Genomic DNA, 144,179 nt, shown 5'->3' with positions numbered 1-144,179 from the left:
TTATTTTATTTATTTTGAGGTTAGTGTGAATGGAGTAGTTTTTTAAATTTCTTTTTCAGTAGATTCATCACTGAGGTATAAGAATGCATTTGGTAGACGTGTGCTAATTTTATATCCTGCTACTTTGCTGTATTTATTTATTAGTTCTAGAAGTTTTCTGGTGGAATTTTTGGTTCTTCTAAATATAAAATCATGTTATCAGCTAATACTGATAGTTGAGTTCTTCTTTTCCTAAATGTTCCACATCTCTAGAAATTAGAGAAATGTGAATCAAAACTACTTTAATATTGCATCTCAGTCCAGTCAGGATGGCAATTATCAAGAATACAAACAACAATAAGTCTTGGCGAGGATATGGGGAAAAAGGTACACTCATACATTGCTGGTAGGATTGAAAATTGGTACAACCATTATGGAAAACAGTGTGGAGATTCCTCAGACAACTTGGAATAGAACCATTCTTTGACCCAGCTATTCTATTCACAAGTACAAAACATTATTACAAAACATTATTTCAATAAAGCAGAAATTTTAGGTAAGAAAATTTAACACATTTTCATAGTAAAACTCAATAAATTAAGCATAAAAGGAACTAAACTTGGTTCAATAAAGACCATATATAAGATGTCTATATCTTAACACTTTTTACTGTACTTAATAGTAAAAAACTGAAAAAAAAATATTTCCTCGGAGATGAGGAATTAGGGAAGGATGTCCACTGTTGCTACTTCTATTTAACAAATTACTGGAAATTTTGGTCAGAGTAATTAGGCAAGAAAAAGATATAAAAGTATTCCAAATTTGAAAGGAAAAAATAAAATTATCAATGAATTCAAAGTATAGGATTTCTATATATGAAACCCTGAAGACTCTACTAAAAATACTTTTGAAGTAATAAATTCAGTAAATTTTCAGGAAAAAAATAATGTATATAAACCAGTTATATTTCTATATGCTAACAACAGACACACCATGAAGGAAATTAAGGAAAAAAACCCACTACATTAAAAAATGTAAAATACTTAGGAATAATCTTTAAGGAGGTAAAAGACTTGTGTACTGAAAACTCTGAAATTGGGTGAAAGAAATTTTAAAACATCAAATTAATTTAAAGATATTCTATATTCATGGATTATAAGAATTAATATAGTTGAAATATCCTTACTATCTAAAGCAGTCTACAATTGCAATGTGATACTTATTAACATCCCAGTGGAAATTTTTACACAACTAAGATAAAATTCTGTAATGTTCATGGAACCACAGTAGATCACAAATAGAGAAATTCTGAGCAAGAACAAAGCTGAAGTCATCACATACCTTTATTTAAATCATTACATAGCAATAGTAATCAAAACACTATGTTACTATCATAAACATAAACATATACACCAATAGAATGCAATACAGGGCCACAAAATAAACCAACACATACAGGATTAACTGATCTGTGACAAGGATGCCAAGAATACACATAGGTGGTACTCTCTTCAATAAATGATCTTGGGAAAGTGGAAACCAACATACAATAGAAAGAAGTGGAGTCTTATCTTTCGTCATACACAAAGACAACTTAAAATGGATTAATATTTAAATGTAAGGCTTGAAACCATATAAACTTGTGTTAGTCAGTCTTTTGTTGCTGTGGCCAAAATACCTGACAGCAACAACTTAGAGGAGCAATAGTTTATTTTGGCTCATGATTTCAGGGGTCTCAGTCCATGCTCAGCTGATTTGATTGCTCTGGGTGGGATGAGGCAGAACATTATGGTGAAAGGGCACAATGGAGAAAAACTGCTCTCCTCAAGGCAGTGTGCAAGCAGAGAGAGGGAGACAGACAGAAGAGGCAGCCAGGAAGAAGATAAACGCTTCCAGAATATGCCCTCAGTGACATATTTTCTCCAACTAGGTCCCACCTTCTGGTAATCTATTAATTTAATTAATGCACCAATTATGTCAGGGTCATCATTATCCAATCATTGCCTTAAATCCCCACCCCCAAACTTTTATCTATTGCCTGACACATGAATTTGGTGGGCACATTCCAAGTCTAAACCATTACAAAAACTGAGAAGCAAACATAGAAAATGTTTCCAGACATTGGCCTTTGCAATTATTTATTGAATATGACACCAAAAGTATAAGCAAAAACAGACAACAAACAAGATTCCATTTGTTTGTGGGATGATGCAAAATAAGAAATCTTCTGAACAGCAAAGGAATCAACAAACGAAAAGGTAAACCTACCGAATGAAACAAAATATTTACAAACTATGTATTGATAAAGGGCTGATATCCAAAATACATAAGGGTCTCCTAAAAACTCAATAGCAGAGAAAAGCAAATAATCCAGTTTTTAAGTGGGCAAAGGAAATAAGTGCACACTTCTCAAAAAAAAAACCATGTATGAATTGCCAACAAGTGTATGAAAAGACGTTCAATATTACTAATGAGAAAAATACAAAATATAGCCACAAGGATCTACCAGCTAATACTTGTAAGGATGGTGTTATGGTTTTAATATGAATTATCTCCTAAAACCTCCTGTTTAAATGAAGAAATGTTTATAAGTGAAATGATTGGATTGTCAGAACTATAACTTAATAGTTCACCTAGCTTGAATGGGCTAAAAGGGTGGTAACTATAGGCAGATGAGTCATGACTTGAGAAGGTGAGTCCTAGGGAGCATGCCCTGGAAGGTTGCATCTTTCCTGTGGCTCCTTCCCTTTTCTCTAAACCCTTCCCAGCTGCCATGAGGTGAGCAGTTTCCCCCTTTCCTGTCCTTTGGCCATGATGTGCCATCTCACTTCTGACTCATAGCAATGAATTTGGCCAACCATGGACTAAACCTGTGAAAATGAGTCAAAATAAACTATTCTCTAAGTGGTTCTTATCAGGAAGAACAATCCAAAGAAAAATGACTGAAACAAATGGCTCTTTTCTAAAAAGATAAGATATAGTGATGTTGGAAAGGATGTTGAGGGAAAAAAAAAAAAAGCACTTTTACTCTTTTGGTAGGAACCTAAACTGATATAGCCATTATAGGAAGAAACATAGAGGTTATTAAAAAAATTAAGAGTCATATTACCCAATTACTAGCATTCCCACTACTGGGTAGACCCAAAAGACTTTAAATTAGGGTCTTGTATAAGTATATGGACACCCATGTTTATTTTGGAATTATTAGCAATAGCCAGTACATTGAAGCAACCTAAATATCTATTGACTGATGAGTAGATTAAAAATATAGTATGTATATACAATGAAATATAAATACTTCTAGACTTTTGATGGGATTACATACTAATAAACTCTTCAAAAATTAAAAATATTCTAAGTTTAGAGTGCATTTAACACACCTAATCTATCCAACATCAGAGCTTATCCTATCTCAATTATGCTCAGAACACTTGTTAGGCTGAAGTTGTGCAAAATCATTAAACACAAAGCCTATTTTATAAGAAAGTGGTGATTAGCTCATTTAATTTCATTTAATTAGTTTAAAACGGTACTGACAGTGAAAATCATATAGTTGTTCTGTTATCACTAGCCCAGGAAAAGATAAAAATTCAAAATTCATAGTTTGATTTTTATTGAATATGCATAGCTTTTGCATCATTGTACAGTTTGAATATCATAAGTAAAACCATCTTAAGTCAGGGACCATTCATACTTTTCAGCCTTACAAACAAGAAAATTTTACACTTTATGCCAATAGGAAGGAACCTGAAAGACATTATACTAAATGTAATAAGATAGACCACAAAGACAGATAGTACATGATTCCACTTGTATTAATAAGAGTTCTTTTGAGGAGCAGAATCAAGAGGATATATATTTATATTGTGATTACAAAAAGTGGATTTATTAGATTGTGTTTCATGATGAGAAGTTGAGTAGTTGTATAATGGCTGTCTGCAGGCTGGAGAATCAGAGGAACCAGTAGCTTCTAAGTCTTAGAATATGGAGTCACAGAACAAGAGACCAGTGATGTACCCCTGATCTAAGCCCTGAAGTCCTCCCTAGAGAATTACTGGTCAGTCTGCTTTGGAAGAGTGAAGGAGCTGGCATTTCCAATGACAATTCCAATAGCAACAAAAGCAACCATTCAAGAAGAATTCAGCTTGCTTTTTCTCTGCTTCCTCCTTCCATCTTTTGGTTCCATCCAGGCCCCAGGCCTAGTGAAATGTGCTGCCCATACTCAGAGTGGGTCTCCACCCTTAGTTTACTGTTCCGTATGCCAATCACTTCTGGAAACACTCTCATAGACACATTCAAAAGTCCCTGAATCCCAGATATCAAGCCAATCAAGTTGACAATAGAGATCAACTATCATACCACTTGTAGGAACAATCTAAAGTACTAAATCTCATAGAAGTAACACAATGGTGTTATTTTCAGGGACTGAATAAAAGAGAAAATGGAGAGTTATAATTCAAAGGGTACAAAGTTTCAATTATATAGGTGAATAATTCCTACTGATTTACTGTACATCATAGTGCCTCTCATTAACAATTAACCTAAGATCCAGTATTGTATAGTTAAAATTTTACTAAGAGGATAGATTATACATTAATTATACTTTACTTTGATTTGTTCATACATAAAATAATCATAAATAAAGAGGTAACTTTTAAAGGTGTTAGGTATATTGATGGCATTGATTGTGGTGATACTGTCATGGGCATATACTTATAGATCTCTATACTCACCAAGTTGCTTACATTAAATATTGACACTTTTTGTATGTTGATTATACCTGAATAATGTAGCTTTAAGAAGAACTAAAGCTGGGCATGGTGGCACATGCCTGTAATCCCATTGGCTTGGGAGGCCAAGACAGGAGTATCATGAGTTCAAAGCTGGCCTCATCAATGGTGAGGCACTAACCAACTCAGTGAGACCCTATCTCTAATTAAAATACAGAATGGTGAGTGGGGATGTGGCTCAGTGGTGGACTGCCCCTGAGTTCAATCCCCAGTACCAAAAAAAAAGAGAAAGTGGAGGTAGATAAATTTCATGCCTGTACGGATATTTATATTTTATCCTCCTGGATTCTGAAATGAATGTACATTTCTTCTTTATGATGATTCATCTTCACAGGAATATGAGATAAGATCACTCCCTTTTATAATAAAAGGTCCTGTTGTTAATATAGAAAATTCTCAGTATCTATTCAATATTGATTAAAATTCAAGTTTAGCATTTACACTCTGTATTGATCTGTTGCATCTATTATTATTTTTGTGCTTTTATTTTTTATTGCATAAATACATAGAGATTATGAATAGGTGTCATCTGATGCTGTGCTTTTCAAACATTTTGTGCAAAGTATCACCTGGTAGTACTCTAAAATGTAGATAGATTCAGTAGATCTGGGGTTGGCTCAAAAATCTACATTTTTAACAAGGAAATGCCAGTCTTGCTGGCCCTGATAGATATTATGAGTAGCGAGATCACATACACACTCAACACTGCTGTTACTGTTGTCAGAGAATAACTTTCGGATCCAACATGGCGGCCGGCAAGGAAGCAGCACTTTCAGTATCTCCACATTAACCGGATCAGAAACACCCATTAAAACAGCTACATTCTACCTACTGAGGAACTTCTAGCAAAATTCTGCTGAAAGGAGACCTGCCAGGAAGTAGTAAGTTATATTAGAGGTGACAGTTGGCCCCAGACAAGTGAATCTTGGCCGGCCGTGGGTGCAGAGGTCCAATCCTGCAGCCACCGCCCAACCGGCTCTGCAAGCGGCCACCGGCGGCCCGGGGCAGTGAGAAGGGTCCACGCCTGGCCCAGGAGACGGCTCCCGCCATCCTGGCTCTCCTGGCGGCCCCACTCGCTCGGTGATCGGCCACCCCGCCCGCCCGGCTCTTAGCCACGAGGCCACTGCCTACCGGGTTCTACAAGCGGCCCCCGGCGGCCGGCGCACCGAGAAGGGTCCCTGCCTGGCCGGGCAAACGGCCTCCGCCCTCCTGGCTCTGCTAACGGCCCCGCCCACCCGGCAAACGCCCTCCCCCACCCGCCCTCCCGGCTCTGTTGGCGGCCCCGCCCCCGGCCAGCGCAGGCTCGGCTCTGCAGGCGGCCCCGGCGGCCCGCGCAGCGAGAAGGATCCCCGCCTGGCCTGGCAAACGGCCTGTGCCCTCCCAGCACTGCTAACGCCCCGCCCACACGGCTAACGGGTCCCCCTGCCCGCCTGGCTCTGCAAATGGCCCCGCCCACCCAGCAAACGGGGCCCCCGCCCTCCGGGCTCTGCTGGCACCCCGCCCGCGGCCACCACCCCAGGCTCTGCAGTCGGCCCCCAGCGGCCCTGCGCTTCGAGAAGGGTCCCTGCCCGGCAGACGGCCTGTGCCCTCCCAGCTCTGCTAACGGCCCCGCCCCCACTGCGAACGGCCCCGCCCACCCGGCAAACGGCTCCCCCCCTGAGACAGCGTGAAGGAAATCTAACCAAGCCTTTATGAAATAGCGAACTGGGAACTAAAACCAGAGATTGGGTCAGACCAGAGACAAGCCAGTTCCACCCCTCCCTTCGGACACTCCAGCAAGGAGGCAGGGGCCCGCCATTGTAGAGAGGGGAAGTCACCAAAGTTCGGCCAAAGAGATTCCTTCCCAGTGGAATCTACTTTGGCAGGTGTGTGACTCCCACCCGCATCAGATACAAACAACCGGGAAACTTCAAAATCTCTCCGTGGGCGTGACTGTAAGGGCCAAAGGACTCTCGACCCCCAACTCCCAATACTGCCAGTGACGTGGGCGTGACTGTAGGGGCGGAGGGAAGCAGAGAAGACTCCCCACCCCCAACTCCCCCAACCGCCAACTGAGAGGGCGTGACAGTAGGGGCGGAGGGAAACAGAGGACACTCCAGACCCCCAACTCCTCCTACTGCTAGCGGAGTGGTCGTGATTGTAGGGGCTGAGGGAAGCAGATGGGATCCTCGACCCCCAACTCCCATTACCACCAGTGGCGACACCAATGGTCTTAGCCGCCAGACTCCAAAGGTGTGCCCACCAAAGGGGTCAGGAAAAATTAAACTATTGACTCCCAGAACACAGCTCCACAGCACTGGGGCTTAGATGAATGACAGAGAGAGTGCTCAGTCATTAGGGAAATAGAGCACCCAGAGGTGCTGAAAGTGTAACCAAATCCTTGGAGAACCTCCTCCGGTGCACAGGACCTGGCTGGCTGGCAAGAGGAAGGGGAGGAGGGGCCGTAGAAGTGAAACGGCTCTGGACCAACAGGATTGAGAGACTCCCAGGAGCCGCCTTACAGGGATTGCTGTTGACACATTGAGGGCAAATCTCAGCCTGGAGGGCACAGCTTTGCCTACGGGAAGAGAAGAAAATGGATCTCTAAGACCTAATTTTATTTTTTATTTTATTTTATCTTTTTTCTCCCTTTTTCCCTCTTTCTCTCCCCTTCCAAGTTTTATTGTTCTTTCCATTCTCCTCTATGCTATCTAACTCCCCCTCCTTCTTACTTTTCAAGAGCACCTTCCTTTCCCTTCCCCCCAACTTTCATCCCAAGCATTACGTCCTCCATTTCGTGTAACTGTCTAAATGCAAACAGGTGAATGTTTCGAGGCCGTCTATAGTGCTCCTAAATACCTAGCTACTACCAACACCCTGATCCAATTGACGGTTAGCATCCCCCTTCAGTAGAGCAATCTTCTAAAGTAGCCAAGACATACTAACCCGTATACCTTCATAGCACCCAACATAAAGTCCTAAGAACAAAAAACAAATCACCATATGCATACAAAATCCGGAAGCCCTTTATAAATTGAATGAATCAGCTCTAAAGTACAATAAAGCCCAACATCTATAGGCATAATCTCCCACCACAAAGGAGAAACAACAGATATAAACAAAGCCAAAACAAATGTATAGGAGAAAGCAGTTACAAAGCAGTCAAATAGAGCTGGAAAGTAACGTGAACAACATGAAAAAACCAGGGAAAAAAGGAGTACAGATAATGCAGGACAACTTAAATCTACAGGAGGACCTAGAAGCATCAGAAACATGGACAGGGAAAGAAATCAAGGCATACCTAACTCAGATGGAACGGAATTTTAGAGAAGACATGAGACAGCAAATCCAAGAATTGAAAGTATATTTTGAAAACCAACTAAACAAACAAATACAAACTGCAAAGAACGAGCTTTACCAGGAGATAGAGATCTTTAAAAAAAACCAAACAGTGATTTTATAAATGCAAGAAACCATAAACCAGATTAAAAATGCTAACGAGAATATTACAAATAGACTAGATCAAGTAGAAGTCAGAACATCAGATAATGAAGACAAAGTTTATCAACTTGAAAAGAATATAGTCAATACTGAAAAGATGCTTAAATCTCACGAGCAATCTATCCAAGAGATATGGGATTTCATCAAAAAACCAAATTTGAGAGTCATTGGGATAGAAGAAGGCACAGAGATTCAAGCCAAAGGAATGGACAACCTATTGAATGAAATAATCCTAGAAAACTTCCCAGAGATGAAAGATGGAATGGATTGCCAAATCCTGGAAGCCTACAGGACCCCAAACATCCAAAACTGTAATAGGCCAACTCCAAGACATATAATTATGAAGATAGCCAACATACAGAACAAGGAGAGAATATTAAAAGCTACGAGGGAAAGGAGGCAGATTACATTCAGGGGTAAACCAATTAGGTTAACGGCTGATTTTTCATCACAGACTTTGAAAGCGAGAAGATCCTGGAACAATGTATTTCAAACGCTGAAAAATAATGGATTCCAACCAAGAATACTGTATCCAGCAAAATTAAGCTTCAGATTTGACAATGAAATTAAAATCTTTCACGATAAACAAAAGCTAAAAGATTTCGCAGCCAGAAAACCAGCACTGCAAAGCATTTTGGGCAAAATTCTACAAGAAGAGGAATGGAAAAACAGTGCCCAAAACCAACAGCGGGAGGTATCTCAGTAAAGGCGGAGGAAAACAACCAAAAAGTAAAAACTAGCCAAACTAAAATAAATAAATAAATAAACATGACTGGAAGTACAAATCATATTTCAATTGTAACCTTAAATGTTAATGGACTAAACTCACCAATCAAGAGACACAGGCTGGTAACCTGGATCAAAAAAACAAATCCAACAATATGCTGCCTTCAGGAGACTCATATGATAGGAAAAGACATACACAGGCTGAAGGTGAAAGGTTGGGAAAAATCATACCACTCACATGGCCCTCGGAAGCAAGCAGGAGTGGCCATACTCATATCGAATAAACTCAACTTCAAACCTAAGTTAATCAAAAGGGATAAAGAAGGACACTATATCCTGTTAAAAGGAACTATTCACCAACAAGACATAACAATTATCAATTTATATGCACCAAATAATGGTGCAGCAACATTCATAAAACAAACTCTCCTCAAGTTCAAAAGTCAAATTGACCACAACACAATAATTATGGGTGACTTCAACACACCGCTCTCGCCATTAGACAGATCCTCCAGACAAAAGCTGAATAAAGAAACTATAGAACTCAATGACACAATCAATAACCTAGACTTAACCGACATATATAGAATATATCAACCATCATCAAGTGGATACACGTTCTTCTCAGCAGCACATGGATCGTACTCAAAGATAGATCATATATTATGCCATAGGGCAACTCTTAGTAAATATAAAAGAGTGGAGATAATACCATGCACCATATCTGATCATAATGGAATGAAACAGGAAATCAATGAAAAAAGAAGGAAGGAAAAATCCTGCATCACATGGAAAATAAACAATATGTTACTGAATGATCAATGGGTTACAGAAGACTTAAAGAGGAAATCAAAAAATTCTTAGAGATAAATGACAATTCAGACACAACATACCGGAATCTATGGGACACAATGAAAGCAGTTTTAAGAGGGAAATTCATTTCCTGGAGTTCATTCCTCAAAAAAAGAAAAAACCAACAAATAAACGAACTCACACTACATCTCAAAACCCTAGAAAAGGAAGAGCAAAACAACAGCAAATATAGCAGAAGACAAGAAATAATTAAAATCAGAGCGGAAATCAACGAAATTGAAACAAAAAAAAACATTGAAAAAATTGATAAAACTAAAAGTTGGTTCTTTTAAAAAATAAATAAGATCGACAGACCCTTAGCCATGCTAACGAAGAGAAGAAGAGAGAAAACTCAAATCACTAACATACGGGATGAAAAAGGCAATATCACAACAGACACTACAGAAATACAGAAGATAATTAGAAAGTATTTTGAAACCCTATATTCTAATAAAATAGAAGACAGTGAAGACATCGATAAATTTCTTAAGTCATATGAGCTGCCCAGATTGAGTCAGGAAGACACACACAATTTAAACAGACCAATAACAAAGGAAGAAATAGAAGAAGCCATCAAAAGACTACCAACCAAAAAAAGCCCTGGACCAGATGGGTATACAGCGGAGTTTTACAAAACCTTCAAAGAAGAATTAATACCAATACTTTTCAAGCTATTTCAAGAAATAGAAAAAGAAGGAGCTCTTCCAAATTCATTCTATGAGGCCAACATCACCCTGATCCCGAAACCAGACAAAGACACTTCAAAGAAAGAAAACTACAGACCAATATCTCTAATGAACATAGATGCAAAAATTCTCAATAAAATCCTGGCGAATCGAATACAAAAGCATATCAAAAAAATTGTGCACCATGATCAAGTAAGATTCATCCCTGGGATGCAAGGTTGGTTCAATATACGGAAATCAATAAATATTATTCACCACATCAATAGACTTAAAGATAAGAACCATATGATCGTCTCAATAGATGCAGAAAAAGCATTTGACAAAGTACAGCATCCTTTTATGTTCAAAACACTAGAAAAACTGGGGATAACAGGAACTTACCTCAACATTGTAAAAGCTATATATGCTAAGCCTCAGGCTAGCATCATTCTAAATGGAGAAAAACTGAAGGCATTCCCGCTAAAATCTGGAACAAGACAGGGATGCCCTCTCTCCCCACTTCTATTTAATTTAGTCCTTGAAATACTAGCCAGAGCAATTAGACAGACAAGAGAAATTAAAGGCATAAAAATAGGAAAAGAAGAACTTAAAATATCACTATTTGCGGACGATATGATCCTATACTTAGAAGACCCAAAAGGGTCTACAAAGAAACTACTAGAACTGATAAATGAATTCAGCAAAGTGGCAGGATATAAAATCAACACGCATAAATCAAAGGCATTCCTGTATATCAGTAACAAAACTTCTGAAATGGAAATGAGGAAAACCACTCCATTCACAATATCCTCAAAAAAAATAAAATACTTGGGAATCAACCTAACAAAAGAGGTGAAAGATTTATACAATGAAAACTACAGAACCCTAAAGAGAGAGATAGAAGAAGATCTTAGAAGATGGAAAAATGTACCCTGCTCATGGATAGGCAGAACCAACATCATCAAAATGGCGATATTACCCAAAGTTCTCTACAGGTTCAATGCAATGCCAATCAAAATCCCTACGGCATTTTTGGTAGAAATAGATAAAGCTATCATGAAATTCATATGGAAAAACAAAAGACCCAGAATAGCAAAAGCAATTCTAAGCAGGAAGTGTGAATCGGGAGGTATAGCGATACCAGATTTCAAACTGTACTACAGAGCAATAGTAACAAAAACAGCATGGTACTGGTACCAAAACAGGCAGGTGGATCAATGGTACAGAATAGAGGACACAGAGACCAATCCACAAAATTACAACTTTCTTATATTTGATAAAGGCGCTAAAAGCATGCAATGGAGAAAGGATAGCATCTTCAACAAATGGTGCTGGGAAAACTGGAAATCCATATGCAACAAAATGGAGCTGAACCCCTTTCTCTCGCCATGCACAAAAGTAAATTCAAAATGGATCAAGGACCTAAATATCAAATCAGAGACTCTGCACCTGATAGAAGAAAAAGTTGGCTTCGATCTACACATTGTGGGGTCGGGCTCCAAATTCCTTAATAGGACGCCCATAGCACAAAAGTTAATAACTAGAATCAACAAATGGGACTTACTCAAACTAAAAAGTTTTTTCTCAGCAAGAGAAACAATAAGAGAGGTAAATAGGGAACCTACATCCTGGGAACAAATCTTTACTCCTCACACTTCAGATAGAGCCCTAATATCCAGAATATACAAAGAACTCAAAAAATTAAACAACAAGATAACAAACAACCCTATCAACAAATGGTGCGAAGGACCTGAACAGACACTTCTCAGAGGAGGACATACAATCTATCAATAAGTACATGAAAAAATGCTCACCATCTCTAGCAGTCAGAGAAATGCAAATCAAAACCACCCTAAGATACCATCTCACTCCAGTAAGATTGGCAGCCATTATGAAGTCAAGCAACAATAAGTGTTGGCGAGGATGTGGGGAAAAGGGTACACTTGTACATTGCTGGTGGAACTGCAAACTGGTGCGGCCAATATGGAAAGCAGTATGGAGATTCCTAGGAAAGCTGGGAATGGAACCACCATTTGACCCAGCTATCGCCCTTCTCGGTCTATTCCCTGAGGACCTTAAAAGAGCATACTATAGGGATACTGCCACATCAATGATCATGGCAGCACAATTCACAATAGCTAGACTTTGGAATCAACCCAGATGCCCTTCAATAGATGAATAGATTAAAAAACTGTGGCATTTATACACAATGGAGTATTACGCAGCACTAAAAAATGACAAAATCATGGATTTTGCAGGGAAATGGATGGCATTAGAGCAGATTATGCTAAGTGAAGCTAGCCAATCCTTAAAAAACAAATGCCAAATGTCTTCTTTGATATAAAGAGAACAACTAAGATCAGAACAGGGAAGAAGAGCATGAGGAAAAGATTAACATTAAACAGAGACGAGTGGGGGGAGAGAAAGGGAGAGAGAAGGGAAACTATGGAAATGGAAGGAGACCCTCATTGTTACACAAAATTACATATAAGAGTTTGTGAGGGGAAAGGGGAAAAAAAAAACAAGGGAGAGAATTAAACAATAGCAGATGGGGTAGAGAGGGAAGATGAGAGGGAAGGGGAGGGGGGATAGTAGGGGATAGGAAAGGTAGCAGAATACAACAGTCACTAATATGGTATTATGTAAAAATGTGGATGTGTAACCGATGTGATTCTGCAACTTGTATTTGGGGTAAAAAATGGGAGTTCATAACCCACTTGAATCAAATGTATGGAAGATGATATGTCATGAGCGGTGTAATGTTTTGAACAACCAATAAAAAAAAAAAGAAATGAATACACAAACAAATTGTGGCATATATGTGTAATGGAATACTACTCTGTGATAAAAAGGGATTAAATGTTGATAAATGCAACAACATGATTGAATCTCAAAATAACTATTCTGAATGAAAGAAGTCAGACAAAAAGAGTATGTACTGTATAATTTCATTTATATAAAATTATGGAAATATTTATTTTTCTAGAGAAGAAAGAAGACAAACAGGGCCAATGTATCTTTTGGGGTGACTGATATGTTCACTACCTTGATTATCATGGTAATTCCACTGATATATGTGTCAATTATATCATAATAAATTTGTTTTAAAACCTTGGGACAATGAAATAACCCTACTCGTACTAATAGGGTCCTTACAAAGATTAAATAATGTGCATTGGATGCTAAAAAAAAAAAAAAAAAAAAAAAAAGAGAATAACTTTCTTTGTGCTACCTGTGGTGAATGAGCAAATGTGCACATGTACACTAGCACACACACACACACATTTGTGTGCTTGTATCTATCAAGGATGCAAGTAAGAGAAAATTATACTTTGATTTGTTCTTAAAAGATCAGTGATGACACAAAATAATTTACCTTTATTAATCAATAAATCATTTATTCATTAATCAATATCTCTCCTACCTGGAGCAATTGGGGATGGTACTACCTATCCATGTCATGATCCACATATTCTTTCATTCATTCACTCAATCATTTGTTATGTACTGTATTCCAGAAAATGTGTTGGGCAGAAGCTTTGGAGTAGTGTGAGAGACATGATCCCTGCATTCAAGGATCTCATATTTAAATGGAAAAATTGGATATGGTAAGAAAAATAATAATATTAAGTCAAATACGAAACACTATCACAGCAGAAAATGTGAAAACGTCATATGGGATTGGAGATGATTCCATATAGGATGTGACATTTTCATGATAATTGATAACTGAGGAAAACTATTCAGGCAGCAGAACATTAGGGAAAGTCATTCCTTGCAGTGGAAGTAGTACTTGAAAAAGCAAAGAGACATTAAACTTTATAATGTTTTCAGGGAATCACAGGTAATTCAGGATTATTGTCAGGGAGTGGCAAAAGATAAATCTAGAACACTAAATGAATCATCAAATCCGTAATGGTCTTTATTCCACAAAAGAAAAAAAAATAATCATCTTATACACAAAGTGAAATATTCAGTGGTACAATTTTAGAAAATAATTTACATAGCTGAAAATATGTTGGAAGGTTATCAAATTTACAAGTGGGAAACAAGGAATTCTGAACTGAGTATCAGTGATTGTAGGAAAAAATTTTCTAGAGATAGATATGATAGGACTTTGTGGTAAACTGGACATTGAAGTTAAGACATTGGAGGATAAAAATAAAAATAAAAAATGTCAAGCCTGGATAATAGGCAAGTATAATGGCATGTGCTGAAGCTCTGTATATATCACATAAATGTGGGTATTATCTTCAAAGTACTAACAATGAGTTCAATTTTTGTCTTGTTGAGCTTGAGATAATTGTGCATCAGTTGGTTGAGTATATGCAAAAAATACATACATAAGGAATACAGAATTTGATCCACCTCATATTTTCTCTTTGTAATCTAGAAGTACCACTTTGGTGAATGATGCAACTGGAATATACACAATGCCAAATTTCATAATTGTTTTTCTGGATTTTGGGAGATTTGAAGACCCTCTAATACCATAAGAAGATAATAGTTCTCTTCATGATGTTGGATGACAGCAAGATTAATTCGCTATTTTTGAGCAGTATTTTAAATGATTAAAACTATAAACATTTTCAGATGTCTTTGATGTATGTACATGTTGAGAATGCTACTTAAGAATTAACTACTTCTTGTGATAAGACAACAGAATTAGGTTTGACATGTTTGTTCATATTTCAGAAGCTTGCATCAGCTCATAGGATCAGGAAGTTTGGGCAATATTAAAATAGGACATTGCTTGATCATATATGAATACATGAGAACAAACAGAATTTGATCCAAATTGATAAAAGAACAGGTAGAAAGAAAGCACTTATCAATTCTCCTCTTCAATTTACTTCTGGTATTCAAGGAGGAAGTTGGTTCTTTAGATAGTAAATAATTAATTTATATCAATATATCATATAGAGTACTTATATGAGGGCTACTGTTAACGTGTGACTGTTAACATGATTACATTTAAAATTGAAAGGGAACTAGAAATGAGAACAGCTGCAGGTAAGATTGGATATTTTGGAACAAAAGCAAGAATTTATGCTTTTAGATAGCTGGTTGCTTATGTGCAGTCATAATGGAATGCAAAGAATTATTATAGCTGGTGATTATTTTTATTTACATACACATCAAACTGATGAGATGGGGCTTACATTTGCTCTACTTCTTTGTTTCCATTTGAGTATCATTAACTTTGCAGATTAAATAAAGAACTTATTGAACTGTAACATCAAATACTTATTAGTAAATTGCTGGGTAATTATTTATATATTTAATGTATTTATACATAGGCTACCTAAATCTGCAACCAAAGCCACTGGTAACTTTGTATAACTCTGCACCATTAATTTCTTCAGAGTGACATTATGATGTGAGCTGAACAGATGGAATTGCAGGATTGTTCTAGCAAATTTATCATAAAAAATGCATCCGACACCTGTGTAATTTGCCTAATCATTTTCCTAATAAGCTCCCACCATTAATTATGCACGATTTCCACAATGCAATCAAGATAAAAGTAAATCTGATGACTTAATACCCTTCAAAATAATTGGTTCACCCAACACAAGGCCTCCTTTGCTTTCCGTAGCCATTTTAGTTAATTAGAAAAAGGGTGCACCCTGTTGGAGTCAGCAGAAAGGAGGCTGATCGCTTGGTGGGAGGTAGACCTGCTGGGTTTTTGGGCAGGAGTCAAGGATATTAACTCATGGAAGAATAGAAGAGAATGTTGCCCCTTTCTCTTCTTTTCTTCCCCCTACAACCCCCCTTCCAACTTCCCTGCCTCCCCCTACCCCACCCCAGTAGCAAACAGATGCGATTAGTGTTCTTCAGCCATCAGAAAACTGACTGCAGGACTCTGTGGGTCTAATGAGAATCAACTTTTCTGAGGCTGCTGTCTTGCAGTGCAGTCCACCTGTCACATCATTAGGTGCAGCATGTGCCTTGAATTCACTTTGCTAAATGAGATTTACAGGCCCCACTGAAACCCATCCTGCAGCATCCCTGCTTCAATTAGCTAAAGATTAATTGTCTGAGAAAGGGAATGAAAGTTTTACTTCAACTGACCTGAAAAAAAAAAAGTAAGGAAAAAAAAAGAAAAAAAAAAAGTATGGTTCAGGTATTCCACATAGGCCTGAGGCACTGTGGAAAAACGTGATAATTTAAAGGTGCTGCAAATTTCCTACACCTCGCCTGGATGAATGAAATTAACTAGCACTAAAAGCTGTCAAATTAAAGGTTGACTTCCAGATATTAGCACCTTAAATGTCACCGAATATTCTTTCTCTTTTTTTTTCTTTCTTCTTCTTCTTTCCTTTTTTTCTTTTTGGCAAACATTCACAGCAGCACACCTGCACATGCACACAAACATTTTCTTACCGCTGTTCCTGCTAACTGCTTGTTCGTGCCCAGCCGGGAGTTTCTTGCTATAAATCTTTGATGTAACCATGGCTACAAAACAACTGGCAATTACAAAATTTCCACCATGTTAATGTTACACTAATTATGTTTGAATATGCTTTAATAGAGAAGAAGAGTTGGAGGTGAGGATCGAGTCTAGAAGAAGGGCAGAATGTGGGATCTCTGCTCCCATCTGCCTGCCATACATTCCCTACACTAGTCAGATGCAGAGAGTCCTAAAGTGGAGGTTTATCATCAGTAGCTAGAATTTCTTAATTTGTAAATTTTAATGTGAGTTATGAAGAATGAAAGCTTTTGCTTCATGGGGAATGGTCTTACATACATAAACAATTGCCAATGTTTAGCATTGTTGCATATACAATGATTTATTAAGATTTGGATGGAAGATAAGAAAACGTTAACTAAAATTATTTTCAACTAATTAAATAAGAAAAGCCTTTAGCATTGCTAATGTTTAGCATATATGCCAGTGGAGATCTCATTTGCTTAGCATGTCAAACACAGTATACAGCACCTGAAAGATTAGTAGGCATGCCTTGCATTGGGGTAGCAATGGTTATCAGGGCACCTCTACTCTATTAACTTTTAGGTTTTTGCAACTGACCACCATTTAAATTTCTGGGTTACAGTGTCTAATTTAAAAATAACAATTTTATAACATGCCTGCTGAAAAGTCTTAAGGAGAGAGCACAGAAATTAGATAATACCACATATGTAAACACAAGACAATGGTAACACAATAGCAGAACTGACATGCTTCTAATTTGAATGTTAGTCTCTGTCACCAATATTAAAAAATTAAAAACAAAATCAAGAAGAAAAAAAAACTTAACCTAAAAAAGAAAACCTTAAGTAATTTATTTTATAAATTTGAGGGAGCATATTTGAAATATGCATTTAGATCTACTATATTTAATGATGTGAACCTCACTCTAAATTTTTGACCATTTTTAGTTATTAACTAACAATTCCATGAAGCATAACAATTTGAAAGGCATCTAAATAAAAAGTTTTAACTGTATTTATGTTGATGTCCTATATGTGTATGTTGTACTGTTATGGCTATGTGTATAAATAAATTGCATATAATAAGTAGATTTATGTCAGATATATGTTCAATTTTTAAAACTAATTTTAGTTTATTATCTCAATAGAGTATATATCTAGAAGGTCAAATAACCCTATTCCAAGACTTCACTCCTCATCTATAAAATTGGACAAAGCCTGGGAAAATTGGCTACATTGAATTATGATCTTCAAGTGGCCACAAATATTTCCATATGTATGGAGCTTTGATAGTTTAAGGTTCTTCCTGACTTAAATTGACTAGTTGAAGACCTAACTAAGCAGGAAAAGATAGATAGGAAACACTCTTCAGTACAGAAACCTTTCCCATGTTCTTTTCATGTTGGTAGAAATATATGTTGTGTTTTAAAAAGAACTCTTTCCACATTTATTTACTTAGCTTAGTGATTCAAATTCTGATTTAAAAGAAAGGTATCATTCTGAGTCTTTTGCTTTTCTTTTAAATACTCAATTTTATGTAATAACATCCAAACTGCTTCAAACATTATTTATACTCCATACTTTTTTACTAGTATTTTTCATTTATTCCTTACCACAATTCTATGAATAAGTTTTATTAGTTTGCCACTTTTATTGGTGAGCAAAATTGAATTACAAATAGTAAATAACTTGCTCAAGGGCATCCTAATAAATACAGGTGTTATGGTTTAGACCTTTAATGACCCCCTAAAAGCTCATGATTTGAAAACATAGTCCCTAATACAGGGAGGTTCAGAGGTGGGGGTTTTAGCCAATGATTAGATCATGAGGCTGTAACCTCATCTATGGATTAATTCATTTGATGGATTAATAATTTGAATGGACTACTGGGTGAAAACAGTGGATAAGTGGGGCATGGTTACAGGAAGTAGTCACTGAGGTGTTCCCTTGGTTCTGTCTTACTCTCTCTGCTTCCTGGCTCTTATGAGCTGAGTGAGCAGCTTTCTTCTGTTACAGTCTTCCACCATGGTGTTTCCAAGCTTCACCTTAGCTCAGAGGGGTGGAATCATTCGACCAAGTACTAAGACCTCTGAAATAAAGAGCTCCAAATAAAGTTTACCCACTCTAAGTTGCTTGTCAAGTACTTTGGTCATAGCGCTAAAAATCTTACAGACAAAGATAGAATTAAAACCCATCCCCACTGAGCCCACTGAACAACCTACTGACCCATTATTCTCTTATGTGCCTGTGATCAGCAGAAAATCCAGCAAGGCAGTGTTCCTAAACTTCTAGAGGGCCTAACACAAAGATGGCTAGCCCATAGAACCTACACCTAAACACACAGCCCAACAGTCATCCAGAGAGTTGGTTCCATTCGTTAGGTAAATTCATTGCACAGCCAGCTAGTCTGCAACCCCTATGCACACATGAGTGCAAACCAATAGCCAGCCAGACCATAGCTCCACTCACTGGACAGCCCATTATACAGCCACTGGTACATAGCCCCTGCAGGTGCTTGTGCCTGGCCTAACAACTAGCCAAGCAGTACCTTGCCCCCAAGAAAAACTATTTTATATTACTTTAGTCAGAAGTACTTGCAGCCTAGATGAATAAGTAAATGTTCAGTAACAGATACCAAAGGAAAAAAAAAGTTTTAAAATGCCTGAAAATGAATTAGAATTCAAATAATGATCTTGAAGAAGCTGAATGTGATGCAAAAGAATATAAACCATTGAAAGAAATCAGGGAAAAACAGACTTCAGGATCTAAATTCAAAATTCAACAAAGAAATAGATAACATTAAAAAAGTCAAACAAAATTTCTTCAACTTAAGACTTCAGCAAATGGAATGCAAAATGAAATCACATAATCTAGAAAGACAGCAACAAACTGCATAAAACAGGAGAAAAACTTTTTGACCTAAAAACACACCTTTTGAATTAATCCAGTCATAGGGAGGAAAAGGATTAAAATGTGAAGATAACCTGTAAGATCTATGGTATACCATTCAGTCATTCAGTGAATAAATGTTCATATTATATGAGTTCCAGGGAGAAAAGCAATGCAGAAGAAATAGAATTCTTATTTAGCAAAATGATCAGTAAAATTTTTTCTAAGCCTCAGGAGACATATGGACATCCAGACTCATAAAGCTTAAAAAAAAAAAAAAAAGAAAAGAAACCTAATTAGACTCTTTTTGAAAAGACCCTCTCCATATTGCATTATATGCAATTTATCAAAGACAATGATGAGAAATTCTAAAAACAGAGAGAAAATGTCAAGTCATATATAAGGAAAGCCTCATGGGATGGTGAGAACATTTATTAACTTTCATACCAGGGTAGAATTTAAAAAAAAAGGAAATGCAGACAAGAAAACCATATCCAGCAAAGCTATCCTTGAGAAACAAAGCTGAAATAAAATATTTCTCAGGCAAGCAAAAACTGAGGGAATGTACCATCAACTAAACCAGACCTACAAGAAATGTTTAAGGGAGCCCTACATCTAGAAGTAAGATAATGATAATAAATAGTATGAAAGTATTCAAAAATATAAAACACACTAGTAAAATAGATACACAAATGAGAAAGTGGAAACAATCCAACCTAATTATTAAAGAAAACCACTAAATCATGATAATAAACAAGAGAGCAAGAGAAAAGAAATGCAGGCTGTACAAAACAAACAGGAAAAATAAGCAAGTATCAGGAGTAAATTGTTTTCTATCAGTAATCACCTTGAATGTAAGTAGATTAAATTCACCAATTTAAAGGTATAGACTGGCCAAATTAAAAAGTAAAAATGAGACCCAGTATTTGCTGCCCATAAGAAACACACTACATGGTAAAGAGACATATAAACTGAAAGTTAAGAGATAAAAAAGGACATTCAATGCAAATGGAAATCATATGAAGTAGAACTAGCTACATTCATATCAGATAACACAGATTTTAGGCTGAAACTGGTAAGAAGAAACAAGAAAGTCATGATGTAATGTTAAGTGTATTAAGTCACTGTGAAGTGGGCACCCACTTTCTCCACAGAAAAGCCCTCTTCACCATGGCTGATTTGGGGACTTTCAGCAAAAGAGTCTCTGCAAAAGAGTCCAATGTAGATAAATTCCTATTTTCGTGTCACCCTGTTTACTTGGCCACTGGCCTAGAAGATACCAGCACTCCAGGTGCTGGACACCCCTTTACTAGTTTTCACAAACACATCCAGTATAGTACTTTGAAGAAATGTGCAAACAAGGCCTCTGGCCTTGAGCTAGGCTTCACAGAGATGTCTACATTTTTAAGATAAGTTACAATTGGGCTCCATGGTAACTGCTGGCAGGGGGAGGAAAGAAAGGAGAGAAGAAGCTCTCCCCTTCTCAGGTGTTGTCCTTAAAGAGCTAACTTGCCCAGAACAGTGAAAGAAAAAGCTGCTTTTATGTGAACTTCTGCAGACTGTGAACTTCTGAGCCCCTCCCCTTACACGCTGGGTATAAAACTCTGAAACTCCCTGAACTCGGGGTTCAGGGGATTAATTTATTACAGCAAATGCTGTGCCCTCTGAACCTGGCTGCATCCAAATAAAACTGTTTCCTGCTATCTTTGGTGCCTTGCCTCATTTGTCCCTACAACAACTGTAATCCCAGTGACTCAGGAGGCTAAGACAGGAGGATCGCAAGTTCAAAGCCAGCCTCAGCAAAAGTGAGGCACTAAGCAACTCAGGGAGACCTTGTCTCTAAATAAAACACAAAATAGAGCTGGGGAATGTGGCTCAGTGGTTGAGTGACTGAACCCCTGAGTTCAATCCCCGGTACCACCCCCATCCCCCAAGCCACAAAATTATTAGGTCAGCAAGAAGATAAAACATTTTTAAATACATATGTCAGACTAGAACATACAAATATATAAAGTGATTATTATTAGGTATAAAAGAAGGAAGGAACTCTATACAATTAGCTGGGGACTATAACATACCACTTTTGTCAATAGATAGGTCATTTAGACAGAAAACCAACAAAGAAATACTTGAGTTAAACTACATTATAGATTCTTCTCAGCAGGGCATTGAGCATTTTCCGAGATAGATGATATATTAAGCCACAAGCAAGTCTCAATATATTGTAAAAATGTGAAGTCATTTCATGTACCTTCTCTGACCACATTGGAAGAAAATTAGAAGTCATTGACAACAGGGAATGTTGCATAAATACAAGAAAATTAAACATGTTCCTGATCAGGTCAAAGAAGATATTATAGTATAAACCAAAAAAAAAGAGTTTAAATAAATAAATGATTTACAAAACGAAATATATGATTTACAACCACAAAAGACAATGCTAAAAGAGAAGTTTGTAGCAATAAATAACTACATCAAAAAAGCAGAAATTTCAAATAGGCAACCTAAGAATCTTGCTCATGGGACTAGAGAAGCAAAGCAAACCCCAAATTGGTAGAACAAAAGAAATAATAAAGATCAGAGAAGAAATAAACAAAATTGAAACAAAAATAGAAAGACAATTAAAATGGTAGCTTTAAAAAACATAAAATTGATAAAACTTTAGCTAGACTAAGAAAAAAAGAGAGAAGATTCAAAGAATGTCAGAGATAGAAAGCAACACATTACTACTGAATACACAGCAATCAATAAGGACTATTGTGAATAACTACATGCCAACATATTGGAAAATCAAAAATAAATGGATAAGATTCTGGTCACACATAACCATGAGCAATAGAAAACCTGAAGAGATCAATAATGAGCTATTAAATTGAATCACAAATAAAGTCTTCCAACAAAGAAAAGCCAATGACTGGATTGTCTAGGACAAGAACTGGGAATTCTAGCACACTTTTAAAGTAAAATTGACACTACTTCTTTTCAAAGTGTTCCAAAAAAATTCAAAGGGAGGATTATACTTCTAAGCTCATTCTGTGAGACCACCATTACCTTGATACCAAACCAGACAAAGACACAAAACACAAAACAAAAACACAAAGTAAAAAAAAGAAAAGTATAGGCTGATATCCCTTATCAGCATAGATGCAAAAATTCTCAACAAAATACTATAAAGCAAATCCAAATCACTTCAGAAAGCTCATACACTATGATTCAGTGTGATGTTTTCCAAAGATACAAGAATGGCTTAACCAGTATAAATAAATAAATATGAGATATCACAAAATAGAACTTAGCACAAAAACTACATGATGATTTTACTACACACATGAAAAACATTTGATAAAAATACAATAACCCCTCATACTAAAAAGTCTCAAAAATTATTTACCAAAGAAACAAAACACAATTAATGTTAAATATGACATTCCCACAGCTCACTTCATATTGAATGTAGAAAGATGAAAGCATTTCCACTAAGATATAGAACAAAACAAGGATGCCCACTTGCACCACACTTTGTCAAAATAGTACCATGAATCCAAGGGGATAAATTAGGCCAGAGAAAGGAACGAAGAGAATCTAAAGCAGAAAGGAGGAAGTCAAACTTCACATACTTGCCAATGACATGATCTTATTTACATAAAAACCTAGACTTGGGCTGTGGTTGTGACTCAGTAGAAAGCACTTGCCTAGAATGTGTGAGGCACTGGGCTCAATCCTCAGAACAACATAAAAAATAAACAATTAAAATAAAGGTTTTGTGTCCATCTATATCTAAAAATATATCCAGTTGAAATATATCCAGTAGTAAGATTACTGTATCATATGGTAGTTCTATTTTAAACATTTTTAGCCACCTCCATACTGTTTTCCATAATGTCTGTACTAATTCATATGAGAGTTTCCTTTTGTCAGTTCTCTGACCAGCATAACTCTTAAAACTGTTAAAACTCATTTAGTAAAATTTCAGTATACAAGATAAATACAAAAACCAGTAGCATGTCCAGCATGTCTATATGCAAGTAGGTAGTGTCAAAAAGAAATTGAAAAAACAATATCATTTATATTAGCTAAAAATAAAATGTCTAGAAATAAATTTAGTATAAATCAATAAACCAAGGAAATGAAAGAACTATACAATAAAATTTAGAAAACACAGAAATAGAAGATTCCTACAATTCATATAGAACTTTAAAAAGACCCCAAAATCACCAAAGAAAACCTGAGCAAAAAGAACAAAGCCAAAAGTATGAGAGTAATTGACTTCAAAATATATTCTAAAACCATAGTAACCCAACAGCATGGTCCTGGTATAAAAACAGACACATAAGCCAGTGGAACAAAACAGAGAATTTGGAAATAAAGCCACAAGTTTACAGCCAACAATTTTTTTTTAAGTCATCAAAAACATATTAAAGGACTGGGGTTATGGCTCAGTGATAGAGTGCTTGCCTAGCATGTGTGAGGCCCGGGGTTCGATCCTCAGCACCACATATAAATAAATAAAATGAAAGTTTAAAAGAAAAGCATATTGGAGAAGAGACAATGTCTTCAATAAGTGCTTCTGGGAAAACAGGATATCATAATGCACAAGAATGAAACTAGATCCCTATCATTTATAATATACAAATGTCAACTTGAAAAGGATCAAAGATCTAAAGGTAAGATGTGAAATTAGAAGAAAATATGTAGGAAGTGCTTCTGGAAATTATTCTTGGAAAAGATATTTTATATATACTCACAAAAGCACAAGCAGCAAAAAGCATAAATTGACAAACAGGATGACAGTGAATCAAAAAGTCTCTGGAAGTAATCAAGTGAGTGAAGATACCATCTAAAGAACGGTAGGTTATATTTTCAAACTGTTCATTTGAAAAGGGCCTAATAGGATACATAAGGGAACTCAAATAACAGGAATGAATACTCAAATTCCAAATGAGAAAATTACCTGAATAAACATTTCTCAAAAGAAGATATTGAAATGGACAACAAATAAGTGAAAAGTACTCAACATCATCCTTATCAGGGAAATGCAAATGAAAATGGTAATTAGATAACGCCTTACCCTACTTAGCATGGCCTGTTATGAAGTAGACAAAAAATAACACATGCTGGTCAGAGAACTGACAAAAGGAAACTCTCATATGAATTAGTACAGACATTATGGAAAACAGTATGGAGGTGGCTAAAAATGTTGAAAATAGAACTACCATATGATACAGTAATCTTACTACTGGATATATTTCAACTGAAATAAAATCAGTATGTCTTAGAGATATCTATCTGCATGCCCATGATTATACTAGCACTATTCACAACAGCCAAGAATTGGGATTAACCTAGATATAAATTGACTGACAGATGAATGAATAAAGAAAATGTGGTATATATATAGGATAGAATATTATTCAGCCATGATAAATTAAATTATGTTATTTGTGGTAACATGGAGAAAATTGTATAAAATGAAATATGTCATGCACAGTAAATAAAATCCTGCATGTTCTCACTTATAGATAGAAACTGAAAAGTTGATCACAAAAAATAGAGAGTAGAATAGTGGTTATCAGAGTCTAGGAAAGTATATACAGGATGGAAGAATGGAGAGAAGTCAGTTATAAGATGCAGGGGTACAGTTGCACAAGAGTAATAACTTCCAATGTTCTATAGTATAGTTGCATAAACGTGATTGACAATTATTGTTCATATATTTTGAAATAGGTAGGAGAGGCAATTTTGAGTGTTTACAACACTATGAAATTGTAAACACTAGAGGGAATGGATATACCAATTACACTTATGTGATCCTTACATAATGCATACATGTAGTGAAATGCCATGTACATAAATATGTACAATTATTACCTGTCAATTAAAACCATAAAGAATACGTTTTTAAAAGATGATCTTATCAAAATTCAATGGAGAAAAGAAGTACAAGTCAATGCATGTTATGTTATAACTAGTTAATCAATGGCAATAATTTTACATTTATACTGAAATAGATTTTATGTGATTTGAATAATTACATATAATAGGCCTGAATAAAAGTAGAATAGGTTTTGTCCTAAGAAAGAATTTTTAAATATTGAAATATTGTTAATAAGTAACAGAAAGGAATCATGAATTCAACAATTCAAGGACTAAGCATTCTATACATATCAACAATACAATAAAAAATATTAAAAGGTACAATTAGGTGTGGATAAACTTATCTTAATCTTTGTTATTCTTTATGATAGAGAACTATTATGACTATAAGTTAAATTGAAAATAAATAACCATCATGAATAGAAAAATGTGAGGAAAAGAGACAAATAGGTAATTTATAAAAGAATAAAAATTACAGAATAAAAATTACAAAATTAAGAATTTAATTACAGAAAACTGTAATTAAAGATATAAAACATAAAAGTTAAAATATTGAGATGTTAAAAATTGAATATAAAGAAAATGTTAATATCAAAGACTGTCAAGATCATCTAAAATTAGGCATTACACACAATGATTCTGGGAAGAAAATGTATATATTCTAAATGGTTTTGCAACAGAAATCAAAGATTTTAAGAATCTTTCTACCTTTGTAATATACTGAACTGTCTTGCTTCAATCATACTGCACTGATAAACTAGCCTTACTATAATATTGAACAAGAAAAATAATCTGTGTCCAGAGGAAAAAATTATTAAATGGATTTTTTTATCAATTTAAAAATGCAAATTGAAGAAACTATAATGTATCAGGTTAATGTTCAGAATGCTTAGTGTTACAAAACAATATAAGAAACTATATATCCTTTAAAACAAATTGCATGATACATTCAGAATATGCATAAAATTGTCAAGAATATTTTAACAGTGTATATCAGGTAAAAAGCTAAGATTTTTATATATTAAAGGTTAGAAATCCAGCTTTCCTGCTTTATGTGTCCTTGATAGATTACTTATACCATTTGAATTTCCATTATTTGATCTAAAATGATAACAATAACATACACCTATAATTGTCTAGGATATAGAATGATATGTTAGGCTTAGCACAGAGCAAGGCACTAAGCAAAAGTACAATATTTATTATTAGCTATTACTATCCCTAGATGGTGGTATGGTATTATGAATACTTTCCCTACGTTTAAATACATATGAGATATTTTAATAGCAGAATTTTGTTAAGCTTATATTTTAGTATTCATTGAAAGAAAATATTTATCTACTTTTGAAAAGTCAATGTATCAGTATAACCAAGAAATAATATGCATGGATAAAATTTATTGTTTTTTTAGCTTGTTTCGTATTAACTGTAAGTTTGTTATATGTGATTACCTCATTCCACAAATTGAGATATTAAGTGCCAGAGAATAGTCTAAGTTTTGGGAACATATTAGTGAACAAATCATGTAACTTTCATTACAAAATTTATTATTTTTTGGAGGAGAAAATTAGAAAAGAAATATATCATAAGCCAATAGATATTAGAGGAACTTTTAAAAGGTAGAAAATAAATTATTTGTAATACAGAAGTAAGAAAAATATATCCAGAGAGACAGCTTTTAGAGTAGGAACCTGAATAGGCACTCTATGGATGCACAGAACTCATCAAATCTAGAATGTAAGACCAGTCCTACTGGTCAAAAAGTCCTAGTTAAGTCTATAAAGCAACAAGAAAATACAATACTATATACAAAAAATACTATGAAAATTAAAATATATCATACTTATAGTATATTTCTGAGTAGACGGGTAATAAGTTTCAGTAGAAACGTTATAGGCCATTTGAGAGTGGGAAGATTAAAGTACTGAAGGAGCTGGGCCTGATGACATGTACCTGTAGTCTGAGCTACTGAAGAGACTGAGGCAGGAAAGTCATTTGTGCCCAAGAGTTTGAGATCAGCCTGAGCAACAAAATGAGACCCCCATATCTCTCTCTCTCTCTCTCTCTCTCTCTCTCTCTCTCACACACACACACACACACACACACACACATATATATATATATATATATATATATATATATATATGGATATATATATATATATATTTATATATATATGTGGATATATATATATATATATATATATATATATATATATATATATATAAAGAAAAATCATTTCCAACTAAGAATACCTTACTATACCCAGTAGACTTGGCCTTCTGAAATCAAGGGGAGAGCAGAACTTTGGTCCTGGACAAACAGAAACTGAGGGAGTGTAGCATCACTGAACTATTCTACAATAAATGCTAATGGGAGTGCTCCAAATTGAAAGAAAAGTATGTAGTCAGAATCAGAATACTCAGCATAATGGTGGTATCTAGATCACTTATATCTTTAGTTTGAAGGTTAAAGTACAAACTATTTATGATAATCAAAATTACAATAATTTGACAAGAAATGGAATATAAACTGATGTAAATTGTTTAATCAAAAATTCAAAATATAAGCCATTTTAGGAGTAAGTGCAGATTTATTTGGGGTGGGGGGAATCTAAAAACTTAAGCTTTTTTCAGCCTAAAATAACTATTGCAACTATAAGGTGCTTTTCATAAGCCTCATGACAACCATAAAACAAAATCTATAATACACACATTTTTTAAAAAGCAAGGAATCATACATACTATGAGAGAAAATTACTTATGTACAAAGGAAGATAGAAAGTGAGGAAGAAAAAAATTTAATAAACAACTATACAAAATTGACTTAGGGCCCTAGTAAGTCCTTATCAGTAGTTACCTTGAATATCAAAGGAGCAAATTCTCAACTGAAAGAAAGAATGGCTGATATACTGCCTACAAGACATCCTCTCCATCTGTGAGGACTAAAAGTGAATTTACGATATATGATATTTCATGAAAATGGGAAACCAAAGAGCATTGGTAGATATGTTTAAATAGAATAGAGTTTAAATCAAAATTTATAGAGTCATATTAAGTAATTATGTAAGAAAGGGATCAATTTAACAAAAGGATATAACAAATATAAATGTGTACTTGCTCAAAAATGGAATACCTAACAGATCTATAGAGAGATATACTATGATTCTATAGTGTTAGGGAACTTCAGTGCCCCATTTTTACCAGGGACAGGTTATTCAGACAGAAAATCAGTAAAGAAACATCAAAGCAAAACTGGATTAAATAAAAATTTGCCTAATATTCTACTTATCAGCAGTGGAATAAATACTCTTTTCAACTACACATGAGAAAGTCATCAGGAAAAATCACATCTTAAATATAATGAAACTCTTAGTAAATTTTAAAATATTGAAATTACATCAGTTATGGTATCAAATGTCTTTTGTTTTAAATCACAGTGCTGAAAAACTGGAAACAAGGGGAGCCTCACATATTACGAATGCATAGAAATTAAGCAGCATGTCCTGAGTCACCAATGGATCAAGGAAAAAGTAAAAAAAAATTCATGAGACAAAAATAGAAGCACAACATACCAAAACTTACAGGATATAGCAAAAGCGCTTCTAAGAGGGAAGTTTATTGAAATAGATACCAATACCCAAAGGAGATAGATGTCCAATAATCAATCTAGCATTATACCTCAAGAAACTAGAAAAACAAGAAAAATTTCAACTCAATTTTAGTAGAAGGAGGGAAATAATAAAAATAGCAGAGAAATAAAGGAAATGGAGACTAGAAAAACAATAAAATGATCAATGAAGCAGAATGTTTTTTGAAAATATAAACAAAATAAATAAACCTTTATATAGAATAGCTTAAAATCAAAAAACGAAATCAGAAATGAACAAAGAGATATTCCAATCACAAAAACCAATGGTCATATGAGACAAGAAATTGGAAAACCTAGAAGGAAAGAAAAAAATTCTAGATACATACAACCTACTATAAAATTGAATCATGAAGAGACAAAAAATCTGAAACAGACCAATAATGAACAACAAGAATGAATCAGTAATAAAATGTCTCTTGTCAAAGAGAACCCTGGTAACCTGAGCAATACACTGCTAAATCCTACCAAGCATCAAAGAACTCAAATATTTCTTCTCAAATTACTCAAAACAAGTTGAAGAGGAAGAATGTATTCAGACTCTATTAAGCCAGCATTACTCTAATACCAAAGCCAAACAAGAATATGGCAAAAAATGAAATCTGTGAGTCAACATTTCTATTGAATGTGATGCAAAAATCCTCAAAAATTACCAGAAAACAGAATTCACCAGTACATTAAAAGTATTACTCATTATGATCAAGTGTGACTCATCTCAGGGATGCAAAGATCGCTCAACAAAGATATATCAATAAATGTGTCATAACACATTAAGAAAGGGAAGGGCAATAACCGTATGATATTTCAATAGATATAAGCAAATTATATGAAAAAAAAATCAGCATTATTTTATGATAAATAAATCCCTATGAATTGTTATAGAAACAAAATATCTCAACACAATAAATGCCATATATGAAAATCCATAGTTAACATCATATCAAATGGGAAAATTTTGAAAGCTTTTCCTTAAGATCTGAAATAAGACAAGGATGTTCACTTTCAACCTTCTATTCAACATAGCACTGAAAATGCTAGTCATAACAATTAGGCAAGCAATTAAAAATAGAAGAAGATTAAGTGTGGTGGCCCATGCCTATAATCCCGGTGGCTCTGGAGGCTGAGACAGGAGGATCATAAGTTTAAAGCCATCCTCAGCAAAGCAAGGCACTAAGCAACTCAGTGAGGTCCTCTCTGTAAATAAAATACAAAAATGGGCTGGGGATGTGGCTCAGTGGTGGAGTTGCCCTGAGTTTAATCCTCAGTACCCACATCCAAAAAAATATAAAAGAACATACAATCGAGCAGTCCCAGTACTGGGTATATAAGCAGATGACACGAAAGCAGCATGTTAAAGAAACCTCTGCAGTATCAGGTACAAAGCTGCACTATTCACAATAACCAAAATATGAAATCAACTATGTCTATCAGTGGATGAATGGAAAAAGAAAGTGTGGTATATAAAAATTATGGGATACTATTTAGCCATGAAAGAATGAAATACTGTCCTTTTCAACACAATGAATGAAATTAGAGAACATTATGTTAAGTGAAACAAGGTTAAGTGAAACAAGGCATGTACAAAAAAAATTATTGCACAATCTCACTCTTACATAGAACCTAAAAACACTGATCCCATAGAAGTAGATAATAGATTAGTGATTATTAAAGATTAGAATTGTTAAAAGAGGGAGCAATGGAAGGATATTGGTTAAAGAATATTTATTTACATTTATTAGAAGAAATAAGTTTGGTAGATCTGCTATGCAGAATAGTAAATGATGAAATATTTAAGAACACAAAAAGAGTGGACATTCAGTTCTCACCACAAACCAATAACTATGTAAAATAAGGAATTTGTTATCCAATTAAATAATTCTACAATGTTTAGATACTTAAGTTCATATGGTTCACAAAAATATATACAATTTTACATGCCAATTTGCATATACAAAATAACAAAATAAAAATAACTTTAAATGTAATATATATATTTATGGAATCAAACTTAAAAATATAATCTCTCCATTTTTCTGTAACTTTAGGTGAATGATACATTGAAGGAACAAAGCAGGAAGATGGACCACCCATAAGTAGACAGGATAAGAGCTCAGGGGAGGGAAAAAGGCAATGGGACCAGGCCATCCTAGAAGTAGACATCAGGCCTGGGGAACATCCTGTCACTGCCCCTAACAGCTTCAACCATAATAGCTCTTCCTTATTTACCCTTTTACCCCAACTCCCACTCCTAGCAACAGTCAACCACAAAATTTTCTCAAGAGCACCTCTTGGGCCAACAAATCTTCACCCCAAACCTTATGTTAATAAAGGCTTGAAAACTACTCTCCCCAGATTTGTTGAAGACAAAATAGAGTTGATTGGTCCCTTTCTAAATGCTATATCCTACCAATCATCTATAGAGACAGATCAAGCCCATAAAAACCCCTAGAAAACAGACACCCATGGGCATGTCTCTCTTGGGACCCCTCCCTCTTTGGGAGCTCCCCTTTCTTTCTATTTCTCTAATAGATACTGTTATTTTGCTTTCCCCCTTGTGTTCCCTGAATTTTATTCTTTGAACTTGGAGTACACAACCCACCTGAAATCCACACTTTGTGTTACAGTACCACACATGGAACAATAGCAACAGCAATGAATAAAATTTATTGAACAGTTATTATGAGGTAGGAAAAGCTATGCAATCCTCACAGAAAGTCCATGAGGACGTTTAACAGAAGAGGAAACAAAATGACAAATTTTTTTTTCAAAATTACCAATTTATAAGTGATGGAATAGTGATTTAAACAAGGTCTGTTTGGTATCAAAATCAATGTGTTCAATCCCCAGGCTCTACTGCTTTGGGTTGGGCATCTAAATTCATATGAGAAGTTTTTATTTTAAATACTTCTCTAATTATTATTTAATCAATAAATTCAAACTTAAATTGATCATGTAAAAAAAATCTTAGTAGATTTGGCTGCAATATAATATATATTAATTATATTATATATAATTAATATATAATTAATATATATTAATATATATTAATTATAATTATATATATATTAATATATATTAATTATAATAATAATTAACTGGTTAATTTATTTTTTCCATTTATTTTCTTTTGTTAGACACTGTGAATGAAGATATAATAAAACAGAAGTGCAGCAATATGTTTAACAAAATGATTCCAATTTGTTTACATATATACTCAAAATTATTATTTACTGGATTATATGGCATTTTTTATACAGAATTATAATCTTTTTTTACCTAAGCTCTATAATTATTACTATTATTATTATTATTATTATTATTATTGCCTTTCAATTCTTAATACACCTTTATATCACAATTTATCATATCTCTGTATACAAGATATATATATATATATATATATATATATATATACAAATATAAATATATATATCTTGTATACAGATATTTTGTTGACACCAAATTCACATCTTCATACCTGTATTTGTATAATGATGAGAGTCTCCTTCCACCATCTATGCAATTCCCCTTCTCCCTCCCTCTCCCTCCCACCCCTCTTCCCTAACTAGAGGTAATCTTTTTCGCATACTCTTCCTCCCTATCTCATTTTGAATCACCTCCCTTATATCAGAGAAGACATTCAGCATTTGTGTTTTTGGGGATTGGCTATCTTCACTTAGCATAATCTGCTCTAATGCCATCCATTTCCCTGAAAATTGATTTTAAATATGCAAAAGGGTTTGAAAATAACTCTAGTGTTAGTTAATTCAATCTAATATAAAATTTCACAGAAGAATTCCTGGAGATTCTAATTTTTAAAGTTGGGGAAGTTTAAAATTTACACGTATTGCTCTATTAGTAAATAATACACATATATACTTGATATGGCTACAAGATCCTGGACACTTCATATATATTGAATGGATTATAGAATAGAGATTAAATAAACTAATTAATTATTTTTAGAATACTAGATATCTTGGAATAATTATAACAGTATCATAATTAACACTTAATAAAAAATGGCTTCTATAAACTCGGTTGATAGTTGTGCCAATAACTATCATTTTCATTGTTGGCAGGCAGTTTTTCAATTATTAATAATAACTCTAGTAAGAAGGCAGTATGTACCCTTGTCCAAACTGAAATACTGAAAGCTACAATAACATCCCCAACTCCTCTTAACTGCTTAACCTAGAATCATACTTTAAATTTGTATCTAGCTAGATATGTTGATAATAAAACTTGTATAATTAATCCATGTCTAGAGATGCAGATGTTTATATTATATAAACAAATATTTCCATTTATGTCACATCTATCTTTCTAGTGCAAAGATTTCCAGGCAGAATGTCAAGGGCAACTTGGCTATTTGAAAGTTAGAAAAATAACCTTTAGTAAAGTAGAAATTGTATAAATGCTGTAATGATCAGATATCAGAAAATGGGTTAAGTGTCAAAATAGGAGTGTGTCTATGGGAGTATGGAATATCCCCAAATTGTACCAGAAAATTATAGAAAAGTATGTATGTATATGTATATATGTATGTATATGTGTATATATATATATATATATATATATATATATATATATATATATATATATTTTTTTTTTTTTTTTTTTTAAGTATCTGATATATACTAAACTGACTTTGGTAGTTGAGGTAACCACCTCTCGTAAATGTTAAAAAGGTCTTATTGTTTTGTTAGAAAAGTGTTAAGAGTAAGCCAACTGCATAGTGATACTCCATAGGAATATTCATGTGAATCTTGTTTATTTTTGTAAGTTCCCACTTGTATTTAACTTTGGAAGGAAGTTAGGATAATTTGTATTTCTTTTACATTGAAGTGTAATTTATGCTAAATTAATTTATGTAATTTATGCTCCCTCCACATATTCAACTCTATACTCTGTCCCTGCAATAGAAATAAATGTATCTGGTAAACAGACATGTGATGTATCATGTAGTGGCTCTTGAATAATATTAATAGGTTTCATTTCCAGAAAGGACCTTTGGTCCTTAGTTTCATGAACCTGACTTCACTGTCAGTCACTTTCATCAAATGACTGACAAATCAACAAATCAACAAATGGAAACAAACTGAAAATTCATTAGAGACAAGGGAATCTAAGAAAACAGATTGGGATGCTTACTTCTTAATCCTTGGGCTTTAATCTAGTGCATTGTATTTCCAGATGATATTTCTATATCTAACCAAAAACAAATAAAAATTTTCACTGTCCATGTGTCTACTGCATAAAAATTAATATATTTAATGTATCTTATTACTATATCCTAGGTACACTTTTGTCATATTCTAATAGAATTTCTCATTGAATAAAAGCATCTCAAAGTGCTGGGCATTATGCACTTAAATAGCAAGTTGTTGAAAGTGAAATTGAGGAGGCCAGGAACAGAGATACCAAAGATATTGCACATTTATAAAGAAAGAAATGAGAAACATCTTCCTCTCCATAATATCTTTCTCTCTCTGCTTTTATATTAGGAAAATTTAAAACACACACATACACACACACACACACCCTACACGTGTCCACTGGTGACTGTGGGACGGGAATACAATTACAAGTTTCCTCACAGCAGTAAGCTCTCAAACCCAGCTGTGCCTTCAGTGACATGAGCCGGCTTGATTATGCTAAAGCACCCCTGGATCCCATCCTCTTTTGTTTCATTCCTCCCAGGGTCTTAAAGCTTAAACATTTGCCATGCTTGGGCAGTTTTCTCTCTAATTTCACCCAAGCTGACTGTGCAGTCAGTTTTATGTGTAGGTGTAGCCTGTAGGTGCAAGTAGCTTCTTCAGTATTTTTTTTTTCCCTTTCAAACATCTGAACACTGGATCCATTCCAGGTAGGAGCAAATCTGTTATTGTAAAAAGTTAAACCATGTCACAAGAATTATAATATTATCAGACCAAACTGATTTAGATCAATATCTTTGTAGATATAAGCTGACTTTGAAACTATAAGCTTCTGACTTCAACAATATTAAAGATGAAGATCCTTAGGAAGTCTACAAAACTTCATATATGGCTTACATTAAATTTAATTATGACCTTTTAAAACCATATGATGAAAGAACAGTCAGGCTTTTTCATACCTTAATTTCTCTTGAACCAAGGTTAAAGAATATATGTATTTTAAATTTAGGAAAGCAAAATCTAGATCTTCTGTTTAACAGTAAACTTGGATCCAAATCAGAATTTCGAGCATCACCTCCCAAACCTTTTTCCCATTGCAGAGCCCTTGAACTCTCAGTGAAAATATAGCAAAGCACATTATGAATGTGAAGTGTCTAGGTCATCATGGAGCATTCTAGTATCTCTATAAATCCTGCGGTGGACATGTCTTAGACTCCCTTATATGTCTGCTCTTTTCTGAAAAAAAAAAAATTGATTTTACCCTGAACCATTTTTTGGTCATCCCAAATTCTTTGTGGATTTATTCAGCATTTTAAAAAAAATCTATTGAAGTGATTGTGGGCATAGCATTTCAAACATTTCAGTGACGAGGAAACTCTGGTGGCAATTTATAGTTTTAGATTATGTGCAGTGTGTATATAGGTAAAATTTAATTTCACAAGTTAATAGAATGGACAAATGTATTTTGAAAGAAAATCTGTCAGAACCTCCTTTTTGCACCAATTTTGCATCTTTTGCCAGAGGTACACATAGAAAATGATAATCACATGTGTAACAAACTCTTGTGTACTTACCTGGAAAATGACTGTACCTTCACTCTTGTCACTTTCTTTCAAAGAAGCATACTGACTGTAAGAGAGAGTGATATTGGTGGGGTGTTCATTTGGATCCAGGTTCTTGTTGTCCCAAAAAATTTAGCAAGGTATACAAGAGTAACTGGCAGAGTGTATATGTATTGAAAGCGAAAATATCACTCTGTAAAGACAGCAGAGTGGGCCATCAAAAAGAGAGAGAGACACACACAGACAGATACAAGATCAAGGATTGATGTCTGAAGGAAATATGTCTTAAATGCTGATGTCTTATATGCTCAGCTGTGCCTCATTCCTCTTCCCATTGACCTAATTGATGACTTCCCCCTGTTTGTTCCCACTGGTTACTTTACTTTTACCTATTTTGGATACAAGAATTTGTGGTAGTAGTTGCCATGACACTAAGTCCGAAGTGGCAGGAGTTTTCTTGGTAATGGAATTTACCATAGACAGGGACCTAATGACTCATGCCCTTATTTTGTATTCTGTGTAGTCTTTTTTTTTTTTTTTTTTTTTGTATACTGCCTTCACCTCCTGATGTCCCTAACCCCAACCCACCTCAAAAGAGTGTCATGGTTTATATATGTTTTGGGATATCTCATATAAGAGTAGGCTGAGGAGGGAAAAACCAAAGAGATTAACAGGAATGCTAATTAGCAAAACAATTAGGAAGAGATTTCAAGGCCATTTCAGAAAAATTAAAGACCCTCCCTCTCATTACAAGGCCAGAGGTATAGAAGTACAAAGTTGTTTCAAGGATGAAGCCTTTGGGTGCTCTCTATGTCCAGGACCTTTGTGGGATTTGGACTTTCTGACTGCATTAGTCAAAGTTCTCTAGAGGAACAGAATCAATAGGCTATGAATGTGTATGATTATAAAAGGGAATTTATTAGATTGGCTTACATTATGAAAATTTGCATAGTCCCAAATTGGCTATCTGCAGGCTGAAGAGCTGGTGGAACCAGTAGCTGTTGAGTCCAAGAATCTGGAGTCATAGAACAAGAGGGACCATTGATACAGTCTCAGTCTGATAATCTAGGCCTGACAATTCCCTGGAGAATCAATGGTTAGAGATGATGTTAGAAGAATAAAGAAACTAAAGTTTGAAGTCCTTGTGAAACCAGGAGACAAAGGCAGTCAGTGTAGGTAACAAATGATTGGATCAGAATGATGGGGGCTACTTCAGGAGGAAATACAGTGTTAATACCTTCAAGACACTTCCCCTTCCTCCACCTGTTGCCAAGATAACCTCTCTCCAGGGAATTTTTCCTCCCGTGTGGAGTTATAGAGAGTTGTTAATTAATGCCTCCTGGGCCTGTTTCCTTCCAGCCTGGATCACTTCACCTTTGGCCCACCTTTTTTTTTTGCCCACTGATCACAATCCCAGGATGGGAGGAGGAGAGAGCATGAGAACAAAGGAAATCTAAAAAGTATAAAAGGCCCAGGATACACTCACTTTCTCAGACCCCAGCTCTAGGGCCCCTTCTCTGTGGAGAAGTCTATCTGTTCTACCTTTTAAATAAATCTTTCTTTCTATGCTTGCCTAAGCATTTCTCAGGATTTCAATCTTCATAGATGGGGTAAAGGAACTCAACCCAGAGTCTCATCACCAGCATCAGGTGGATGATGACTGCAGTAATCTATGCACCTGCTCAGAAAGAATTGAGCAATCATCTACCTCAGCTTCTGCCACTGTCTGGCTGGGCACAAGTAACCGGGAGATCACGAGCCACTTGTAGATTCAAGCAGGAAAGAACTTTATTTCCAAACTCATGTGAACGCCACCCAAGTGACCCTCCAGAAACTCAGAGCGAGCTAAACCGGAACTCAAAAGGAACTCCGCAAGAACTCAAAAATAGCGGGCACCCAAGGCAGCAGAAACCGCCCCTTCTGGCAAAATGCCAGGCACCATCTTGACCTGGCCGTGGCTCTCAACAGCTTCCTTCTTTTTCTGCCCTTTTTTTTCTAGACTTTTATACAGTACAGTGGTCTCCCCTGCCAATTTGCTGTGCTACGTGTCAGTCATCTCTGGAAACATAGACGAACTCAGAAATCTCTTCATTCTAGGCATCTCTTAATCAAATGGACAATTCAGATTAATCATCAAAATGGCCAAGTGTCCCAGGGCCTCTGCAGCTATGATTCAGGCAGGCTGTTAATTCTGTGGCAGACCTTCATGGAGTGCATATGCCAGTTCTCTGGGTTTTCAAACTGCAAGAGTTTTGGGTCATGATGGAAAGAATTTTGCCACAGGGTCAGAGTGTTTATAGGAATTTCTGCTGGGGCAATGCTTCATAGAACTGTGGGACTAAAACTGAAATGAGGACACTAGAAAGGTGAAGAAGATGTAACTGGAGAATATCATGCTAAGTGAAATAAGCCAGTTCCAAAAAACCAAAGGTCAAATGTTCTCTCTGATAGGGAAGGCAGGGAGGGGATGTATAGAAGTTCATTGCTTTAGACAAAGGGGAATGAAAGGAAGAGAGGGGGATGGGAATATGAAAGATAGTGGAATGAATCAGACATAATTTCTTTCTATTTTTATGTCTGAATATGTAATAGAAAGCTCAGTCCTTATCCTTGACACCAATCCACTAACAAAGACTAGGTCTTGAGAAAACAGAAAAAGAAAGTTTATTGCTTTGCTCGCAAAAGGGAAACTTAGTAGACTTCTGTCCCAAAGGCTGTGATTCTGTCTATCCACAGGAACAGGGAGCTTTTATAAAGATGATTCAGAGAAAATGAGATTATGAAGGAAAGATCAACAAGGAGAAGTTTAAGTTTAAGGAAAAGAGGAACAGAGAAGAGAAGTTTAGGGAAAAGAAGATCAGAAAGGAGAAATTTAGGGAAAAGAAATCAGGGAGGTTTAGGCCAAAAAAGACTGGGAAAAAGAAAAATATGTAGTCAGCCTGGAATGGTGGTGCATGCCTGTAATCCAGTAGCTTGAGAGGCAGGAGGATAGCAAATTCAAGGTCATTCTCAGCAAAAGTGAGGTACTAAGCAGTTCAGTGAGACCCCGCCTCTAAATAAAATACAAAAATGGGCTTGGAATGTGGTTCAGAAGCTGACTTCCCTGAGTTCAATCCCAGAAAGAAAGAAAGAAAGGAAGGAAGGAAGGAAGGAAGAAAGAAAGAAAAGAAAAACATGTAGTCACAGCATCAAGTGAATCCCTGTGACAAATACACAGGACTAGTGTAAGATCACATCATGTTTAACCACAGAATGGAATCAAAATTATAATGGGTTGTGCCCCATGTATATATAATATGTCAAAATACACCCTACTGTCATGTATATCTAAAAACGAATAAAATTCAAAATATAGCAGCAGGTCATGTCAGCCAATAAGAGAAATCAGCAAGTCCATAGTGTTTTTGCAGAAAAGTTCAGTCTGCTTGCTGCATGAAGAAAGTCTATTACTTGAGAGACAAGGCAATGGTATAAAAAGAACTTCATATAATAATTAAGCTCGAGCAAATTTGCAAAAGACAAGTTTAACCTATTAGGTAGCTTTAGTAGGGGCAGGGCTGTCTTGGTCCTTGCAGACCCATCTCTTCAGCAATATTTACAAGATGCTAGACTTGGAGTTTTTACGTTTCAATGTCTTCCCTTCTGGGTTTGCTTTTACTTCCTCTTGGTATGGGTCTTGCTTTATTCCTGTCTACTTCCCCATTTTCCTTTTAGAACTCAGAATGTTTACCTTATCCCCATCCTATCATGTATTTTGGAAGTGTGTTTATTAACAAAAAAAAAAACTTTTACAGGAACTCACAAGCAAAATACTTTGCTGTCTTCGAGGAGACTTTGGACTGAACTTTTAGGTGATGCTGGAACTTGTAAGACTTTGAGATGGTTGGAATGAATCCCTTTGGCATTGTGAGACAGAGGTGACCTTTGGGAGGTCAGCAGTGGAATGCTATGGTTTGGATATAGTCTGAATGTCTCCCAAGAGTTTAAGTATCCATAAGCTTGGTATCCAATGTGTTGGTAGAAGGTTGTGTGGAACCTTTAAGAGGTGGGGCCTACTGGGAGATCCTTATGCTACCACTGACTGAAGATTCTTTTGTTCAGTTTGGATAGAAATCATGAATAGACCTAGTGCAGCTCCCTGACTGTTAGCAGCCCTGAGCTTTTATGCCCATGGCCTTTTGCCCTTAGCGTTACTGCCCACTGCTCTTCTCCTGAAAGTTGAAACTCTTCCAGCATCCAGGAATAGGAGCTTCCACAACTCCCTCCTGCTCCCCACAATTCTCTGGCTGTTGGCTGTTTTCAGTGTCACCCGCTCCAGCTGAAGTCCACTTTTAGTGCCAGGAGCCTCGGTGTTACCACCTCTTAGTGTAAGCAGAGCAGCCTGCTCTATTTGAGATGAAGTGGCACCCCCTTTCTCCAAAGAAGTCTTAACTGACCTTCTCCAGAAATCTTCACCATGGCTGATTTTAGGACCCTCAGCAAAAGAGTCTCTGCAAAAAAGTTCAGTGTAGATAAACTACCTATTTTCGTGTTGTCCTGTTTTACTTGGCCACTGGCTGGAAGGATACCAGCACTCCAGGTGTCCTCCCTTACTAGTTTTTCACAAACATATCCAACATAGTGGTTTGTAGAAATGTGCTAGAGGCCTTGAGCTGGGCTTCACAGAGATGTCTACATTTTTAAGATAAATTGGGCTCCATGGTAACAGCTGGCAGGGGGAGGAAAGAGAGGGGAGAAGAAGCTCTACCCTTCTCAGGTGTTATCCTTGAAGGGTAACTTGCCCAAAACAGTGAAAGAAAAAGCTGCTTTTATGTGAACTTCTGTAGACTGTGAACTTCTGCGCCCCTCCCCTTACATGCTGGGTATAAAACTCTAAAACTATCTGAACTCAGGGTTCAGGGAATTAATTGATTACAGCCAAAGCTGTGCTCTCTGAACCTGGCTGCAGCCAAATAAAACTGTTTTCTGCTATCTTCGGTGCCTTGCCTCCTTTGTCCCTACTACAGAGATAGAACTCATATTGGCAAAATTAAATCCATCAGAAAGAAATTTTAGTAGGCCTTGTGCTATGGCATGAGGGGGAAACAATACCCAGACTTTACCAATAAGAGTAGGAGAAAAAAGGCTGTTTATATATATTAGAGAGAAGGTGGGGAGGAGGGAAAGGAGGAAAGGGAGAGGAGAGGGAGGCGAAGAGGGAGAGAAGGAGGAGGGGGAGAAGGAGAGGGAGAAGGAGAGGGAGAGGGAGAGGGAGAAGAAGATGAAAAGGAGGAGGCAGAGGTGGAGGAGGAGGAGGAGGAGGAAGTGGAGAAGGTGGAGGAGGAAGAGGAGGGCTCAGGCATGCATAGTGTAGTATCCTGTGCCAGAGAACTACAGACTTTATGCTTAGTCATGGGTAGGAGGGGTCTAGCTGTGGATGTCCGATATACAGGATGGACCTTCTATTGAACCTACCACAGCCAAAATAGATGTATCTCCAAGCAGCCATTAGATTTGGGGGTACCGGCAGCTATCAAAGACATAAGAAAGAAAGATTTTTAAAGTATCTCTTGAGAAGGATGGGGGCTTCTCATACTTTCAGTGTGTTGGGGACTCATATGTGGAAGGGATTGTGGGACACCTTGCAATGTGCTCTTCCTCACCCATCCACTGCCACCATGATGAGGTACCTTCAAGGGGGCTCCTCACCAGAGCTGAGCCAAAGTACAGTGCCTGCCTGCGAACCTCCGAAACCAAGAAATAAGTAACTATTTATTCTTTATAAGTCAGCCTGCATCAAGGTTATTATAATTCATTATTGTAATTCAAAATGGACTAATAAAAAGGAATGATTAATTTGGTAATAAACTTGAATCACATGTAATTTATTTTTAAGCAATTTATTTGAAAAATATGACAATGCAAGTGTCATTAGAAACTTATTTTGAATACTCCATAAAGAAGCACAACAATCAGGTTGTCATACCTCACATGAGAATTGCTATTTTTGAGCAGCAATGAGGAGAATATTTAGGCCATGAAGTGTCAGCATTTTTACCTATTTAAGTTCTTCATTCTAAATTCATGATGAAAATTGCCCTAGTTCTTATAAATCTCTTTCAAAAACTATGGGTAGATGGTCTCAACTTCCTTATGGGATGACTAATAGAGTAGTGACTGTCACCTTTACATCATTTACACCCTCTGATTAACCAGTTAAGGACTGTCATTCTGTCAGAGCCTCAGCTGTCGACATTGACTAGGAAGCCGACATTCAGGCAACTAAAGTGGTATTTTAGAGGGATGGTTATGAGATAGACAAATTATCCCCTGTCACAGTGCATTCCAAGTAGGCTCTGTACCTACCCACCATAGCAATGAAGAATTCTCCAACTAAATTTACAATGATTTTGATTGCAATGATCTGGATATAGCTGAAACTAGAATGAAGAGTTGTAAGATATAATATTGAAGTTATTTCTTTAAAAAGTGAAAGAGCATCAATCAGAAAAACAGAGGATTTTGTTTTGGATTGGCTTCTGCTAATACTAAAATGTGTGACCCTGGGCAATGCCTTAAAACACTTGACCTTTCATTTTCTCTTTGGTAAATGAGTGTTAGAATAGACCAGCAGATCCCAATCCACTGCAAGAGGCATTGATTTCCTAATGGTAATAGACTGTACAACAAGAAAGTTTCACTGGTAAAACATCCTTGACAAATTCCACAAATGAAACACATCCTGTTAGGAGCCTGTATCAACATGCATTTTAGCAATTCAAAATATGTAAAGTGTCTTGTCATAAAACTTTACTTAACCCTGTGGTTCTGGATTCTGACTGAACAGGTAAAGCACCCAGGGATTTTAAGGAAATCCCCAGGACCCTATTTTAAACAAAGTGAAGATTCTCCAAGAAATCACAGTCATCAGAATGAACAATTTAACTACCTTTTCTACTGTTCACTTGAAGAGAGTATTAATCTTGGAAGTTAGAATGAAGGGATTTATTTAATCAGTTGAAGGTCTTAATAGAAAAAAGACTGACCCCAAGAAGAGGTAGTTCTGCCAGGAATGCTGACTATTTTTGGACACAGATGTAACATCAACTCTTCCCTGAGACTCCAGCCTGTCCATCTACTCTGCAGATTGCAGACTTGCCAGTCTACATACACACACACACACACACACACACACACACACACACGGTACACACTTCCCTTGGTTCTGTTTCTCTGGAGAACCCTGGATAATATACTATATTTAGGAAAATTTTGATTAAAATGAAAATTCAGTGCTAACAATAAAGATTTTTTTTGCAAGGCCAAACATGGATGTAGTTAGTCCAAGAATTTTAATTTTAAATTAAATATTTAGTTAAATATTTTAGATAATTAATAATTGATTGTCTTAAGTACACTAATCATTCTTAAAATTATATCAACTCTTCCTTTAATTTTACTTAGCAATATACAATCACTTATGTTTTTAAAGAAATATCTTTATTTGTGATGTGTGAAAGAGAAGAAGGAAATAGACTAAAATATAGAATATTTCATCCCATGATGAACTGGGATTAGGAATATGCTTTAATGTAGTTCAGGAATTCTTGACATGTCATGAGTAGAAGGCTTCCTGAAGTAGTGGTATGGAGTTCCTATACTGAGCTAAATAGAAAGCAAATTTGTATAGGATTTTGTGCATTTTCTCAGAGAAAGTTCCCAGAGATTCACTGGATGATTCAAGGGTCTTCAATTAAAAATAAAAAGTTAAAACTAGAAGTCTAAAAATATTCTAGAAATATGCAACTAACTCTCCAGATTTCATGGATTAATAACAAGTAATGCATACTTGGTTGATGTTTTATATTAGTAAATAATAGAATTTCTCTCTGATTTTGTCTCACTGGCTTTATTCTTCTCTTCCTCACCCTCCCAACAGTAGCAATATTTTATGGCTGTGCTTATTTTGTCACTAACAGCAGGAAAGCAACCACAACTCTAATATAACTATTTAATATTATCACTGTTGAATAAATGTTTCCTGTAATATTTCTTTTTGCTTTCCATACCATGGGTTAGCACGATTTCTTTTTAAAGGGTCAGATAATACATTTTAGGTTTGTAGGCCCTATTATCTCTGTTGTAACTATATCAACTCTATCTTTGAGGTACAAAATGACCACAGACAATATATAAATGAATGGATTTAGGTATTTTCTCAGAAAACTTCATTTGCAAAGGAGTATTAGTTCACACATGCATAGTTTGCAACTTGCTCAAGATCATATAAAATTATCTTTTATTTCCACCGAGTTGAATTGTAAACTATGTAATTATCTATCTATCTATCTATCTATCTATCTATCTATCTATATCTATATATTAGTGCATTTTATAAACTATGATACTGTTTTTCCTTCACATTCAATACTGGATAATCCTGTCTTATATTTCCTATGTTCACAGGTTTTCTTTAAGTATCTGAATAAGTTTAATTTTTCTATTTGAATTTTAAAATACTAACTTCTTTGCTACATATTTCTGTTTAACTTATTTTTACTTCTTTGTGTTCTTTTGATTTCATTGTGGATTTTCTGCACATTCTATCCTAATTCATATGTGTTACATTATTTTTTCTACTTGTTAATAATTTTCATTCTTATAATAAGATTTAAAATATCCTATGAAAGTTGATTATTTCATCTCAATTATGATATAGTTTTCTAAGCCTTAAAATTGATTCTGTGTGGAAAAATATCAGCTGTCTTAGATCATGTTTATAGATTTTTCACTTTTCATATCCCTATTAGGTGAAACATACTGGTGTAAATATGACAGTTCTTTCTCAGTTATAATTTTAATGAATTGAAATGAAAGACTAAATAAACAGACGTTTTATTTGGTTGTTCCAAAGTACATTTTATGGGACAGGACCTTGAAAATTAAGCAACTGTAGATTTTTACAATATTAAATCACCTCTCTCACTTGAAGGTCTTCAGCCTCCATGAACATGAAATCAATGCAAACTTTTGCTTTGGCAAGAACACAACTTTCCACAATAAATCAGCTTGTTTCGTAATTACTGAAAGACAACAGCTGCAGAGAAATCAGAGTCATGCATTAAAATGCATGCTTGCTGTCATTCAGAAGTGAAGCTATATATAATGAAGATCATGGACTAAGTGGAATCCAGAAATGGCTAGTAGTCATGTCTTGAACTCCAGCCATGGAATAAAATATTAGTACTTGTCATTAAAATAATTTCTAACTGGATATTACGTAAATTGCCACAAATCACTTTGGAAATTATTTTGGTTTCCAAATTAACAGTCTTGATAAGTTGGAGACGTAACTCAGTATTTAAATTTTTTACTCGCTCTAGACCAATTTTTATAGTTGTTAATTTTTTTCTTTTATTCATGAACTTTATCAAAATAAAATTTTCATAAAATGAAACATACCCACTTTCGTTTGGATGTGTTTATATATTCCACAGCAAGTAAAACTGAATCCAGATATAATACATTTTTGTCATGTAAAATGTTCCCACAAACTCTTTTGCAGTAAATTCCATAATTCATATTTGCCACAGCCAGTTACTGATTTGATGGGTTTTCCTTATTCTGAAATTTCATTTAAATGAAAATATACAGTACGCACTCAATTGTATATGGATATTTTCATTAAAACATACCTCTGAGCTTCATCCAAGTTGTTGCACGTGTCAGTAGATTGTGCCTTTTTATTGCTGAATGCTTTTATATTTAAATGGTTTTTTGTGAGTAGTATATAATTGGATTTTATTTTTTTAATGAAATATGATAATTTCTCCCTTTTGGTTTGAATGTGTATTCCATTCACACTTAATTTAATTATTGATATTGTTTTTCATTCTATATCTTGCCCTTGCTATTTCTTTTCTATTTGTCCTATCTATCTTGTTTCTGTTTCTTATCTTTCCTTTCTCTTTGGGATTACTTGAAAATCTTTATTATTTCACTTTATCTTCCCTATTGATGTTTTTGTTAAATCATTTTGTTTTACAGTATGTTTAGTTGCTGTAGTGTTGAATATATATATTTTGAACTTAGTACAATTTTCAAATATTATATCATTTACATACACAGCAGTGTATTATATATTTTCCTTTCTTTCACCTTTGTGTTACTACTTTTATGTATTATACTTCTGTATATAATATATACCAATAAATATATTTAAATTATTTTTGTTTAAAATATTTTATATTTGTATGCATAATGAATAAATATGTCTTCCTAGTTGGCATAACAAAATTTTCTTTATTTTCAGAGAAGTTCAAGAAGTACAGGTTGGCTATCACTGTGTACTTTCAATTTTTGTCTGTTTTTTCTTTTGGTGCTGGAGATCGAAATGTGGGCCTTGTATATACTGAACACATGCTCTGCCTGTCACATGCCCCTGCCACACACCCCTGCATTTTGGTTATAAGTGTACACACATGTAATAAAATTTGTTCTATCCAGTAGCCAGTACTTCCTGTTTCCCTCTTATCCTCCCTCTCCCTATCCCCTTTCTTTTATTGCTCTTCCACTTATTTATAGATTTTTTTAAATTTAGTGGTTTATAGGTATGCATAACAATGACATTCATTGTAGTACATTCATATATGTACAAAGAATACTTTGTTCAAATTCATTTCACTGTTCCTCCATTTCCCATCCCTCCTGTCTTCCTCTCAATCTCTTTCTCTACTCTACTGATCTTTCTTCTATTTTCATGGGAATCCCCCCTTTTCTTTTTTCCTAATTTTGGTCTAGTTTTTGCATTTGGGAGAAAACACACAACCCTTGGTATGTTTTTAAATAACATCAATTTGACCAAACACATTTTAAAGATATGCGTCTTGTATAGAATCTAATATGGCCTCTTTCCAGTAAATTATTTTTTTTTTCTTTTATTCCATCTTGCTTAAATTTTATCTATCAATGGTCATACAGAATTTATTCCCTATATGTAAGTTTGATTTTTTTTTTTCCTTTGCTGACGGCTTTCCCCCGTTTGATTATGATGTATCTTTGGGTAATGATGCTGGAGTTTATTAACTTTTTTTGTTTTTCATGATCAATATTTTTATCAAATTTGGACAATGTTTAGCTATTCTTTCTCTAATATTTTTCCTATAAATACATTATAGCCTCCTCAATCTTACACAAAGCTCATTGAGACTGCTATATTTTTTCAGCCTTTTGTTTTTTTCCTTTATGTTTTTCTTTGAATAATTTTTATTGCCATATTTTAAGGTTAGATGTCTTCTTTGAGAAAAACAAATGCCCTGTGAAGTCTGTCTATGTCAGATAGGTTAAGTTTATTAGGTCTATTTGAATCTGTCCAGTTTACATTTCTTTCATTTCCATGTCACGCTTTTGTTTAAATACTTAAACATTTTGATTTAGCTTTTTTTTAAAGTCTTTGCTAATTCAATCATCCGTATCATTTCTGATTCTGTTTCTATTACCTGAATTTTCTCTTAATTATGCCACTTTAAAAAAAAAAAAACAGTTTTGTCTATTTAGTGTTTACCAATTGGTTCCTGAACATTTTGAATATCCTTGGGTCTATATATCTTGCTTCCTTTCTGTAGTATTTGGTCTTGCTCTTCAGATCACTAATTTACTTGTGAATCACTTTAATCTTTTTGAAGCTTGTTTTTATGCGTTGGTAATACATCTGGAGTGTTAGTTTAGTCCTTGTTCAAAAGCGTGGCATTTCTGAAATATTCATTGAATTTCCTGGATATTCAATGAGGTGTTTTTCAATCGGTGGGACCTCAAACATGTCTCGATAGGAATGAGCTTGCATATTTATCTCATTATTCAGTAGGAGTTTTAAAAGGGGTGCATTCCTTTTAAAAGTTCTGGGTATTTCTTCTCTGTCGTCACCTTGTCTAGGATAATTTGTCCTGCAAACTCTAACCATCTCAGCCTTCCTTTTCTGGAATCCGTATTTTCTTCTGGAATATTTTTTTCTGGAATTTCTTCTCTGCACTTTGGTCTAGAGAGTGCCTGCAGTTAAGAAAGCCTGACATTTGTAGTGCATGCTCCATTTGTTTTCTTTCTTTCAGTGAATCCAGGCCTTTTCCTGTCTGTTGTTCAGTATCTGTGAAGAGATTTTGATAATATCATTTCATTCCCTAGAGTTTTTCTTCTTTATTTTGTTTTGCAGCAGGAGGGCTAGTTCTGTATTAAGTATTCAATCTTGACTGGAAGCAAAATTTCCTATTTTTTTATGTGGTGCAAACTTTATTTACTGTTGGGGTTTTAATTACTGTTTTTGCTGGGCTTATATACATTAAGATTCCTTTATGTTATGCCATTTTCCAGATATGTTTTATTAGCCTATGTGTGACAGAATTCCTGTGTCACCTCTTACTGAACTCCAGTATTCTTGTGAGCATAGCTTGGAGACTATCATCTCAATAGCGAAGGTCATCATGGTCACTGTTTGTTCCTCAGGACTAATTAGAATGAATACAGAATCTCAAGTAAAACAATCACTTAGAAGTTTATACTATTGGGCTGGGATTGTGGCTCAATGGTAGAGCACTTGCCTAGCTCATGTGAAGCCCTGGGTTCAATCTTCAGCACCACGTAAAAATAAATAAATAAAATAAAGTTATTGTATCTGACTACAACTAAACATTAAATATTAAAAAAAGAAGTCTATATACTGTTAATTTCCACTTCAGTTGGAAGTTTCTATTACTGTACAAAAATAATAAAAGTAGAAGAAATGAGCATAGCAAATATATGAAGATATTTAAGAGTACACTATCTTAGGGAAGTCAATATATTTTAGAATTTTAAAGTATTAAGTTGTTTTTTTCCATCAGAACTTTTTACTCATTTAGCATAACAAATTATCATAAATTTGTATACTCCATCTTCATGCTTTCAATTTTCTCCCATGTTCACTTTTCTTTCCCTTAATACTAGTGTTTTCTTTTTCCTGTAATCTATTATTATCCTTTGGCTTCCTTTGTTAGAGTTATAAAAATTTGTGACCTTTGCCTAAAGGGTTTATCTGAGTCAATAAAAAATGCAGCATTAGTAAATACCTTGTAATCTGATCACTGGAAACTAAGGCGTTGAAGACTAATTTCATTTGCCCATAAAAGTCTGCATCATGTGGGGGAAACACATAAAAGAAAGAAAAACAAACAAACAAAAAAGCAAAGCACAAAGTCATACCAAGTCACTTCAAAAAAATCTTTAAAAAAAAAATTGGTATACTGTTTTAAGACTTATTGTGTGATAATGATGAACACCTATAAGACAGAAATAATTAATTCTTTAATTAATTCTTTAAACATCATTAATTCACACTTTTTATATTCCCAAATAAACATGTTTTATTCATTAATCCCTGTGGAATATACCTATAAGATAGAGAGAGGTCAGTTCTCTATTGTACAGGATCCTAAAAACTTCTTACAGAAGTGATAAGATCAATGAATTACAATTTTACATTTAAATAAGTCATAGTAAATTAAGTTGTAGCTAGGTATGGCTCAATAGCACTCCTTCATTCTACAGACCTGTGGCATGTGTTTGAAATGAAACTTCATAGAACCTTTTCACTGACGTACACTCTGGTCTTGGCATTTATTGTTATTGCCCCACTAAAACTGTAGTCAATAAAAAGTGGTATAGTATAGTTATTTTTTTCTGGCTCAGTACTCCTCACTTTTGGAGTATAGCTCCACCCCCACAAAGCACATAATCCAAGTAGTTCTCAGTCACAGTGCCTCATCTCCTTATGGTCAAACAGTTGGGCATGTGTCCCAGGCAGAAATAATCCATAGACTTCCCCTTGGCAAGTCCTAACAGAGTTTGTCCCAAGGTTGTTGTACGGGCATGGGAAAAGAGAAGTCTTCTTGCCTTTATACCTGTTACAATTGGTAAGCTGGCAGCTTGCAAATGAGTCTGACAGTGGGTATCTTTCCTGCCATGTGGAGATAATCTAGCTGCTGAATTAAAGCAACATGAAGAGGATACTACAGCCAAAAGATAGAGAAAATGACCCCATCATTTAATCCCCTGAATATAGTCATGTCCAAGCCAAATCTCTGACTGAAATTTCCAGCATATATAAAAATGACTTTTGTAAAAATATTTTCAATTAAATATCTATAGACTGCTACATAATTCTATTAACAAAAACTAATGAAAGATAAAGCTTTAAATTCTATTTAGGATTCAGATTCTATAATGGTATCTACATTGATATATTTATATTCCTATGATTAATATTTTATGGTTCATTTAATTTCTCATATACTTTTGTTTCATTTTGTTCTAAGTACATTTCCTATAAGAAACATATAAATAAATATTTTAAAATGTAGTCTCAGAATCTCTGAATACACATGATTTCTATATTTTAAAAAATTTCTCATATACGGGGACTTGAACATATCATTTGATATTTCTTGTTTATTATCAAGTCATCCTCTTTTTTTCCCCCTTCATTTTGTTCAATTCCTGTTATGGAGAGTTAAGAACTCATCCAAGTTTACACAGAAAACAGTAAAAATGGGACTTGGAATGGTATATACTTGAAGCTAGTGTTTGAATTCTTAATAATATTGCACCTAGGATGAATAAAGATAGTATTTACTTACAACCTTACAGTGGGAATAGAAATGCAAGGAAGAACAAGAGATACTGTTAATTTGAACTGACTATTCATAATGAACGATTCAAATTAAATGTAAAAAAGACATGTAGAATGACTAAAAAAAATCCTGTGTAGGTGACTTTATATATGCTCTCCAGGTAATCAGGACATTATATATAAGGGAGGGGAAATATTTAGAGTTGTAGGTGTCATGGAAAAGTTTTCTAGAAAATATAGAATCATAGAGTTTGCTGGTAGTTTGTTAGAAATATTCCAATTCAGAAACATCATCTGGGCTAGAATTCAAAAACACATTGTCTAAATGTTTAAAGAAATGATGGATTTAGTCATGGACTATGTAAAGCCAGAAGACAACAAATAATAGGATCATCAGTAAGCACATACAAACTTATGCTGGAATTTTGAGATGAATGAATAGATGCGGACTACTGGAAATAACACCTAGAATAAAAAAGGTGTTAAACAATGCTCAGATGATGATGTGATGATGATGATGATGATGATGATGATAAATAATAAAATTTACCTTCATTGTATTTTTTTTTTCTTGCTTAAAGACACTGCCTTAGATTCAAGTCTCAAACTCGGCCTTCGAGAATTAGTCCATTATTTAACTTATGTGATAAATACGCTCCAACTCTTATTTTGAGCCAGAAAGAAATATTGACCCTGATACCCCAACTATATTTTGCTTCTAATGAAAAAGGGGAGGAATATTAGTCAAGTGATGATGAGAAATATTTTCTCTCACAGTGATTTTTCAGCCTCTGCAAAAACTACACTAATTTTTAAGGCTGCTAAAATAATCTCTGATAAATAGTGGGAAGCTTTATACCATATCTATAGCCCTATATATTTTTTTCCAGATAAAACAGTAAGATTTATCTCTTAACTTTTTTTTAAACATTTCTCATCTGGTTCCACTGGTACAATTTGGTCATGTTCAAGTATATGTGAAAAGTACTTTTTCCTCTTTTCCCCAAACAAATCTTTACATACTGATGGTGAAATTTGTGCATCCCTGGGGATTTTAGAAAAAAGAGAGAGGTGGAAAGAGAAGTTGAAAGGCAAAGAACAGGTTCACATTGTCAAGGCACATGATCTGTCTGAATTTTACCCAGGGGATCATGCATTCTTATTGTCAGAAGCAGAGAGATCTTGGGAAGCAAGAAAGACAATTCAAAAATGATAGGAAATCCCAAGCCAAACGTTGAAAATGAACGATAATATTTTGCAAGTTACAAAGTAGTTTTATTCCAAAGGGTTTTTTAGAGTAAGCACGGTGTCTCAGCTGTGTAAAGCTTCTGAGATAAACTTTATAACAATTGAAATAATATTGAAAAGAAATGGGATTTCTGAATTAAATTTACATTTTATTTTTAAAAGTTAATAATTTTACAATAATATTTTGAGTACAAATGCAAACTATGCAGATGTTTTCTACTTACCAGCCCCATCCCAGACATTTCTAATTTTGTTTCATCTATATATTTTTGCTTAATTATGATCATTTTTATCTTTCTGCAGTTTCTTAAAAAAAGTAGTGCTTGAATGAACAATAAAATTTTAAGAATTACTTTATCAGGACAATCCATTGTGCTACACTAAAGTTGGTTTTATATATCTGCTCTGCTTTATGTGGGAATGAGAAGCATTGATATTTTATTAATTTGTCCCTGGAAAATTACTATGATGTCCTTTTATGCAGACACATCCACACACAACAACAACAACAACAACAACCTTTATCTTAAGGTCAAAGAGTAATAGAATTAGGACTAGGATCATCTAACTTTAAAATTCAAGTTATTAGTTCATTATACCAAACTCTTTTAGGGTTAAGGAGTTTGAATGCCATAGGAAATCATTTTTAACTTTGTGAAACACATCTTTGGGCATTGCATTCTATTAGATACTTGATGCTGAGCATGATATGGAGATAGTCTGTAGTCTTTGAGAATTTATAATATAAGAAAATACATATACTGAATTCATGTACATAGAAACAATCTAGTCACATAACTATATATCATTGAAAATAGCTTTAATATACTTACACATAAGTAAATTATGAATTCATTTCAGATATGACCAAAGAATAAGGATTTATTTGCATTTTATGTTTATATCTAATAGTTTGAGGAGATCATTAAGCTTTTCCTATGAGGCAGGCATGTATACTTTAATGGGGCATGCTATAATTGGCATGATCTTGAACATGTTACATAAGTATACATCTTATGGTAATAAAGGAGAAAGAGTATATTGAGTGACATAAAAAGCAATATAAGTACCATTCAGGTATATTTAAATTGGATTGTAAATGATGAAGACCAATTTGTACTGAGATACCTCATTAGTACTGTGATTTTTTTTCTTTCTTCCTTTTATGCATCTACTTCTTTAATTTTTTTTCTTTACCTTTCTATGTAGTTTGAATACTAATGGACAAGACATAAAAAATAAGAAACTTATTTTGAGATGGTTATTTTTTAAAATTTTTCTTTATTTTTGTTTGTTCTACTTAGTTGTACATGACAGCAGAATGCATTTCAATTTATTGTACACAAATGGAGCACAACATTTCAATTCTCTGGTTGTACACCGTGTAGAGACACACCATTTGTACAATCATACATGTTCCTAGGGTAATGATGTCCATCTCATCCCACCGTCTTTCTTACCCCCATAACCCCTTCCCACTCTCTCCTTTGCCCAATCCAAAGTTCCTACATTCTTTCCATGCCTCCCCACCATGGTTACTTTTGGATTGAATCTGATTCCTTTCACCTGTAAATGTTATGGGGGAAGACCTATCATAATAACTCTGACTGAGTTCAACCTCAGCTGGGTCATCATTTCCATAAAGAACCCTCCTCCCATCCTGTTAATATTTGTGTGATACCCATATAATACTTGGTAAATTTTTGCCTTAATAACTTTTTAAACTTGACACTTTTTCATGCAGTGTTGAATCATTATTTTTCTGTTTTTTTTAAGGCTTACTGGGAGAGGTGACAAGAAATCACAGAATATCTTAAGAAACTAAAAAAATTTAATGTATCCCTATGAATATACTCTCATACATTAAATTTCCCTCAAACAGAGCACGAGTTATTGTCTTTTTTCCCTCTCATATGCAGAATTAACTTTATGACATAAAAAATGGGTAAAAGTTTAAGTGTGGGTAAGTAAGAGTGTTCAATATTGAAAACATTTTCTCTCTCAATGCATACCCTCAGGGCAGGTTTTAGATTATGAACTCAGATGTAGTAGTTTTATATATTTTTTCAGTAATTACAGTCTACTAAAAGAATTTCAGGAAAAATTTGAAATCAAATTAGCAGCAATAGCAGTGAGAGAAAATAAGTTTGTCAATGTTGTTGATTAGAGAGCACTTGAAATTTGTTTAAAAATCATGAACCCAAAATACAGGGGTAACATTCTAAAATGGACTCCTCTGTTAGATGACTCAATCCAACTAACCTAGGTACTTCCATGAAGGACTATATAAATGAAATGAAGTTCCTAATCACCTAACTTTAAATGAGTGAGATTACCCAGGATTATCTGAGTGTGCCCATTATATTCACATGAACCCTTAGAAGCAGAAAAAAGAAGAGTATCAGAGATTGTGGCAGAAGACATGAGGCAGAAGATAATGCCAGAGAAAACTTGCCCTTGGTGGTCATGAATGGATCTACAAAGTGGGACTAATCCAGAATTTCTAAGTAGAAACTCTCCAACAGAAAATGAGGTTCTTAGTCCCACAACATCATGGGATTGATTTTGCCAACAACCTGAAGGGGCTGGGAAATAGGTTCTTCTGCATCCTCTAGAAGAAAATATGGTCCTGAAGATATCTCAACTTCTGCCTTGTTAAATTCCAAGAAGAAAAATCAGTTGAACTGTGCTGTACACAGACTCCTAAACTACAGAACTGATAGATAATAAATTTGTGCTATTTTTAGCAGCTGAATTTGTGGCAGTTGTTACAGTAGTAGTGAAAAAGCTAATACAGAACACGTTTCTCAACCAAAAAACTTGTTATGGGAGAGGCCAGGTAGATATAGAATCAATAAATGGTGTTGCAAGTAATGGCCTGAAGGAAGGGGACACCTACTGTCCTCCCTATGCTCTGGAGAACTCTAGAGGACTCAGAAATAATCTCTTGGGTCAGACAGAATTGTGGTTTCTGGTGATTATCTAGAAAGACAACTGTCATTGATCTATTATAGAAATGGAAATGCTTGGTTAAAACCCCTACTTCTGACACAAGCTAATATTGAAAGTTTATTCCTCATCTGGACATAGTCCTTTGATTGGATAAACAATGAAAAATATTCCTATAGCAAATCGCTACAAGGGATGGTATCAAATCAAGATAGAGAATACAAAAGGCAAAGTAAAACTGTATGAAATTTTAGTAAATAAATTGTAATTTCAGAGGCAAAGATACCCATATTTCTCTGAAGCATCAAGAAAATATCCATGATGGAAAGGAAAACTGCTTGAAAGGCAATCTGTTCCACATTTGTTTGAGATTAAAAAAATGAGTTTTAATCATTCTGCTGTGTATTCTTTCTCATATTTACTGAGATACAGTTTGCATACCATAAAATCAAACTATTTTAAGTGAACAGTTACGTTCAGTTTTGACCAACATATGAAAGAACCCATGTAACTAATCACTGCTCCTAAGATTCAGAATATTTTTATAACTTTCAAAAGTTCCTGCATGAGTTGCTATCAGTCCCTGCCACTTCCCATTTCAATCAAGAATACTACTTTTCTCACTATAGATTTGTTTTGTTTTTGAGAACTCCACATAAAAATGAGTCATACAGTACATAGATTTTTTTTTGCATCAGGCAAAATGTTTTTGAGATTTTTCCATGATCTTGCATTTATTAGCTGTTGCATCCCTTTTTTTAAAAAAAAATAATGCAATTCCTTTGATTCTACTGACTGTCTACACTCCCTATTAACAGATTAAAAACGTGGACTTTTTTCAGTTTTAAGTTGTTATCCTACCTCCTTTATGGAGATTTGCATATAAGGTCTTTTTATGAGAATTAAGTTTTTATTTCTCTGGGACAAATATTAGAGGGATTGCTTATATGCATGGTAACATGATATTTAGCATTATTAAAAATCAAAAAATTGTTCTCTGCAGTGGTAGTCTGTTATTGAACCTCTATCAGGTAGATATTTATATGAATATATATCAGCCATTATAAGTTAATTTTTATGAATGATGAGTTTTACTGGCTTTTCAACCAGATATCCATACTTTTCCAGCATCATTTGTTGAAAGAGTTATCCATTTCTAACTGAATTTCCTTGGTTCGTTTGTTGAAACACAAAGGTCATATCTGTGTGTGATTATATTTACACAATTCATTTTTATTCTGTTGAAATTTATGTATTATATGTCAAAGCCACACAGTTTGTGTGTGTTGGGGGTACTGAAGATCAAACCCAAAGCCTTTGCAAATGCTGGGCAAGTGCTGTATCACTGAACTGTACCCCTGGCCTTAAACCACACTTTCTGAATCACTGTAGTTTTATATTAAATTTTGAAATCAGAAAATTATAAGTCTTCCACATCTATTCTTCTCTTTCAAGATTATTTTGGCTAAACTATATTGTTAACATTGCCATGTAATTTCTAAGAATCAGTTTGTCAATTTCTATATAAAACTCAGATGGGAATTTGTGATTTCATTGTCTCTATCAGTTTAAAGAGAATTGACACCTTAATTTTTAATTTTTTTCCATAAGTAAACATCATATATAATTTCAATTATTTAGACTCTTCTTCTTTTTTTAATTTTAATTTGTTATATATGACAACAGAATGCATTACAATTCATATCTCTGGTTGTACACAAAGCACATCCTTCTTGTCTTCATACATGCACTTAGGGTAATGATATCCATCTCATTCCAAAGTGTCTCCTACTCCTATGCTCCTCCCTTCTCCTCCCTCCCCTTTTCCTCTTTGCCTATCTAGAGTTCATTTCTTGTCTGTCAGTGGTAATTTGTGGGTTTCAATGTGTAAACCTTGCATATACTTTGTTAAATTCATATCTAAGTATATTATAGTCTTGATAGTCTTAAAATGGTTCTAAATTTTCTCCCAGTTTTAAAATGATTTTTCTTGGAAATAAAATTTATTTGTATATGCTGACCTTATATAATTTGAACTTGCCATTTCACTTATTAATTTCTCAGATATTTGGTAGATTTTAGTGTTTTTAATATATACAATTTTGTTAGCTTTCTGTTATTTTGAGAAAATACCTAAGATAGACAACTTAAAGGAGGACAGGTTTATTATTTTGTCTTATGGTTTTAGAAGTTCAGTCCATGGTTGGCTAACTCCCTTGCTTTTGAGCCTTCGGTAAGGCAGAGCATTGTGGCAGGGTACATATGGTGGAACAACTTACTCACCTCATGGTGGCTGGAAAGCAGAGAGATAGAGGAAGAGGAGAGAATCCCAATATCCCCTTCAAGGGCACATCCCCAGTGGCCTACCCTCATCTAACTAGGCACCTCCATTTAAATATTCTACCAACTCCCAATAATACCACAGGCTGGGACCAAGACTTTAACACATGAACCTTCAGGAACATTTCAGATTCAAACTATGCCAACAATTTTATTCAGAGATAATTTAAAATTTTGATGTATACTTTGAATCTCTGTTGTTTCTATTAATGGTACTGAGCAGAAATTCTGTTGCAATGTTGAAGACAAGCACATCAGTCTGTTGTGGATTACATTGATGGATTTTCAAGTATTAAAGTAACCTCACATACCTGAGATAAAAATTGATGTGTTGATGATGCATTTTATTTAGATATCGTGCTGGTCTGATTTGCTGATACTTTGTTTATGTTTACTAGTGTTAATATGGGATATTAGTGTTTTTATTCTAGTAATATATGTGTCCAAATTTGAAAATATTCTCCACTACTGTATGCTCCAAAGCCTAGTATAAGAGTTGTAATATATATTTATTAAATTATCAGTAGACTTCACAAGTAACAAAAATTGGTCCTAGATATTCTCTTTTCATTCTTTATATTTTTGTCTGTGACAATGTTTTAAATGTTATAGTTATATATCATTGGGTGCATATAAGGAAATGCAAGTTTTCTATTTCCTCTTATGTCGGTTTTATTAATTTGTTTAGGTTTTAAAATGATCATTTAATTGAAGTTATTGAACTAATGAGAATAGTTTTTTTTTTTTTTTCAGAATAGTCCTTTATAGTCATTGCAGTATCAGTAAGCTCTGTTAAAATGTTCTGCTTTTCAATCCTGTTACAGGTAGCTTACAATTTTCTTTTCTACCTTTTTTCCTTCATCATTCTAGCTAGAGTTTTATTAGTTTATCCTTTTGGTTTCATCCATGTTGCTCTATATTTTGCTCTTTTTCTATTTCATTGATTTCTAATGTTACATTTATTTTTATTTCTTTTACTATGTATTTAATTCATCCTTATTCTAGCTTCTTAATGTAAATATTTATATTACACATCATAGACTACTCTTATTTTCTAATATAACAATTTAGAGGTATAAATTGCCATATAAACACTGTTAGGTTTGCATCCACAGTTTTTAAGTTCTCATTTAAAAAAAATGTTCTTTTTAGGTATACATAATGTATAGTGTATTTTGACATATTGTTTGTATATGGAGTATAATTTATTCTAATCAGGATTCCATTTAATATCTCATTTTTTAAATTATGAAGTTCAACATAATTTCTAGTTTCACTTGCCATTTCTTCTTCAATACATAAGTCATTTTAAAATATTTTATTCAGTTATGTATTAAGGCTTTTCTAAATATCATCTTGTTATTTGATTTGTTTCAGTATTCTTGTGACTAACATATGTTTAATTATTCCAGTCCCTTTTAGTTCATTGAAACATGTTTTATGGTCTAGCATGTGGACTCTCTTAATTAGTGTTCTATGTGCACTTGAAGATAATATTATTCCACTATTCATGGGTGGAAAGCTTTCTAAATGGGAGTTAGGTAATTTTGGTTGAGATTCTTGTTGGACTTTTCTCACTCATTTTCTCTGTAATCTTTCTATCAAGTACTAAAAGAGGGAAAATTAAAAAAAAATCAACGATAATTAGTGGTCATTGAGTAGATTTGTATATTTTTTAATTCTCTATTTTTTTCATTATAATTAACTTAATAGTATTAGTATGTACACTTTCAGCATTGTTTTATCCAGCCAAATATCTGCCCTCTCAATTGTTATGAAAGGACTCCAAGAATCCCTGGTAAGATCTGGAATCGTTTTTTCATTATGATTTGTTTAGCTGTCATCCTGTTGTGTGGAGATTCTCTATTATTGGCTCATGTGTTCCATGAGGTCTATCCACTCTGGTTAAATTTAAACCCCAATACTTCGAAAGTTCTGAAAGTTTTCTTTTTTTTTTTTTATAGTGGATATATTTTGGGAGTTGTATTTTCTCAAAAGTTCTTTGCCTGACATTCTGGAGTTGTTTTGTATATATACACCTTAACATTCAGCCAAAGAATCATGGTGACCATTTTGCAGATGTTTTGAACATTTTCTCTGCGCATCTTCTTATTTTGTCAGTACTCTATCTTTCCTATCCCAGCACTTGACACATTGATAATCCAATGCCCTAGTAATAACATGCAGAAAGCTGTGGCATTCAGAGGTCTCCTTTCTTATTGTTCTTTGGTGTTTCCTTCCATAATGGTTTACATTTCTTTGCAACTTACTCTAATCAATAAATTAAAACAGTGATATCAAGAGTTTTCCGTTATTATAGTTGATTGCAGCTGGAGGGAACATTCAGTATATGTTACTTATCAACCAGATACCCTATTCCATGTTGAAACATTATCATTTGTATGCTTTTGGTTAAAGTCAATCTATCTTTCTATAAATTTTACCCATTAATTTACATTTTATTTTTGGCATGAAATAAAAATAAGATTCTCTTATTTCATCCCACTTAAATAGCTAAAAAATATAACCACTATCATTTGGAAAAAAATAGTGGTTTTACATTGTTTCTGTTAATTGTACCCATAAAGTGCTGAGCTTACTTTACTATTTTATTTTCATGATTATATTTTAATGATGTTCCAGTTAACTTTTTTTTTCCCATACTGCGGATTAAACATAAGGCCCTAGGCATGCTAGTCAAGTGCTCTATCACTGATGTACATCCCGAGATCGGTCTTTTTTGAACAAAAGTATTTTGAAATCTTTTTTCATTTAATTCCATCATTTTGAACTCTATTCTCACCTACTTATATCACCTATTTTCCCTTTATTTATTGAAAAGCAGTTTTATTATTTTACTGAATAGTAAACTGATGCCCATTTAAAAAAATAAAAGACAGGAAAATTACCAAAGAGAAATGGACTTACAATGCAAAGAATCTTTATTTCTGTCTCTTTTTAATTGGTGTAATTTTAACTGGCATAATTTTGAAGGTTCATTCAGTCATATTTTGTAAGACTTCTAAAGCAGACAGTGAATCTTCTCTGAGAGATTTTTCCAGAAGGAGTTCCTGTCTCTAATTACAACATTTCCATAATAAGTATCATTGATATATAGCAAAATTTATTCTTTTAAAAAATTTCAACCAAATGCCATTTTAAAATGAAGCATCAAGGCCTCCACTTTCTTAAAGAATTCTTGATGTGGCCAATTATATCAAGTGTGATTTGTTTAAGTGGTGATTTTCTTTAGGACATTTGTGACAAGTTTGATTATGTAAGTTCTTTCATATAGTAACTTCTCATTCTTTAGTTATTAGCTATGATTGACATCTCAGTTGCTTGGAACATAGCTTCGAAAATATTAATATTTTAAGATGACCTCTCTCTTAAAAATTCTATTGTTTTACATAATGATATAAATAATAATGATTAACATTTATTAAGGATTTATTTTATGTTAAACTCTTTACGTGTATTCTGAGTATAAGTAACCCTTCTCACCATGTCTTTTGTTGCTTTCTTTCTCCTCTTTTGGTGAATTGAAAATCTTGCCTAAGAGTTTTTTCTCATTTTTTCTCTAATTATCATGTTTGGTGACATGAAACTATATATGGACATACCAGTGATGTGGTCCGAGTGAAGCCATCTAATGGGTTAATTTGTCCTTTTCACATTGTCCTTTATGAACCTGTCTTTTGTTCTCTTTGCCTTTGACTGGCATTCTAAATTTGGAAGAAAAATTCACTAAATTATTTATTAAGATACTAACTACTAAAGTCAGCTATTCCAGGAGAAAGGAACAAGACAAACATTCATCAGAAGACCTCCTGATCAGTAATGTTTCTCTTTAGACTTATAGAACCCAAAACATCTGATGACCTTCAGTAACATCAGAATAGGACACAAATAGATGAACCACTACAAGATTGATGTTTATTCTAGTGCCCACATTTCTGTGGCTAAAAATACAATTCCTTAAATTTCCCATATAAGCTTTTTGCTTATAGTTTTTGGCTATCATGGTCGTTAGGATCACAGTCGGGCCATTTTTTGATCACCTAGCTCATTATAATAAAATACTTTCTGTATCACCTCCTTACCTCCTGAGTAAATAGCTTCCAGTATGTAGCAAATAGACTGAGTCTTTGTGCAGTAACATTAGCCATTCTATTTCTTGTGTTCCAGTAATTGCACTTTGAATATTCACCAGCATTTCAGATCTCATAAATCCTAGGATCTATATAATTTTTAAAAGTCAGTATAGGCTCTGCACAGTGGCACAGGCCTGTAATCCCAGCAGCTCGGAAGGCTGAGGTTGGAGGATCTCAAGGTCAAAGTCAGCCTCAGTAATTTAGTGAGGCACTAAGCAACTTAGCAAGACCCTGTCTCAAAATTAAAAAATAAAAAAGAGGCTAGGATTTGGCTCAGTAGTAAAGTGCCTCTGAGTTCAATCCCAGGTACCAACAACAAAAAAAGCAGCAAATAGTAGGATTCTATAGAGAATAGACTCTATCTCTGTTCACACACACACACACACACACAAATACACTCCATAAATAGCATATTTTGACACATCACAATAGCCAAAATGGTACTTTGAAAAAAAATGCTGAATGCATTTGAATGTATTGTTTGGTTAAGAATAAAATGCAATATTGATTTGGGAAGCTGATAAGAAAATTAGAAGGGTAGATATAAAGCACCATGAAAAAACTTCAGCTGTAAATACCCTATTGGATTAATCTTCTTGCAGGTAAAATGTGTGTTAAAGTTTTCCTTTTTTCTTGAGGATGTATTTTATTTAGTAAGTTTCCATAGTAGGTTAAAAGATGCTAAAATAATGAATATATGATGAAGGGTGAATTATATTTGAGATTATTTTGTATCAAAGAAGGTGTTAATCATGTATACTACTTTAACAAGTCATTAATAAAATTTAGGCTTCTATAAATACAAAAATAAGATCATATAAAATAATTTCCATGCTTTTAAATTGGTTATTACTAGAACTTTGCATTTATTGATCTGAATGAAATACTGCACATTTGTATTTTATTTGTATTTAAATAAATATCAAAACATGAATTACAATTTCTTTCTTCAATACAAAATCTTTCATTGAGTGTTATGGTCTGAATATGGTCCACTCCAAACTTCATATGTTGCTAACATGATAGTATTAAGAGGTGAGACTTTAAGAAGTGGATAGACCACCCTCATAAGTGGGATTAAGATCCATTCGTTGATATACCCTTCTTGCTTCTGCCAGTTGAGGATATTGTGTCCCTTTCCTCTGAAGACAGAGCAATAAGATGCCATCTTGAGAGAAGTCCTCACCTGATAAGCAAACCTGTCATCATCTGGATCTAGATTTCCCAACCTTCAAACTGAGAGAAATAAATCATCCAGGAAGTGGTATTGTGTTATAGAAGCACAAATGGACTAAGACAGTATTTGTACAGAGATGTATACCTAAAAAGTAGTTTTGGATATGCATAATGGGCAGAGGCAGAAAGAGTTTGGAGGAGCATGCTAGAAAAACCTTATACTGCTGTGAGTAGAACATTAAGAGCAATTCTGGCAAGGGCTGAGAAGAGAAGAGCTGTAGGAAATCCTCATTCTTCTTAGAAATTACTTAAGTGACCATGAACTAAAACTTGGTAGAAATAAGGATAGTGAAAGCCACTCTGATGAGGTCTCCAGTGGAAATGAGGAACAAAGTATTGGAAATTGGAGAAAAAGTAATCCTTGATACAAACTGGCAAAGAGCTTGGCTGAACTGTGTACACATTTTCTAGAACTCATCAGAGGCAGAACTTCAGAGTGATTAAGCCAAAGAAATCCCTAAGCAGCATAGTTTTCAGGGTGTTTCCTGGCTTCCATTAGTGATTTATAGTTAAACTTGAGAACAGAGGATTGATTTAAAGGTGAAAATTATAATTTAAAAAGGAAGCAATAAATAAAACTTGGAAATTTTTTAGATTTATCACTTACAAGAATAAAAATGTTAGGAGAGAAACCAAGGGTGTGGTCAAGCAACTTTTAGATAAAGAGATTAGAATGGATAGAAGAAAAGCAAAATAGGATTCAAAAGACAATGGGAGAATGACTGCAGAGGCATCTCAGAGATCTCTGAGGCTGACATGCCCATCACAGTTCCAGAGTCCCAGCATCTTGAGGGTGTAGCAGTTTCAAGGGAAGGTCCAAGGAGAACTACCCAGGGTTCTGAGAACCATGGAGAATTGGCTCAAGTCTCTCCTCACATTCTAGTGCAGCAGCACTTCTTTACAGCAGGTCAGTTCCACAGTACAGTTAAAGCATCACCTGGGCTCACCTGGGCTCACCTGGGCCACCAGCTGTGGCTCAGGTAATGCTTGGACTCTACTGTGAGGAAGGCACCTGCTATAAACCTTCACAGCATCTGCTTTGTGCTATTTCTGTAGGCTGAAGTGTTCAAGAGCTGGGGAGGCTGCCTCCACCTAGATTCAAGAATGTCTAGGACAGCCTGTTGACCCAGACAGAGAATTGATGCAGGAGAAGGCCACCTCGGAGAGCCCCTGCAAGGACAGTGCTTTCAGAAGCCATAGAAGGCAGAGCTACCCCTAACATACTACATCTGTAATTTCATCAGCAAGGAATGCCAGCCTAGGAGAGCCACAGAACTTTAACCGTAAGAGTTGAGGTGTGTGGGTTTTGCTCAGCAAAGTCATGGGGGTACGTTTCCCTGAGGTCCTGGCAGATCAACCCCCACCCCAGGGGTTGTAACATGGAATCAGGAAGGATGATTCTTATGCTAAGATTTGGCATTGTTTGTCTTGTTGGGTTTGGAACTTGCTTAGAATATGTTACTTCTTCTTTTTCTCCTGAACTTCCTTTTTGGAAGGGGATGTCTATACTATGACTATTCTAGCACTGTGTTTTGGAAGCACATAACATGTTTATTATCACAGTTTAATATAACTGGTGGGGAATTTGCTATAGGATGAACTATATATTGTGTCTCATCCATACAATGCTTAGATAAAACTTTGGAGTTAAACTTTAAAGTTGATGCTGAATCAAGTTGACTTTTGGGGAGATAGCAGGATGGAATGCATTATGTGTGAGAAGGACATGAAATTTGGGGTTCAAGGGTAGAATGCTATGGTGTCAATGTGTCCCTTCCCAAATTCAGGCATTGTTAATGTGACAATATTAAGAGGTACAGACTGTAAGAAGTGATTAGGCTGTCAAGATTTTTCATTTGTGATGAAGAGTGAGGCCCCATGTCAATGTTTGCTCTTAATTAGCTATGAAAATTTATTTGTCCCAAATTATTACTAATTTGAGCAGATCAATAAAAAAAGCATTTTTCTCCCAATTTTATATGTGCTGAGTTTGTAGATGGGGCATAAGCCAATAACAAGGCTCATCTCAGGGTGCTGTGTACAGGTTGCTAAGAGAAGCCCAGGCATGCTGAAGGTGTGTTCTTCCCTCTTTGCAAGTGAGGGGCTGTGGGAGCTCATCCCTGGAGCCTTCCTTAGCCAGCTGCTCTTCTTAACTCACTCTCATCCCTCATCTAGCACAAGACAGCAGTACTGCATTAGTGGCTAAGTGCAGGGAACACCATGGAGCGCGTGATGGTATTCAGAACGCCTTATCCTCACATGCTTTTGCTGTGCAGTTCATTTTTTTAACAAAGGACTAGAAAAGAAAATGTAGATGTGAGCAGGGGGTGAAAGACCACTTTGTAGCAAATGAATTACATTCAAAGTCAATTTTTAACTAATTCTTCCTGTGGCTATTAAAAGAGCTAGTGTTACTTAGAGTCACAAACTAGTCCCCAGAAAATGAATATCAGTGAGAGATCCACTTCTGGGCATAAAGCATCCTCTTTAGAGAAAATCATTCTCAAAGTCCATATATTCAGTTTGTTCCCACTATTCTAAGGCAGGTTTAAAAAATATTAACAGAAAGAAAGAAAAAACCTGTTGGATTTATCCATCTTAAAGAGATGGTAAATTGACCTCCTGCTGATGATAGAGCACTCAGTTGGGAAAGGAAACAAAAAAAATAACAAAAAACCCTTCACAGCAAACAATAGAGATTGCTTCAGTTCAATTTCCCCTCCTATACAGGTTCTGGCTTTATAGTTTAGCCCCATAATACATTTATTAGGAGAAAATTCAGGAACATTCACAAATAACTGAAAACAAAGCATAAGATGCCCAGATAAATCCTAAAACATTTTGTGTAACTTTATTTTTTTTTACTCCATGGCCTCTGATGGAGTCCTTCTTTCTTCCCCTTCTTCCTTCCTTTTCCTTCTTTTCCCCCTCTCTCACTTGCTTTCTTCCTTCTTTCTTTCATGAGAGGCCCTATTTTAATCTGTAATATATTAAGGAAAGCTAAATTTCTAACTAAGCCCCACGTTTTCCTTCTGTGTAGAACGCTGGGCGCTAATGGGTTAAATGAAACCATGAGCATGAGCTCTTCATTAGCCTTCACCCTTAACACGAGGTCTTATACCCTCGATTATATATTGCAGTGTATGGTTAAAAGATCTATTTTAACTGTACCGGAAAAGGACAGTCTCAGAAAAGTGCTTTATTTTTAGCCACCTAGTCTGTATATTAACTACTCTGCAAAAAACTTCTTGGAGGTGACCTCTTCAAGATACGCACATCTTGCCATCAACAGTCCATAGGAGAGTCTGAAATGGGGTGTGAGAACTTGCAACATTTTACTCAGTGTCTTGGGAGACACCATTATCATGACCCCTTAAATTTACTGTCTTTGTAGACAACTTGCTATGGGAAAGGGGGACTTCAGAGTTAACTCAGCAGCTTTGGCAAATGAATGTTCCAGGAGAGTATTACTGCAAACCCCAAGAGGGGACATTAGTCTAGCTCTTCATTAGCAGGGGTGAGAAAAAGCTGTCCTCTGTGTTCCTGGATAGGCAGACTTTATTCCAGCAGGAGTTTCTCTCTGGAATTCAATTCTCTGAAATTCTTAGTGCTCCCAAAGTCAGACTTGTCTTTAATGGAAATGGGATAAGGGGAATCTGAAAATGTCAAGTGCAGTTTTATTTTTCAAGGAGACCATGGGTTTACAAATTGGGAGGAAAAAAAAAATCCTTTAAGCAGAATTAAAGTGCAAATGTAAAAGTCCAACACGTTGCAATTTGACAATGTGCACTAACTGATAATGCCACCCACTTAACTCATTTACCAATTTAAGGTTATTTTGTAATCACCCTGTGAGCTTCCCAGCATAATAGAAGTCTGTAAGAATGTGCATGTGTGTTTTGCTCTAAAACAGCAAATAACTTCCCATAGTAGTTAGGAAAATAAAGCCAGAGACTCCTTTCCTTATCTTTATATAGCAACGATATCATGTAGTGGTGTTTTTTTTTTTTTTTTTTTTTTTTTTTTTACCCAGCAAGGTTAAATCTTTTTTTCATCCTTGGGTGGGTAAAATGCAAAATAAATTTCATATTCATGTAAGTAATGTTCAAAATCATATAATTAATGTTAAAGAAAATGATTGCAAATACAGGTAGAGATGAAATTGCTGAAAGTATTTAAATACTAATACAGCAAGTATAGCATGTAAGTAGAAAATCTCAATATTTGATAATGAATGTATTAAAAAGATACAACCAGATTTACTAATATATTCCTAAATTCAAAGTAAATAAACACTGAAACCATTTTAAAGTAATTTTATCTTTTTCTACCACTACAAAATATGTTGCTAATGAGTCCTAAATGTAAAATCTTCTCTTTTAAAATCCTTATATTTTATAATTTTGAAAATACCTAACACATGGAACATGCTCTTTGTGTGATAACTAGAAAAAGTGATTTTTATTGGAACCTTTATACTTACAATAAATATTGTGATAAGCACTAAATTCAAATAGTCATGTCATATAACTTTTTGACCTTTGTAAGAGTAATCTAATAAAGCACAGCATTTTAAAAAATGATAGTAAAGACTTTTTTAGAAAAAAATAATTACAAAGTTCTTACTCATCATTGTGCTACGCTTACCTCTTCACAAAGAGAGTTATACAAATTCTAGAGTTCTAGGAATTTAAAAGAAATGAGTCCTTATGTTAGTTTGGTATGTATTTTAACATCACTGATTTTTTTAAAAGAGCTTCATAGAACCTATAACTTGTGGTTTGGGGAAAAAAATAAAGATTTTGTATAAGGTTAATCAGAGGTGGCCTTTCTGGTTCTGTCTGAACAATTCTGAGAGTAAAAAATTCTTTACAACATGAGAGAAGTTGCTCCATTGATGAGCAGCTGTAACCAGAATCCTTTCTCTGTCTTCTAACCAATGGATGAAACTTTATTTTCTAAAGCAAACATGCCTAATATATCATGTCTTGTCATTTTTATATAATTAATGTCATGTCTAATTCATTCTGTCTTTCCTATTCCCATTCTTTCTCCCTTTCCCCCATTACCCCTTGTCCAATCCAGTGAACCTCCATTCCTCCCTCTCCCCTGCCTATTGTGAATCAGCATTTGCATATCAGAGAGAACATTTGAGAACATTTGGCCTTTGATTTGGGGGGATTTTTTTTTCCACTTAGCATAATAGTCTGAAGTTCCATCTATTTATCAGCAAATGCCATAATTTCATTCTTCTTTATGGCTGAGAATATTCCATTATGTTTATGTACCATCTTGTCTTTATCCATTCATCTATTGAAGAGCACCTAGGTTGTTTCCATAACTTGGCTATTATGCATTGAGCTGCTATAAACATTGATGTGGTTGTTTCACTATAAAATGGTGATTTTAAGTCCTTTGACTATGTGCCAAGGAATGGGATAACTAGCTCAAATGGTGGTTCTATTCCAAGTTTTCTGAGGAATCTCCATACTGCTTTCCAGAGTGGTTGCAACAATTTGCAGACACACCAGCAATGTATGGCTGTACCTTTTCCCCTACATCCTTGCCAACATTTATTATTACTTGTATTCTTGATAATTACCATTCTGACTAGTGTTAGATGAAATCTCAATGTGATTTTAATTTGCATTTCTCTAATTGCTAGTGATGTGAACATTTTTTCATATATATGTTGACCGTTCATATTTCTTCTTCTGTGAAGTGTCTGCTCATTTCCTTTGCCTATTAGTTGATTGGCTTATTTGTTTCTTTGGTATTGTTTTTTGAGTTCATTAATATATCCTGGAGATTAATGCTCTGTCTGAGTTTTGAGTGGCAAAGATTATCTCCCATTCTGTAGGTTCTCTGTTCATGGTCTTGATTGTTTCTTTCCCTGAGAAGAAACTTTTTAGTTTGATTCCATCCCATTTATTGATTCTTGATTTTACTTCTTATGCTTTAGGAGTCTTATTGAGGAATTCAGTTCTTGAACCAACATGGTGGAGATTTGGGCCTACTTTTCATTCTAGTAGGTATGGGGTCTCTTGTAAAATGCCTAGGTCCTTGATCCACTTAGAGTTGAGTTTTGTTCCTAGTGAATTTAGAGATCTACATTCTCTACATTATATCTTATATTCTGATAGTTAATAATTCCTGGATCCTACATGCCTTATTAGAGTCAATGCTTTTTTCACTATGTTACCTATAACACTTCCAGAAATATCTTTATTCTTTTTGCTTTCCCCTTTATTCTCTCTCTCTCGCTCTCTGTCTCTCCTTCCCTCACCTTTTGCTTCTCTCTTGTCCTTTCTTTCCCCTCTCTTCCTCCAATTCCTTAAAGTTATTTAGGTTCATACATTATTTTTTGGCTTCATTAGACTATAAGATTAGTTGGCCCTTTTCCTTCCCATCTTGGCCTTAAGTACTATTTTGGGGTTTTTCCTCACAGTCTTCCAGACATGTCACAGTCTCAGGATATAGCCCCACCCCAGTGGCACAACAACCTGGGTAAAGGAATCTAAACCATATCAGAGCTGAAACATTGTGGTTTTCTCAGAGAGATCTTTGTACCATTATTTCATGAGTTCCACATCACAGAGCTCCATGGCGTCCTTGTTTCTAGGCCTGAACACAGTAGATTCCTAGGTATGCTAAGCTTTCAGAACTTTGGCAAATGATGGCTTATTCTGGCACATTACACAGGCCTTCATGCTTAGTGGGTGAGTGTACCTCTCCTGATTCTTAATGAGAGTCTTCCTAGACTCACACTCTTACTTCCCATAAAAACTTTCCAGTTAAAAAGCTTCAGTTTCAGGGTTTTGCAGGATTTATATATCAGACCACCATTGCTTGGTGGCAGGAGTACCAAATCAGTGCAGATTTTAATGTGCACAGAATGCTCCAACAAGTGGGATCAGTTGTCTTGTAGACAGATTCATCAGGGGTGGGTACAATTATATATAATAAATTCTCTCTCTCTCTCTCTCTCTCTCTCTCTCTATATATATATATATATATATATATATATATATATATATATATATATATATATGACAGGAGCCCATTTGAGCCAACTTCTTGAGTACACAATGCTTCTCCTTTATCTAAATTTTCTGTGGCTCTTCTCAGTATGGGAGGAACATCAATACTATACTCAGAATGTAAGAGAGGGCAGAGATTTTGGCCCATGTAGGGATAATAGCAGAATGATTAAAATCTATATTTTTGTTTTATGAAGTCTTCAAATGTATCTTACCTGATAAAGTCCTGTGAGTCCCTGGAATTCCTAGCATTTCTGAGATGGTGACCTAGCTCCTTAGAGGATGATGAGATGCTCATACCTTTGGGGATTTATGTTGATGCCTCACAACTTGTATTCATTGGATGAATGGTTTACCCATTGGAGAAACCTAATGGTCCTTGGCTTCTAACTTTAACCCAAATGAGATATATCCTAGCTCTCAGATTAAGGTCATTATAAATAGCATAAATGTTAGATTTGAGGATTAGGCCATGGTATATTGGATACAGATTTCCATCTGACCCAGAAGTATACTCATATAGAGTAGAGGACCACTGCTAGTGGATAATATCAAGTGGAGCTAATGGTTATATTATTGGGGCTCATTCCATCCAACTGCATATGGTAGAGCAAGTTTACTCAAAGGCCACTTATTGTCTATAGTGCATAACTTCTCTGGGCAGGAAGTTTACTAATTGTAATCTTACTTCCTTCTTGAGTTATCATTTCAACCTCTTACTTAAAATTTCAAGCAGTATATGACACTGGGTTTTAGAATGAATGTGTGGATTCTAAAACACTAGTTCTATTTTGTATAATTCACTGTTAGTCCAGATATTCCTATATCATGTATTTTTCCACTACTATATTCATCATAAGTAAAAATTTTGTACTTATCACTGATCTTTAAAAAAGCAGGTAGTTTGAATTTGGAATTCAGTCACCTATAAGATATCCTTTTCATATCTTCCTTCTGTTACATTCTTTAACCAGAGGTCATTTCCATTTTACATTTACATTTTTTCTCTTACCAATGAATGTTGTTTTTATTCATGCCTAAGACAAATGAAAAAGACATTGATTAGTACTTTGGATTACTTATCAAGGAAATTTCAGTGATTTTCCTTGTCATTCAGTAGATAAATATTAGGTTCCTATGCCTTGGCATTCTTCTATTCTAGCCAAAGTGAAATTTGTTACATGGTGTCAAAACCAGTTCTGCAGAGCCCTGCTCCCAGGTGGTCAAAGACTGAAGGAAAATTATACAACAAAAGTAGATTGCTTTAATTTTCCCAAAGTATATATTTATCTAGTGCCAATATTGCCCCCCTCCAAAAAAAAAATCCAATCTTTTCATTGTGGCATCTTACAGAAAGACACTCTTATCAAGGTAAACATTACTGAAATATTTTTGACTTTCCAGCTGGGTAAAATGAGGAGAAAATTTGATGATATAAATGAGAACCACCAATAAGCACAATTCTATGTAGAAAAGAGTATAGTTCTTAGTTATGGGATTTGGGGGTCACTACTATGCTAAACATTTACTAAATTTGATCATTTTTTCCCATATGGACCTAGGCAGAATAGTTCATAAAATGACAATAAAGTATTTCTTCAAGATATTTTACTTACAATATATTCAAGATGACAAGGCTTGCACAGTAGAAATCTCAGTGACAATTACTAGCATACAGATGATTCCTCATGAAAAGGTAATATGCCTTAAGTATACCTTAAGTACTTTTAAAACTGAGAGCACCTCATGGGAAAACTTTGAAGAGTGAATTCAGAAAATTCTATTTAGGCTATATTTTGCTGCTTTTCTTTTTCTATTCTTTTTTATTGACAGGGATAATGATATAATTGTTGAATTAGTCCAATAGCCTCATATATGTGCTGTAAGACCTTCCTCTTACTCTCTAAACACCAAATCTTCTCTATTCTATATTGTTGCAAAATTAATTTTTCTACCTCCTGTTATAATCAATTTGATAAAAATGGGGATTTAATGACATTTTATATTCTATTTTTATAATTTCACTTATAATGGCTGTGTTTTAGTATTTTTTTTGAGAAGGACAGTATTTTTTCAAGTCTGAATATTTTCAAGGCAGAAATTTTATATATATATATATATATATATATATATATATATATATATATATATATATATATATATAAACTGACACCTCACATAGTACCTGAGATGTAGCTGGTGCTTAATAAATTTTTTGGATTACAGTTTGGATAGTCTTTCTCCATGAAATGCTCTTAACTAGATTTTTTATTGATTCATATTTCCTGTTCTTCTCTCTTCAAATTCTGTTTAAATAATATTTGATATTTTAGTATTGTCATTAGATTATAGATTATTGTTTCCCTGGATCATGTTTAAGGATTTAGATACTGTTATTTCTCAGCAGAAAGCAGAATCACTGTATGAGGGCATTACAACATACGCTCTAGGCAATTTTCTCAAGCAATTTGGCTATTTTCAATTTTTTTTGATCTATACAAATTTCTAGTAAAAAATATAATTGTGCACAACTACCAGAATAGGAAGTTAACCATCTTAATCATTCCTACCATCATTAGTATCTTTTGTATTACTAAATAAATGACAAATAGGAGCTTTGTTTGTCAGTATTCTCAGATTCGGGTTATAAACATAACTTGTTGTGCTGGGCTTGCTGGTGCATGCCTGTTAATCCCAGCTACATGGGAAGCTGAAGAAGGATAATCACAAGTTCGAAGCCAGCCTGGGCAATTAAGCAAGACCTGATTTCATAGTAAAAGATAAAGGCAGGGGGGCGGCTTTGGATTAGCTCAGTGGTAGTGCATGTACTTATCAAGTAGGCAGCCCTGAGTTCAATCCCCATTACTGAAAAAAAAAACCAAAAAAAAAACGACATAGGTTGTAATGAATACTTAGGAAAGGGAGTGATATTTCTTTCTACCTGATTTCCATCGGAACTTTACTTATATTCTGTTGAGCCTAGCCATGTGGGCCAGTTCTGTTTTCATGGATTTATTAAGTTCTAAACTTAATTAAGGTAAACACTAAGGTAAATACCTTGACAAATCATATTCAGGGAAAGGTGAGTTTAGGAAACACATAGTTAAAACAATGGAAGACAGATACATAGTTTATGGCCTATTATAGTAATAAATGTGTTTGGGAAAGATATTGTGAATACCTCAACCTGATTTTTAAATGTCTATATGATATAGATTAATACTAATACGGAGTCCTCCCATATTTCTAATTTTGAGTCTCTGGGCATAATGGTTGCAAATGTTGTATTCTATCAACTACTTTCTCTATACAATTGGGAACATATGATACCTTTGAGAAAAAAATGACACTTTTATTTGCTTAAAACATTAACTTAATTATAGTAAAATACTATTATACATGACAGTGTAAATTTAATTTTCTACTAGGGAGAGGGCTTCTTACAACTTCCCTAGGATTACATCTACATTTAGGCAAAAGCAGAATAGGTTGGGGAGTGGTAGGAGGCTCTTTAGTCCTTTCTCATGTATTTCTGCCTGAAAAAAAATTGTAATACATATATCTTTAAAAATTTATTCCAGCTATCACTAATAGATCACATTTGGAAGCTGCTCATGATCTTCTCATGTAAGTACTTTCTACTTTTGCTATTCTAGGAATGCCATATTCTCATTTGAGCACATAATACTAAGTGGTGTAAATGTTATCAGTTTTCATTAGCATACACCAAACTACCTATATTTTTCCATGAATAAGCCAGAGATTTACATAGAGAATGATCATTGGTAGTAGTAACAGTAATAGTAGTACTGGAATGAACACTAATGAAGAATTATTTAACATTGCTGAATATCATTCACTTAGTGTTTTGTGTACATTGTCCCTGCTAAAGTGTCAGGCTTTCTATCATCTCTACAGTGAGATGTGAAAAAGTGGTGCCAGTATAATTTCCTAAACTTGAGTGATTATCCTATTTTGTCAGACTCATGTCTATTTACTCCTCATGTTTTAGAGTAGACACATGTGTTAATAAGCTTTTCATCAACTTGTCCCAGTTGCTTGGAGCCTATGGCAGTAGAGTACATCATGGTGGGAGCAAATGGTGCAGAAGGCCAGGAAATAAAAAGAGGAAGGTATGGGCCATGATCTGAGTATCTCCTAGGGCACAATTCCAATGAGCTAGGTTCCACTTCCTGCCACCTCCCAGTAGCACCACAGTCTAGAAGGCAAAGCTTTAACATGTTGGTTTTTGGGGGAAATTTATGATTCAAACCATAATAATACAGTATTTTAATAAGCATTCATGACTCCTTCAAGACCAGAATAGGTCTCTTTCCTATGTGCTCTAAGTGTGTCTTGTCCTAACTACTGTCACACAAATGTCATACCATATTAAAACACAACTAGACATTAAAGTCCTTTGAAGGGACACACTCTGTTGCTCATTTTTTTAAACTAAATACTTGACATGGAGTCTGAGATAAAAGATTAAATAAGAGCATACACATATTTTTTTTCTGCATCCAAGAACAGATTCACATTTTTCTAGTAAGTACAGATTAACTTTTTAGTAAAATGGTATGAAATATTTAGTTATCATCACTATTTCATGGTATTAATGAATGAGTCCCATATAGAGACCCTATGACCAACTGCAGGACTGAGTTAAGTGATCTGATCCCTATATGAAAAATAGACTCTTGATGTATGAGTGTGCCTTTTCCCCCACCTCCTCCCCAACACTTATTATTGTTTGTATTCTTGATAGCTGTCATTCTGACTGGAGTGAGATGAAATCTTAGAGTAGTTTTGATTTGCATTTCTTTAATTGCTAGAAATGATGAACATTTTTTCATATATTTGTTGATTGATTGTATATCATCTTTTGAGAAGTGTCTGTTCAGTTCCTTGGCCCATTTATTGATTGGGTCATTTTTTTGTTGTTGTTGTTTGTTTGTTTGTTTGTTTTGATGTTAAGATTTTTGAGTTCTTTATGTATTCTATAGATTAGTGTTCTATCTGATGTGCATGTGGTAAAATTTGCTCCCAAAATGTAGGCTCTCTATTCACTTCACTGATTGTTTCTTTTGTTGAGAAGAAGCTTTTTAGTTTGAATCCATCCCATTTGTTGATTCTTGATTTTAGTTTTTTCACTATAGCAGCATTAAAAGAGAATAAAATCATGGCATTTGCAGGTAAATAGATGGAATTGAAGAATATAATGCTAAGTGAATTTAGCCAATCCCAAAAATTCAAATGCCAAATTTTTCTCTGATTTAAGGATGCTGATTCATAAAGAGGTTGGGGGTGAGGGGCATGGAGTATTAGATGAATTCTAGATAGGACAATGGGGAGGGAGTGGTAGGAGGGAGTATGGGGGTAGGAAAGATGGTGGAATGAGATGGACATCATAACCCTAAGTACATGTATGAAGACACGAATAGTGTGACTCTACTCTGTGTACAGAGATATGAAAAATTGTGTTCTATGTGTGTAGTATGAATTGTAATGCATTCTGCTGTCATATATAGCAAATTAAAATTAAAAAGAAAGAAATGAGGAAAATAGACCCTCAAGGTAAAGGGACTGATACATATATTACTGAAAAGAGGATATGAAAGCTTAGCAGCTATGGAAGTGACAGCACAATTGCCTGCCCAAATAGAATTAGAAAGCATGTGGGACTACTATATGACGTCAGGTGTCTGACAGTGTGAGGAAGAGAGCAATAACAACATGGGCCCCTAAACAAGCATAGATCCATTGCACAAAGATTAAACACTGTTTTTAAGAGAAATGCCCATCTCTTCCCTCAGGAAATTAAGATCCAGAAACCCATGTCTGATAGCTCTATTCTGACCCTCACAGCCACACCCTTGACACCCAATGATGTTGGTGGATTTTTTTTAATCCACATTCCTAGTGATCCTAGGAATGGGGAAGTAGTCAGTGGGACAGCACTCACCTAGTATATGGGATCTCCTGGCTTTGATACCCAGTGCAACAAATATACAAATGAATAAAGGGAGTTGGGCAATGGTATCCAAACATCTTTGCAGTTGAGCCACTTTTCAGATAGCACTTGAGATATGTTCGGTAAACTCAAACCTACAAATGAAACTGACTACACAAAAAGCCACTCACAGCTTGTACATCTGTCTTTGCCTTTACTTTTTTTCCTTCTCTCTTCTTCTGCCAACACAGGTCCATATTAGCATTATGCATTAAAAGATGTCATAGGATTCAAAATTTCCTTTGAAATTTTCCTCTACCTCCTTGTCTTGCCTAAATCTTGGCTTTCTCCAAAAGACACTAATTTTCTTATGATCTTTTTCTAGGGCTGTTACACATTTTCTCACATACCAGGAGGATGAATCAAATGCAAAGGATATTCCAGATAATTTATGTACTTTTAAAAAATTAAACAAAGACACACAGAAATCTGCTTTGATATTTTCTCAGTTTGCTTGGGCTGCTATAATAAAATGCTATGGGCTGAGTGGCTTAAATAATACTCATTTATTTCTCATAGTCTTGGAAGCTGGAAAGTCCATGAGCCAGGTTTGGGCAGATTCAGTTTGTGGTAAGGTCTCTTTGCTGGCATGCAGATGGTCACCTCTCCATATCCTTACATGACAAGCAGAGTTTCTTTGTCTTATAAGGGTGCTAGTCCCATCATGAGGACTCCACCCTTATGGACTTATCTAAAGGTAATTACCTTCCAATGGCCCAACTAATAACACCATCACGTTAGGAATTAGGACTTCAATGTATGAGTTTTAGAGGGCACAAACATTTAGTCCCTGTCATATTAATGCTTCTCTTGCTAGATCTTCTGCTTGCTGTCACCCACCTACTTTCTGGAGTCTACTAAGTATAGCTTATCAATTAATTGGATTCTTTCTTTCTTTGTTTCTTAAACATTTTTCATCATCTCAGGTGATTCAGAGTTTCTGATTGGTGAACTGACATAAGTGTGGTTATCAAAGTTATCCTTCTAAATTTCAAAGATTTAACATTTTCCTGCTGGTTCACACTCTCAAAGAAACAATCTCTAATAATTAGCAATGTCTCTCTCTCTCTCTCTCTCTCTCTCTCTCTATATATATATATATATATATATATATATATATATATATATATATATAATATTATTCAATAACCTAGAAGCGAAATAATTACTGATAATTTAAAATTCAATGTCCCATTATGATATGATCTTTCTTTAAAGAGCTTAATGTTAATATCTGTGTGGTGTTAGTGTCTTAAAACTAAAAGGATTAGTAAAAAAAAAATAGTAAAAAAAAAAAAAAACTTCCAAAAACCAAATATAGATTTCATCCTCTGTTAATTCAACATAACTAGATATTTCATTTCCTGATTCAAAAATTTAGGTTTTCTACATAGCATGGCTAATGGAAAGATAGATGAGCATTTCTGGGCTTTTAATAATCATTTCTTCCAAAGTAAGAAATTAAATACTCTGTTAGTCAAGTTTTCATTACTATAGCAAAAAACCTGAAACAGGCTACTTTATAAGGAAAACAGGTTTGTTTTGATGCACATTTATCGGAATATAAGATCTAGATTTTGCTGCAAATGATAGGATTTCGATTTTCTTTATGTCTGAATAATACTTCATATATATCGGTTTTTCTTTATGGCGATGGTCATCTTGCTGACAGAGTCTAGGGGTTGCAGAATGTCACATGGCAAGAGACAGGAGTGCACACATGCATGTGTACCTGTCTGATCTTTCTCACTCTCTTATAAGCCACTGTTGTTGAATATTAGGGTTTCCACTTTAATGACTATCCAATCCTAATTACTACCCCAAGGCCCAGGTTTAAACACATAGTTAGATTAAATTTCCACTTTTCTAAATCCTCGCAGTGGGCATTAAACTTCAACATGTAAACCTTGGGGAACATAAACACCATATTCAAACAATAGCCCATGTGCATGTGCCCACATTATTATTTAACACAAATTAATAGTAGTGTGAAAATACATTTGCTGCCCAAAATGAACAATGCCTTTTTAGTCATTTCCATTAATTTTTATGATTGATTTAACATAGTTTCTATCATCAAGCAACTGTCCTAATATTGGGGATCTAAGAATAAATTACTGAAGTTTTGAGTAAGGATTATGAAATTTTAGAAGTATTTAGGATATTTCTCACCTTTAGATTCATAATTTAGGTAGGAAATATTCAATGATCTAACAAGATTCTAATTATATGTGTAAATAAACATAAACTCAGTCCTATAATGCTTATTTTCTTATTGGGTGTTTTTACTCATTTCAAATGGGTTATTTATTGTGATGTGCACAGATTTCTAAATTATTATCTTACTAGGCTATATATAGTCTCTCCCTCTCTCCTTCTGATCTCCCTCCCTCCCTGTCCCTGTTTCCCATATGTCTCCCCCTTCCCTTTTCTCCCCCTTTCCCCTTTCATACTAGCTGTCTATTTATAGACATAAAATTCTGATATACATTTTTCTCCTTATTTTTTTAATTTACTTGGTAGCATAGTCTTACATTCCTCATGTTTTTCCTATTCCTTCTACTTAACCTCCTCCTTATCCTTCTTAGGTTTTTAGGAGTACAGGGTTTAATCTAAAGCCCCAGATATTGGAATAACTACCTGAGGATAAATATTTTATTGAGCCACAAATATGAACATAGAGTCTAAAATAGAGGTACGGGGGGGAAACAAAAGCATTAAGCACTGAAGATTTGACTTAAATTCAATGTTAACAAAATAGTGTGACTTATTTGGCACATTATCATTATAAATTATACAACAGTGATTACCAACCATTGTATTAGATGGCACTGACCTTAAATTAATCTAAAAACTTTATATAATTAATATTTTATTTATATTAGATTTAATAATAAACACACATGCATAGCTCTGTCTTTTTTTTTCTTTTTTTTTTTTTTTGGTACAGTGGTTTAAACCCTGGGGTGCTTAAAAATTTAGTCACATTCCCATCCAGTTTTTATATTTTACTTAAAGACAGAGTCCCACTGAATTGTTAAGTGCATCACTAATCTGCTGAGGCTGGCTTTGACCTCAAAATCCTCCTGCCTCAGCCTCCAGAGTTGCTGGGATTACAAGCTTGTGCCACCTCCCCAGGACCCTGGCTATCTTTTGAGCTTATATTATATAATGGGAAAAAGTCACTAACTATGTTACCAAGAAAATAAAGAATTACATTTAGAGTAAATATTATGAAGAAATATTATATGATACAGTAAGAATAACAGATGCTTGGATAAACCCTTTGGGGGAGCCAACAAACGAGAAACTGATAATGAAAAGGAGTTGACAATAACTAACATGGCTGTGGTAGGGAGTGGGGATTTGATTGAGAGGAAGGAGCATGTCCTAAGGCCCAGTGGCTAGAGGACTCATCCCTGAAAACCCACTGAGCACTCTGAGAGGCTCCAGGCCTTTGTGATGGCAGTGCAGTTGGAGAGTGTTCTGGCCCTTCTGTATTGTAAAAGTAAAGGAAGCCTCAGGGTTATTGAAGCCATGACAACATTTAAGCAGAAAGGTATTTGTAAATAATGTTCAGTAGCAGTTTAGTTTGGCTAGGTTTGCAGTGTTTAAAGAGAAATGGCAGGGGGCATGTTTGGGCTTTTTACAGAGTTTTGCAAGGTGTGACATGCTCAGAGCCCAGTGTGGAAAGGTGAGTGCTGTCAGCAGCAGATCAGGAGAGCTGAGATTACTAAGGACTTGAAGGAAATACAGTATGGGGAAGGAAAGGGAAATGCATTGGAATTAGGGTCATAGCACTTGGTCAATAATTAAGTAGAAAAAGGACTTTAAAATATCTGGAATTTAAGGCCTTACAGACAGAATGTTTAATCGTGTTCTTATCAAGCATGAAAAACACAAGTTGGGGATATATTTGAGAAATGTATTATATCTGAGGTCCTTTGAGAAAGTTCACATGAAAGTCTTTGCTATAATAAAAAAGTATACATATCAGGGTACAAGGAGAGTTTAAGAAAATATTGCAGAAAATGGGTTAATATGGAGACTGTCAGTAATGAGCTTTATACTATAACCAAGAAGCTTGATACATAATTTACTTGTACTTATTTATAATATTATTGCCTACTTTTGTATTTTTAAATTTTTATGCATACTTATGTATTATATTGAACATATATGTTCAATATAACACAATTTTATCACAGTTAATAGAAATTAAGGAGAAGGAGAAAAGACAAATAAGTATGCTAATATATTTAGTAAAAGAAATATATATGCTGTATTTTGTTTTATCTCCTAAATATTCATTTAAAATTTTCTAAACAGTCACATGGAATTATTAGAGAAACTAAAGTATCCTTAATCCTCTTAAAAGGAGTATGCTAAATGGTGCTACTGATGCTATTTTTCAGTCATTAAAGTATTCTTTTAATATTTTGAAATGATTTTCAGTAGCGGAAATTAAAACTAAAAAACTTTTAAAAAGCAGATTATTCCCAATAACCTAAATCTTTCATTCCAATACAATTGTATTTATTTGAGAGTTTGATTTTCTTACCCAGTTCTTTTTAACTTCCTAAAATAATGAGAATTATTCCCAACTGTTAAATAAAACTTTAATTTAATTTTATTTTTTGTAGCTGCTATGCTACTACCTATTTACCAAGTAGTTCTCTGTCCTGCATTGTGGCCATGGGATAATTGATTATATAAAATATTTTCTTTTTCTTACTTTGAATTAATAAATAGCTTGAAAAAATTTTGTTGTTTGATACAGAAGTAAGAAAACATATGGATTAATATTTACCTTTACTTCTCACCTGGAACTTTCATGTTACTAGTTCTTTAAATTAGAAATTATTATTTTCTAATTAAACAAATAAGAAATTGGAAGTATTTTTAGGAAAGCATATTATTTTTCAAAGATGATATTTAAAATTGGAAAAATAATGAAATCAATGAAAAATCCCCCAAACAATATAGGCAACTCATACTAAAAAGGCAGAAGTACTCTTCTGTGTAACCTTAAAATACACTAAATTTGTATGTTTGACATAATTTTTACAGAACCCAATTTAGCCTTCTGTATTTTTATTTAAAAATTTTATGCATTTATTTTAGTAAATTATATAGAATTCCAAATGAGAATTCTTGTGGCAGAATTTTTTATATGTCTATTTATATATATTGTCTTTATCTATTATTAATCTCTCATTCCAAAATACATAAATAAACAAAATCAATAATTAAATTTGTTAGGAAGCTTATACTGAACAATAGAAAAATAAAGTTATATACCTCCTAGCATATTTAGGTCAGGCATTATATAAAACTAAGAAATTTTTGAAAAAATGAATTTGCCATACAATTTTAAAAGCAGGAGAAGGTTTCTCATGAAAAATAATAATGACAATAGAGTACTTGAATGACAATATAAAGAATAATTAAAACTGGAGGATTAATCTTTTTCTTCACATATCCTGGCTGATGCTAACACAATTGCAGAAACCATGTATTTAAAGCTACATTTTATAAAACCTCACTGGCAAAAATCAATAGAAAGCTTTAGTGGGTAGAATGTGTGTAATAGTAACAAGTAGAAAGGTTAGTGTAGAAGTTAATGGTTCTATCAGGAATAAAACAGAGTTAAAATGTGAAGGAAAGGTCTACCACAAGTGGTTCATTAACCTTTTAGAACCCTGGTGTATCCTTGCTGTAAAGATTACAACAAATCTGAGTCAGACTCTACTCCCATTTGCTAATACTCCGCCTCAGCACAGCACTGCTTAAATTTCTCATGATAGAATTATTTTCATTACAATTGCATGTTACTGCTAAAAACTAAAACAGTAGAGTTAGATTCGGAGGACTTCAGTAAGCACACACCATGGAGTATTTTGGAGTATTTTTGTTTTTGTTTTTTGCTTTTTTTTTTTCCTTCCAGGTCTTCGTTTCGCTTTGAACTCAGCTTCAGACTGACCAAAAGTAGTAGTATATGATGTAAGGTCCAATAAAGATTTACCTTGTGGTCGCAGTCCCATTTTAAATAGGTAGCTGTACTTATCTCAGAATTCTGTTAATTTTCAGCTTATTTCAATTATTCATTGACCGTTGAGAAGGGTCAGAAGATTTTCAAGATTCATTTTTTCATCATTTAGGGAAATAAAATAATTTATCTTTTTTATTCAAAAATATATTCTGTGGCCTCTGTATCACCTGGAATTCACCTGGGTAAAGTGGTTTGGAAAAGGATGATCATTTGACTTGCACTGTGATGATGTAATGGTAGAATTATGGTAACAAAAGTCACAGTGTGAAACACAGAGCCATAGCAATGATTTAGTGTCTTCAGGTGAAAGGTAGTCACAGTGTTGCCCCTCCATTTTTCCCTACTCCCCTTTGACTTTTTTAATCTTAACAGAAAAAAAAAAAATGAAAGAAAACCCCATGCCTATATTTCCTCCTCACAGTACCCTTCCTGCATCTTTCCCATTTCCTGACCCCTCTCTCAAATCTTTCTTGCTTTCCTCCCAGTAAATTTTAAGTTTAGAAGTTTAAATGAGCAGCTGCCACAGCAGGCAGGACAAATATTCTGGCAACAAGGGAGACTCCTGTACAGGATGGCTGGCTCCCCTTTGGAGACAGAATCGACCTCTGCAGCAAATCAGAGTCATCAGCTTGGAGCCTGAAATCCCAGACCTTACATTCCTTCCAAAATTTCCAGTTGGTAATCTATCCTGCTGAGCTGATTCCTTTCAAATTTCCATATAATCCAAAAATGAAGTTATTTTTATTTCTTCCTTTTTTTTTTTTCAAAGAGGGGCAAATTCAGTTCATAATTAGGGGAGGAGTAGTTTTTGGATTCGATCCTCTGCACAAAATCTGTTATAAATATGTCCTGCCAAAATTCTGAACTGTAATGTGCCAGTTTTGTAATAGGTTTAGTGCTCTGGTCTTTTTCTCTAAGTCCAAATTCCCTGTCATTTTAAAACATTTTGTCCTTGAAAACCCTTTTTATTTTTCCTCACAATTTTCTTTTTTTAAAAGATGATGTGGTGTGCATGTTTTAAGCCATCCCATCTGTGACAGCTGAAGACAAAAACGTCAGCCTGAGATTTGGCACAACTTGGGCCTGAGTCCTGTAATCTCATTTGTGGCTGTCCTAAAACTGTTCTTATTACCCGGAATCCTTATCTTGTAGCCACAGCCCAGGGCAGCATTGTGGCTCTTTTGAGTATAATCAATGCACTGGCTAAAACGCTATCCAGATCTTTGTTAGAGCAGACACCATCTTTGGAATTGACTCTGATGTTGAAAATTGCTGAACCCCTTAATCTGCTTCATTTCTCTTGCTTGAATGATGGTCTGAACAGTGCAACTTTAGAGGACAATGACTCTGGCTCTTTGAAATGTTGATTTTCATCGGTGGCACAATGTGATGAGCACATAAACTCTTTATATAGTTGGTCAAGGATAGTAAGGCTTTCTACAAAGAAGACCACATTTACCAATTACTGGGCATCTCACTTACCAGAAATCTTTGTGATAAACACAGACCAAACTTCATGAAGCCTAGAGTTAAATGAGAACTTTGACTTAGTTGGAATGAATTCAGTGGTTATATATAATATATATAACAGAAATTATATATTTCTGTTTCTTTCACATAATTTAAAAGCAAACCATCATAGAATTGAATCTTTGGCATCAGTTTTTTTAAGTCAAGACTGCAATTTTCTTTTTGGTGTGAAACTGAAGTCTTTTTGTTTGTTTGTTTAAGAGAGAAGTTTTTCTATTGTCATGCTGTTTGTTTAATAGTGCAGAAATCATTTATAATTAATTAATACCTATTTATCATAATGGTTAGATCATAGGATTCACCACTCCAGACAGTGGCTGAATTTGATCTGTGTGGATAAATAATTTTGTGAATAATGGTAATTTGGGTATGTGTTTTTCACTCGGAAAGAGTGAATACATACTAGATAACTAAATCTAGTATTTTCCTATTATAATTGAGATTATTTATGTCCATAGAATACAAAATCCAAGTTATCTCATTATTTAAAATTGAATCTAATTAATAATTTTAGTATCTAAAACTAAACAACTGACAGAATTTTTAAGGTTTGGAAATAGAAGCATTATATTTGTAATTTTAGGATAGTTCAACTTAGAAACAAATGTTTAAGTGTGTGAAAGCTATGGTACCAACAGGCAAATCATTTTCTTTGTACTTTTTCTAACTTGAAGCCAATTTTCATCAGTTTTCAGTATTTGTAAAATCTGTATATGGTGATGCTCTTAGTTGGATAAATTTCTTACTATATGGGGAAGAAAAGGAATAATTATCATACCTTATTAAATGACTGGTCTTGTTCAGAATTCTAGGATTTTGCCTCCTATACTAACCTGAAGCTCCCCACTTAAAGTCTTAGTATCCACTGCATAGAATGAAAAGGAAAGAGCTCATATGACAATCAAGGGGCTCACAGCCTCAAGGCACCACATGATCCATGTGATCATAGTTTGTTTAAATTAACAATAAGGACATATCAGTTAATTAGACTCAGTGGTGAAGAAAGGGATTATAAAAGTCTAAAATGGAATTTCCAAGTGCTGAAAGCAAGAACTGCTGAAGAAGCATGATTTCTTTCCAGTTAATTTGATTGGATGGCAAATAAGCAATTTTACACCCAAATGAAACAGAAAATACAACTCTAAAAAACTGGATCACAAAAATATGCTGTTGAAAAGTTTTGAAAGGTACATATCGTTTGTTAAATTTATTTAGAATTCCCCCTTTTCTGTTGCTTTATTTTTTATGTGTCTTACAAGTATGTGGATAATATGCAGTTGATCTCTAATGCTAGCATGCTTAGTCATTTCTCTTCATATTCAGTGTGAGCCACAATCCAAGCATGAATCTGTTCATCATTCTTCATTTGCTTCCCAGATCTACATGCAGTCCTTACTCTGCTGTATCTTAGTTCTGTGATGTTGGTGCTTGATCCTTGTAAGTTTCAGTTTCCTAATTTATAAAATAAGGATAATACTACATTTTTCAATGTTTTCCTGAGATTCAATTTTATGCTGTTTTCCTCTTCCCAAAAATCTATTCTATCTCCTGCTCACCATTCCCTACTCTGTTATGAATATCTATCAATTCATCCATCTTTTGATCTATTTATTTATCTATCAGTCATCCTACGCATCTACTTGTTTTCCAGATGTTACCACGTGTAATTAGAAATATAATGCCTGTAACTAAAATACAGTACAAAATACAAAACAATATAATAGAACATAAGGAATGAAACAAAGGGCAAATAAGATATTAAAATGTAAAGGTAGTCAATAAAGGGTCAGTCAACTGTACACACACATACACACACACAAACACATGAACACAACCCTTTTAGTTGGTATACTTTCCAATTGCTTTTGTTTCCTTTAGGCAGTTTTGAATATGGTCATACCCATTTTCATATCATCATGAGATGCCCTGGGTTAGTTTTAACCATCAAATAGAATTGATAGTGTTGGCAGTGTGGTTATAATGAATGTCATTTTGTAAGGGAGCTATAACAGTGTCAAATATGCAAAACAGTGTATTGCATTTTACAAAATGTACATTGCATTTTGCCAATGTGGATATAAACTTAACTTTTACATTTGTTTTATGAAGCCAGAATATCTAAACATATATATGGAATAAATACTTAATCCTGATTTTCATAAAATAATGGATTATGATGATGATGATATAAAATGTTACAGCCTAAATAATACACCAGCTCAAGTAGTGAAATAAGTAGATAAAATCTGAATTTATTGGTAATAAAGGACACATTCTTAATGACCATTTTCAACATTCTCAAGTATAAATTAGCTAGATGACTGAATTATTTTTTATTTATAGGAAGAACACAATAGGATTTATTCTATCTCACAAGATAAAATAAGAGGATTTAGCAGATTCAAATATATCTTGGATTTTTCTCATATTTGAACATATTCCCCAATGTTTTTAACTTATAACCAAACTGTTTGAAACCCCCCAAATTTAGTTAGATTATTTATGCATCAAAGAGGAGTGTTTAAACTCACACTTTTGAGGGTCAAGAGGATAAATCCTCAAATTTTTCTCTTAGAAAATCAAGGACTGACCCCTTTTTTTCCATCTACTTTTTCTAAGGGTGGCGTGATATTGCCTATGAAATATTTTAACATAATAATGGATTCTTTAGCAATTTTTCAAATATAGTATTCCTAAAAATCATTAGCCTAAAAACACCTGTTAATTCCTGACTATAATTAACACATGAAACTTACTGTATTGGAAAATGCATGTCTTAAGTGAACCTGTGTTTTTTAAGAATGGGTATCACAACTAGCTGTGCCAAATCCTTTGGAAAAAAAAAAAAAAGGTATTTTTATTCATTCAGTAAAACACCATTAGACAGAAAATTCTGTAATATATCTCAATTTAAGTCAGGATGAAATTTCAGGCAATAAAAATGGTTACCATTTACCTCAGATATCAAGGAAAAAAAATATTTGGAATCTTGGAAGAATTTCAAGTCTATATTCATGATGCAAACTCCATTTCTCTAGCTCAGACAACCAAGATGAATAAGAATTCAACTCTCCAGGTTAAAACATTTTCCTTTATTCATCTTTTATGGCCATTTATCTCTATATACCTATTTTTCAGGGCTCTTATGAAGACAAGTGGAATAGTTTGCTCTGAAGTGCTTAAACTCTTAGGAGGAAAAATACTCTATAAGAGCAAATTATTATTATCTTTATTACTATAACAAACACAGGGGATAATTATTTTTGAATCTAAAAGAACAAGGAAAAGTATGATTCTACATCAAAAATTACACAGTGGGTGGTAAATGGTTTTTACTTCTGTGAAGAGCAATACAATAATTTCCACATTGCTCTGCTTATAATATTTATCCTCTATTGGCCTTGCTTCTTGTGCTTTCAAAATTTCTTTCCTTCCCACAAAAATTTGCTAAATTTTGGCCTTTGCAACACCTATGTAGGCTTAGAAAATTTTAAAAAGGAGCTAATTTCTTGCTAAAATAGACTTCACACACAAGAATTCACTGAATTTTGTATATTTCTTTTGTATTATATATAGTGTAATGCAAATTTTAAATTTTAATGGTATTTTTTCTTTGCAGTGTTTCTGTAATTATTCTTGTTTAGGCTAATATAACATTTGATTAGAGAATATCTGAAAACTTTACAGATAAATCATCTTCTCTTTTCATACTATGTTCCTGAGCTTCATTTTCTACAATATATATTTTTACTGATTTGCATTATTTGTATGTGTTGTGTGAAGCATTTCTTGGGGTTTATTAATGGCATTTGAGGTAAAAGTAGGAGAATTATACCATTCCCTAAGTTTTTCATTCCTAGAAAAATGCAGACTACATTTTGCTAATAACTGTACATGAAAGCAATGATGTGGTTGCCAGTTTTTAAAGAGATAGTATGTCAAGAGGTCTAAGTCTGTTTCCCAAATTTTTATATCATTCTCTCTCTGCTTACATGAAATCTTACCTTCCTCTCTTCTGATGCTTCAGCATGTGGGATGATAGCCAGACTATGTGTATATTATTCTCCTTATTGTTACTCTACATATTGTATTCACTTAAACCACAAATATAGTCAGTTGCTGAGTTATTTCCTTGTAGCCATACTTACCTCCCCATTCTGTAGATGGCAGGGATTTGTGCTAAGAAGGGATAAAGATAAATGGAGTGTCTGGAGGACTGAGGCATCATATGCTGCTGTTTCTGCTTTTCTCTTTAACCAATGTGAAACATATGGCAATAAAGTAACAATTACATATTATTTTTTACTTCATGATTGCATTCCTCCACTTAATTTCATAAACAAATTTTGAGTTGCATTGTATTTATATTTTAGTTAGTTTTTGATGAGTATAGAAAGACAGTTCATGGTAAAATCACGTTCTTGTCTGCCAGTCTGGCTGGGCACAATTCATGAGCCACTTATCAAGCAGAAAGGAACTTTATTTCTAGAACACACACTGCACCACACAAGCTCTTCAGGAATTCCTTCAGAGCCCAACTGCCACCACAGGCTTCCCACAAGCCTCTCAACCCCCACACTCCTCCTGCTCTTGAGGCCAATTGGCTGGGTCCCGTGGGCAGAGCCAAAAGAGTCCCCCAATGAGCAGCTCCATGGTCTGAAAGGGCCGGGAAATAGCCCAATGAGCATCACCGCAGAGGAGCCAATCAGCTGGCAGCTGGAAGTTTGCTGGGGCCACCGTGAGCCAATCAGCTGGAATTTTGCTGGGGCCCCTTTGCTGTGGCTCTCAACACGTATCATTTCCTTAATCCAACATTGGTAAATTTTAGAGTTCTCCAAAAAGGAAATTTTATTGCTCCTGGAAGTATTCTTTTTCATGCTCTTCTCATATTGAAGATAATTCATGATCAACTGTCAAAGTTTTCTGACCTTGTGATTTAAAAAGATATCTGTCTACTGCTTATTGAAGACATTATAAAAGTTATCACGAAGACTGAGGAATTTAAAAGAGAGAGGTTCCAGTTAATTAGATGTTTGCGGTAAAATAGGCAATGAAAAAATTAGGACACTGACCCTAAAGCAGGAATGTGAGTTCTATGACCAGGGGTGAATGTGGTAGAGTATAATGAGCGTAGATGCTGGGCTTTGGTAGCAAAGTCAGAGATAATTGGGCCAATATACTTTACTAGTTTTTACCCTAGCTCAGTGTATAGCCATTGTATACTTCTGAGCACAGAAGCAACATTGGTCTGACAAATTAAAATTTATATTTCAGTAGAATAGAGTCAAGCTAGGCATGATGGCACACACTAGTTATCTCAGCAACTTAGGAGGCTGAGACAGGAGGACTGCAAGTTTGATACCAGCCTCAACAACTTGGTGAGGACTTAAGCACCTTAGCAAGACCCTCAAAATGAAAAAAATAAAAAAATAATTGCTGGGGATTTATCTCAGTGACAAAGTGCCTCTGTGTTCAATTTGTTGTACAAAAAAAAAAAAAAAAGAATAGAGTCAAAATATGAAACTATCTGAACTATATACAAAAAGGTGTAATTTGTGTCTTTCTTTACCCCATAGTGTTTTTTTTTTTTTAAATTCTCTGTAAATCAAGATTTTTTCCCCAATTGAATCAATTAAAATTCACCTGATGATATGACCTTTAAAGGAACTTTATAGTCAACCTTTTATAAAGTGAAGGCTTCTTTGCTTTCCAGAAAGTAATCATATGGTAGTTTATACTCAGACCACGTACACCATCATTTCTAAAAAGGAGGAAAAAAAGGAAGTTAAAATAAAAGAACCCTAGATAATCAAAGATAACTGGGCATGATCTTACACATATTGATTAATTTTGGGGGTAGAGTGAGCCCTGAGGATATGTATGTTTAAGAAGTACTGCAGGTCATTTTCAATTGCAATGGAATAGGACCTCTGGCCTTCAATATTTGTTCCTTTCTCTGTGTACATATGAGACAGTGTGTGTATGTTAGGTGGGGAGGGGGCAGATCAATAAACGTAGAAATCAACAGTTTCTCTAATTTTTATATATATTTGGTCTTCTAACTATTCCTTATCTCTCTTTGTCTCTTAGACACACAAACAGAGATAGTGGGACAGACAGACAGATACACACACACATACTCCAGATGTAATTGTGGTTTTTAAAATTGCAACATCTGCTTTCATCCCAGAAGAAAATAGATCTGGCATTGCTTGTCAGCACGGGAAAAGTTAGGAAACCAAGTTAATACAGTGGAATGTGTCTTTTGCACCAAGCAGCAGAAACAATAAATCATTGAGTGTAGTAAGAAAGTGTAGTAAGAAAGTTGATTTTTTTCCTAACATGCCAGTCTATGACCTTTCTGATTATATCTGTTGCTTATCTCCTGTTTATAACAATGACCATGCAAATTACCCAAATCATCACCATTTTATCTAGTAATGTTAATCTCAATTTTATCATACCAGTATTTTGCATTATTCTATGTAAGTTGATAACTTGATTTCAAATTAGTATATGAGCAGCAATAGGTAGGAAGTCATATGTGTGCTGAAAGTTGATACAGAGGAAATATCTGTCACTAAGGAAATTCTTAGAAAGAAGAACAAAATGAAAGCAGATATCCAAATAAAGGTTGTTTTTATTTAGTGTTAGCTAAGGTCATGCCTTTTAAATCATCCTAAATGGTACTATAACCTGCCACAAGAGTTCATTCAGCTAGATATTACAACAGTTCTTACTTTTCTTTTGTTTCCCTAAAGTATAGCATTCCAAACACTTATTAAAATTTCGAAGTTCATTACTTAATAAGAGTAAATTTGACAGCAAAAGCTTGAAGAAGTGTTTAAATTATTTTAGCTAACTCTCTCTTTTACATATTCCAGGTATTAACACTTTTTTGATGTCTTGTTGAAGCCAAAGAGAAAAACCCACAAGTTTTTTTTAATCTAAAATATTCAACAGAAAATGCACTCACGTTGAAAATTGCTTATATTATATTAAGAGAATTAACCATATGTTTCTTGCAATAAGATGAGGAGATGATTTTAGCATACATTTGCAGACAGTTCATAAGTACATGTGACCTTCAAAAAGTGACAGGCAGATTTTATATATATTTTTATCAATATGAATATTTTCTGTCAACATAACATTCACCTTGTCATGCTTGCTTTTTGAAATTGCCATCTCAAGAGCTTTAATTATCTCTTAAAACCAAAAGTATTTACATTTGCTTTGTCTCATGACTGTTTACCACTAACATGACACTTGTTTTTTTCTCATGTGTGGTGACAAGTGGTCACTAATCATTAATAAAATGACAAGTCTCTTATCCAAGCTGTAAAAACAGTAGGTTTTAAAAACAAACTTCAGAAGATTAAGCCTCCTCTGTGATTTCCTACAGTGTATACACATCAATAGAAGGGACTGTGTGCTGTCACTTTCTTCAATTAAAGCTAATTGAATTACCTAATACATGTTATGCACTTACGCTGACAATATTCTCTTAAAATTAGAGGTACAAGAGCAAGCAAGGAGTTAGAATGCTTACCTCTCTTTTGGGAATTCAGGTTCATTTATAAAATGGAAAACAGGAAAGATATATATTTTCATTTGATCTTGAATCTCACTTATATTTAACTGTATTGAAGTCAGTGGTCTTATTTATTTAAACATAGTAATAATAACAGGAATATTTCTTTTAAAACTGAGTCAGCAACTTAATATAGCCCTTGTGTCTTGGTTAGGTTATTTGTTCATAAAATTTTGTTAAAAAGAAATGGCATAAGCCACAAAGTCTAAGAATTTATGTCTATAAAATAGATTTAAAGATATAATGTCATTTGAGCCATTTTTGAGGAAAATATAGCTTGTAAAATTAACTCAATTTCCCATTGCAAATTTGCATGTAATATTTATGAATTTTAAATTCTAGAGGTAAAAGATGTTTTAGGATGCAGCAACAGTTTAAGACAGAACAATAATATCTATTGGGCATAGGTATGAGCATTTTAATAACTTTACTTCAAAATTAAAGTTTTGTAATTTAGACTTGATCCGTAAACATAGACACTATTCTACATTAAATACTTATTTACTCATTTTGACTTCTAAGATAAATTAAATATTCATTGTGATCTGCAGGAGGTATATGAAAAGGATATGGCTGTTGTCCTTTAGGAACCTAAAATCGAATTAGTGATACCAAAAGAAAATTCCATAAAAACTTACCAATATTATAAACAAAGTCTAAATGAGGCAAGTAACCTAAGCAGTTGCAATGGGAAAAAATGTGAAGTATTTTAAGAGATGTGTTAATACTAATGTTGACAAGATCCTGGACCTGAATGAGAAAAGTGATAGACCCACTATTACTGAAGTTTCTTACTCTTGTGATTGGATCAATTCAGTCTGATCCCAGATAATTATAAACAAGTATCTTAGTTCATTTGTGCTTGATAACACATTGCCTGAGAATGAATAATTTTGGAAGAGCAGAAGTTTATTTCTCACCATTCTGGAGGCTGGGATGTCTAAGATCAAAGTTCTGTCATCTTGTGTCTGGTGAAGGCCTTCTTACTGTGACCTTATATGATGGAGGGCAGAAGAACAAAGGGAAAAAAAGGCTCTGTCAATCCCTTTTACAATACCATTAATCTAATTATGAGAATAGAGCCCTCATGATTTAAACATCTCCCCAAAAACCCTACTTCCCATCACTGTCGCGCTGGAAATTAAACTTCTACTACATAAATTTTGGGAGACATTTAGATCGTAGTAGCAAGTTTGGTGAGAAATAATATTTTGTTGGAGGTAGAGAGAGAGGAGGGGAGGGGAGGGGAGAGGAGGGGAGGGGAGAGGTGGGGAGGGGGGAGGGTGGAGGACGGGAAAGGCAGCGGAGCACAACAGACACTAGTATGGCAATTTGTAAATCAATGGATGTGTAACTGATGTGATTCTGCAATCTGGGTATGGGGTGAAGGTGGGAGTTCATAACCCACTTGAATCAAAGTGTGGAATATGATATGTCAAGAAATTTGTAATGTTTTGAACAACCCACAATAAAAAATTAAAAAAAAAAAAAAAGAAAGTCTATATAAAATGTTTAGCCCAAACTGTATTTAAATAACAAAATGCAAATGACCAACTTTCAATTATTCAGGACTGATTATCTGATTGGTAAATTACATTAACTTTGGCTCTTGTTCTTTAATTTTTCCCCAGCAGTGTTGAAACTGGAATCAGTTAATTGTATAATTACCACTTAAATTAAAAAAAATCAGGTATGAAAGTTTCAAAGCATTGGATAAAATGTTTAATATATGTGATGTTGGTATGGAGGAATTGGTGACTGGAAGGCAACAAAAGAGAGACTTTTGAATTGTTGATCATGTTCTGTTTCTTTTCATTAGCATGACTCCTTTTGAGAGATGGATTATTTTTCTATAAGGTATTTCAATAAAAGATATTTTCAATAAAATATATTTTAAATGCAAAAAAAAAAAGATATCTATTGTTCATTTAGGTAGAAAGTCCAGTGTTCCAAACATTGACTGTTAAGTCTGCAAAAGCTAATTGGAAATGAGTCTATAGTTCAAAAGAGTTTTGGTAGTTATCAAGATAGAGTTTGTAGCCATAATTGATTCAGTTTAACAAAGAAAAGGAAGATTATTCTTGACTTGTATAAAATGCAATAGAAAACAATATTTGAGCTTGCCAATGTGAATTCCATAATTAGAGGAAGGAGACATTCTAAACTTCAGAAATACCAAAAGTAAAATTGTGATTATAAAGCTTATTTAATGTATAAATATTATCTTTCAGACATAGAAAAAAATCACAGAGGTACAGACAAAATCCTTTATACACATACACACACATACAGATGCTTATATTATGTAATATTCTTAATTCTTGATGAATGTCTCCAAAATGTGATTTTTTTTTAGGCTGAGAACTTTGATAAGTTATAGTTATCTGTCCATAACCTATCAATGGAATTTTCCTTCATTATTTTTACCATATTTTGTAATATTTTAAATCAACAGTTTGTTTTATCATGTTTTCCAGGGATAAAGTCTGTGTTTGTGATGTAAAAACTTTTTTTATTTTTGCCTTTATCTTTAAAAGATTTCTTTCCTATTGAGTTCAGAATTTTAATTTGGCATATACCTTTTGTTACCACAATTAAATTATATAGTAGATTTACTGTTCCACTGTCCTCTAGATTTCATCATGTTTTCTTGAACATTGGCTGTCTATCTCTTTATGGCTGATTAAAATGTACAGTATATTATTTTCCATGGACTAATTAGAATATTTTTCTCTTTAACTTTGTTTTCAGAAGTTTGACAAAATTATGCTGAGACATTGTTTATATAATAATTAGGATTCCTAGAACCTAATCTGTGATTTACTGTGTTTCCTAAATTTTGGGAAAAAAAAATATATATATGTATGTATGTATTTGGGGGGGGGGTATCACCTTATTTTCTCCTTCTTGAGCTCCAGTTTGTCATGATGTTATATATTTGAATTCTGCACCACATGGCTATTACATTCTTTTCTGTATTCTCCTTTTTATTTTGCATCTCTTTACAAATGATTTCTACTGCCTTGTATTTAGTTCACTGATCCTGGCTTCTCTGACTGGCTTATGTTCAAGTCCATTTATTGATTACAAATTATTTCTATGGTTTGAATGTGGTTAATCTCCCCAAAATTTATGTACCAAAAACTTGTTTCCCAATTTAATAGTGTTGAAACATGGTGGGACTTTTAAGAGGCAATGACAAATGGGAGGTAAACTTTCATTGGAGGAATGTTCATCATTTTATGTAAAATTTTTTAATTACAAAAAATGTATTATCAATTCATGATGCTGGACCATAAAATCAATGCAAACAATCAAACAACAAGAAAAAGAAAACATAGCTGAACCAGATTTTAAAATAAGTAGGCAAAATCCCTTAAAAGACCATAGTTAAAAAAACAGAGATGATAAACAACATAGATAAGATGAAAGTATTCATCAAAGACTTGACATATAATAAAAATAGAATTTAAAAACTGAAATATAATTTTTTTTAATTTTTTTATTTTGCAGTTCAAAAAAAAATACCTGATGCTGGGTACTTTTATAAAGTTAAGAGGTTTATTAAGTTTTGGAAACTAAAAATCCAAGATTGGATTGTTCCATCTTGTGGGCCTCTAATAGGGACTTTATGGTTAAATAATAACAGGACAGATTGCATCACATGGCAGAAAAGAAGCAGGTACCAAGGGATGGTCTTATCAATTTATTCCAGTTATAGAATTCAGAAGGAGCAAGGTTTTGCCTTGGTACCCAGTACTGATTCTTCCATTTTTCCTTCTGGGGGCCTGTTTTGTCCACCATGGCATCTTTCCTGGGAATTTTCTTCAGTTTGATTCTTATGTCTTTATCATGGAGAGACTGCCAATAATTGCATTTTGAATGCTACCAAAACTCATCTGAATTTAGTAAATGTTTTAAGGGGACAGCCAGAATTTATGTTTTGTTCTCCAACCTCCCTGTGAGATGTCTCCATCTTCATTGTGTTCTATCAGCCTGGACTTCCTAATTTCAAGTCTTGGACTTCTGTCCATGCAAGGCCTGGGCTCTTAGGCTTATGTTTGAAAGATGTTAATGGCAAACACTCTCAGGTTGAGTGGCTCAAACTGGTCAGTATATATTAAATGTGGCTTCTCTTCTCCATTCTATGACGTGGGGCACTAAAATTCTTGTTGACTCAATAGTTCTTCAGATATTTTCATGTGTGGATTTATTCAGCATCTATTCTATATGATCTTGGTGGCCATGTTATTTTGCCATTAGCTACTCTATCATATTTAGAAATGGAAGTCTTACAAAAACTTTTTAAAAGACCACTGGAAAACATTGAGAAGATTCAATGCAGACAGTAAATGTTAGATTTCATAATCCTTACCTTTTCACTGTTTAATTGAAAGCAAAGTGTTCTAAAATGATATGAAATTTTGAAGCTTTCCATTATTTTTAGCCTTGCTGATAAATTACCAGTTTCACTTTATAATTTTTTTATGTTCTATGTGATATTCCTTATAGAGAGCCATGTTAGCAAGTTGCAATTTTTTGATTATTAAAGAACAGAAAAATTAATAGCTTAATATATTCAAGATTAACTTTAGCTTCCTTTTTCTATGAAAATCCTGTATGGGATGATCAATATAAAAAAAATTAGTCAAGTGCTTTGGGAAAATTTTATAAAGTGAATGTGGTCACCTATTATTCACGGACCCCTTGTGGAATGCAGGTATAAAACAAGCCTTGTTCTTTTGGTTCCCAGCTTTCTGGAGAAATGTTAGTAGTATTGTAAAACCACGTGATATTAGTGTAATACTTTACTCAACTGAGATATATATGAATAGTTAATTTGTGGCTATAATCTGCAGGCTTCCATTTTATTTGTGATGAATTCTTAGTTACCTAAGGCATTATCAAATTTATAATTCACATTTATATGAACACCTCTGTGGTGAGCCGTTCCTATAGACCGTGGCCGCCATTAGAAGATGGCGCCGGCTTCCACTGTGGCCTGTGATAAACAACTCCTTTTTTGGAGAGTTGGCACGTAATCCCTTATCACCCTATGAGAAAGCTCCACGTGGCAGCTTTGCATTGGGGCTTGAGATGCTTTATTAAGGCTGGGAGGGGCATCCAAGAAGGAGAGAAGAAGAAATATCAAGGGCCTGAATAAACTGCTGAAAGAAGATTCCTGAGTTGCGTCTTCCTTGCGGGCAAGGGGTCGCGACAAGTGGTGCTGAGACCTGGGAACCAGAACTTTCAGCAGTCAGGGGTGGTGCACCGGTTAGTCCCAGGTAAGTGGGATCCGCGACCAAAGCGGGGTTAGTCCCAGGTGAGTGGGATCCGCGACCAAAGCGGGGTTAGTCCCTAGTAAGTGGGACCCGCGACCAAAGCGGGGCAGCTCCTCTGTAAAGAAAGAGAGAGCATTACATTTTATTGCAGCTGCACTGTGTACTTTCGCTTTTGTTTTCTGTGTTTCTTTTGTTGTGTCATTTCGCTTTTGTTTTTTGTGCTTCTTTTGTTGTTGTGACGACAGGGACGCTCCCCTGTAAAAGGAAGAGAGCGGGGACTTTTGTACTTTCACTTTCTTTATAGCTCTAAAAACATTATGGGTGTTGCTTCTTCAAGCCCAATTTTGTTGGCCCTAGATGGGTTGTTACATTCAAAAGGACTTAAGATAAAGCAGAGTACTTTGCAGATGTTTTTAAGAGAAGCTGATATAGCGGCTCCTTGGTTTGCTTTTTCAGGGAGTCTTACGGTTCCCAGCTGGGACGAATTAGGGAAAGATCTAGATTTTGCTTGTGAGCAAGGCACCTTAGAGGGTGGTGTTATACCACTTTGGAAGTTAGTTAGAGGTTGTATAGCAGATGGTAAATGCCAAGAAGCTGTGAGTGAGGGTCAGGCCGTTCTTGAACAACTACATGAGGAAAAATCTGAAGGATCACATAGTGAAGTGGCAGAGAGTATCAAAAGTAACAGTAGTGAGAAGGCAAAAGAGCCTGAAGATAAAAATAGGAGAAGGCTCTACCCAGACTTGACCGAATTCAAAACATCTGAGGACACAAGCGGCTCAGAGTGTTCTGAGGACCTTGATATATTGTTGCAACAACTACGCAAGATAAAAGTAAAAAAGAAGAAAAAGGAGACACAGGGCACGCAGGCCTACTGTAAGAAGTGGAAGGGAAACTCTGAGGAGGAGGAGGTAAAATATCTAGAAAAAGATATGGTGCCAGCTGTCCCACCCCCGTATGTGGGGGGGAGCCAAAGTTCCGGGAGGTCTTTTCATGCGCAAGTTTGGAGGACAGTTAATACAGATATGGGACTTGCCTACCCGGTGTTTCAGGACAATAATAGAGGAAGATATCATGAGCCTTTAGACTTTAAGATAATTAAAACCTTAGCAGAATCTGTCTGCACTTATGGCATAGATGCCGCTTTCACTCTCACTCAAGTGGAGGGACTTACTAGATTTTGCATGACTCCCTCAGATTGGGCTAGTCTGGTGCGCGCTTGTGTCTCCCCAGGCAAATACTTGGACTGGAGAGCATTTATGCTAGAGGGCACGGTAGAGCAGGCTGCACAAAATCATGCAGCGGGACACCCTGCCTGGGATAAGGATATGCTTTTTATCTAATGCTACTTTGCCCTCCGCAGCAGTCTGTCTCCAATCTCCGTTTCTGTTTCTTTTGGCTAATGTTACATTACAGGGGATGCTTAATTGTTCTAATGTTACTTGCTACTTGTCTGAGTGTTGGAATGGCTCCTGGACTATGGCAGTGATTATGAAAATTCCAACCTTTGTCCCGATCCCAGTTACTGCAGATCCAGAATCCTTTCCTATTGTTTAATTGATTAGAGCCCGTAGAGATTTTGGAATTACGGCAGCTATAGTGACAGCTGTGGCGGTATCTGCTGCTGCAGCAGTTACAGCTGGAGTAGCCATGGCCAGCCAAGTACAAACTGCTGCCACTATTAATCAGGTTATTCAACAAACATCCACCATACTTGAATCCCAAAGTAAAATTAATCAACACATTTTATCTGGGATTTTGGCTGCTAATCAAAGGATAGATCTGCTTCAAGCTCAAGTTGAGGAACTGTCTGACCTAGTACATTTGGGTTGTATTGATCAACGTGCACATTTATGTATAACCTCTGTCAGATTTAATGATTCCAGAAATGCCTCCCGCATCATCGGAGAGTATCTATCCGGAACCTGGTCCATAGAAGCAGAAAACTTGATCCAGTCTCAACTAACTCAGATTGCTGTTTTGAATAGTACCCGTGTCGAACCAGTGACTTTGGGTCAATTCACCAGTTGGCTGTCCTCTGCCTTTTCCTTTTTTAAGGAATGGGTGGGGGTAGGCATTTTTGGGGCAATGTGTTGCTTCGGTGTTGTACTTTGTTTGTGGCTTCTCTGTCGCCTTAAAGCTCGCCATGCGCAAGAGAAATCTATGATTGTACAGGCTCTTGCGGCCTTAGAAAATGGCATTTCTCCACAAATCTGGCTTGCACATCTTAAACAGTGATTTCTGGGCATGGCCATTGCACCCCAAGTTAATTTCACATTGCACTGGGATTGGCGTGCCCTCTTTCCTATGCTCTCCCAGTGCTGAATAGCCCTTGCACTCTGCAGGTCTTGTTACCATTGCACGCAGATGGGTTTCAGGACTGGTCTTTCTTCTCAGCTACAGACTCTTTACCTTCCTCTGGGGCTTAGGGATTGTGTTGCCAACTTAAATTTTGTCATCATTACCAGGCTACCTGTGTTATCCTACTTCTCATCGTCGTCACGATGCAGGATGCGAGGCAAGGCACTGCACTTGAGTGATCCCTTAACGGACCTCAAGGAAAGCATGTCCTATTGCATGCGGGTTTGACGTCCACGCCCCGCCCTACGAAAAAAGGCGTCGGCTGATATGGGATCAGGTCTGGGGAAGGCGCCTCCTTAGGACTGAACCATACATTGCAGCCACTTCTGCACAGTGGGATAGGACCTCTACTTTCGCCTGCATTGTTTTATAAAACAGAAGGGGGAACTGTGGTGAGCCGTTCCTATAGACCGTGGCCGCCATTAGAAGATGGCGCCGGCTTCCACTGTGGCCTGTGATAAACAACTCCTTTTTTGGAGAGTTGGCACGTAATCCCTTATCACCCTATGAGAAAGCTCCACGTGGCAGCTTTGCATTGGGGCTTGAGATGCTTTATTAAGGCTGGGAGGGGCATCCAAGAAGGAGAGAAGAAGAAATATCAAGGGCCTGAATAAACTGCTGAAAGAAGATTCCTGAGTTGCGTCTTCCTTGCGGGCAAGGGGTCGCGACACACCTCCATCTAACAAAAAAGTAGTTAAAACAGATGTAAAATTATTTATATCATTTTCAAAGGAGGGAAAATGAGTTGTGTTCTATCTTCACACAAAACTAATATGCATGTCTGTGTGAAATTAGATATGAGTAGTGGTAATATCTAGATACAAAGTCTTTAACCAGAGGGACCACTTTGGACAAGATCAGCTATAAAATTTAACAAATGCTACAGACATTTACAACTCTGCACATATATAATGGAACCTATTCCTAATACTTATATTAAACTGCAGATTTTATGTGTTAAAATGCTATATCCAATGAGTTAGAAATGTTCTTATCAATCTTATGGTAAAATTGAACAATCAATAAAAATCCTGTTTACTGTAAAGAATAAATTATAAAAAAATTTTTCTATTTGACAAAAACTCATATATTACCATAAAATAATAGAATGTATACTGCAGACTGAAGCATGATGAGGTTTTATGATTATTAAAAAAAAAAACTCAAATTTTCATAAGAGCAGAGGATTATGTTTAAAGATATGACAGTATTAGGTCTCATCCTAATTCAAATATAGTGTGATGGAAAAAATTACATAAAAACTCATTTTATATAGTACTTAAAAATTATTTAAGCCCTTGAATAAAACAGAAGTATATTAAAAACTGATAACTGTGATAGAGAAATAATTAAGGATAAAAATGCCAAACAATATTTTTGCTCTAAAATTATAGAAGTGATATGCAATCTTTGTACAATATGTATAAGATGTTGACAAAAAATCATCATTATACTACCTTAAGATAGTTATTGTTGGAGTCTGAAATAAATGCATTAAATCAGTGCCTCCTGACCCTTTTAAATGAAGTGTCTGGCATAAGTACTCTTCTGGACGGATCCCACGTGTTACTTGTCCACAATGTTCTGTTAAGAACACTTTATTTTACCGACATTACATTTGTAGTAAGATTTTATTATGTTGTTGGCCACTGGCACTTTGGGTAACTATAGTAAAAGTTAGCAGAGGTTGTTTTTCTGTCTCCCTCTCTCCTACTTCTATCTTGCTTACTTTTTTATATAATCAATGTCTAATTGGAAAATAATTTTTATGGGGATAAAAAACATTTATGGATGGGCCATAAATTATTCTTTTATCCTACCACTAAATTATTTTCATAAACATCATATTATTGCTTCTGTGTTTCACTACCCCATGAAGGAGAGATTTTTGTAAATGTAATTTTTTTATGTATGTGGTACATTCTATGAAGAATAGAATTTAAGTAGAATAGCTAATTTGAAGAAAACATTACAAATTTTACTGACAAGAAGATAAATTAATAGTACTCAACATTGTTATTGGTCTGTTTAGATTTTGTATTTGTTTTTGTGTTGTTTTCATAGTTCAACCTTGGTAAAATGTATGTGTCTAGGAATTTCTCCTTTTATTCTAGATTTTCAATTTGTTGGCATGTACGTGTTCATAACAGTCTCTCGTGCTTATTTATATTTCTGTTGTATCATTTATAATGTGATGTTCTTCAGAGGAGGTTGGTGGTACCAGAGTACTGAGCAGTGGAGATGGGTTTTGAGTGGTATTTATTAAATTAGATCTATTTAAATATTTTGGGGAGATAAGTATAACATTTTCAAAGAGGAATTTCAGAGCAAATGTTTCTTAGTTCAGTTTCTATTGCTGTGACCGAATACCAAAGACTGAGTGACTTATAAATAATAAAGGCTTATTCAGCTCATGGTACTAAAGAATGGGAAGTTTAAGATCATGTGGCTACATCTGCTGAGGTCCTGCTTTCTGGGAGATGACTAAGTGCAGAATCCCAAGGCTGCGAAGAGCATCAGATGGTGAGACAGATGTCCTTGCTGGGGTCTCTCCTCCTCTTCTTTTAAATCCACAGTTTCCTTGTACTAGGGCTCCACACTTATGGCTCCATTTACCCTTAATTGCCTTCCAAAGTTCCCACCTCCAATAGGGTTAAGTTTCTACCTTCTTAATACCTCACAACGGGGAATAAATTTCAATATGAGTTTTCATGAGGACATTCACACCATAACAAAATCCATACATCAAAAATAATATAAACAAACTATTGTTGCAACTCAAGAAGCTAAGAAAACAAGATAAAATTTAACCTAAAATTAGTGAATGGAAGGAAACAAAGATTTGAACAGAAATATACAAAATAGAAAATAGAAAAGTAGTACAAAAGATTAATGAAACGAGTTGTATCTTTGAAAAGAAACAAAATCAACAAACTTGTGGTTACACTAAGAAAAAAGAGAGAAGATTCAAATAAATAAAGTCACAAATGAAAGAAAACATTATAAATGATACAACATAAATATAAAAAAGCATAAGAGACTGTTCTGAACATGTACATGCCGACACATTGATAATGTAGAGTAAATGGAGACATTCCAAGACACACATATTTTACCAAGATTGAACTATGAAAACAACACAAAACCAAAACAAAATCTAAGCAGATCAATAACAAATAATGTAATTGAATCAGTAAAAATCTCCCATCAAAATAAATTTAAAAATTAAAATTAATAAAATTCAGGACTAGATGGCCTCACTGCTGAATTCTACCAAACATTAAATAACAACTGATAACAACTCTTCTCAAAGTGGTTCAAAAAGGTGAGAATGAGGGGGGAATTCATATAGACTTATTCAATGAAGCTAAAGGCACCCCAGTTCCAAAACCAAAGGACACAACAAAAAAGAATACTACAGGACAATATCCTTGATGAACAAAAATATAAAAAGCTACAGTGATTCCTTTTTGCTAATCAACCAAACCAAAACACATGAAATCATCCTTGACCGTTTTTCTCACACACCACACCTAATTCCACAAAAATAATACTACAGGGTCTATTTTTTTATTAGAGACTGAAAATATAACCATTTCTTACTTGTGTACCTGTATTCCTGTCCACTCTCACTCTTCACTGGAGTATTGCTATCATTCTTTTCTGGTTTTCTAACTTCTACACTAACCTGACACAGTTATCAGAATGATTATTTTAAAATGTAAGCCAGACCCTGTTAACTTTTTTCTAAGTCAACAAAAAAAAATTTATTTTACTTACAAGAAAATCCCAAATCCTATCAGCTTACAATATTCTCATAATTTCCCAGTGTCATTCTCTATCTTTCATAACTTCCTTTCCTCCCCTTTCCCTTCCACTCACCCTCACTGTTTCCCTTGCTCTTTGCCAATTATTTGCAAACAGAGTTCTAAAAGGCTTGCAATTTTTTTTTTTGCTTGAAAATATCTTCCTTTATACATCAGCAAATCTTGCTCCCTCAATTACCATATCTGGCACATTAGTGATCGGTTTACTTTTTTCTGTCTCCACCCTAATATAAGTCTCTATTTCATTTGGTTGTTGTATCCTCACTATCCAAAAATATGCTAACCCATAGAAGGTCCTTGCTTAGTGTAATGATTACTAAGTGAGTAAATCATACCTTCATGAGTTGAACAATTTTATTATATTGTAATTATTTTCATTTAAAAAAATTGGGGATTCTTAAAGATAGGACTTGCTATATAATCCGGGTTTTATAAGAAGCACAGGACAAGATGAAATTAGAAGTATACAAAATTTATTCGGAGGAATGCCTAAAAATGATAAAGAGAGATCCAGAGAATGAATAGAGAGCTTGTAGATTGCCATGCACATCTGACCCCTATGAGGGAATAGAGAGAAGGAGACTTGGGTAAGAGAATTACAGATTGCATAGCAGTTCCAAGAAAGTGTTAAAAAGGCTAACGGGGAGTCCTTATGCCAACAAGGCCATTTAAAGGAGCCTAGTGTCTCCCAGCAGTGGATCTGTATTTTAAGCTCACTGTTCTCACTAACTGGCAGGAACCACCTGTGGAAAGTGTGACCTAGGAGCAAATGTGCTGGAAGATCCAGAAGCTGAGGTCTTCAATAAATAATGTTCTCTGTAGCAGGAGACATGAGCAACACATTTTCATGGACTCCACAGCATCTAATTGTTGTATCTATAGGTCCTATCACAGCACATGACCAAATCAATGAGCACATAAATTACAACATTTCCCCCACCACAGGTGCCACTCACTGAATTTTGCCTATTACATCCTTCCTATCTAGTTTTCCAGATCACGTTAAATGTCTTTTATTCCAGGAGATTCTCCTCAGAAAAATCCTCTTCAGACTAGCTTCCTCCTTATTAGGAATCATAAATATATTCACTGTATTACCTAACATTAACTTGGCATCAAAATTTATACTGTCTATTTAATAAGTGAATATCTTTCTCTTCTAAGAAATCATGATTTCTCTGAGACACAATCCACCTGGAATACTTCTGTATGTATTAAATACGTAAAATGACACTTATATTCAGAGTAATTACTTAATAAATGAGTTTTGAATCAAATATGAAATGAGTCCCTAGTTAGTAAAGTGTCTCAAGAATAACTTTGAAACATACAATTGAAGAATCAGGAGTATGAAACACAGCAGAGTTGTTGCTGTAAGACAAACAACAGTGGCAACAAGAGCCAAGGTACAGGTTTTCCCTGGGAAAAATACACCTGTAGTTCCCTGAATGTAATTTTCACTTATGATATAAGAGATTGATGTACAGTGACAAAATTCTTGATGAATGGTATTTTCTTTCTGGAATTTAAACACTCTATCAAATATATATAATGACATATTACAAGGATTGAGAGGAATAAATACTGATTTCACTCACAATGGACTTATAAACAAAGGCATAATTTTAATTAAGGAATTTGTGACAGTAGATAAACTGAAAAGGGACCATGTACACAGAAGTAATAATTGTTGGAAAAATGTTTGCTTATGAAAATACATACATTATTTGTTCCTAGAAACTTTAAAAATAATTGAAATATTTGGCATTAAAAATGTGTTGTTAGACATGTTTTAACTTAAGTTAACCAAATGATGACCAAATATTTCTTTTCTTATGAATTACATAGAACTCTTGTAATGTTACCAAAAAATATGTGATTCCATTTACTTGACAAACTATCATAATGGAAAAAATAAGGATGGAACAATTTATGCTACTGTATGACTTGTAGGTAGTAAAGAGGCAGTATGCAGACCAAATTTTCCCTTGTAACAAAACTTATAAGTCAATAATTAGTACTCCCAATATTGAGAAAAATATTATTTAAACATTCTATAAAAGAGGTTTAACTCTTCCATAACAGTTTTGTAACAAGACTTTGAAAGATTATCAGTCAGGTCTTCATTTAGTAGACTAAATACCACCTACTCAATTTCTGTGATGAATGCAAATCTTCATCTAGAGGAAATATACAAATAGATTATCATGGTGTAACAACTTAATAACTAAATAGGAGTACCTATATAATTAGGGTTAAAAATATGATACAAATTTGCAAATACAAATAATTGTTTCCGTACTGAATTGTCAAACATGATGGATATATTCTTTCTATATGGAGATTATGTCCTGTATCACATATTTGTATAGCTTTTGAAGAAAAGAAGTAATAAAATGAAACACATAAGCAAGTAATAACTCCATCAACTTCTGTCTCTTGAATTTTTCTTTTCTTTAAAATGTCATTGAAAATACTGGGAACAGAAAACTTACCCAGTTTTCTGGACTTGTGTTTATTGAATATGTGATTCTGTTTTTTAAAAATCAGTAATTAAATATTCCCTGGTTACATTGATCTTCTCAATACTTTTCAACATTGTTCAACTGACCATAATTATCCAAAGAATACTGACATGTATTCAAATCTGAATATTAAATGTCATCTTTACCAAATTTATCTCTGCCATGTCATCCTTAGTATAGATTGCTACCCATATAGAAAGACAATCTTTTAATCTACATACAAAAGTTTACATACAAAACATTTCTACATGAAAGGTCTTTTAATCTGAACATTGCATTTGTTTTACATTAGGAGAAATTAAAAGTTATTATGATCATTTAAAATCTTTAGTTTCAAATTACCTAGCTGAAAAGTCTAACTCTCAGATATGGATCTCAAACATCACCTCCTGAATCTGAAAATATATGTTTACATTGGTAAAACCAAGATTACAGTACATTTATACATTCATTTTTATATCAAAGGATAATAATAATAAAATGTACCATATTTTAGTATTTATGAAATATTTAAGATTTCTTTTAGATTTTCCTGTGTGACAGGGCCTGTACTATGCCACATATATAATCAACATTTTATTTCATATAAACAATAATCCAAAGAATTAAATCCTGACTACATTTTACAGATAATAAAACTGACATACAGAATGTAAACACAAATAAGTGTAAAGATTCTAAATAAACCAAGTAGTCTGGCTACAGAGGCAACAGATGCTGCTAATACTTGAAAAAATTTTAAAAGTGTTGTGTAGTTAATTTTTGATATTTTTCTAACAGGGAAAATTACATATAGTCATTTTGGACTTCAAATTGTTTATGACCCATGCTTTGTCAATAATTAGTACTGTTGTTTAAAAATAATTATCTCTTCCTATCCTAATGCCATTGTCTCATTTTAAATGTTTAATCAATACACTTGATTTGGAATTTAGCAAAAGCTTTCTTTTTTTTTAATTTTTTATTGTTGGTTATTCAAAACATTACATAGTTCTTGATATATCATATTTCACCCTTTGATTCAAGTGGGTTATGAGCTCCCAATTTTACCCCATGTACAGATTGCAGAATCACATCAGTTACACATCCATTGATTTACATATTGCCATACTAGTGTCTGTTGTGTTCTGCTGCCTTTCCTATCCTCTACTATCCCTCCCCCTCCCCTCCCCTCCCCACTTCTCTCTCTGCCCCCTCTACTGTCATTCATTTGTCCCCCTTGTATTATTTTTCCCTTTCCCCTCACTTCCTCTTGTATGTACTTTTGTATAACCCTGAGGGTCTCCTTCCATTTCCATGAAATTTCCATTCTCTCTCCCTTTCCCTCCCACCTCTCTTCCCTGTTTAATGTTAATCTTCTTCTCATGCTCTTCGACCCTACTCTGTTCTTATTTACTCTCCTTATATCAAAGAAGACATTTGGCATTTGTTTTTTAGGGATTGGCTAGCTTCACTTAGCATAATCTGCTCTAATGCCATCCATTTCCCTGCAAATTCTATGATTTTGTCATTTTTTAATGCAGAGTAATACTCCATTGTGTATAAATGCCACATTTTTTTATCCATTCGTCTATTGAAGGGCATCTAGGTTGGTTCCACAGTCTTGCTATTGTGAATTCTGCTACTATGAACATCGATTTAGCAATGTCCCTGTAGCATGCTCTTTTTAGTTCTTTAGGGAATAGACCGAGAAGGGGAATAGCTGGGTCAAATGGTGGCTCCATTCCCAGCTTTCCAAGAAATCTCCATACTGCTTTCCAAATTGGCTGCACCAATTTGCAGTCCCACCAGCAATGTAGAAGTGTACCCTTTTCCCCACATCCTCGCCAGCACTTGTTGTTGTTTGACTTCTTAATGGCTGCCAATCTTACTGGAGTGAGATGGTATCTTAGGGTGGTTTTGATTTGCATTTCTCTGACTGCTAGAGATGGTGAGCATTTTTTCATGTACTTGTTGATTGATTGTATGTCCTCCTCTGAGAAGTGTCTGTTCAGGTCCTTGGCCCATTTGTTGATTGGGTTGTTTGTTATTTTATTGTCTAATTTTTTGAGTTCTTTGTATACTCTGGATATTAGGGCTCTATCTGAAGTGTGAGGAGTAAAGATTTGTTCCCAGGATGTAGGCTCCCTATTTACCTCTCTTATTGTTTCTTTTGCTGAGAAAAAACTTTTTAGTTTGAGTAAGTCCCATTTGTTGATTCTAGTTATTAACTTTTGTGCTATGGGTGTCCTATTGAGGAATTTGGAGCCCGACCCCACAGTATGTAGATCGTAGCCAAATTTTTCTTCTATCAGACGGCGTGTCTCTGATTTGATATCAAGCTCCTTGATCCATTTTGAATTCACTTTTGTGCATGGCGAGAGAAAGGGATTCAGTTTCATTTTGTTGCATATGGATTTCCAGTTTTCCCAGCACCATTTGTTGAAGATGCTATCCTTCCTCCATTGCATGCTTTTAGCCCCTTTATCAAATATAAGATAGTTGTAGTTTTGTGGATTGGTTTCTGTGTCCTCTATTCTGTACCATTGGTCCACCCGCCTGTTTTGGTACCAGTACCATGCTGTTTTTGTTACTACTGCTCTGTAGTATAGTTTGAAGTCTGGTATCGCTATACCGCCTGATTCACACTTCCTGCTTAGCATTGTTTTTACTATTCTGGGTCTTTTATTTTTCCATATGAATTTCATGATTGCTTTCTCTATTTCTACAAAAAAGCCGTTGGGATTTTGATTGGCATTGCATTAAACCTATAGAGAACTTTTGGTAATATCGCCATTTTGATGATGTTAGTTCTACCTATCCATGAACAGGGTATATTTTTCCATCTTCTAAGATCTTCTTGTATTTCTCTCTTTAGGGTTCTGTAGTTTTCATTGTATAAGTCTTTCACCTCTTTTTTAGGTTGATTCCCAAGTATTTTATTTTTTTTGAAGATATTGTGAATGGAGTGGTTGTCCTCATTTCCATTTCAGAGGATTTGTCGCTGATATACAGGAATGCCTTTGATTTATGCGTGTTGATTTTATATCCTGCCACTTTGCTGAATTCATTTATTAGCTCTAATAGTTTCTTTGTAGACCCTTTTGGGTCTGCTAGGTATAGAATCATGTCATCAGCAAATATTGATAATTTAAGTTCTTCTTTTCCTATTTTTATGCCTTTAATTTCTTTCGTCTGTCTAATTGCTCTGGCCAGTGTTTAGAGAACTATGTTGAACAGAAGTGGTGAGAGAGGGCATCCCTGTCTTGTTCCAGATTTTAGAGGGAATGCCTTCAATTTTTCTCCATTCAGAATGATGCTAGCCTGAGGCTTAGCATAGATTGCTTTTACAATATTGAGGTGTGTTCCTGTTATCCCTAGTTTTTCTAGAGTTTTGAACATAAAGGGATGCTGTACTTTGTCGAATGTTTTTTCCGCATCTATCAAGATGATCATATGGTTCTTATTTTTAAGTCTATTGATGTGGTGAATAACATTTATTGATTTCCGTATATTGAACCAGCCTTGCATCCCAGGGATGAATCCTACTTGATCATGGTGCACAATTTTTTTGATATGTTTTTGTATCCGATTCGCCAGAATTTTATTGAGGATTTTTGCATCTAGGTTCATTAGAGATATTGGTCTGTAGTTTTCTTTCTTTGAAGTGTCTTTGTCTGGTTTAGGTATCAGGGTGATGTTGGCCTCATAGAATGAATTTGGAAGTTCTCCCTCTTTTTCTATTTCCTGAAGTAGCTTGAAAAGTATTGGTATTAGTTCCTCTTTAAAGGTTTTGTAAAACTCTGCTGTATACCCATCCGGTCCTGGGCTTTTCTTAATTGGTAGTCTTTTGATGGTTTCTTCTATTTCCTCAATTGATATTGGTCTGTTTAGGTTGTCTATATCTTCCTGACTCAATCTGGGCAGATCATATGACTTAAGAAATTTATCTATGCCTTCACTATCTTCTAATTTGTTGGAGTATAAGGATTCAAAATAATTTTTGATTATCTTCTGTATTTCTGAAGTGTCTGTTGTGATATTGCCTTTTTCATCCCGTATGCTAGTAATTTGAGTTCTCTCTCTTCTTCTCTTTGCTAGCATGGCTTAGGGTCTGTCGATTTTGTTTATTTTTTCAAAGAACCAACTTTTAGTTTTGTCAATTTTTTCAATTGCTTCTTTTGTTTCGATTTCATTAATTTCAGCTCTGATTTTAATTATTTCTTGCCTTCTACTTCTTTTGCTGTTGTTTTGCTCTTCTTTTTCAAGGATTTTGAGATGAAGTATGAGATCATTTATTTGTTGGTTTTTTCTTTTTTTAAGGAATGAACTCCACGCAATGAATTTTCCTCTTAGAACTGCTTTCAATGTGTCCCATAGATTCCGATATGTTGTGTCTGTGTTTTCATTTATCTCTAAGAATTTTTTAATTTCCTCCTTGATGTCTTCTATAACCCATTGATCATTCAGTAACCTATTGTTCATTCTCCAAGTGATGTATGCTTTTTCCTTCCTTCTTTTATCGTTGATTTTCAGTTTCATTCCATTATGATCAGATAAGATGCATGGTATTATCTCTACTCCTTTATATTGTCTAAGAGTTGCCCTGTGACATAATATGTGATCTAATTTTGAGAAGGATCCATGTGCTGCTGAGAAAAAAGTGTAACTGCTTGATGTTGGGTAGTATATTCTATATATGACAATTAAGTCTAGGTTATTAATTGTGTTATTGAGTTCTATAGTTTCCTTATTCAAATTTTATTTGGAAGATCTGTCCATTGGTGAGAGAGGTGTGTTGAAATCTCCCATGATTATTGTATGGTGGTCTATTAGACTCTTGAACTTGAGAAGAGTTTGTTTGATGAACATAGGTGCACCATTGTTTGGGGCATATATATTTATGATTGTTATGTCTTGTTGGTGTATGGTTCCCTTGAGCAGTATGTAGTGTCCCTCTTTATCCCTTTTGATTAACTTTGGCTTGAAATCTATTTTATTTGATATGAGTATGGACACTCCTGCTTGTTTCTGAAGTCCATATGAGTGATATGATTTTTCCCAACCTTTCACCTTCAGCCTATGTATGTCTTTTCCTATCAAATGCGTCTCCTGTAGGCAGCATATTGTTGAGTCTTGTTTTGTGATCCATTCTACTAGCCTGTGTCTCTTAATTGGTGAGTTTAAGCCATTAACATTTAGGGTTATTATTGAGATATGGGTTGTTCTTCCAGCCATATTTGTTTATTTATGTTACTAAACATGGTTTGTTTTCCTCTTTGATTATTTTCCCCTCTTTACTGTCCTACCTCCCACTGTTGGTTTTCATTGTTATTTTCCATTTCCTCCTCCTGTAATGTTTTGCCGAGGATGTTTTGAAGAGATGGTTTTCTAGCTGCAAATTCTTTTAACTTTTGTTTATCGTGGAAGGTTTTAATTTCATCTTCCATCCTGAAGCTTAATTTCGCTGGATACACAATTCTTGGTTGGAACCCATTTTCTTTCAGTGTTTGAAATATGTTATTCCAGGATCTTCTAGCTTTCAGAGTCTGTGTTGAAAGATCAGCTGTTATCCTGATTGGCTTACCCCTAAATGTAATCTGCTTCCTTTCTCTTGTAGCTTTTAAAATTCTCTCCTTATTCTGTATGTTGGGCATCTTCATTATAATGTGTCTAGGTGTGGATCTCTTATGATTTTGCACATTCGGCGTCCTGTAGGCTTCTAGGATTTGGGATTCTGTCTCATTCTTCAAGTCTGGGAAGTTTTCTCGTATTATTCCATTGAATAGATTGTTCATTCCTTTGGTTTGAAACTCTGTCCCTTCCTGTATCCCAATGACTCTTAAATTTGGTCTCTTGATGTTATCCCATATTTCTTGAATGTTCTGCTCATGGTTTCTTAACAGTCTTGCTGAGCTGTCTATGTTCTTTTCAAGTTGAAATACTTTATCTTCATTGTCTGATGTTCTATCTTCTAAGTGTTCTACTCTGCTGGTAGTATTCTCAATTGAGTTTTTAAGTTGGTTTATTGCTTCCTGCATTTCTAGGATTTCTGTTTGTTTGTTTTTTATAACCTCTATCTCCCTGTATAGTTGATCTTTTGCTTCTTGGATTTGTTTATGTAATTCATTGTTGAAGTGATCTTTCATTGTCTGATTTTGCTGTCTGATGTCTTCCTTAAGACTCCAGATCATCTGAAGCATGTATATCCTGAATTCTTTATCTGACATTCCATCTGCTGCAGCTATTACCTCTTCTAAAGTTGAGTTGACCTGCATTGCTTGTGGTCCTTTCTTTCCTTGTCTCTTCATACTGTTCGCGTTTCTTTCTGCTTGGTAAAACTTTGTGCTATTGAATTTTCCCCCTATATATTTATATTGGTCTTGTATAGTTGCAAAGTCTCCCTCGCAGGCGCGGGCGGCGGCTCTGCCTCTCCTCCAATTGGGGCAATGTGCCTACCACGCCAACAGGCCGCTGGGCCTGTTCTGCCGGTCGGTAGCAGGTCCGCCTACCTTGTAGGCGCGGGCGGCGGCTCTGTCCCTCTGCGGGCCGCTAGGCTTGTTCTGTCGGTGGTCGCAGTTCTGCCTACTTTGCAGGCGCAGGCAGCGGCACTGCCCCTCTGCAGGCCTCTGGGGCTGTTCTGCCGGTGGGTCGCAGGTCCGCCTACGTTGCAGGCGCGGGGGGGGGGCAGCTCTACCCTTCCGCATGCCACTGGGCCTGTTCTGTTTGTCGGTTGCAGGTCTGGCCTGTTCTGTTGGTGGTCACATTTCCGCCTATCTTGCAGGCGCATGGGGGGGGGCGGCTCTGCCTCTCAGCAGGCCGCTGCTCCTGTTCTGCCAGTGGGTCGCAGACCCGCCTACCTTGCAGGAGTGGTTGGCAGCTCTGCCCCTCCGCGGGCCACTTGGACTTTTCTGTTGGTGGTCACAGTTCTGCCTACCTGGCAGGCGCGGGGGTGGGGTGGGGTAGGGGGCGGCTCTGCCCCTCAGCAGGCCGCTGGGCCTGTTCTGTGGGTGGTCACAGTTCCGTCTACCTTGCCGGCGCGGGGGGAGGGGGCGGCTCTGCCTCTCAGCAGGCCGCTGCTCCTGTTCTGCAGGTGGGTCGCAGACCCGCCTACCTTGCAGGAGTGGTTGGCGGCTCTGCCCCTCCGCGGGCCACTGGGCCTTTTCCGTTGGTGGTAACAGTTCCGCCTACCTGGCAGGCGCGGGAGGTGGGGGGCGGCTCTGCCCCTCAGCAGGCCGCTGGGCCTATTCTCGCAAAAGCTTTCTAATTGCTCCCCACTGTCTTTTTTATTTCCCCCTTTCAAACTGTGCTCCACACAAATACTAAGCTTTTCAAAATATCTTTGTTATGCCTTCCTCTTGTTTAAAATACCTACTCTTTTCAAGGTAAAAGTCCATTTTCTTAGAATGTTCTAGAAGACCTTACTTTGCCCCTACCTGCGAAACAGGCCTCAGGTCTCATGATTTCCCACATCCACTATAAATTTCAGGTATGCAAGACAGTGCATACTTCTCACATTTGGCGTATTCTGTCTTTTTATTGGGATATCTTTTCACCTTTTTTATGACATTAATTCCTACACCTTGCAATTTATAGCCTACTCAATAACCATAGGACCACCATCATGTATAATACTATTTTGTAATCTTTAATAACTTATTTATCATTCTATCTGTTATTGTAACTCCCCAGAATTGAATCCACTCTTCAGCTCTGAAAACTTAGCAGCAAATATTCAGAGTACTCATGTATTAACAGCATTTAGAGAATTCTCTGGAATACCTAAGCATCTCTTTCTTGGAGGAATCTTGCTCAGACATGTATATAATCAAGTGTCCTGTAGAAAACATCCATAAAGATCACTATTAAAAATAAATAAGTCACTTGACACTTGGAAATGTGTAACTAGAAACCAGGAATTTCCCCTGAACACAAGATATTTACTCATTAATCCCACTGTAATTCTCAAAATTTAGATGTATCACATTTGTACCAGTAAGCATAAAAACAACAAGACTCCTTAAAGTTGAAGTGGAATAAAAGTGATGAAAATCTTCAGTTTATCTGAATTGTACTTATATAGCACTACGACAAGTTTCAAAATTCAATCTACCAAATATTAGACTAATATAAGTGGGGTTTTCTTGAAATAGTTTATAATGATAATATTCAGCTAATTCAACTAATTTAAAACTGGAAAAAAATAAAGGAATACATACATTTTCCAAATAAGATGATGATAGCTTATTTATAATTTCAGTCAATATAAACATTTTATTGTTTTACTGAATAAAATACTAAGCTACAACTATATTCTTACTCTAAAGCAATTGCTTTGAATTTTAAAGTGAAAACATTGAAGAAGAAATCTCATGTATAACTAAGAAGAGCCAATTAAAAAAACAAAAACAAAACAAAACAAAAAAGCTGTTAATGCCCAGACCCTCCTTTTCCCACAAATTCAAATATAAGATGTTACAAATTCCCTTTTTTAGAGTAAGACCCTGAACTCTGGGAAAGCACAAAATCAGCTACTTTGCACCTGGCAGTAAATTCAAAGCACCATTTCACCTTAATCTCTATCCCCAACATTATGCCATATAATAAGGAAGAAGTCCAACTCCATGCTGATCCCTGGGTAATGGGATCTGTTACACATCCAACACCTCTAACTTTCCATGGGCTGCCCAAAGGAATAGCTTTTCCTTGCCAGTGTGAGTTAAGGGACCTGGCATAGTCTAGATGCCTGGGTGTGCTAGTGAGAACAAAAATAGTTCAGGTAGCATGCAACTGTTTACAAGACCAGAGCAAGATACACAGATGAAAATACCAATTACCTACCTCTCTCTGCAGAGAATGATACAGAGCATCCAAAGGTATCACATGTCTAGGGACTTACCTAGGAGTTGACTTGGACTTGTGAGGAGACCTGGCTTACTTTGGTTGCCTGGAAGGTACCACAAACAGAAAGCAGGTCAGCTGGAAAAATGGTTTGAGGCCCTCAGATTGATTGGTGAGTCTTTCCCTTTATGAGGCTGTGCCTAAAGACTGGAAGAGGTAGCTCTTTCTTCTTACACATATACACACCACTTAAATCAAAGATAAAAATGGAAAAAAATAAATCTCTAGGAACCAACACTAATGAGACAGAGATATGATTTACTTGACACAGAATGCAAAATGATTTTAAAAGGTACTCAACAAAACAATCCATGAACAATGCGAAAATTCCAACAGAGGAATAAAAAAAAATAAAAAGTACCAAACAAAGAACTCAGAACTGTGGAAAAGAAATGAAATAAATAATTGACTAGAGAAGTGCAAAGGTAGACTAGATCAAGCAGAGGAAAGAATAAGCAAACTTGAAGTCAGGTTATTACAAATTGTCCAGTCAGAAGAACATCCTCCCACCAAAATAAAAGAGGAGGAGGATAACAGAATGAGAAAAAAAAATCAGAAATCAATAGTAAAAGAAAAAGAAGAAATTCTTAAATATATGAAAACTGAACAATATACTCTTGAATGGCAAACTGATCAAAGAAGAATTAAAAGAAAATTTAGAAAGTAACCTGAGGGAAAAAAAAAACACACCAAAACCAATGGAATGCAGCAAAAGTCATAATAAAAGAATTTATGTTAATAATGTAGACATTAAAAAGTAATACTTATTACAAAAATCATTTAAAGTATGTGAGTTAATGCATATATTAATTAGCTTGATTTAGCTATTCTACAATGTTTCAAAGTCATGTAGTACTTGATAAATATATCTAATATAATGTCAATCTGAGTATAAAATTAATATTTAAAAATTATAAGGACTCCAGAAAAATTCCCTTGCTTTTCACCCCAAGGAAATAGAAAAATAGATCAAGCTAAATCCAAAGTTTAGCATAAAGAAGAAATTAATAAAGATTAGAGAAAAAATGGAGAATAAGAAGTAATTTTAAAAAACTTAAGAATTGGTTTTATAATAAGAAACACTATTGACCAGCATTTAGCTACACTGAGAAAGAAATCTCAGAAAATAAAATCAGAACTAAAAGAGACACAATTACAGATACTGTGATCATGAGATTTCTATGAACATTTAATTACCCATCAAAAATGAATAACCTAGAACAAATAAACTAGAGACACACAATCTGCACATACTTTATATTAAAAAAAATAGAAAACAGATTTGTAACTGTAAAGAGATTGGCACATTAATTGAAAACCTTACAACAAGGATCTGATGGATCTGATGGCTTTACTGGTGAATTCTACCAAATATGTAAGGAAAGATTAATGCCAATCCTCCCCAACTTCTTCCAGAAAATAAAAAAAAGGAAGGAAAACATTAGGAAACTTAATTTTATAGTGACAACACTATTTAGAAACTGAAGCCAAACAAAGATATTAAAAAGAAGAAAATTATAGGTTAATATTACCAATAAAAAGATGCATAATCCTAAATTAAAAAAACAAATTGAAATTAACAACATATTAAATAGATCATAATTACTGTTTGATTCCACCTATCTGAAATTCAGGAAAAGGCCAAGCTATGAAAACAATAAAAAGATCAATGACAGCAGGGGCTGGTTATTTGGTCAGGGATCGGCAGGTGGGGAGGGCAGAGAATGAATAGGTGAAACATGTTATTTAGGGGAAAAAAATACTACACATGATGCTGCAATGATTGATATGGGTGTCATTACACACTTGTCCAAATATTTAGAAAACAAGACACCAAAAGTAAACCGTAATATAAACTATAGCTTTGGGGTGATTATAAGGTGTCAATGTAGTTTCATCAATCTTTACAAATATACAACTCGGAGTGCTGATAAATTGGGAAACTTGGCATGTGTAGCACTGAGGGAGATGGGAAATTCCTATACATTCCTCACAGTTTTACTGCAAACTTAAAATTGCTCAAGAAAATAAAATCATGGCATTTGCAGGTAAATGGATGGAGTTGGAAAATACTATGCTATGTGAAGTAAGCCAATCTCCAAAAAACAAATGCCAAATGTTTTCTTTGATATGAGGATTCTGATCCATAATGGGGATGGAGCATGGGAGAAATGGAGGAACTTTAGATAGGGAAAAGAGGAAGGAGGGCAAAGGAGGGGGCATGGGGGTAGGAAAGATGTGGAATGAGATGGACATCATTACCCTAAGTACATGAATGAGGAAACAAATGGTGTGACTTACTTTGTGTACAACCAGAGACATGAAAATTTGTTCTCTATATGTGTAATATGAATTGAAATGCATTCTGCTGTTGTTTTTAACAAATTAGAATAAATAAAGAAATTAAGAAAATATACTATCACCATCAGATGTATTCTTTGGATGTGAGGAAGAATTAACATATAAAAGTCAATTAGTGTGATATAACACATCAAGAGAATGAAGAATAAACATTAAATAACTATCTTAATAGAAGTACAAAAATCATTTGACAAAGTTTAACTTTCTTTCATAATATAACCCCCCCAGCAAGTTGAGAATAGAACAAAAATACTTCAAGATAATGAAGGCCATATAGGAAAAGCCACAACCAATATCATACTCAATAGTTAAAAATGACAGCTTTTCTTCTAAGATTGGAGTAGAAGGAATATTCTTCAGCCTGATGAAGAACAAATCTCAGAAATTTATTCTAACATCATAACAAAGAAAGCTGAATTACTTTTCCTCTGAAATAAGGATTAAGTTATCTGCTCTTGATATTTTTAATCATTATTGTATCAGATGTTCTAGACCCTGTAATAAGAAAGGAGTGAAAAAGCAAAAAATACAATTCGGAAGTTACTTTATGATCATTTTCATAAAAAATAGAAATAAACTAAAAACTAGAAGTGAGTTTAGCACAAATGTGAAATATTAGGTTGATATATAAAATTATATACATATATACACTTTACATATATATTATATACATATATACACATGCAATTTATATGTGTGTCCTGTGTCTATTTAATACACACATAATACACACAACAAAACACTTAGAATTTAAACCTAAAAAATACCATTTAAATTATACAAAATCATAGAGAGAAATTTTGCAAAATATTTGCAGAATTTTTCAACTGGAAACAAAATCACTTGAGGAGGTATATTAATGAAACTTTGGATATGTGGAGAAATATTGCATATTCATATATTGAAAGACTAAATATTGACACATAGTAATTTTTTCACGTTAACCTATAGATTCAAAGTAAACCCTGTCTAAATCCCAAAAGGTATTTTTATAGAAATTGACAATGTGATCACGAAGCATCTTTGAAATTACCAAGAGTTTACAATAGCCAAAACAATCTTGAAAATAATATAATTGGAGGATGTATATTGCTAAAGTCTGACACACATTAAAAGTATAGTTTTAAAGATAATAAAATAGTGGTGTAAACATACACATTAGAACAATGGAGAAGAATAGGGATTTCAGAATTAGAGCCACACATATGGAAATTTTTTCACATAGATGCCAAGGCAGTGCAGTTAGAAATCCATATAGAAAATCATTTTAACAAGTAATCCTGCAATTATTGATCATCCATATGATACAAAAATGAAGTGAAATGTTACCTGACTTCATACTTGAGAATTAATTTGAAATGATCATAGAATTAATATATTCAAAACTATAATAATTATAAGGGAAAATGTTGGAGAAATCTTTGTTATTTGAATTCTGCAGAATTCCTAAGAAAAATCACAAATTGTTGAGTTACAAAAAATGATACGTTGGCATTCATAAAAATTAAAACATTTGCTTTTTAAAAGATGTTCTGGAGAAAAGTTTTTTTAAAAAGTTACAATGTTTATTTTTAAAATTTACAAAATAAATATCTGATTAAGGTTAAATTCAGAATATATGAAAATTCTTAGAATTCAGTATTAATAGGAAAGAGTTCTTGATAAAAATTGAGCAAATGATGTGACAAGTCCCATGGCCAAAGTTATGTGTGTGACACAAATATGCATAAAAACATTCTAAATAGCAATAACTATTAGTAAAACACAAACTAATCAAAATGAGATATCATTAAACACCTAACAGAGAAGATACACTTTAACAGAGTGACAATTCTGAATGCTGGTGGTAACAGAGCACCTAGAAGTCTCGCCCATTGCTGATAAGAATGCTTAACAGTAGTTACTATTATGGGTTGAATTGTGTGAGCTTAATTGGAAAATGATCATTGCAGATATAATTAGTTAACAGGTCATTAGGTTAGTACCAAATCCAAAATGACTGCTGTCCTTATAAAAAGATTAAAAAAGTAGAATGCATAGAGGGTACAGAGGGAAGAAGATATGAAGAGACACAGGGAGAAGACAACTAACTGCAAGTCAAGGGAGAGGTCTCCAGATCTTTCCTTTTACAGCCTGTGGGATGAACCTACCCAGCAAATATATTTATTTCAATTGAATATTTCCCAGAATCATCAGACAATACATGTTCTATTTTTTAAGTCATCTAGTATGCAGTATTTGATTATAATAACCGTATTAAGCTAACAGACACATTGGAACATAGTTTGCTTTCTTATTATAAAGCTAAAGGTATAGTTATTATATTTAAATAATGATCCCAAGGATATTCTCCAAATAATTGAAAATATTCACTCAGTGACCCCATTTGGGATTAATGATAGCAGCCATTTTCATAATAGCTCCAAACTGTAACAGTGACATCATCAGCTGATGAACATATAAACTAAAAACAGCACATCATACAATATAACACTACTTGACAATAAAATAGGACAAACCACTGATACAGCAAATAAATAAATAAATTAATTAATTAATGGATGTATCTTAATTATGCTATACTAAAAGAAGAAGCCAGACACAAAAGTCTATACACTATATGATTTCATTCATGAGTGTATGAAAAAAATAGTCATATAAAATGATGGAGACAGAAAACCAATTTTTACTAAGTTTTCGATGTGAAAGAAATTGCTATCTTACTTCTGATGATCATTATCCAACTGTATATGGTTGTCAAAGTGACATTAAATAGTATAACTTAAAGTGGTTAATTTTATTGTACATAAATTTTGCCTCTTGAAATAAAGCGATCTAGGTTTTATTTTTGCATCTTAATCCCATTTTGGATGTTTGTTTTCTTCACGTGTGAAAAAAATAAACACTTCTTTCTTTGAAGTTGAATATATGCAGTCTCATTGAACCTGTCACCTAATATATGCTGCTATTACTTGTGAACAGATTTGTTAAATTCACAAGTGAATCCATAGCAATGATAGAATAAATGGGAAATAGGTGATAAAATGTGACCAAAGGATACTGTCTGATCAGGAAAAGCCACATATTCTTCATACTGATAATGTATATTAAGTAGAAAAAGTAAAAGTGATCCAAGAAAAATACGATGAAGCTAGAATGACTTTATTAGCTCTGTGAACAGTTAACTGTTTGCTCGGTGAAGTAAATTTTCTAAGACCGTAGTTTCATTATTGGAATAATGACAAAATGGATTAATAATGTCTAAATTTTCTACCAGTTTTACACAGAAAATAGAGTCAAAATCCCAAATTTAGGTTGCTAGGATATATCATTGCAACCTGAATATCATAGTGAATTGTTTGATATTTTAGTATATAAAAAAAAAGATGGTAGGTTTGGTAGTGGCACAGCATTCTTAAAAAGAGATTTGGAGAATTTTGAGAACAAAAATTTAATTATAACAACATATTATGGTCATAATATGAAAGATAATCTAGACCATATGTGTAGAGAAAAACAAAGAAACTGAATTTTTCCATTATTTGTTCCTAATGCCATCTCCAAATACTTACAAGATGGCTGCTTGGACAAGGAAGTAGGTTTATTTATTTTTATTAAATATGTGACGTGAAGGTCTAAAACTGGACCCTATGTTTATAAACAAACACAGTGTTTGGCAAATTTGGTTGTTGTAACTGTCTAAAAATAATGCAGATGCTAATTGGTTGAAAACCATACAACAGGAGTTATTCAAGCATGAGATATATGTCCATGTTTTATGTGAATTTGTAAGAAGTGAATGAGTGATTAGAATAGATCAGATTCAAGGTTCTTTTCAACACAAAGATTCTGTGATTCCCTGATAATTCTTTTGTGCTACATTAGTAAAAGCAAGTGTGGCAATAAAGGTAAGACAAATTTCTGTTCCAGCAAAGTAAGAATTTGTGAAGAGTTATGGTTGCTCAATGATCTAATGTGTTCTCTCAGTAGTAAGCCTCATTCCCTACTAGTGGAAATGTCAAGGTGTATGCACTGTTTAAGATCATTTGTAGGTCCCCTGAATGCTATTAAAATAAAAATATCCTGCCTGGCATTCAGGTCTTTTCTGAAGGACTCTACTCTATCAATCTGTATTTATTTCTATTTCCCAAGTCAGTATCTACTGCAGAAAAATTCATATTTATATGATTATTTACATATTGTTTCCAACCTTGTATCTCTGATTATGATGTTCCCCTAAAGAAGAATACCTTTTTTTCTTTTTATTCTTCTATGCAAATCTTACATATGTGTCAAAAATAATTGTTTAACTCCAACTTATTTCTTGAAGCTTTTTCTGACTTAGTCATGCTGATTTTTTCCCTCTGCAGAGGAGTATTTTATTCATAAATCTATCTTTCCAAAATAAAATTATTTTTTCTAATACTTTCTATTATTAATTTCTTCTTTTCTCATACTGAAATTGGGAACCAAATACTATATTGGTTTGTAGTCACCAAAGCACCTGTAATATAATTTGACCCAGAATTGGCATGGGTAAATGTTTGCTGTTACTCTTAACAAAATTCTAGGATCCTAATTATACCTACATTATAAATATCATTGTTATTTCCTCATTTTATACTCAGATTACTTATCTTTTTCTGGGTGACAACATACCCCAAAACTCACCAATTAAAATAAGTCTTAATATTAACATTTACAAAATTTGTCAAGTTTAGATTTCCTTGAATCTGAATTTATTTTTATTGCAAATCTTCACCTATGAATATCCAGATATTTTCTTTTTTGTAGCTGACCCTCCCCATTGAATTGATCACTCCCTACTACACATACACACACACACACACACACACACACACACACACACACTGCCCCATTTTGTATTTTTTGTATACATTTCATCTTCACAGCTAGAATGTCATCTTCTCAAGATGGCAATTATACTCCTGGCAAGTAACACTGTGCCTAATGCAGAGAGATTTCCACAATGTTTATGGAAATGAAATAGCTCTGACTTACTCCATATTTGTTTTAACTAAAAAGCTGTGTATGTGTCCTTCTAAACCTATATATGACATGTCCTTTGTCACCTAGAGGAGTTTACTTGAGTTGTTGCTACTTTTATGCAATTAAAATTTTGTTAACTTTTAAAAATTATTATAAGAGTATTTATAAACTTATCATGCACACTGTCCTATTTGGTTACTCATGAAACAATATTAATATATTATTTTAACTGGAAGTGTTTCCTGAATCAACAAAAGGTTTATTAAATTGTACTTAAGTGTGATATTATGTAACTGTATTTTATTACCTTTAGATTGAAAAATCTGTATATTAATCAGTTTTTCTTTGTTATTATTCAGATAACCTTACCCTGCTTTCTGTTTGTGAAGCACATCTCTTAATTTGTTAGTCCTTGTGATTCAGAAAGACTTCCATTCCTAGCTGGGGGGTATGATTTCCAGATGAGAGCCAGAGAGAACCTTGATATAATAATGTCAAGTGATAGTTACCACAGTCATACTTTAGAAACCAATGAGAAGTAAGATGGATCTAGATTGTCAGAAAATATATTAGTACTTTTCCCTTGTGAGATTTGAAATGAAAAAAATAGGCAAGTTGAAAGTATTCTTCAGTCATGAAAAATGACTATTTTAGAAACAAATCAACATGAAGAGGAATTGAGCCAAGAAGTGTGTGTGTGTGTGTTGGGGCAGGTTCTTTTACCATTTGAAATTCCAGTGGATCTGTGTTTCATATAGAAATTAAATATCAAAATTTACTGCTGTTCCAGATGGAAGCATACTCAGTGCATACAATTGTTTAAATCATTTTCATATTTTTATTTTTTGGTATTTATGAACTTGGCAAGTACCTTTATCTCATGGTTTTGTGAGGACTGTGAGCCATCTTTAGGAGGACTGTGAGCTAAATAGTTCAGAGAGAATATACACTAGGGTTTTTTTCTTTCTGACTTTACATATTAGGTGACTACTTGCTATTAGTATGTTCTGGATGTTGTCACCATTAAGAAATGTGCTTGTTTATAGCTTCAAAACTTTGCATGTAAGGCTATGAAAACATCTTCTTCCTAGGTGATTAATTTTTAGTCATTTCATTGAAGTCTAGAAATGAAGATGTATTTTTAATCTGGGATAGGCCTAGGAATTTCCTGTTTGAAACACAATTGAGAAAGGATATTGGACTTTGATGGAAAAAAAGAATATGAATCTGCATCATCACAGTGTATTTAATTCTATGTTGCAATCAGACATTATGGCACATCCATTCATTATGCAGTTAGATGTGGATATATAGTTGTACTTATTTTATCTCCTATTTATTGTCTATGTGTTCATATCACTCTAATCAAATTTTTGAGTTGCTTCAGATAGAGTCAAAAGGATATGTTTGTGTATTTCTGTCAAGACAGATATTGTTTTAATGGATTGGTTCATTAGATTATGAAGACTAGCAATTCCAAACCTGCAGTGTAAGCTGGCAGGCTATAGACCCACCAAAGACCCAATATTACATGGCAACTCTGAAGGCAGTCTGTTGTCAGAATTCCTTCTTACTGTGAGAAATTCAGTCTTTATTCTACTAAGGCCCCAATCATTGACTAAGTCTTTATCATGTAATGAAGGGCAATTTGCTTTATAGAAATCACTGATATAAATGTGCATCTAATTAAAAATATTCTCACAAAAAATCTAGAATAATGTTTGACCAAATATCTAGGCATCATGGCCCTAAGCAAGTTAAGACAGAATTAACTAGCATAAATCTAACCCTTGCCAATGTGATATCCATCTTCATTTCATTAAGCCACAACTAATCTCTAAATAAAGACAACAAGGCCATGTTTCTGCCTAATATGATACAGTTTTCTTGTGTAAAACTAAAATGCACTAACTCTTTCCTCCAAAGGATGCAAAGTCCTTGGGTGATGGCTACTCTTCTTGATAGTCTATAACTTAAATACTGTAAGGGCATAATAGAAGGAAATAAACAAAGATATTTTCTTCGTAGACACATGTTCTTGACAAAATATTAATGAAATACTCAAGGCAATTACATCTCTTGTTTCTGTAAGTGGCTTTAGTTGGTATTTACACCCTTCTTCTTCCTTTACCATAATCCTTTGACTTCAGCAAGCATCTTAGCTCTTTGTGATATGTGGAGAAATATTGCATATTCATACATTGAAAGAGTTTGGAGTTTGTCATCACCTTGTCACTCAGATCATAATTCTTGAGGGACTGAAGGAGCCATTAGAAGTCCTGGCTTGGTTAGATTATAACAGGTTTCCATTATTCTTAGGGTATGGCAATACAAAAAGATGCTTTGAAGGTCCTTATATAGCAAACATATCTTTATTTACTTTAGCTGTGAAGCACCAGCTCAATTTCTTCTTAGTAATTTGTAACTATCACCCCAGTTGACATAGTAACTCCTTTATTTGTCTGTTAAGAGGCCTGAGGAGTCAAAGTGGCTGAGTCTTAAATTCCCATTTAATATAATCAATGTTGTATTCCCTGGTGAAGGAATTTCTATTGTTGGAACTAAGACCTACAGGCCAGCAGGAAATGAAAATGTTTCCAGTGGATCACTAGGGATAATAGTGAATGTTGCCAATATTATTTCCATTCTTGATTACTAAACTCAGGAGAAACTGCACCATATATTGGACACAGATTCTAAGACAGAGTCTTTTGGAAAAACTCACCCCAGTCCTGTGAGGTATTGTCATCCAGCTTGAACAATAACTGAATCTTAAAAGTCATTCCAACATTCTGTCAAGCCAGCTGCTCCAAGATGGTAAGACCAAATAATTCCATAATCATGGAAGATTGTTGTACTTTATTTACTCAGAATTGAGGTCTTTTATCAAAAGCAATACCATGTAGAATATCATAGTGGTGGATAAGGAATTCTATAAATCCAAGAGAGGTGGTTTTGGTGGAAGCACTGCATGTAGGGAAAGCAACTTCCCAAACAGAATGGCTTTTCTGCTAAGGATTGCCTGTTCTCTGATGAAAGTTGTTCAGTGTAATCAAATTTTCATCATACAAACTGGCTGATCAACTTAGGAAAGAGAGACATATTTATTGGGTACAAAGAATTGACTGTTACCATATTAACTGTGAGTAGAAGCACATGCTACTGAGCTTCACCTTTATCCCTGAAACCATGTCCTCATAGTTCACTAGGCAGTTGGGTGATAACAAAGATGACTGAGGAAAGAGGCTGAGTGGCCTTCTTAGGAAGGTCATTTTATATACTTAATTAGTAGATCTTCTTTAGATGAGGTTAATCTTTGGTGGAGATTCACATGGGCATTGCCTAACTGGTGTAATCTATTTACATGACTCTTTCCCCAGAATTCCTTGTTATCAATTTTGCAATTATTCCTGAGCAGCCATCCAAACAATGGTTCAAACTATCAATCATTATACAATAAAAAGACTGTTATTTCTTTCTCCAAGCAAAATGACATATCTCAAAGTTCTGCCAGCTGGAAGGATTTTCATTCACCACTGTCCTTCAAGGATATCTCAGAAAGGGGAAAGGGACTTTAATACTGTAGCTTTTCAGCTCACTTGGTTCATGGGTTAGACTAGTGAGAAATATGTTGCTTTCATAGGAGAATCACAAATTTGAGGTCAACATTAGTAACTTAATGAGATGCTGTTTCAAAAATCCTGTGTCAAAAAATAAAAAGGGCTAGTGATGTACTCAGTGGTAAAGCATCATTGAGTATAATCAAAGACTCCCCCTAGATATTTTGTCTCTCTTTTAGTTTTAGGAGGGCCAGATGCAGCAATTTTTTCTTCATCCTAGGAAGGATATCATGACAAGCTCTGCACCACTGTAGAAATTTCACTGAGGTGTGAGGCCCCTGAATTTAATCAGATTTATGTTTCACTCTTGACACAAAAATGTCACTAAGAAGTCTGCAGTAGTTGATCCTTCTTGACCACTAGGTACAATCAGCATAATGTTAACAATGTAATAGGCCAGTGTTTTATCTTGTGGAATGAAAGATGATAACTGTCCATATGAACTAAATGATAAAGGGCTAGAGAGTTGATCTACTCTTGATGTAAGACAGTGAAGGCTTATTACTGGACTTGCTGGCTAAAAGTAATTTGCTTCTAGTATTCTTTATCAACAGGGATGAAAAAATAAGCATTTTCCAGATCAATAGTTTAGGTATCAGAGGATATGTCAATTTTCTAAAGCAATGAAACTACATCTGTAGAGCAGCTGCCTTTTCTAGTTACCACTTGGTAAAGCCTATTAAAGGTCTGTCCTCCAAGCTCTCCCAGAGTGGGTGAATAGGTCCTAAATGGCAAGTCTATTGCAGTATTTCTAAGCCCTTGAATCCTTTAATCCACAGTAAAGCAAGGTGGTTCTGGCATTTTAAGTTTATTCATCAGGAGCCACTTTTTGCTCCTTATTTCAGCCAAGCAACCACATTAAGTGTTAGAGCCCTTTTAAACACCTTGCAATCACAATCAAATGCAGAAATTTTTCTGTAGGCCCATAATCTGACCTGATACAACTGTATGTTCCTTCAACCATTATTTTATACCCTTAATATCCTTTCCTGTACGTATTTCCCAGTCACTGCTCATATAAATCAAGGAGAAAGATGAATTACATTGAAATCTAGTACTGCTTCTCATGTGTCATACATTGCACTGCACATTCGGGCCTTCTTGACTTGAGTCTGGTTATAGGTCTAGAAGTAAAGAAGAGTGGTGGGGGCAGTTCTAGAGGAAAATCAGTAATGTCATGAAGGATACTGACATTAAGTTTTTGTGTTAGTCAACTTTTTGTCACTGTGACCAAAATGCCACAAGAACAACTTCAAAGAGGAAACATTTATTTTAGGCTCAAGGTTTCAGAGGTCAGAGTCAGCCAACACAACACCATTGCTCTGGCCCTAAGGTGAGGCAGTACAACAAAGAAGGGTGTGGTAGAGGAAAGCTGTCAGCTCAGAGCACCCAGAAAATAGAAAATGAGTGTGAGAGGAGCCAGCTACAAGATACACCCACAAGGGCACATGCTTGGTGACCTACTCCCTCCAGCCAAGCCCCATGTACCTATAGTTACCACCCAGTAATTCATTCCAATTATGAATCCATCAAATGGATTAATCTACTTATGAGGTTACAGCTCCATCATTCTTAATCTTGCTACTGGGGACCACCCTTCCCTAGAATGAGCTTTTTGGTGGACGGTTCTAGATCATAGATCTAGCCATACCAGGCTTCCTTGATGATGCAGCATCGATCCCCTCACATGGAAGTAGAGTGGCTTCTACTGGCAAAGTTTCTTCTACTGGCAAAAGCTCAATGTCCTCAGCTTCATCATGATTTTTCGGCATGTCCGCATTCTAATTTTTGGAATTCAGGTCTCTCACAATCAATTCCCTTACTTTAACAGTAGATAACTCATGGAGTTAGAAAACCAATTTGCATTATAATTCATCTATTGACAGGATAAAATCATGAGTTTGGTTTTCAACAATCCCAACCCTATGACTATAGGAAATAAAAGTCTCTTTCAGGACCAGAATAGTTTTCAGGTTATTTATACAGTACTAGAACCGAGAATTTGAATTTCTGTGTTGATTCTTTTCTTTTCCTATTTTGTCTAGCAACCTTAGGAGTAACCATCTAATTTCATAATATTTATTAGTTTTACAAAATTTTTCATGGGTAGCTTGTATGGCTTTCCAGATCCTTTTCTCTAACAAGTGTTTGATTAAGAGAATCTAAGGCTGATATTTGTGCTGTCTCTATTGCCACAGTATACCATAGATTATCACTGTTCTTTTTATATTGTATTTAGAGCTGCTAGTGTCTTTAAATCAGACAAGATTTAAGAGCCAATCCAGAAACTCCAGAACCAATTTAGAAAAGTCATTGTGAAGATTAGTTTTAATTATTAATTGGACTTGACAAAAAGGTACCTAGAAAATTGGTAAAGCACTAATTCTAGGTATGATTGTGAGGGTGTTTCCAGAATAGAATGGCATGTGAGATGTTGAATTTTATATCAGAATCTGTGCCTTTTTGATTCCACGACTTGTATTAGCAGCCCATGCATTCTTAGGCATTTGGCCTTAGACTTGAGTGGTAAACCATTAACTTCCCTGGATCTGAGACCTTTGGACTTGGACTCAGCCATACTGTTGACGTCTCTGCTCCTCTGCTTTCAGATGGACTACTATAAACCTTATCAGCCTCCATATCATGTGAGTGGATCCTATCCTTCCTGTCTATCTATCTATCTACCAACCTACCTACCAACTACCTACATTCCTACCTACCTACCTCATTGGTTTATCTCCCATTGGTTCTTTCCAGAAAACCCTGACTAATGGACTCATAATTGAGTTTTTTGTTCTCAAGAGTGACTCTTGATGACAAAGGCTGCTTTAATCATGCATGATATTACCTTGATAGATTCATTTAGGGAAATGGTTCATGAAATTATGGAGGCTGGAAAGTCCAAAATCTGCAATGTAAGCTGGCATCCTGGAGACTCAGGAAGGAGCCACTGTTGCAGAATGCCTGAGATACATCTGATGTCAGAATTCTCTTTTGTTTAGACTCCTTGGTCTACTGAGTTCTTCAATGATTAGCTGAAACCCACCAACATTATGGAGGGCATTGTGGTTTACTCAAGATTCTCTTATCTAAATTTTAATCAAAAAGTTTAAAAATACTTGTACAGAAATTTCCCAGAAAAATTTTTGACCAAATATTTAACATATATAGCTGATCCAAATTGACACATAGTATTAACAACTGAATATAAAGTAAAATAGGATCATGAAGCTCTTAACATGAAACTTATTTTATATAATTTATTTCAAATTAACTTTGCCTTCTGCTTTTATATCCTTCATATCTATTTGTATTTATTTACATTTTTATTATTTGATAATTAAGGATTCTGGTTTACAGGCTGTCTTCCTGTAGATACTTGTGGAGGTTATTATAACTTTTTTCAAGTCAACTCTGGATTTAGCCGTCAACATTTGTTTCTCTTGCCCAAAGCAATCTCTGAAGTAACATCACAGAGATTGACACCATCTGCAGGAGTCTGCCCTAAAATTTTCACAAAGGGTTTTTGGTCTTAATAGGTCATTGGCTAAGACCTGGTGAAATTTTAAAAGGGCAAAATCTTCACGTCTAAGGAATATCTTATCCTAGAATTTAAAGTCTACACATTTTAAAGGATTCAAAATTATTGGAATTTTAACTTTTTCATTAGTCTAGTTTGACAGTATTTCAACCTACTATAAATACTGTATTAAAAATAACCCGTATGAATTTAACATTTTTCCATGTAATGATTCCTGAGTTCATTACCTTTTACTAGAGTAGTACTTTAATGTAACAGATAGGTGTAAACATCTAAACATCTAATATCAACATCTCCTGGAGAAATGATTGCTTTCCTGGCGATAAACAGGTTTATCAAACTTTTATCAAAGTTCAAGGTATAGTTCAAGACCTCAAAAGAAAATTTTGCCTTCCAACCTTATGGAGGTGAATTTCCTGCTCTTTTAACTATCTTTTAATTTGTATTCCTTTAATTCAGTCTTTATAATATCTTCAATTATATGATTTTGTACTAGAGAACATTTTGGAAGAAAGTTTCTAGGAAATAACTCTACCTGCAGCACTGAATTACAGTATTTTCTCAGTCATATCACATCTGTGATGCTGCTTAACACCTGCACCACACTTATAGTAGTGAATTGCTGTTGCCTGTTCTGTGACTTAATAGTACAGAATATACAACATATGTTGGTAATTCTTTTATAATATGTTTGAAAATGTGCATACAAACGAATCCTCTTCAGGTGCAAGAGCATGAATTTATAGTGCAATTAACAGTTTGAGCTCACACCTGCTTTAAATACCACATAGGCCTGTATTTTAATTACAAGGTATGCAATGAGACCATCCAAAGTCTCTATTCCATATGTAGTCTAAAGAACTGGTGCAAAATTCAATTCCAAGTTTTGAGCTTTGTTTGCAAGGCCCATGCATTTTAAATTTTAAAATATTCTTTTTATAAACAACTAAATTACCTAAGGATTAAAAATGAAATGGCAAAGGAAGTTAGGCAAAGGGTAAGAAGAAGGGGAGTATAAAGAAGGTACTCAGAAATGAACTTGACCAAATTACATTGCTATATTTTGTTCATGTACAAATATGTAACAATAAATCCCACTATTATATATGATTTTGATGCACCAATGATTTAATGTTGAATGGTTAAAAATGATTGATTTCTTCACCTAGGAAGAACTAAATTGATACTTTTGAGTAAAATATTTCTTTAATCTGTGTTTTATTTGTCTAGTTCATCTTATCATCTGAGTTAGAGAAATAATCTCATACCTGGCGATCTGAACTCTTCCTTATTAATACCAGCAGTGTATAAAAGCTGTTATTGTTCTGTGTCTTCAACAATTTAAAAATCAACTAAATTTTTGTTATTCTTACACATACAAACATTTGGTTTAATTGACAATTTTCCAATACTGATGTGGTTTTCATATGATTACTAATTATGATTTCCAGCTCCATGAAATGTCTGCTGCTAGTTTGTCCTAATATATTTTTCCATTTTGAATGCGATTGAATATTTAACTATTTGGAGAAGTATTTCATACTCTGCATAGTAATTATTTTATGGTTATGCTAATTGCAGGTATTTTCTCATAGGTTATAACTAGTCATTTAATTGTCACTGTAGAGTCTTCTCATGAATAATAAAAGTTAATTTTAATGTAGTAAGTTTATTAATATTTTCTTTATGGTATTTGATTTTGAGTTTTTATGTAAAATATTTTTTTCTAACCTAAAGTCCTTTTAATAGTTATATTTCTCCTCATCTTTTCTTCCTTGATATTCCTGAAATATATGTGTTTGTTTGACATGAGACAGTGAACCAATTTCATTTTTTCCCCTTTACACAGATATTCAGATATTTTCTCCAGCATCATTAATGAAGCAGCTGCTCTTTTCATGAATAAATTAGAATGTCACATATGCTGTACATGTAACTGATCCGATTTTGATCTAATGGTCAAATTTCTATACTAGTACCAAGACCACACTGTACTACTTAGTTTAAAAAGTCTTATTAAAAACAATTTTGATATCTTACAAAACAAGTCTCCTTACTTCATTATTCTTTCAGAGTTACTTGGCTATTTTTTTATTTGTCTTAATGTAGATAGCCATTTGTGGTTATCATGTCAAATTATTAAATATTTGTTTTCTTTGGTTTTTTTAAAAATTTGGCTTGAATTAAATCTATGTATTAGTTTGTAGATAATTCCATCCTTACGAGCATATCTTTTGTGTTTAATATGTTTTAATGATACATTTTTTAGTACCTTTATTTTATTTATTTATTTTTTTGTGGTGATGAGGTCTGAACCCAAGGCCTCACACATACTAGTTGAGTACTCTGCCACTGAACCACAACCCCAACCCTAATAATACTTTAAAATTTTATGTGCATTGGTATTTATTTTAAAAATTGATAGCTCTGATTTTTGTGCATACGTATTTTATAATCATTATATGTCTTGAAGAATTGTTCCCTTTATCAATATTTAATGATATTGAATTTTCTCTTCTAACTGATTTTGGCTTAAAATCTGTTTTGTCAGATATGAGTATAGCTATTCCTGATTGCTTTTGGATTCCATTTACTTGGCATATCATTTTCTATTTTTTCACTTTGTTTATGTCCTTGCCTGTGAGATGAATTTAATGTAGGCAACAGATTGATAGGTTTTGTATTTTAATCCAACCAACCCATGTATTTCTTTTAATTGAAGAATTAAAATATTTTATGTTCAGGGTTATTATTGAAAGGAATGGACTTGTTCCTGTCTTTTTGTTATTGTTGTTTTGTTTTCCTCCTACTTGTTTTGAATATTCTATTTTTAAAACTCTTACTCATAGGTTTGGTGGTTTTCTGCATTAATTATGTTTGAATCCTCTTTAATTATCATTTGCTTCTCTAATCTTCTAGTGAGATTTATTCTTTCTAGCACTCTCATGATTGTGCTTATGACTCTAAGTCTTTTGGGTGTAAAAGTTCCTCAACTATTTTCTATAATTCTGGTTCATTTGTCATGGATTTCCTTAGTTTATCTTTTTCATGGAAGGTCTCAATTTCTTTTCAATTCTAAGGATTTTTTTCCCTAAGTATTATAATCTAGGTTGGCAGTTCATTATTTTTCTCCCCAGAGGTTTGAAATATATCATTTTGCATCCACCTTGTGATTAGATATTCTTCTGAAAAATATGCTGTTGTTCTTATGGGTTTGTCTTTAAATATGACTTGTTTCTTCTCTCTTGTAGCTTTTAATATTCTTTATTTTTTCTTCCCTGTTGCAGTTTGCTATATTGTGAAGAGGTTCTATTCTGATCATGTATATTTGGAGCTCTAAATGTATCCTATACCAGATTTATTTTCAAGATTTTGTAATTTTCTGCAATTAATTTCATTTACCAGGTTTTCCATGCCTTCAGACAAAAGTTATTTTTCCTTTTCTAATCCAATTATGCATATGTTTAGGTTCTTAATGGTGTCCCAGAAATCTTGAAATATGTATCTGAATTATCTGAGATTTATTCCTAAGATTTGTTTGGATATTTTTCCCAATTTCTCCTTATTGAATTTTTCATTATATCCTGCATTGTCTTCCTTACCACATTTAATTAATTTTCTGTATTCTCATGGAATACAATGATTTTTTTTAATCATTCTTTTGTTCTGTTTATCTGGCATTTGATCCACTTCAGTATGTTTGCAATCTGCTATTAAAATTTTTAAGATATTTTATATTAATTATTTTTCAAATTCATAAATTATAGGATATTTCATATTGGGTTTTTTTCATATTTCTTGTGTATGTAAGCTGAAATTTGCACTGCTCTTGTGGCTGTTAGGAGTAATGGTTTTTTTGTGCAGTGTTGATTTGAATTCCTAGTGGATATCATCCTGTAAACTTCCTATGATTTCTTTACCTGTGATTAGTGGGGTTTTTACACAGTGTGTACTATATCAGAGCCTGAGATATATACTTTCTCTGTAGGATTCACAGAAGTGGGATTCAGGGTGGTAAAGGGCAGATTATGTGGGTGCACCCTTGGTGCTTCCTTCTTTAGTTACTTGAAAATGGTTCTGATATTGGCTGTTTCCATTGGGTGAAGGTTCAAAATAGCTGGGAACTCTCCCATTGTAAAATAAGTATTTGACAGGACTTGAGCTGGGCTGGAATGTAACCTGAGTTGGGCTTCACTCCTTTCATGTGTGTTAGGAGTGTACTTAAGAGACAGAGGACCTATTCAAGGTGCATGAGGCTTGGGCTTGATCTCTAGCAGCAGAAATCGAGAGAAATGGAAGGAGGGAGGGATGGAGGGTAAAGAGAAGGAATAATAATGAAAAAAAATAAATAGATAAATAAAAGACAAAAATAAGAAGATAAAGGGGAAAAGTCCAATTAAATAAAAATAATAAAATAGAAGAAAAATAATAAGAAATAAAAAGAAAGATAATAAAATGAATGAAGGATTCTTTTTGTCCAAGATGCTTGGAAACATTTTTCTCTGAGTCTTCTAAAGTTGTAATCTACCATATATAGGTGTGTAGTGAGCCACAGGGACCCTGTTTAGTTTTCTGAACCCTAGAATGGTTTAATTACTAACATACTTTTCTTTTCAAATTGGTCCCAGCCATAGCACTCTGAGGGATTGCTGAGAGATGCTTGTTGTGCATACTCTAGGCCACCTATTTATTTATATCTTTGTCTGCAAATTACAACTTTCTGCATCATGCTATGACTTTTTTTCTCTGCTTTGTTATTCTCCAAGTATCTGGAATTTACCATGTCTTGTTTTCTGTGCTGTCAGTTACCATTGTTCACCCAGAGTTCCTCAACTTCATGAGAATTTATGCACTTTTTGCTTTGTTTTCCATCTTCTTGAGGAGCAAATTAGTGCTGGCTATCTCTGTCCCAACATCCTGAAAAATGCTTCAGCAGCTTTTAAATGATTCAATAAAAAAATATACTTAACCACATAATATTTTTCTTAAACAGTGGATATTTTTTTTTGAATTTTGTTAAATGCATTACTGTTCAAATTAAATTTTTCTTTTAATTTGATATTATAATGAAATTTTATTCATAATTTTTCTAATACTTTCTGAAGAATGAAAATTAATCTTACTTGGAATAGTAACCTAGTTGTAGTATGTTTGAATCAAAATAACATCAGAATAAAATATAATTTTAAGCATGTAAAAATAAATTAGTGGAATTAAAAATAAATGATAAAGTACTTTCCATAAAATTATAAAATATGGAAATTTTGTTGTATAGTGCATATACAAGTTAGCTTTAGATATTCATTTTTAAAGACAAATATATATGTCAAAATTGCTACTACACATACAGAAGAATAACAAGAGTAAATAATTTCTAAATAAAGGAAAAAATGGAATGAGGAAAGGGGAAAATAATAACCAGAAGGGTGAATTTAAAGAAAAATACAAAAGAAAAAGTGGGGGAAATTAGCAAAATGTAAGATGATATGTACTTCAGTAATAATACTTTTTAATAAGTGCATTCTTAACGACTTTATTATTAATGCAGAGTGCCTATAGAACTTTTTCAACTAAATGAGGAAGACAAACTGCCTAAAATACAATAAAAATCAACAAACCCACTCCCTAAAAACTGTATGAGTAATCATTTCATAGAAGAGGTAGTGTGAGTAGCTAAATAACAATTGTTCAATCAATTCTTCATCCCATTTAACATTCATCTTGTTAAATATCCATCAAATAGAATAAAATGAAACCTTTGGAAATTTCAATTCTGGTGAAAATCTGGAACAATTGTGACTTCTACATTTACACACCCAGGTGCACACCCAAGACTCAAAAATTCTATTCATGGAAATTCTCCCTTGAAGAATGCTTGTATATGTGCATGAAGAGACATCCTGAAGGATAGACAAAGAAGCTTTGTTTTGGAATAGCAAAATGTTGGAAGAAAAGAAAATTTTGAAAACTCTCAGTAGACAAAATTATAAAAATGTAATGCTATTAAAATACAACAAAATGTCATTTAATAGTGGAAATGAATCAAGTGCAACTGTATGCATCAATATATATTTCTCAAAAAACAGATTAAATATGACAAAAAGCATAGCACTGAATAATACATTTAGTATTATATCATTCACATAAAATTTTGAAAAAAAATGTACAACTTGAAAAACAATGAAAATAATTCACACATATATAGAAATATCTATAAGAATGTAGAGAATGGTAACATAAAATTCAGAATACTTATTACTTTGTGGGTTGGAAATGAAATCTGAGAAATGATTAGAGCAGGCTTGAAAGTATTATTGGTATTTTATATTTAAGCTGTACAAACATAAGTATAACATAAAATTCATATATATTTTGTAATCTCCCTAAAGTATTATAATTGGTTATATAAAATATTTCTTCTGTTTTATGTGAAATAAAGTAAAATTTTTAAGAAGATAAATATATATTCTGAATCAGGTAAACTATTATAGTGTATAGTATACATATAGTAGTTTTTAAAAAGTTCCATTTGGCAAATAGTAATAGGGTAATACACCAGAAAAGAATAAGCATTTGAGTATTACAAGGCAATGCTGACAACAAAGAGATAACACAGAAGTTGAGAAAAATCAAGAAATGATTAATGCAATTTTTAGAAACAGATTTGGCCTCTTCACACTTGACTGTACTGGGAAGAATAACAGATGGTTCTATATACACGAGTGATGGCGGTAGGGGCTCCTGTTGTTCTGTATGGACGAATATGATTGGTTCCATTTTAGCAGCATTTATGCAATGTCAGCTGCCAGTATCCGGACAATATATTGTAACATTAATTATGTCAAATAAACCAAACACACTTTAGGTAAATAATATTTTCAGTTTAAAATTGGAAATACTAAGACTCAAATTAAGATACCAGCTCAAAGTGACCTTGCAGGTACTAGTGGAGTCTGAATTTCAAACTCTGCCTCACTTTCTCAGTTCTCTGTAACACTGAATTCAGAGATAGGAATGATGAAGATGAGCATCTAGAAGTAATTTCAACCTTGGCTTTTTAATCGCTAACATTCTTTATCATACTTTTATCATTTTTGTGTATTACTCTTACATCCCAAGGGTCATTGTAATTAGCCCTTAAATTTTTCATTTCTTTAAAAAAAATATCCAAACTTTTAATTAAACATAATAGGCTATCTAGCTAACTGTCCTTAGCACATCCTGACCCTACTCTATCATAATTATCTATGGAGAGATCAAACCACTCAAAGAAAAGAAAAAGTCATGTCTACCAAAAGTGAGATTTATTACCAATATTCTGGAACAATCTGAAAAAAGATTGAAAAATTAGCTGATCTTTTAAACATTTTTATCCCTACCTTAACACTTTTAAAAAATTAAAACAAATGAATTACTGAGTCTTACAAAGATACATGATACAAAATTACATAATATGAAAAACTTGAGAATGAATTCTGGCAAACAGAAGAAAGGTAGGAAGAGAAGATAAAGTGGGGAGTAAGGATTGAACCCCAAGACATGCTGTACTGAATGCTGTAGTATTTTTTCAATACTCATATCCATCCTGAACCTGTGAATGTGACCTTAATTAGAAACAGAGTCTTTGCAGATATAATTGAGGTAGGGTAAGATCCTACTGTGCAAGATAGGGGTGGGTATGAATGTGACTCTTGTCTTTATAATAAGAGTGAAATTTTAAAACAGAGACACAGACAAAGAGGATAAGGTCATGTGATGACAGAGGCAGAGACTGGACTTACAAAGCTACAAGTCAAGGAAATTTCAGGCAGCCATCAGAAGAGGTAATAGGTAAAGGAGAATGAGTCCCTTGTGCCTTCCAAGAGAGCATGGCTTTGTTGAAATCTTGATTTCAGACTTCCAGTTTCCAGAACTGCGAGAGAATGAATTTCTGTTATAATTATCCAAGTTTGTCATCGTGTTATGTCAGTCTAGGAAACTAAAACATATGACATCCATAAATATATTTGCATAATACAGTCTGATATTTTAATTTAATATATCTCTAATATTTATCAGCTGTTTTCAACAAATCCAAGGCAGATGAAACTGAATGGAGAAACTATTTCAGAAACACAAAACTCATCATTGCTCTCCAGTGAGGTCACCAACCTGAAGGTAGGACAACAATTTATTTTCTTGTTCCTCTAGTCTATTTGTCTTATCCTAGGGTCACAAGTTCTTGCTCAAGAAAAAGTTTTTAGTACTTTTCTGTAGTTTTTTTTTTTTTTTTAAGAAGGTAGGCTATTTGCTTTTGCTTTTGTTTCTCCCTGTCATTAGTGCTATTCTTTTTCTATTTGTTCAACATTTTAATTCTAAGTAGAATTTAAAGATGTCCAGGAATAGGAGAGCTGAGTTAGCTGCAAGAGTCATATGGTGTGAGCAAATGCAGAGTCAAGAAGCTTGTGATGTAAGATGTTGGGTGATTTTGGTCTCAGTAGAATGCTTAAGGATGGGAAAGAAATAGGAAGAGTTCCTTGAATCAGGGCATCTGAGAAAGTGTCATTGTTAAGGTACCCCATCCATTTGGTCTTTAGAGGAGCAAGAAGATGGGTATGATAACACTTCAATTTTGATGAACAGAAATAATGGTGAAATTGGGCTACCAGCTAGGTATTTCAATCTGACATCTGATCAAAAATCTCACAAGCGAAATTCTGATAATACCTGAGTGTGTAATGGGTGGAGGCAAAGAAAAGTCACATCATGTATTTATTGGTAAATACAAGATCTGGAGAGACTAATGTTTGTTCTGGTATGAATAATAGGATAATAATTAATATTCATTATAGACAAGAGAACCATTTGATCAAGAGAAAAAAATGTGTTTTTCCATGTGTAGTTCTCAGAATTTCCAAAAGAGTGAGTTAGGCTTGACGGATTACTATCCACAAGCCAATTCCTACCAGTTCCAATGAAGACCACACTGAGACTGCAGCTGTCCATAAAGATTAGATTTTGAACGGCTGATGCTGGGCTTCAAGCTGCATGGCTGCTGCCCAAAAGTCAGACACCCCTACTGTTACTCCCACCAGAATATCCATTCTGTGTGGAGCCTATCACCTCATTTAGCCAGTAAAGTTTATATTACACACCTGTGCCACGTATTCCAGGCAGGTTGGAGATATCCTTTTTTGGCTAATTTCTTAAAAGTTAAATCTCATGGTGGGAAATGTTTTAAACCACAGAAAGGTGGTCAAAATGAAAGAGTGAACACAATCATAACACATGCACATCTATTAGATCTATTAAAATATACATAAACAGAATAAAATAATGTTATTTCCTGAGGATGCAGAGAAAGGATCAACTGCTAAAAATTAATCATTTAAATATAGGAACTAGAAGGAAATTTAAAAATTTTAAATGAAAGATTTCAATAGTATACAAGAAAATGTGGCTTCTTTAAAAGATATACAAGGAATTATATAAAGATAAATTACAGACATGATAGTTTGTGTAGAAAAAAAATTTGCAAAAAAAAAACATTTGACATATAATATCAAAATTAAACTTACCACTAGTAGTAATAAAAGTAAATTTGACTTTTAAAAAATTAAGAAAAGGAATAAAAGTGATAGTATCAGTCACTTTTATTTGTAGCAGTAAATGTCAAGTATACTCAAATGGGTAATTTGAAGAGAGTTTAGTAAAGCAAACATGTAACCAGGTATAAAGAAGATAATACAGTTATAATACAGTCATAATACAGTGCCACCAACATAGGGAACTGTAACTATCTATGGCAAAGGAGGAAAAAGAAAAGGTGACTATTGCAATTTGTTAGCCACACCAAACAGGAGCTACAGGGCAAGGGAATTAAATACTTTAGGTTATATAGGCCAAAATTCAGAGATGCAGAGAAGTTGGCAAAGGGTAGACTATGAATCCAGAGAAATCCACCACAGCCACACTCTATGGAAATTTCTTCAGAATGTTGAAGTAAGTGAACAAAAGAAGTAATAATTACTAATGCTGATTGAAGATTCATAAGGTAAACTTCATCAAGATTTTTACATGTATTATTTTAATTTATCAACTCGGGAACCCTAAGGAATAGGTAGTATTGTTCCAGCTGAATAGTAATAATAATATAATTAATTTGAATAATTTTTCCAATGTCACACATAATAGTGGACAATATTGGTCATCTCCTCAATACCCTTTGTCTACTCTTCTTATGTTTCCAAAAGAATTAGATTATGTTAAAAAAATCAATCTCTCCTCCACAGTAATGAATTTCAGTACAACTTCTCCTCATTATGAAGTTCCAGGAGTTGGAACTGATAGAACCAAGTCTAATGTAGCCCTTCGTGGAATTTCCTTGATAATTCATTCTGATCTAAGTATGGGTATATGTCTAAAGAAGGCTGCCTTAGACCCAAGAAATATCAACTAAATTTGGGGGCTGGATTTTGTTTAATGTATCTCTTGAAAATATATATCTTTTTCTAATCATAGGTTATGGATACTGCATAACATAAACTCTAAAGAGGGGTGTTAAATAGACATGGGTTTTGATTTCTGAGTTTTTACATGGTAATATTCTGCTGCCGAACACAAACACTTCTGCTTTCACATTGCCTTGATCAATGAAGAAATGAATTTTCTTATATAGCTAGAAGTCCCTCGGTAGAACATTCTCTGAGTGAGCTTAATCAAGCACACAATGAAGTCCTTGAGGACCCAAGGTCTTTCTGTTCCTTGTCTACACAGATTTCTGCATTGTTTTCATTGTAAGACTGTCACATACACTGGAATTCTAGTTATGTGGGGTAATTAATTTCTTTAAAGATTGATACTTATTTGGTCTATACTTTTCTTATTTAGAATGAACAGTGTGCCACAAACACAATTTGTTTGCTATCCATAATGTTAAGAGGCACAATCAGAGAATCAAGTCCAATTGTTTTTTTTTTATTTCTCTGATTTATTTGATTCACGTTTTATTTGATTTCTCTGATTCACTTTCAACCACTGTGCTATGATTTGACAAGTGAGATGAATAGAGAGAGGTAAACAGTTCAACCTAAGAATTCAAAGTATTCCCAAAGAAGAATTCAAAATTATTAGAACAGGTGCAATATTAATATTTAAATCATATTTTCCCGAGTTTCAGAAACCTTGATGTTCAAAAAGACACCTTAATACTTGAAATTTACTTAAAAATTTAAGGACATATGTAAGTAAGTAATTTATTTTTAAATTATAAGTTATCTAAAATAGTCACAATTATTTACATAGGTAAATCATCATGTATTTATATGCAACCTTATGCAAGTATGGAGTGAACTATCATTTAAAACCAGAAATATCATGTCAATTTAAAAAAAATCATTTAGTCATTTACTTTTTTATGTATCTTCAGGTAAAATTGGCACAGTATATTAGTAGAACTTTAAATAATAAAATATGCTATGTAAAGAGTCAACATTAAGCTAATTTTTGCTTAGAATGAAAGAATTACAATTAGAACAAGTACTTGTGTGGCAACCAGCTATTAAATGATGATGGTCAGCATATTAGTAGATTGGCCAATATATCCATGAACTAAACTGTTTTTTTAACTGAAACTTATTTATTCATTTGAGGTTATTAGTACATCAAATAAATTTGTTGTTGTTGTTGTTTCATTTATTTTCACTTTTTTTTACTTACAAAATGTGAATATCTATAAGATAGTAACTTGTTAATTTAAGGCAGGAGGACATTATTTTTCCCTGAAAATATGTAATCTAGTTTGTTCTTCTTGTAATTTCAAGTTATAAAAGCCAGAAATCTGAGAATTATCCTGTGCTCCTACTTTCATGAAGCCTTCATGATTCTTTGTCCTTAATTTTATTTGTTTTGACCTAATTTATCTCTCACATTGGCCTTTCTCTCTAGTTGTTTGCCTATATTGAGGTTTTCATAAAATTAAACAGCATGAAACTGGGTCTCCAAGTGTCCAGATTGACATTATTTTTCCTCTTTATAAAATGAAAATCAGATGTCATTCTTTTTATTTTTTTCAAAATGCCTCAATAGATTCATATTATCAACTTACTGAATAAAGAAATTCAGGATTGTCTTTGCTCCATTCTTCATTAAAAGAGTAGGAAGTTAATGAACTAAAAATAAATCTTTTATGGCCTTTGGCAAGAGTTATTGCCCCTCCTGGAAAATTTGCTGTCTTGCAGGATTTCCTCTCTGCCTACTTGGCTAGTGCAGGACGAAGGGTCACAGGTGGCTCCCATGAGAGACAGTGTTCTTGTTCTTGATGATATATGTGTGTCTCTTCTCTCTCTCTCTCTCTCTCTCTCTCTCTCTCTCTCTCTCTCTCTCATATCATTATTTATTAATAGTGTAGGGAAATACTGCTAAGTGAATTTGAGGGTAAGATTTAAGTTGAGAGCTACCAAGGAGGCCTTCAATACAACCCTAATTGTAGGGTTTTGGACTTATATCAATGCAGTTAAAGAAATTCTAGCCGTGTCCTAAATTAATTCAAGAGGGTTAGTTTGGCAATAGAGGTAAAGATCTTATTCTAATGAAGCTGAAAATCTGCTTTGTATACTTGCTGTAGGATAATACCCCTCAGAGACCTCTAGGGAGTTAGCAGTGGTTGCAAAGGATTCTAGGATTCAGAATTTGATCCATACCTAGAGTCTCTCTTACTATTCTAATTGGATTAACATTGAAAGAGGAAGTGAGGTCTTGGGTTGATTTTTTTCCATCACCAGTCCTTTTCTTTCATAAATCCATCCCTACATTCTTCTACCTATCCTCCTATTTAATTAGACCTCATTTTCCATTATCTCTATTTCAAATATGTTTGTTTTTTAGGCTGTATTAATTTTTAAAATGAAACATATTTTTATTGATTTCTTTTAGTAATATTTAACATTCAGATATATTTTGACATAACTACAAAAGCATGGAATATAATTTGCTCTAATTCAGCCCCCAGCACCTTCCCTTTCCATCCCCCTGGTTTCCTTCTACTCTAATGAGCCTTCTGCAATTTATAATTTTGTTTTTCTTTAAATTAGTGTCTTGTGAATATATTTGATGTTGGAATTCACTGTGCTAAGTTAGTACATGTACATACAACTTTGAAGACATCTTTCCTATATATACTACAGACTCTTAATTCTTAAAATATCAATATAAATATCATTCATTTTCTGTTCTCCCAAAGCGATCTTATTATAAAATACCTAATAGTTTAAAAATAACAGTGCATAATTGTATCTTCACCATGCTATGAGCTCTTGTATATGATTATTGTGTTGTATTATCTGTAATACCTAGTACAGACCTTGAACATTAATGAAAGTTAATACACTTAATTACTTTAAAGACTCAGGCCTTGAGTCAGTTACAGAGGTTCACACCCGTAATCCCAGCTACTAGGGAGGCTGAAGCAGGATGATTCCAATTTCAAGGATAGCCTCAGCAATTTAGCATGACCTTGCCTCAAAATAAAATTGAAGAAAAGGCCTGAGGAATTTAGCTTCATGGTAGACTAGTTACCTAGCACAAGTAAGTCCCTGAGTTAAATCTCCTGTAGCACAAATTAAAAACAAGAACAACAACAATGCCTATGATAACAAGCACACTTCTTGGAACCTGGAATACTAGATTTGAGCATTGGTTCTGTTATTGTTACCTTAGAACAAGTTTGTTCTTGTTCATTCATTCCTTTATTTGTGTTTAATCATTCAATCATCTGCCAAGTATATTGAATACTTAATCATTCTAATCAGATTGTTATATATATATATATAACAAACTATATATATATGTGTGTGTGTATATATTCATATATATAAAATAAACAAATGGGACAAAATTATCTAACATAGGTGGTAAATTAAGTAGGAAAGTGTAGATCAGAGAAAAGGCTAGTAGAAATCTTGGGAGATGGTTCAATGAGGTCAATCTCAATGACAAGGTGATCTTCAATCAATGATTTAATAAAGGTGCAGTTTACCTGGGGTGCAGTCTTCTGTGAGACAGACTAACCAATTGGAAATCTCTAATGCAGGATTCTGCCTGGCAAGTGAGTCCTACACCAAGGATACCAGTGTCTCTAGAGTGGGTGAGGGGAAAAGGGCAGAAAGCCCAATGAGAACTTGATTGTGAAGTCTTGAAGACCATTAGGAAGGTTTAGTTCTTACTGTGAGCAAAATGAGAGATCATTGGAAGGGCTGGAGCTGAAGAGGGGGAGGTGCCATTACATTTCAAGTTTTTGGACAGAAGCAGAGACTCAATAGGACCCAATGGCAGTATTCCAGTTAAGAGATGATGTAGATTGAATTGGGTCATATGCTAGAGGTGATAAAAGTTGGTCATATTCTAAAGACATTTTAAAGATAGATCTTGGCAGAACTCTCACTAACAAGTGTGAGAGATCCACCAGATATATGAGTGGAGATTTCTCTGGGTGTCAAATATATGAGTCTTAGTTCTGTGGAGAGGCAAAGGCTAAAACAAATAATATGGAAATTGTCCCCAAATGAATGATTGGTAAAGTTATGAAACTTGATGATGTTGTTAAAACCATCATTGTCAATAGAGAAGAAAAGGCTTATATAATAGTCAAGGAGTCATATTTATATTAAGAATCAATGGAAATCAACAACTATTGAGAAGAAAAGAAAAAGATGATAGAAGAATCACCAGAATGTGATACACTAGATTTTATTAAATGAACTGTTTCAAACAATAAGTGATCAATATTACTATGTGCTATTGCTAAATCATAGAGCTGGTAATTGAGCTGGGGATGTTGTGCAGAGGAAGAACATTTGTCTTTCATCCCCAAGACCCTGAGTTCAACCCCCAACACCACCAAAAAAAAGAAAGGAAAAATCCCCCATACCTCACAACTGACTTTCAGACTGTCAGATACAGGAATGTGAAAGTGATTGTTGATTTGATAAGAGCAGCTGCTGTGAAGTGATGAGAGACAGATGAATTATCATGAGCATGAAATGCTAATAGAACAGGAATTAAGACATCAAAAATTAGTTTATATATTACATATACTAATATATATACTAAATATTCTACTATCAATTATATAATATGATTTTATAATATTAATATGTTTATATAACATTAAAAGTTATATGTATTATGTTTTAGTCAGTTTTTCACCACTGTGACTAAGTCCTGACCAACACAATTTTAGAGGAAGAAAAGTTTACTTGGGGGCTCATGGTTTCAAAGGTCTCAGTCCATGGACAGCAGGCTCCATTCCTTGGGGCTTGAGGTGAGGCAGGACATCATGGCAGAAGAATGTGGCACAGGGAAGCAGCTCACATGATGATCAGAAAATAGAAATAGAGATGCCACTGGCCATATACAAAATATATATCCCGAAGCCAAGCCCTCAATACCCCACCTCTTTCAGTTACCATTCAGTTTACCCCATCAGAGGATGAATTCAGTGATTGGGTTAAGGTTTCAGAACCCAAACTCATCTTCTCTGAACTTTCTTGCACTGTTTCACATGTGAGCTTTTAGGGGATACCTCACATCCAAACCATAATAATTATGAATGTATGTATATATATATATATATATATATATCCATTTATGTCATTAATATACATATATATATATATATATATATATATATATATATATATATATGAGTCTTTTCAAATTTGTGTGCTGTTATAAAGGTACAAATAAATGAGTCTATAATAGGAAGGCAATATGAGTTCTAGGCACACATACATACACATATTCACACAGGGCATAACATTCATGAATAGATAAAAGATGTTGGTATGTAACATACTGCCTTCAGATATGTTCCAGAAAACTCCACGCACAATTCTAAGAAGAAAGGCAAAGTACACAAGTTCAGAAAGAGCTAGGTATGTATGTG

The sequence above is a fragment of the Marmota flaviventris genome, chromosome 3 (assembly GCF_047511675.1).
Source record: "Marmota flaviventris isolate mMarFla1 chromosome 3, mMarFla1.hap1, whole genome shotgun sequence".
Taxonomy (NCBI): Eukaryota; Metazoa; Chordata; class Mammalia; order Rodentia; family Sciuridae; genus Marmota; species Marmota flaviventris.
Note: the sequence above shows the minus strand (reverse complement) of the source record.